This window comes from Lactuca saligna, chromosome 3 (assembly GCF_052625555.1).
Source record: "Lactuca saligna cultivar CGN05327 chromosome 3, ASM5262555v1, whole genome shotgun sequence".
Classification (NCBI taxonomy): domain Eukaryota; kingdom Viridiplantae; phylum Streptophyta; class Magnoliopsida; order Asterales; family Asteraceae; genus Lactuca; species Lactuca saligna.
In genome coordinates this window covers 105,404,355-105,548,533 of record NC_136419.1, presented here as the reverse complement: position 1 = coordinate 105,548,533, position 144,179 = coordinate 105,404,355, and the positions used below count along the sequence as shown (strand labels likewise).

General features: G+C 37.0%; 1 protein-coding gene and 1 pseudogene across 1 annotated transcript; one reads left to right on the top strand and one right to left on the bottom strand.

The window, feature by feature from the left end:
• The first annotated feature begins 78,836 nt into the window (after nt 1–78,836).
• Nucleotides 78,837–79,726, top strand: LOC145035853 (aquaporin SIP1-1-like). The gene is made up of 4 exons (XM_078984357.1): nt 78,837–78,878; nt 78,923–79,199; nt 79,488–79,524; nt 79,660–79,726. Exons 1-4 carry the CDS (start codon nt 78,837–78,839, stop codon nt 79,724–79,726), a joined length of 423 nt encoding a protein of 140 aa, XP_078840483.1.
• Nucleotides 79,727–81,342: 1,616 nt separating this feature from the next.
• On the bottom strand, nt 81,343–82,803 carry LOC145037097 (fatty acid elongase 3-like pseudogene; annotated as a pseudogene).
• Between the last annotated feature and the right edge of the window lie 61,376 nt (nt 82,804–144,179).

The window sequence follows — 144,179 nt, the reverse complement described above, 5'->3', positions numbered from 1 at the left end:
GACTTGGAAGAATGAGGTGCATGAGTACCGTCCAAAGGCCAGGAGCAACTGATTTCTTAAATTGCCTGGCCTTAAACTCTTCTGTATACCCAATCTCAGTAAGAAATGTCTAGAACGCTTCAGTTGTTGGTTCTTGCATTCTGAAACCCTTGGGGTTTTTTGGTATTCCAATCACCTTGAGAAAAGTTTGTTTGGACACAAGAACAATGCAATCGCCTATGATTTTGATTTCCATAACTCCATCCTGGATCATGATCCTTTTGAAAGTAGTAGGAAGGATTCAAAGAGGTATTGGGGGTTTTTGTGAGTGGAATGGCAATGGGATGATGAGATATGAATTCAATCATCACTCTTATGGATTCATCATAATCCATAGGATCAAGCAAGAAAAGTTGAGTGGTTTCATGAAGAATGGGGTTAGTTGAAGAAGATAAAGCATAACATTTGGAGGATTTCTTCATTTGGATAGTTTTTGAAATTTCTAGGGCATTTTGGGATGAGGCCAATGTTGCAGGTTGAGAGCTCGACGAACGATTTTATAGAGAAAGTATGGAGAAGAAGATGATAAGAGCGTAAAATAGGAACATATGGGTTTTAAAATCCTTATATAGTTTGGAAAACCAGGTCGGTATCGCATTAAACGTGTTGCCAATATGGCATGCGTTTAATCTGCAAGGACGAAAGATGCAATGACAATACGTGCGAAATTGAAAACCATCGTTTCAATTGAAAATATGTGCACTTTATTGAGACGTCTGCAGAAAAGAGCGATTATTTAGGATTAAAGTATAATCATTAAATAAAATAACCTTTAAGTCATTTAAGAGAATATTTTGGAATTTGTTTTTTCATGAAAATACCTTTTTAACTTCTCTTGAAACGGGTGATCTTGGAACAAGGATGTTTCAAGATAGATTGTCATAAGATGCTTTAGAGGAGAAAAAGAGAACACTTGTACATAATATAGAATATGAGATTTCACCGACTCAAATTGAACATCAGAGGTAAAAGGTAAGAAGATCTTAGAGGACATTTTTTAAACAGGTTTTGAAATTTTGAGACATGAAGAGTTAGAGCTCGGATAGAGGTAAGAGGTGAATGCACATTACCATTTCGGACTTGAATTCCGAGGTGAAATTCATCATATACTTTTGAGATAGAATCCGAGACGAGATCAAATCAAAATACCAATGTAACTATATTGGTTATGTGAACTTCAAAAGATAAGGAACGTTATACATCTTTAAACTAGAAGAATAGGTTAGACAAAAAGACACATAAAATGATCCTATTTATTCCGAGAGGAAATGATTCCGAGATAAAAAGATTTTGACTTTGGAATTAATTCACTTTCTGAAATTTCCATCAGAGAGAAAGCCTCTTGGAAGAATTTTGGATCAGGCAACATCATACCCATTTTGTTCAGAAACTCATTGAATTTGGTTTTGTTTAATGGCTTAGTAAATACATCAACAATTTCATCGTCAGATGGAACAAAAATAAGTTCAATGTTTCCTTTTAACACATGATCTTTAATAAAACGGTATCTAATATCGATGTGCTTCGCATGGAGTGCTGAATTGGATTGTGAGAAATCACAATGGCATTTTGAGAATCACAATAGATTGGAATTTGTTGAAATCAATAACCATAGTCTAGAAGATGTTATTTCATCCAAAGAAGTTGAGAAGTGCCACTAGCAGCAGAAATGTATTTTGCTTTGTCTGTTGCAAGAGCAACGCAATTTGTTTCTTAGATTCCCAGCTAACCAATATTCCACCCAAAAAATTAACAACAACCATAGGTGTTTTTTATGTCCAGTTGAAGACCACCATAGTTTGAATCTGAATATGCTTGAATGAGGAAACTCTCATTTGCTGGATACCAGATTCGGAGACTTTTTGTACCTTGAGATATTGGAATATTTTCTTAACCGCCAAAAGATGAGATATCTTTGGATTGACCTAAAATATAGAACACATGCATGTAGAGAACATGATGTATGAACGAATTGTTCTTAGGTAGAGTAGACATCCAATCATTCTGTTATACTTTTTCACATGGATAGCAATGTCTGATGGGTCCGAGAAGATCTTGTGTCAAAAACCCATAGGAAAATTTGCCGAGGCACAGGTGTCCATTGAATATTTCTTTAGAAGCTTGGAAATTTATTTTTCTTGGTGAATAAATATTCCCCTGTTGGTTTGCTTTACTTGGAGACCGAGGAAGAAACTTAATTCGCGATTCATGCTCATTTGGAATCGAATAACCATTAACTTGGCAAACTTAGCAACCATTGATGAACATGTGGATCCAAAAATGATTTTGTCAACATAGATTTGGACTAGCATGAGATATTTTGCATTTGAACTTTGGAATAGGGTAGGATCGAGAATTCCTCTTTGAAAACCGGAACGCTTGAGAAAATTAGTGAGAGTCTCGTACCAGATGCGAAGAGCTTGTTTGAGGCCATAAATATCTTTTTAGATAAAAAGATTTACATGATCGGGAGGTTGTTGGAGATAAACTTTGGTATCTACTTCACCGTTAAGAAAAGAACTTTTGACATCTATTTGGTAAACTTTGAATCCATTATGAGCTGCATAAGCAAGAAAATTTCTGATGGCTTCAAGAAGGGAAACAGGAGCAAAGGTCTTGTCATAATCAAGTCCTTCAATCCGAGTGAATCCTTTGGTCACCAATCTTGCTTTGTTTTGAATGATAAATCCAGCATCGTCTAGCTTGTTTTAGTAAACCCATCTTATACCAACAACAGGGTGATCCTGAAATTGAGGGACGAGAGACCACACTTAATTTCTATTGAATTATGCCAACTCTTCTTGCATGGATGAAATCCATTCAGCATGTTATAATGCTTCCTTGATGGATTTTGGTTTAAACATTGAGATAAATGCCGAGAAATGACATTCGTTTTGGATGTTAGCAGCAGAGCGAGATTGAACAACAGCATGAAGATCTCCTATGACTTGGTTTGGAGGATGATCCTTTGTCCATATATGTAGTCATGGAAGCTCTAATCCAACAGATGATCCAACATCAATAATGGGGTTATGTTGCTCCCCCTTAACATTTTGAATATGAAGATGATGCTCCCCCTGAACTTCTGAATCAGAGATATCAGCATCGTCTATGATCAAAAAGTCAAGGAAGTTGGCATCGCCTTCGTTGTTGTTCGGAATGGGATCGAATTTAGTGAATTGAGCTATTACATCTTGGAATCCTTCAACATTTGATTCAAGAGAGGATAGACCATTCTCCCCCTCAACCTGAGAAGGTTGAATTGGATGGAAATCAAATGGAAGAAAAGTGGGAGTTGGACCAGAAACATTTTGAGAAATTGGTGCAGCGATTTATAAGGATGATATTGATCTAGATTCCAAATCAAGAACTATTTTTGATGGTTTGAACAGAGTTTCAAAGACAAATTTATGAATAATTTGAGGATTCGGACATCCTGGAAATGGAGCATCGGACTCCATGATGTGGGCTGTGACATGGGTTGGGCCATAATTCTAAACATAGTTGTCATCGAAGGTGACATCAAAGTTTCTTCAAGAACACGAGTCTGACGATTCAGAACTCGATAAGCTTTGGATTTTGTTGAGTATCCTAGGAAGATTGCATCATCGGATTTAGATTGAAATTTTTTGAGTTGATCATGATTGTTTTTAATAAAGCACCTGCAGCCAAAGACATATAGGAATGTGATACTCGGCTTACGACATTCATGGCTTCATACGATGTCATGTTGATGCATTAATTGATGATGATTCAATTTTGAGTTAAGTAGGTAGTGGATACGGCTTCAGCCCAAAGATAAAGTGGACCATTTCCAAAGTTGAGCATCGATCAAGCAACTTCAACGAGAGTTATGTTTCTTCATTCTACTACACCATTTTGTTGAGGAGTATATAGAGCAGATAAGTTATGGTCAATGCCTTTGTCGGAGAGGAGTTTCCCAATGGTGACATTGGTCAATTCAAAAGCATTATCACACCAGATTCTTCACATAGGTAGTTTGACGAGAACTTGAATTCCTTTGATAAAGTTGATAAATTCCGAGGTTATCTTAGATTTCAGCATGAGGAAGAAGACCCAAGTGAACCTTGTAAAATCATCAAGAATAACAAGAATGTACTTTTTGTGATGCAGACTTCCTACAGTTGAGGGTCCACAAAGATCAATGTGTAGAAGTTCTAATGGTTCTGAAATTGATTTTTTGATAATAATAGGATGACCTTTCTTTGATTTCTTCCAATATTCACACACAACACACAAGTGATCATTTTCAAACTTGAGGAGTGGCAGACCTCTAACCATTTCGCTAGAAACAAAAGCATTCATATTCGGAAGTTTAAGTGAGCAAGCCTCCGATGCCATAACTAACTGAAGGTAGGAATGGCTTTTGAGTGCAGGCATAGTTGAGGCTTACCGATTATCATGTTGATGTCTAGAGGATACATATTATTGTTGCAATTTGATTTAATAAGACATTATTTCTAGTCTTCTGTCATGACGTAGCTATGTTTTTTGCAGAACTCAACCCTTTGGTTAGAGTTAGTGAGTTGAGCCACACTTATCAAATTGCGCTTCAGGTCAACTATGTACACCACATTTGAGACAAAAAAATTATTTATGAGGATGCAATAACCTCGGATCTGAGAGTTGGAATTGTTGCCATACGTCACGTAGCCAACATTTGGTGAGAGTTTAAGATCCCACATAAAATATTTTTTCCCCTTCATGTGCATGTAAGAAGCGCTATCGATATACCATATTGTATCTTGTTTTGAAACATAGATTGCCTGCCAAAGTTAGTTAATTTTTGAGTTTTTAGGCTCTGAGTTAGGTTTTAGGACTTGGGCACGGGCTTTGGACTAATTTTGAGACTTTTGAGTAACGGAGGTATCTGAGGGTTTATTATGAGATTCTTTTAGAAAGACCTAGAAAGCCATGGTCTTTTCATTGATCCATAAATCATATTTAACAACACGTTGTTTGGGAACAACTTTTTCTCAGACCAACAGTTTTTGGAGCTATAGGAATCACAATGTCACTTGAAGTTGCAGTTTCTTTTTCAGCACTTTTAACTTTCCATTCAAAATTTTGTTTTGAATCATTTGAATATTTTTGAGTGATAGTGTTCTTAGCAACTTGTTCTCTGTTTTCTACCTTTAATGACACCTTTAGTTTTGAAAGTAGTTGTCGTTTCAAAATATTACCATTAGATATACTAATAAACACGGAGGGAACTGTCCAAGAAGAGTTAGTTATGGTGAGATGAGTATCAACAATATTCTTTTTCATAATAGGACTGAAAACCGTGTTTTGTGCAACCAAACTAGGAGGATTGGATGGCCTTTTAAGAATCTTCAAAGGAGTAAATGTATTGTGGTTCCTATTAGATGGGCTAAAAGTCCGAGATACTTTATTCTTGGAATTCTCAATGAATCTGGAGTGATGTCTTGACCTAATTTCCTTTTTGAGGGCATTTTTGGCGTCTATCTTAGGATCAACGACATATTTCCTATTTAATGAAGGTTTCTTTCTAGATTCAGATGATGACTTGGACGTTTGGCCAACCGATGGGTTGTTAAACGAAGGCTAGATTGGCACAAGGGTGGTTTTTGAAATAACTTGAGAATTAGAAACACAAGAGTGGATGATTAATCTCCTAAGATTTTTGCTTCTACATCACTATCAAAAGATGCCCATACAAAATCTGATTTATCCGAGTCAGGTCCAGTTGTCTCCGGAATTATTTCCTCAACAAACATAATCGTTAGGAGGACTGAGGTTCGGAATCTGAACTTCTGTATAGGTGATGCGTGGGAATGATTCTGAGGTATGATTCAGTTCCACGGGTATTTGAGGCGAAAGAGGCATCAATTTAGGACACTTGACAAATATGGGTTGAAACTCAGGAATCAGAGATGAAAACTGGTCCGAGGTTTCAGGAAGGGGTGACAAAGGTGAGACAGGGGTATCCAAATATGTGTGGTTCGGAATGTCTCCCATAAAAGTTAGATCTCGTACCTCCTTCAAGGGACAAGCAATAGGTTTCCGAAACTCGCTTCCGAGATCAGGTGCTGTGGACCAATGATGAATAAAATTATGAGTCAACCGTTCAATGGGTTCAAGAATATCTATGGCATGATGTAAAGAATCAATTTTGGCGTTCGGATGTTTGTTAACAGAAATAAAACATTTCTTTCAGAATAAGTAATTTCACATTTGTCTTTAAGAATGATACAATCATCTTGTGACATTACAAGTTCTCATTCTAACGAATCTACCTTAAGCTTCGTATCCTCAAAATGTAATTTAGGACGACTCAGTTCACTTTCCATATTCTCACTCACTACTATGGTAGACTCATAGGCTTTATAGATGATGTTCAATCTGACTAGATTTGGGTTAGATATGGTTCACAAAGAGATAAATCAAAATTATTATCAGTAATCGTAGATTTTACTTGTTGAACAATGCTTTTATTATGTGGATCATTGGTTGCCATGTAGCAAAAATTTGGCTTAGCATCTTAATCATCTCCTTCTGATCTAAATGACGAGTAGCCTTCATCGCATTCGATTGTCTGGCTAGCCGTAAGACACATGTTTCTCCCAGATGACTAATACGTTTCCACATCTCTTAATATGGTGGTGACAAAAGCTTTTTCACTTGCAACCATTTGTTGGGATCGGCGGGTATAATATGTAGAGTCATTGATCTTTGTTTTCTGTGTGGCTTCAGCCATATAATCTTTGGCAAAGTGATTTCAATGACCATACATGTGACAAACTATCTTTGGTTTGTCTGACTTTGGATTATCGCGGGATTCTAAGGAATGACTTGGTGTCGAGATGTTTGGTTTGTAGGCAGGTGTGTTCTCTAATTAGGAAATGGTTGCGGGTTACTCTGGTGAAGAGCTCGGAAATGATCATTATATGGTTTGTGAGTGGGATTCCACAGTCGCTTGTTTTTCATGGACAGTAAAGCAAACTCTTGTTGAAAGTGAAGTTTAGAGTCCATCGTTTCATGGTTGAGTTCTCCATCACACAGTAGTAAGAATTTGCAAGAATAGGTAAAGCTAATGTAAAGGGTTAAACAGATGGATTGGTGAGATAACAACTTTGAAATGGTCTAAAATAGAGGAGTTCGATAGTTGAGCATCGAAAGAACTAACAAGAGCTAGAGGACATCCTGAGAGTTCTCTCAATGTTTGTGCAACATTCGATTCATGTCCTTGAAGCTCATCAAACAACTAGTAAAGCTTCATGTAATGCCCGTGTATCTAGGCTAACCATTATGATGACATAACGGTTAGGATTAACAATTGTAACTTATTTTGAAGTAATAAATAGGAATTATTTGAGTTTTATGTGATTTATGTGATTTTGTGTGCATTATACTTATTTATAACAATGTAATAAAATAATAATAAAAATAATCATCAAAAATAAAATAATATATAGACCCAATATCTTTAAAGATAGTTGAAGTAGTCATAACAAGGATTCCGGGGATATAAGGAAATCTCAAATCCGACTGATAGCGAAGAAGCAATGACCTGTCCAAGTTTTGTAGCAAAACTAGCACGACTCCAGGAATCATGAAAAGCGAGTTAGCGAGAAAATACTTTTTATACTTAGGGATCTAAACGAAAGTTGTAGTGTACATTCAAACGAGAGCGTGTGTAAAAAGAACGTCCAAATCTGACTTTGTATTGTGAAGTTATGATTTTACTAAGATTTAGCTTAGCATACACAGACTGAAATTCAAATTTTAGATCGAATGACTTTTAACTGACACAATCTAAATGAGAATCGAAGATCTCGTTAATAAGAGCTCAACGATATAAAAACAGATGAAAATTGACGTCGGATAACAAAGTTATGATTTTTTAACGAAAATTATCTGTCTAAACTTGTTTAAATATAACTTCAAAAATAAATTCCAAATTAGTCGACGGAATATAAATGTAAGTTGTAGATTACATTGCCACCTACACATGGATATAAAGAACATCAAAAACAGAGCTCGTATGCGAAAGTTACAAAATTTAGAAGTCAAGACTAGGTTGATGCGAAAGGGGACACATGGCTTAATCTCGGCCCTTGAATTCTCCCCATTGTCTCGCATCCGGAGCTGAAACCTGCCCCCTCGTACGCGCAGTGTACTTTGAGGATTACACCCTGCGTAGTCTAAAGCCAGTCCCTATAAAAAGATGCAAGGGCACCCTCATTTTTTCACACCTCAACCCTTCTGTCTCCCTCAATACTCATAAAATTTCCCTCCCCTTACCTAGTACTTCCTAAGTGTTAGAGGCGAGTCTAAGAGCGCCAGAAGGATCCGAGAAGAAGTGCTTTCTTCTCGGAAGTTCTGCCTCCATAGAGCCTGGTTCCTAGCTAAACCCCCTTATAAGTAAGTTATGCTTACCATACTTTAACTATAGATTATGTTTAAGTTTGTTATCGTTATTATGAACCAATAAAAAATATATGTGCTAAGTATTATAAAATATAAAGTGTGATTACAATATCCTTTAACTTCTCACGGTACGGGGAATATAGTTTGAAGGGTCGCATAGGGTTGTTGGATTTCAAAATAACATTAATGCCAAAATGGTCCTGCCCTCCATTGTTTCATGTATGGCCCCTGCCTGTACATAGTAGTTGAAAATTATTGTTTAACACTTATAAAACAATATCGCTCATAAATAGTTGCAATAAATATTAGACTAAAATCTAGTGGTAACACATCAGAACTCTTAAATGGAAAAGGAATTTATACATTTTTTAGGATCTCAAAGGAGCATGGAAACACATAAGAGCTCTAGAATGGAAATGAAAAAGAGATGGAACTCTAGTTCCTTCGGAAATGGTAAGATCTTTGGCACAAAAAAGGGTCGGGTTCTTCTGTTACCCGTATCGAATAGAACACACTGAGCCAAATCCTCTTCATGTAAAATCTGCTTTATTTAGATCGGGAAAATCGTGTGGTTTTATGAAACCATGTGCTATGGCTCGAATCCGTAGTCAATCCTTGTGACAACTGCCAATTCAGGTCATTTTCGGACTCATGCATCTTTATAAAAACCCTTCATGCACAACATGCCATGACCTAGTAGTATAAATTAGATCAAAAATATTGCATAAACTAGGATCCAACTAAGGTCTAGGACTAATATACTTGATACTTACAATTCTAGTAAGTTGCTTAGCTACAATAGGAAATGCCAATACTATAATTAGAATAAAGCTTCAAGCTTTGTTATAATTGAAATAGGGTATAAAACCCTAAAAATAAATTAAAACATTCTAATTATGCTTCAACATGTTGTTGAATATCAAACAATATTCCAAAAACCCTAAAGAGCCAAAAATCCAAAGTTATAAATTATAAAGCTTAAAAACCTTATAAAATTTGGCTATAAACTCCCTAATATCAAATTGTAATTAATCAAATTATGAATTATAGTCAATGAAATAGAAATTAAATTACCAAGTATTAATCATAATTTATTTGTTGAAAACAAGATTTTTAAATAAATCAAATTGCTTAATAAGCATTTTTATATAAAAAAAAATGAATGCTTTTATATAAATGATGGAGGTGAAGTTTATAAAGTTTAAAATTTTGGAGAGAGGAGGCCTAAATGCATGTAAGAACCGGCCATCTCCCCTCCCCATACACTCTCTCTTCCCAAAACACAATCATTAAGTCAAAACCCTCACTCCACCTCTTCTTTCTTCACTCTCTTACACTCCACTCTTCACACACTTCACTCTCTTCTTCCCTCTCTCTAAACTCACGAAAATCCTCTCATTCCTCTGCAAAATTTAGAGATTGTGAAGCCCTTGAAGTGTTCTTACTTCCCTCAAGATCATAGCAAAGGTAAACAACATCATCTTCTTCCATAGTTACATGATTTTACTTCTTTTCTTTCTTAGTTTTCTCTTCTTTTCGGATTCTATGCCATTCCATGGCTAGAAATCTTTATATTTTCCCTTCTGGTTTGTATATTCTCACCATAACACAATGCATGTGTTTGAGATGGTGAAAATTTGGGATATGCTAGGAGTGAAAAGATGCACATATGATCATGTGACATCAAAACTGAATGTTTCATCTTCTTCTCCATTTCTTTTGTGTTCTTGCATGACCAAAAGCATTTAAACCATTTCTAGTACATCTTGGATGCTAATTCACTCCATGCATGTGATAGAAATCGGATCTTACCAAAACCATGCATGATGTTCTTGTCAAAATACCCTAATAATGCACAAAAACAAGCATGCAATCTGCCAGATTACTTTGTTCAACTTTGAACGGCCATAACTCGGTAATTTCTTAACTAAATGATGATATTCTTTTTGTATTGGATAGTCCCATGAGTTAAATTTCAAACCCAACTGGTCTCACTGTAAAATATTAAATATCCGATGTTTGGCAATTTTTACAAAATGGTTGCGCATACAGCTCTTTTTTTGTGATCACTATTTTTGTCTTGCATGATCAATGGCCTTAAACCCAACCATAAATCTGAGGAAAAATACCTTAGAAGCTTAACATATCTAGTGAATGATGGTCGAAATTTTGTGGCTTAAAACCTCACTGAATGGGCTACACAAATTCATGAACTTCAGCCACATCTACACTTCATGCATTATTGCATGCAACTTTTCTTAAATTGTTTGGAATCGTTACCCTCATTTCTCTTCTGAATACATTTTTAACATTTTTCCTTTTGAAAGCCCTTGCATGCATGAGATAATCTGGAAACTTTCAAGAGCTTTTGTTATTCCTTTGATTTATTAGAATTATTGCTAAAACCAAGGGTATAAATCATATAAAATACTTCCAGAGGTCAATAAATCCCAACTAAAATCATGGATGATCCTTATGGGGAATAATGACACCTCACCAAAGTTTAAAAATTTTTGTTACTGTTTAATACGATTTCTAATTTTCTTTTGTTTAGGACATGATAAATTACAAAACCACTTTAGAGGATATGAAAATTGTATCTAACAATTTTCACATTCCTTACCTGTGATGGGTGACTCCAGAAAATAATTTCAAGAGTTTTCATCATGTCTTACTATTTTTCCCAATTTTTGGTAATTATAATGGTCTAAAAATGGGGAAAATAGTTCTGATTATCCAAAATTCATGAAAATTTATCAGGATATCATATTATAGAGTAGGAGGTTACATAAAAATTTTGAAGATTTTTCTCTACTGTAAACTATTTTTCTCCTATTTTCTAAAGTTAATTGCATTAAAATACACTTAAATACACATAAATACCCAAAACCAGTTTATACATTATGAAAACCACTTTTGATATTTTTTCCAGGATATTTATATTGGAAATAATGTTACAAAATTTTATGGTGATTTATTTTAACTGTTTAATATTATTTCTTTAATTAATTACTATTTAAAAGAATAAAACAAGAAAAAATAGAAATACCCACTGAAAAATATCTTTTATATTTTTCCTAGTCTACTTATGTATAATAACAATTAAATAAAAACTTTGGGTAATTTTGGAAACTGTTTTCTATTTATTTCAATTTTTATTGGAATAAATGCTCAAAAATTATAAAATATAATTAAACAGCTTGGAATTTCCTTTTTATATTTTTTCCAGCTTAGTATTGACTAATAACAGTTAAATAAAAAATTTTAGAATTTTTATCCCTCGAATGCTATTTTTCGTGAATTTATGTTGTTATAGAGACTTAAAAAAAATTTGGAAAATTAATATTCCAAAGTTGTAATTAATCACACGACTTGTAAAATTTCAATATTCCAGAAAAAGTGTAACCAATTGATATAAAATACAGTACTAAAACATAAATAGGCATTTCTCTATATGTAGAGTTTAGTATATTAGGATTAGATATCGACATGGAAACTCACTAGTGTGTGTGTGTGTGTTTGATGTCGTAGGATCCCGGTAGTAAGACGTTGGTGCATCCCGAAGTACCACTTGTGCCTACACGAAACATCGTGAGTATTCACGCAATCCCCTATTTTCAGTTTTTATGTTTTGGGGTGGAAAAGCATGTCTAGAAAAACTATTGTTTGCATGTTGTATTTAAATTGATTATTATCAAACATGATTGCTATTGTATTGCTATGTTTCTTTATGTATGTCTATGCAACACGAACATGAGAACTTATCGTACTAAGGCCCTTCCCTTATCTCTAACCATTAACTCTTTGAGCCAATGGTCATTATGGATAACGCTATTAGGAATTGACAACTCCTCACTCGCACGAATCGCTGGAGTGCATGATACTAGGGGTGTCAATTTATGACACGACACGACAAAAATACACGACACGAAACGAAATCGAGACGAAATCAAAATTCGAATTCGTTTTCGTGTCATGTTCGTGTCAAGTTTAAAAAACACGATGTCGTGTCGTGTCGTGTTCGTGTTTACAAATCCACACGAAATTGACACGATTGAGCATGTATTTGTCGTGTTTTCGTGTTTGTCGTTTTTATCGTGTTATATATGATTAAATATGAATTAAATAAAATAATAGTTATGTAATATTATCTTTTTCGTGTCGTGTCGTGTTGTCGTTTTTTAATTGGTTCGTTTTCGTGTTAGTGAAAAAAAACACGACATCGTGTCGTGTCGTGTTCGTGTTACAAAAAACATTGTCGTATCGTGTCGTGTCAGACAAAAACACGACACGATGGCCCGATTTGACAGGCCTACATGATACCATATTCATCTATGGAGCGATAAGCATAGATCTTGATAGGGCTTCAATCATAGGTTTGGTTGAGACTCATTGTTTGCTCATACACATACAAACTCGTTCTCGTTATAACAATAAACTTTTATTCATTAATAGCAATCAACTTGTTTATCATTGAAGCAATGTACTTGTATTTACGAAAAGCATTATTGTACCCTCGATTTTATAAACTTGTGAACTCACCAACTATTTTCATAGTTGACGCTCGTTTTACATGCTTTTTTAAGAAATAATTAGTAAGTGGATGTAAAGATTCATCATCATAGAGCATGCTGCATCGTGTTGAAGCTATTATGAAGTTATATTTTGAACAATGTTATTTTGGAAAAACTTGTACTTTGTTTCTTTTTAAGCTATGGGTTGTAAACTTTTAAATACTGCTATGGTGATGTATCTTTATCTTTTGCAATGAAATCGTTATCGTTGTCATATCTTTCGTTTCTGCTTTAGCGGGGTGTGACAATCCTATTTCAGATAGGGACAATTGACAACTCAATCGTATTTTTCCATTATTTTCATATTCGTATGTGTAAGATGAAATTAACTAGGTTTCATCGAAAGAAATAAAACTGTTAGAAGCGAAGCGCTGCCTAAGTTTGGAGTCGTGACTTTAACAAGGGAGTGGATACTTCATTTCATCTTACACGTAGATATCAAGTATTTAATATAAATTACGTCTTATGTGTACATATTATCTATGTAGGAAATATTTATACTGGATGAACAAAATATACATGTTTTATTCGATTTAAATTGTATATGTATTTATACATATAATTATGATGGGTAAAGATGGGTAGAAGATATAGAAGATGAATTAAATGATGATAGACCTTGATGTTTAAGAGATACAGTCATCTCCCGGAATATAGATGACAGCCACAAACTATTCTAGAAAGTCTAGTGGAACGCTGGCCGGCTCACAACATGTAGGTGTTTTTGAACTAAGTGTTCATTAGGTGTACTCCACCCCCCTCATGGTTGCCTTGTTTGACACATATTGCCGAGGAATCCCCTAAGAAGTGTTGTCATTCCGATAAAAACCTTAGGCTATGTCCCTTGAATTAGATGCTTTTGCAACAGAAAATGAAGATAACGGGAACAGGTAATCGGGTTGATTGATTGATGAAAATAATAAAATTATTATTGTGGATTGAAAACCCTATGTGCTCACCGGGCTCCTAAGCCTGACCCACTCAGTTTCATTTATAAAGGTAGTGGCAAGAGGGCATATAAGTGATGATCTGATGAGAGATGAATGGATTGTAGGACATTAGAATAATATATGTTGTAAGGCCTATGTTGTTTATTTGTATGCTTTTAATATGTATTGGCAATGAAATCCAAAGGTATTTAATATAATTACAATACATTTCTTCAGAAATTCTTTGATAAATTCTTCATCATTTTTTTTTGGTAACAAATTCCGCAAATATTTCTTAAAAAGTATATTTTGATTTTCAAATAAAGCATAAACAAATAGGTCTGTTATGGCTGTGAAATTGGGGATGTCACCGTTGGTATCAGAGCATTAGTTTAAGCGAACTAGGAATTTGTAGGATTTCTAGACTTAAACTTAGAATGCTAAGCGATGATTATGAGATAAGTGTCTACTAAATTTTAGACACGAGCACTAGCTTATTTTAGGAAAGATGCCTAAATTGCTTTTATGTGATAAATGATTTATGTTATAGCTATAAAGATGCCTTATATGCTATCACTTGATTGGATCTATGGTCTATTTTCGACCGGATCTGGAAACTTTATGTGTTTAGATTTCTAAATGTTCGACTACAATACTAGAGCTGACATTTAACTTTTCGGAGAAACAAGGAGGATTTAAACGTCTATCATAAATGAAGATCTAAATTCGCCTACATTGGTGTATAGATCAACATGGCGAGAACTCACAGCGGATTCAGAAACCCAAATGGAAATGATAATCAGTGAACTATGATTGAGCGTGCACCAAAATTAGCGGCTGCACCTGAGCTAATCGCAATGGCAGGAGTCCAGGCAATGATAAAGGCAAAGATGGCTAAATAAACAGAGGAGATGAGACAGATGTTGCATGATAGGGATGAACCTATGGTACCCATCATACAACCTGAACTATCAGATGAAGGAAACTATAGTCAGAATGTCAGGCAAGCTGAGCCATGAGTGGGTAGAAGAAACCACCCCGACGGAGGAAATGAAGGGCTTGGGTGCTAGTACAAGGATTTCATGGCATCCAAACCACCTAGTCCTTATAGAAGCCCAACATCAGTGGAAGTCATGGAATGGATTCCGAAGATGGAGATGTTGTTTGAAAGTTGTGACTACAGCAACAAACAGAAGATCGCTCTTGCAGTTACATTGTTAAATTCAGGAGTACTAAGTTGGTGGAAGCTACTAGCTAATGCCATGTCCAAGGGAGAAGCTAAGAAGATGTCTTGTAAAGAATTTTTGATGCAACTGAAAATCCAATACTTCTCTAAGCAGGATCTACTGGAGATCAACAATGAATTTCAAAACCTAAATACGGGAAGAATGAGCGTCACCGAGTATACTACAAGTTTTACAAAGAAGATGAAGCTTGTTCCTTACTTAGTTCCGACTAAACTCTCCTTGGTCAACAAGTTTGCTAGTGGATTACCAATGGACTTTGGCTTGATGGTCAATTACGCAACCACTTTGAAAACTGCCATATGGGAAACTAAGAATGTTGAGACCCAAATAAGGGAGAAGGCTCTGGAGAGAGTTGCAGTTGGTGAGAAAATGAAGCTTGATGGATCTTCAAGGTCCAACAAGAAAAGCAAATTCTCAAAGTCTGGCTCCAAGAAGTCTGGAAGAGGAGGAGGTGAAGCAAGATGGTGCAAGAAGTGCAAGAAGAAGCATTCTAAAAAATATAGTAAGGATGTGTCTTGTTACAAGTGTGGGAAGACTGGGCATTACGCCAATAAGTGTACACCAAGTAAGAGGGTATGTTATGGGTGCAATGAAGATTGGCATATTGCTAAGGATTTTCCGAAGAAGAAAGAGGCGGTAAGGCCTAACATTGTACATAGGCTAAAGGCGAGAGCATTCCAGATGACCCTGGAAGCAGCAAGGGATGAAGCAGATTTTGCTTCAGGTACCTTTCTTGTAAATAGATTGCTCGTCAATATATTCTTTGACTATGGAGCAAATTACTCCTTTATATCGCATAAGTTTGGTGGAAGACTAGCATTTCCTATAGATAAACTTTATAGTGCTCTAGTTGTAGAACTTTCTAGTGGCAAATTCATAACTGTTAGTGATTACATTAAAAACATCATCATCGACTTGAATGGGAATAAATTCCATGTGGATTTGTTGCCCATTGAGTTCAACGGCTTCAAAATCGTGCTGGGAATGGATTGGCTTAGTATAAACGGCGTTGAGAAACTATGCAAGAAGAAGATTGTGAAAGTAAAACCACCAGGATGTGACAACCTGAAATTTATTCCGTCACTGTAACCCATTTCCGTTAATAAAACTCGTTTTTATTTAATTTTTCTGTTAGCATTTGGATTAGTTTATTTAAATTGAGACTTTTATTATGGCTTCATGAGTGTCCAAACTAATTAGAAACATGTGAAACACCCTCGATATCCCTTTGAAAAGATTTCAAGTTTACTACCAAGTCGGTTTACGAACATTTAATCGGGTACGGCCATAAGCTCCGTTTAACGTCGGTATCGGGTAGATTTCCATTGGGCCACAAACTCAACCCCTATATAAGGGATTGAGTGGTCACATTTGAAGCTTTTCCACCCTCTTAACACCCTCTCTCTCTCTCTCTACTCTCTCTCTACAAGTGATTTTGATCCAAAAACACCTCTTTCAAGCTCCAAACTCATAAGTGATCTATCCTAGCTTCTTGTTTAGCTTATTTTGCATGCAAATCCGTGTTTAAATCATCCAAAAGTCTCAAAATCATATGTTTATGGCCATGGAACACTCCAAAACCGTAAACACCCATAAGTGGGGGTTTAAACCCCAAAACCCTTCCAAATCCCTTCTAGTGCTTAGCTATGACTTAAGGACTTGCATGTATGAGCTTACAACCCCAAAATCATATCATATAGAGAGTAAACATGAGTTTACGGCCCAAGAACATTCTTGGACCGTAAACACCCCTTCATAGACCGTAAACACCTTTTAAGGTGTTAAATTGCCCTTTAAACACCTCCTATGGTTTGGGTTAATGTCTAGAACCAACCATCATCGAAGTAGGGACCTTAAACATCAGAGAAACCAAGACCGTAATAGATTACGGCTGTGAACTCCCCAAGGATTGGTCCCTTGGGCGTAAACTCCCTTAAGGAGCTCAAATGGTGCCCTAACTTCGCTTCATGGCTTGTATAGTGGACTAGAAACATGTATGCTTAACCTAGAACCATCAAAACATGAAGTGAGGGGACAAGTAAGAGTCTATGGTCGTAAACTCTATGTTTACAGTCGTGAACTCCCATAAATGGTCCATTTGAAGCCTTAGTCACTTCCTATTCCCTAGAATTGAACCTAGCTTAATTCCCTAAGTGTTATAAGACCTTTGAGCAACCAAAAACACACCACCCATGAGTTTCCGGCCGTAAACTCATGGGGATATGGTCTTTGGGCCGAAATCTCCCCTAAGAGCATACTCTTGAAGAGTAAACTCCCTAACTAGGCCATACACCCCCTTAAATGCAACCCATATCATTCCTAACACTTGAGATAAGGTGTTTTCGTGCATCAGAGTGTATCATCTTACTTAATTAGTGGTTTGATGTTTAATTAGATACTATTATGTATCTCCTCGTGTTACATAGGATCCTCGCGCGTGTTCAAGCCCTAAACTGACACTTAGCATCCTACCCGGCACATCCTCGTCTGGTGAGTTCGTACCCCTACACCTTTTTCCGTGTTTTTCATGTTTTCAGGGGGGAATACAAGCAAAAGTACAAGGAAATATTTTACTTAAACTTATTATTTCATATGAAATGTTAGATATTCAGTATACTTTTAACACAGAAAATCGTATTGCCAACCGTTTAACTTGTAGAGTTAATTTTCAAACTAATCATGAAATTTATTATAAAATGTTATATTTTGTACTTCACAAAGGATTTCATGTCATTCATAAAATAGGATTTTCCATATTATTATTTGTAAATTCGTTATTCTTAAGATTGGAGATACGTCCTCAGTAACACTCCACAGAGATACGCGAGTGGAGGACAGCCCCTGTAAGCAGAATCTCCTGGACGGAGAATGTGACTTGAGTGTATAGATCTATACGGGACTGACTACCCCGGACCTTGCTGCTAGCTACAGTGGGACCGGCACGTCTACGGGTGACAAAATTCATAAAGTGATAATGGCCTTCTTACTTGCCATATCTAGTTTTTCGTATGGATCTAGAACTCGCAAACCTAGATAATGGATATTTACTTTTAAGTAATATTGAACTTAGTGAATTAATACCCTTAGGAATTAGTTTACTACATACTTATTAGTTTTATTATATGTGTTAAAACTAATGTACCTTTCAAGGATAACCAGGCTTTCAAGAAACTTCACCTAACATTACAAGTATGGTAGATACTTGTAAACTTCATTCCCGATCGATAACCATCCACCAACTTTTAAGGAAAATAAGGGTTTTTCTTGGGATAACTTAACTTTTCATAAACAGTTTGTTTAAAAAATGGATAACTAAACTTCTTTTATAAGAAAATATGGGATTTTCTAGGATAAAAACTTTTCATAACACCAAAGGAAACTTATTCTTTTACCAGAAACAAACCGCTTATGAACTCACCAGCTTTATGCTGATATTTTTAAAACTCCTTGTATTCTTAGATTCTCATTAGATAGGTATCCCACGTTCTTTTGGAGAAGACAGAGCGTTTAGATGTCTCGTCTTTACTTTTGTTATACTGATGCATATATAAAACATGTATTACTTTGCTTTCAAACAAATGTAAATATTCCTATGTAATGTAATGGTTGTGTTTACTATGCTTGCTATGTACATTAATTATGATACTTTACATGACGTCCTCCGCCCTGGAACGTTTCCTTCATCGGTTTCGGGGTGTGATAGAGGAATAGAGTCATTTATGGTGTACGCGGAAAAACATAGAGTGGATTCTGAAATCAATTCCTTGATGAAAGCCAGAAAGTGTTTGTCCAAAGGATGGACATCATACTTGGCATTTGTGATCGATGCAAAGAAGGAGAAGAAGGAGATACAAAGATTATAAGTGGTATGTGACTATCCAAAACTCTTTCCCGAAGATCTTCCTGGATTTTCACCTGATAGATAGGTAGAGTTTCGAATAGACTTGTTTCCACGATTAGCACCAGTAGTGAAAGCAATATATCGGTTAGCACTGACAAAGATGAAGGCGCTTAAGATGAAACTTCAAGATTTGTTGGATAATGGTTTCATTAGACCTAGTTCATCACCCTGAGGAGCTCCAATGTTATCCGTAAAGAAGAATAGCAACATGAGGATGTGCATAGACTATTGAGAGATGAACAAGGAAACAGTAAAGAACAACTATCCATCGCCAAGGATTGATGACATGTTTGATCAGCTGCAGGGTTTGAGCAATTTGTAAATGATCAATCTCTGGTCAAGATATCATCAGCTGAAGGTGAGAGAATAAGATATTGAGAATACCACATTCAGAATGATATACATACACTACGAGTTCTTGGTTATGTCATTTGGACTAACCAATGCTCCAGCAGAATTGATGGATTTGATGAACAAGGTTTGTAAACCATTCCTCGATAAATCTGTAATAGTGTTGATAGACGACATTTTGATGTACTCGAAGAGCCAACATGAGCATGGCAAGCACTTGCAAGAAGTATTAAAAGTTCTGAAGAAGGATAAGTTGTATGCAAAGTTCTCCAAATGTGATTTTTGGATTCGAAGTCCAATTCTTGGGTCATGTGGTTAACCAAGAGGGAATAATGGTTGAACCAACAAAGATTGAAGTTATGATGAAATGGGAATGACCAAAAAGTCCCACTGAGATTTGAAGCTTTCTTGGATTTGTTGGATATTACTGAAGGTTTATCCATGGCTTTTCTTCGATAGTTTCTCCATTGAAAACTTTGACCCATAAAGGAGCTACATATAGATGGAGTGAGAAACATGAAGATGCATTCGAGAAAATAAAGAAGAAGTTGTGAGAAGCACCGATTCTTTATTTACCTGATGGAGTTGAAGACTTCGCAATCTATAGCAATGCATCTAGAGTTGGGTTAGGTTATGTTCTGACCCAGATATATAAGGTGCCAGCATATGCATCTTGACAATTGAAAGAGCACGAGAAGAACTACCCCACTCATGATTTGGAGTTTGCAGCGGTAGTATTTGCATTAAAGATATTGAGGCATTATCTTTATAGCACAAAGTGAAAACTCTTCACTGATCATAAAAGTCTCCAATATCTCTTTGATAAAAAAGAATTGAATACGAGAGAACGACGCTAGCTAGAGTTTCTCAAGTGTTACGAATGTGAGATACTTTACCACCCTATTAAACAAAATGTTGTAGTTGATGCTCTAAGTCAAAAAATGAACTTGGAAAGAAAAAAGCCAAGAGTGTTAAGAATAGAAGTTGTCTCGAATGCACATGTGTGTGCGGCCGCACACCCTGTGTACGGCCGTACATGCGTGTGCAGCTGTACACTCGTGTACTGCTGGGAGTGCTACAAATAGAGGAGTGCATGTGGTAGTGTAAGGCTTGGCTAGAGTAGAGAGAGAAACTAGAGAGGAACTAGTGTGTATGTGTGTGTGTGTGTGTGAATCTCTTGTAAGGAGCATAACTCATATCATCAATACATCATTAGATTCATGTTAATTCTTCTTCTCCTTCTCTTCTATTTGACCTGACATCATCTAATTGAGTGGGATTCTGCACCATCAATTGGATCGGATTGATATACAAGCAATTTGGGGACTTACAATTGGTATCATATCCATTTCGGTATCAATTGAAGTAATTTATAGTGTGAGGTTGACATATTTCACTGTTTGAAGGTGTGTGATTCACTGTTTGAAGGTGTGCAGTTCACTGTTTGAAGGTGTGCTACCAAGTGTATGCGGTTGAGTGTGTTGATTAAGGTGTGTGTGCGGGTGCATTCAAAACTGTGTGTTGTTAACAGTGTACGGCTAGGTTTATTGTTAAATTAATTGTGTTGTTAAGATTTTACGGTTGGTTTTGCTGGTGAGTGTGTGCGGTTACAATTCGTGTGCTGTTGAGTGTGTTGCTTAGTGTGCGGTTGAAGTTACGTGTGCGGTTAAGTGAGACTTTGTGTGTGGTTATACTATGTGTGTGCGGTAACAACCAGATAAGTTTGTCGACATGGAATCTTAAAGAATTATTTCTCCTCAAAATTTGGATGCAATTATGGGAACAACTACTCGAATTCCGTGATTGTTGTAAGCAGAAGGATTTCCTGAACGGAAATATCAAATTGAAAAGTATATCAAGAGGAAAGATTTCAAAATTTGGAGAATTATTTTAAGAGGTCCAGTTCATATTACATCAACTCTAGAAGATGGCACTGTAATTGAGAAACATGTTGAAAACTACACTGATGATGACTTTGAAAGAGTTGAGGAACAAGAGAAGGCACTCACTACACTGACCATGGCATTGTCTCCTGAGATTGTTCAAGGATTTCATGAATACACATTAGCAAAAGCATTGTGGGAAGCTCTCATAGAAGTCTATGAAGGAAATGAAGACATGAAGCAAAGCCAACAAGACATGCTCCGACAAAAATTCAACGTGTTCAACTACGTCTTGGGAGAAACACTGGAAAGTCAATTGCAAAGGTTTATCACACTAACCACTGAAATGAGCTCTGCTGGTGTAATGGTTACAAGGTCCGAGATCAACAAAAAGCTGATAAATTATCTTCTAAAATCCTGGAACATGAATGTCTCAGTGATTAAAAAGACTAAAGACCTGAACCAATTGAGCTTAGCCGAAACAATGGCAATCATCAAAGCTTGTGATCTTGATGATAAACAAAGAGAAATCAACCATGTCAACTCGTACTCTACAGCTAATCTTGGAATTTAAAGCAACAACACCGCTTTCTCAAGCTTTACCACTCATCCAAATTCTCAAGTTCATGTTCCTCAAGTTCAACCTTATGCAACCCATCAAACAATACCATACAACATACCTCAAATGCAACAAACTCAAGTCCCCAAATCTCAAAACATATTTCAAGTTGATTCTAGTGTTGGTTCTTCCTCAGCTGTTTCAGTTCAAACTCATGGAATTGGTTCTCAAAGTTCATTTGCAAGTGAAATGGAGGAAAATATGGCTCTCGCTTCTAGATTAGTGAACTGTTACAATGTCTTTATGGCTGAAGAGCTCTCTCCACAACTCTCATTCGTTGAACTCGACCAAATCCAATCTGAGGATGTGGAAGAGATGGACATTACTTGGTAAATGGCAATGGCAGTATTCAGGGCTAAACAATTCTCCAAGAAGACAGGAAAGAACAACTGGGGTGTAAATTCTGACAAGAAAATGGGATTCAGTAAAGGAAAGTTGCGTTGTTACAATTGTTATGATCCTGATCACTTTGCAAGGGAATGTCCAAAACCCGATCAATGAGAGAACTCTGAAAGAACCATGGTGCCAGTGACTTATGTTCACAACAACAACAAAGGATCATCTTCAAACAATCAGTCCACCAACTTGGCAATGGTGGCCCAATCTTTTAGTTGGGAAGATCAAATTCAAGCCCTAAACATTTCAGGACCTGAAAAGGCACATCTTACTCAAATCAAGGATGAAGTTGAAGAAGAAACAGAGGCAGATCCAAAAGAAGAGATGATGAATCTTCAGTTTGCATTCATGGTGCAAACTACTCCAGGACCGGTTAAAACTGAGGTTATTGAATTTGGTTGTTCTCAGTCTTGTATTAAAACTGTTAAATTTTTGAGAGATCAAATTGAGATAATCAAAAGAGAGAATGAGGACCTGAAATATGAGGGATACACACTTAGGAAAAATCAAAAGCCCTTATAGACTTAAATAGAAAACAAAACAAAGGACTTTAAAAAATTGCCAGAGGATTACAGCAAAAAATATGAGAACTATGATCATCTCAAAAGAAAATTTGATGTTGTAACCGCGGAACTTGACACATTGAAAAGTTGTTTTGAAAATGTTGAATTTAATTTCAAAAAATACGATGAGTCACGTGAAACAATTGCAAAAATGATTGAAGGTCAAATGCACTAGAGAGATATCACTGATGGTAATCAAATAAAAGTTGGACTAGGATTTAAGAGTATCCACCCTCCCTTCAATCATAACTACACTACTAATCCCTTGTCTCAAGAAGAAATTAACATTGAACCTCACATGGTACACAAAAAGTCAGCTTCTGAGCAGGCAATACAGTCTAACAATGAGAACTTGCTTACTAATGTTTCTACCTTAAGTGCAGATATATCAATAGTTCAGGGGAAGCATGAAGCTAAAACGTTTGATTCAAATAATCTTGTGTCTAAGTTTGGTGTTAATTTCTATGATCAGTCTGTGTAAAGTATCAAAGCTGAATTTTCTAGGCTCTGTGTTCGATGTGCTGGTAGGCACGAAGGATTTTAATGGACTTGACTAGGTGCAGATGAACTTAAGAAATCAAATGACTTGACAAATCTTGACCTAGATAGATCCGTTTAGCCTGACAATATGATGCTCGGATAGGTTGAGCAGGGAGATATACATGAGAATTCACAAGTCACACTATACAACCCATATCTAGAACTGTGGTTTTACTTTTCCTCGATGTATGGATTATGTCCTTAATTCCGGTATTGACAGGGCGACTGGGGAATTCTGATAAAGTAGGTATGTAGAAAGTTATTTTCTTTCTTTCTTACTGTTAGTCATATGTTGCCTCCTTTACGTGATTGGAAGAGATCCGACCTGGACTGTAACATATGCAAATCTATTTCTCTAAATATTATGTCTATGAAAATCTTCTTATTTATTAGCCATATGATGTCTCCTTTGTGTGATTAACAATCCGACCTGGTACATAGCATATGCAACCTTCTACTTCTCAATCCCTCTAAAAACTATAATTAATAATAATCTAAATCTATCCTCTCTATGAATAATAATCTGCTCACCTAAAGTAAGGAGTATCTCGGAAGTTCTTGATTATTAGGGTATATCAGGAAGCGGGAAACACGTTCTAGTACATCTAAAATTGAACAATTATAAATTGTCTATAGATCTCGCTGCTTAATTTAGATGGACAAAAATATCCTTGGTCGTCGTCAGATGAATGGTCCTTAGGAAGTTTTATCTAGGAACATAGGATCAACTTGTCTTGTCACATATAGCATGTCCAAAATTTGTCACAATTTTTCGTGCTTAAATGGACCACAATACTGGTGATCGACCAGATCTATTCATGAACGGGAAGGTACCGATAAACGGATTAAGGCTGTCTCACAACTTTGATCCCAAATGATTTTGTTTTTGTTAAATTTGTTCATAGTTTTCCTCTATGCACAAATTTAGGGGGAGAATAAAAAAAAATTAGTCAAAAATCAAACAAAAATCAGAAAAATTCAAAAATCAAACAAAAAAATAGAAAATTAAAAATATATATAGTGTTATTTATTTTTATTTTTTTTTAAGAAAATATCAAAAAGCCAAAAATATTTTTTGTGTGCTAATTTTTGTTTTTGTTTTGTTTTGTCTTGAAAAGTGATTTCAGGCGTAGATGAGATGCGTGGAGACTGTATTGAAGATTTTCTAAGCCAAGGATTCATTCGTGAGCATCGAAGAATTTTCATTCGAAGGAGCAAGAAATGAAGATTATTCTTTCAACATTTAATATGTCAACCCCAGAAGCATAGTGAAGCTGTACTTGAAGATTATGTGACAGATTGCATTGAAGCCTCCTCAATCAGTCTGCTGCTATCTGTAAACCTGCAGAAGTGATCCAGAAGATTCGTTCTCGCCGTTCTCTCTAACGATTCTCAAGCTGAAAGAGCTATCTTTCAAGAATCAGTACATCAAGCCTCCTCTCCCAATATGCGTTCAGAGTCAAATCTTGAAGAAATCCCAATTGCTTAAGATTAAGTCATTTATTGTGGATTCACATGTTCATCTTGATGCTGTGAAGAAATTTGAAGATTGATGTTGAAGCCAAGCTCCCAATGAATATTAACAAGAAAAGCCAACTACTTTTTAGGGGGGGTTTGTTGGGCCAATTAAAAAACAAATCCATAAACCAAGGGGAGATTGTTGGGTCAAAAATATGGTTTATACTTTGCTTTTCTAAGTAAATATATTTTTCTATAATTTAATATGTAATTTTGTGGGTGTGTACGGCTGCACATCTGTGTGCGGCCGCACACCCTGTGTACGGCTGTACACGCGTGTGCTGTTGTACACTTGTGTACTGCTGAGAGTGCTATAAATAAAGGACTGCATGTGGGAGTGTAAGGCTTGGCTAAAGTAGAGAGAGAAACTAGAGAAGAACTATTGTGTGTGTGTGTGTGAATCTCTCGTATAAGAAGCATAGCTCATATCATCAATACATCATTAGATTCATCTTAATTCATCTTCTCCATCTCTTCTATTTGATCTGACATCATCTAATGGATTTGTATTCCGCACCATCAATTGGATCTGATTGATACACAAGCAATTTGGGGACTTACAATGACCGAAAGGAAGAATGTTTTGGCATAACGTGGGTATTCAGTACAAATAGTCAAGGATTGAAGGTATTCCAAGATAGGATTTAGGTACCGAAGATGGGAGGAATAAGAGATCTTCTGATGGAAGAAGCTCATAAGGCCATATACTCAGTTCATCCCGGCGGTACTAAGATGTATAGGGATCTGAAACTTTTCTATTGGTGGCCGACGATGAAGCTCTATGTTGCAAAGTATGTAGTAGATTGGGTAACATGTGCGAGAATTAAAGAACAACATCAGACACCATATGGGAGTTTAGAACCTTTACGTGTACCCATGGGTAAATAAGAAGACATCACCATGGATTTTGTAACTAAACTGCCCAGGATGAAGAACGATCATGACATGATTTGTGTAGTCGTGGATCGTTTCACAAAGAGTGCACACTTCATAGCCGCCAATTAGAGATGGTCTATGGATAAGCTTGCAAATGCTTACATGAAGGAAGTAGTAAGACTTCACGGTGTATCTTTAATGATTATATCGGATCATGACAGTCCTTTAACATCAATATTTTGAAAGAGTCTACAAGAGGAAATGGGTACAAAGTTGTATTTATGTACACCATACCATCCGCAGACCGATGGCCAAAGCGAAAGAACGATTCAAACACTAGAAGATATGCTAAGAGCATGTATCATGGAATTTCAAGGTAACTGGGATGATCATTTATCCTTGGTAGATTTTTCTTACAACAATAATTACTATTTGAGCATTAAGATGACACCTTATCAAGCTTTGTACAGTCAAAAGTGTCGTATGTCGTCTTGTTGGCTTGAGGCTTGAGAAAAGTAGTTTATGGGCCCCAAGATAGTCCATCAGACCGCTGAAAAGCTAAAAGTGATTAGAGAAAGGATTTTAGCAACTCAAGATTGAAAAAAAGAGCTATACTGACAAGAAGCGATGACCGATGACATTCGAAGTTGGAGATTCGATAATTCTCAAATTCTCATCACGGAAGGGACTTATAAGATTTGGAAAGAGAGGAAAGTTGAGTGTAAGGTTTATTGGACCATTTTAGGTTCTTTAGAGAATTGGGAACTAAGCTTAAAGTTGGAATTCCCAGAATAACTTGATGGTATTCATGACCCTTTCCATGTGTGTTATTTAAGGATGTTTATGTAATGCCTGCAGATTTGGGCTGGTTAATTTAGAGACAATAAACGTCAAAAATTACATTTTTATGGAAGATTATTTATATTTCATAATCTTAAACAAGTTATAGTATATCGCATAAGGGTTCCGCACATATAAAGAATAGCAAAATCCGAGTTATAACGAAGAAGTTATGGCCAATCGAAGTTTTATGGCTAAACCGGTACGACACCGCATAACATAAAAAGTGAATTTTTGATAAATTACTTGTTATCCTTAGGGATCTAAATGAAAGTTTTAGTATACATTAAACTGAGATCCTGCATAAAAAAGAACGTCCAAATCTGACTTCATATGAGGACGTTATGATTTTTCTAAGATTTAGCATAGCAGTATGCAGCCCGAAATTCGAATGTTAGATCGATCAAGTTTTAGCCAAAACAACTTAAATGATAATTGAATATCTCATTACTAGGATCTCAACAATTAAAAGACAATCGAAAATGGAGTCCGTATGTAGAAGTTATGAATTTAACACGGTCGGTAAACAGTATAATCTTTTTATACCGCTAAATAAAAATTTTGTCTAGAATTAGCCAATGGATTCAAAATAGATTTGTAGATATTGTCAATACCTACGTGTGGATATAATGAACGTCAAAAATAGAGCTCGTAAGCCAAAGTTGTGGAATTTAGAAGTTCGGATGGGCTGATGCGAAGTGGGTGAATTGATTGCTTCCTCCCCAAGCCTTGTCACCAGAAGGTGAAACCGAGCACCCACCTCGATGAGTTGGACACTTGGATTTCACCAATTTGAGACCTTTTCATCCTATAAATACCATGCAAGGCTCACTTAATTTCCTCACCCTTCTTTCTCTCTCTCTCTCTCTCTCTCACTCTTATTTTCCACACCCTTCTCTCTCTTTAACTTTTCTCTAAACCTCCCCCAACCTCTTGTAACTTCTAAGTGCTAGAGGAAATCCCCTAGAGTTCCAAAAGGCTCTGAGAAAAGTTCTTTTTGGCTGGGAAGTTCTGCCCCCGTAGAACCCGGTTCCTAGCCAAACCCTCAGTAAGTGAGATATGCTTACGCTACTTTAAGTATAACTTATGTTTAATTTTATTATTGTCAGTATAAACTTATAAACAATAAATATATTATAAAATATAATATACAAAGTTTTATTATGATATCTTTTTGACTACTTATTTGTACGGGGAATCTAGTTTAAAGGGCCAAATAGGATTGTTGGATTTAACAAGTTCTATAATGCCAAAATTGAAGGACTTTGAGCATTCTAACACTCCTAAGGTGTACATGCAACCCTAGAAACCTTGGATCTATGTTTTACTAAGATACATGCAAATTTGATTTTCCAAGGTTCTTGACATAACTAGCATGGCATGGGGAACTTTGAAACATAATAGCTAGTAGAAGAATATACCTTTTTGTTGCTTGGATTCCTTGAGAACTTTGTAAGCCTAGCACCTCAAGTGTGATGCCTCAAATGTCTCACACAACACCATAACCCTTGGAATAACATTGAGAGAAGTTCACTAACACTCAAAATCGGCTAGCCCTCTTGTTCTTTTCTTAGTGGCTAATTTTACTAGCCATGGAGCTCCTTATATAGTGTGCCACATGTAGGGTTACTTCATGTAAACCCTAATGTGCATGGCATTTCATATTCCATGATCCATGGGGTTTTAACCTCCATGGACTATGCATGGAGCACCTTATAGGTTTTAGCCCAATTCAATAAACCATGGATGATTAGCCCACTATATAAGAATGGATGAATTACACAATCAACCCCATATATTTAATTAGTCTCCTTTTGATCACTAAAGTAATTCCAAATTAATTCTTGATCAATACTAATTAAATAATTTTATAAATATATTAGAACTTATAATATATTAATAAACCATAAGTGTCCTTTCTCTCATTTAGTCTATCCTAGTGTTGCAATGCCATGCAAGCCAAATGGACAATGCTAACCGGGTCAAGTACATCCCATAAATAGTTATGAACTTAGACACCTAATCCAACTGTCTCCCACAAGGATAAGTCTAATAAATATATCTGCAAGAATGACTTCAGGAACCGATCAACAATTGTAACTCTTTCAATGTCTCGCGGAACATAGACGATGATGATACATCATTTAAGATAAGTGATCATATAATCCTCTGTTCTAGATATTAGCTTGACAAATACATGGAACACTGTCTTACTTATTGTCCATCAGTTTTTTTCTTGATTTCCGATTTGTTTGACATAGAACTTAATCAAATGCATCAACTAGTTCTGACCGGGCGCGGTACATAGGTCACAACAATATCATCAAGGGACCCAGATATCGCTGCTATTCCAAGAAGGAACAGATAAACTTCGACTTATATACTTGTTATACTACTCGTTGAACTATACACAAATGCACATTTTATAACATCGAGTTACCAATGTGTTTTCGTACAATTAGTGTACAACCAACTCATAAGTCAAGAACTCATATCTCTAGGTTTGAAGACTTATATGATATTACCATCTCACGATCACTCGAGATAAATTCCATGAAGTGATACAAATGAGTGTGGGTTGAATCCAATACTCAGAACTTTTGAGCACTTATGAGTATTGTTGCAACTCTTGAAATGACCAATACCTTAGACATCTACAAGCCAACTCATGACAGTCTTGATTCATATCTGCATCCAACATATGATTGAGTGCGGAGAATTTGAATAATATGATATACCATAACATAATTATCTTGGAAGTCAAAACTTGCAAAATGAAATGATAGTAAACGATTAATAGAAGATAGCAACACTTTACTTATAAATAAACAACAACTTTTATTTATCATCAAATGTCAATTACACTTCACAAATTTCAAAAGCTATCTAATTTTTAAAACTAATATCATCCTTTAGCCCTATGCGCCTCACATGTTGAAGATGCTTAACCCTACCCAGTCCCTTCGTGAGGGGATCTACTGGGTTCTCATCCGATGATACCCTCTTGGCCACGAGGAGTCCTTCTTCTATCCGATGTTTGATAAAATGGTATTTTCTGTTGATGTGTCTGGATCATCCGTGATCCCTTGGTTCCTTGGCTAAGGCAACTGCACTTTCACTATGACAGAAAATTTCCATAGGCTCTTTATAGTTGGTACAACTCCAAGGTCTCCAATGAAGTTATTTACCCATATAGCGTCCTTTTCTGCCTCACTTACTGCTATATACTCTGATTCGCAAGTTGAATCAACCACTGTCTCCTGCTTGGAACTTTTCCAAGTAATTGCTCCTCCATTTAAGGTAAAGACCCAGCCTGACTGAGAGCAGAAATTATCCCTATAAGTCTGGAAGCTAGCATCACTATACCCAACTACTCCGAAGTTATCACTCCCACCGAGGGTAAGGACCCAGTCCTTAGTCCTCCGTAGGTATTTGAGAATGTTCTTTACCACAGTCCAGTGAGCCTTGCTAGGGTTCCCCAGATATCAGCTGACCATGCTCAATGAAAAGGCCACATCACGATGAGTACAATTTATAGCATACATGATCGAGCCTACAACAGAAGCATACACTACTCGAATCATCTCAACTATCTTAGCCTATGTTCTCGAGCTCTGAGTCTTACTCAATTTGGCGTTACTCTGCATCGCTATTTCTCCTTTCTTGGATTTTTGCATGTTGAACCTATTATACGCCTTATCCAAGTAACTACTATGAATAAGTCCAATTAGTCTTTTACTCCTGTCTCTCAAAATCCTTATCTCTAGGATATAGGTAGCTTCTCCAAGGTCCTTCATAATGAAACACTTCCCAAGCCAGGACTACACTTCCTACAGAGTTGAGATGTCATTTCCTATGAGTAGTATGTCATCCACAGACAATACCAAAAAGCTAACTATACTCCCACCAACCTTGACATATACACAAGATTCATCTTCTCTCCTCGAAAAATCAAACTCTTTGACTTTCTCTTCAAAACAAAGATTCGCTCTGTGAGGTGCTTGTTTCAATCAATAGATGGATTTCTCAAGCTTACACACTCTATTATGGTACTCTGCACTGAAAAAACCCACTGGTTGACTCATGTAAACATCCTCATCCAACTTTCCTTTAAGGAAAGCATTTTTGGCATCCATTTTCCATATTTCATAATCATGAAATCCAGTAATGGCTAGCATAACCCTAATAGACTTAATATTCACTACTGGTGAAAATGTCTCATCATAATCAACTCCCGGAGTTTGAGGAAATCCCATTGCAACCTGTCACGCCTTATAAGTGTGTACATTACCATCCATGTCGGTCTTCTTCTTGAAGATCCATTTGCACCCGACTGTCTTACGACCTGGTACATTGTCAACCAAGTTCCAAACTTGATTGTCATACATCGACTGTATCTCGCTGTCCATAGTCTCTTTCCATTTAGCAGACTCAAGGCTTGACATGGCTTCTGTGTAGCTGTTAGGTTCATCCAGAATCACCACTGTTCTATCAGTGATAAGTGTATCATGTTCCATAGTAATATGGAAACCATAGTAATGCTCATGTGCATTCCAAACTCTCGTGGAACGCCACTTGTCAGTTGGATCAACAAGAGTTTCCTCCTCAGGTTGATTGTTAGGGTTTGAGGTTCCTTTAGCACTTGAATCTTGACTTTCTTCAAGGTCAATTTTCCTCCCACTGTTTCCTTGGCTTATGAACTCTCTCTTGCGAAAGATACCTTTCCTTGCCACAAAGACTACATTATCATTGGGTCTATAGAAGAGGTAACCAAAGGATTTCTGTGGGTAGCCGATGAAAATACACCTCTCACTTCAAGGTTCGAGCTTATCGTGAGTCTCGCGCCTCACGAAAGCCTCGCAACCCCAAATCTTGATGAGGTCCAGATTGGGAACTTTACCAGTCCACATCTCGTGATCTGTTTTTGCAACCTTCTTGGTAGGGACTAGATTAAGAATATGGGTGGCAGTTTCTAAGTCATACCCCCAAAATGATATTGCTAGCAAATCTCGACTCATCATGGAACGAAACATGTCCAAAAAGGTTTGATTTCGCCTCTCATCCACACCATTAATTTGTGGTGTTCTGGGAGGTGTCAATTATGAGACAATCTCATATTCCTTAAGATAGTCAAGGAACTCTGTACTAAGATACTCACCACCTCGATCAGACCGAAGCATCCTAATGTTCCTGTCCAACTAATTCTCCTCTCCCTGTTTAAACTCTTTGAATTTTTCAAAGGTTTCTGACTTATGCTTGATTTAGTAGACATATCCATATCTACTACAATCATTAGTAAAATTCATATAGAAGCGGTTAGCATCCCTTGTGGCGGTTCTAAATGGTCCACTCTCATCACTATGTATGAGGTCCAACAAACCCTCACCCCTAGCACAAGTACCAGTGAGGGGTGATTTTGTCATTTTCCCAAGCAAACAAGATTCACAACTATAATCCGACTTCAGGTCAAATGACTCCAAGACTCCATCCTTTTGGAGTTGGCCTATGTGTTTCTTGTTTACATGTCCAACACGACAATGCCATAATGATGCGTTATCCTAGTTAGTGGAAGAATCAATACACAACACATTATTTCCTAGGTTATCAACAACCGACACAGTTTCATATACACCATCACAAGGTAATGCTATAAAATAAATAACATTATTAAAGAAAGCATTAATACTACAACATTCATTATCAAACGAAAAGGTAAACCATTGTTTTTACAAACCATGAAAGGAAATAATATTTCTCGCCATTTCAGATGAGTAACAACATTTATTCAAATATAACACTAACCCACTACTTCGTAACAAATAATAAACTCCAATCTTGGTGACAGGTGAAGCATTCCTATTCCCCATGATTAAATTTATCTTCCCATGCTCCATATTCTCACTTCTTCTTAGTCCCGGCAAATCAGAACATATATGAATACCACAACCTGTATCAAGGACCCATGAATTAAAATGGGATGAGTTATTAGACAACATAGTGTACATACCTTTATGGTTGGGTTTCACTTTCCCTTCCTTAACATCTTGCACGTACTTTGGGAAGTTTTGCATCCAGTGCGACTTTTCATGGAAATAGAAGCATTCAACCTCTTTAGGGTTGCAAAAGGAGTGACAGAACCTTTCTTTGTTCCACTTGAAGAAGAGTCATCAAGGGACTTTCCCTTGGTACCCTTCGAAGGGCTATTCCTCTTCTTTCCTTTTCCTTGCCCGATTGCAAAGACAGGGGCCACGGTAGGAGTAGGAGTGGTAACAACCGATTTACCCTTAAGACCACTTTCAGTGGTCTTCAAGAGTCGTTGAAGTTTGGTGAGTGTAACATCCTACTTGTTCATGTGGTATCTCATTCGGAATTGATCGTAACAAGAAGGTAGGGAGTGAAAAATGATGTCAACTACTAAATCCTCGGGGAAGTTCACATTTAGCTTCAGCAACCAGTTCACATACCTTTGCATTTTCTGTAAGTGGCCCGTGAAGGGTTCAACATCCTTCATCCGGGTTGTTATCATGGAGGATATGATGCCATACCTCTCTTTACGAGCACTTTGATGATAGCGGTCCATCAAGTCTTAGTGCATCTCAAAAGGGTAATAGTCCTCATAGGACTTTTGGAGCTCGGCTATCATCATGGCCAACATGATACATGCCACTTTAGTGGCATCTCTCTCATGAGTCTGGAATTCGTCGATCTCCTCGGGAGTATCAGACGACTCATCAAGTTCCTTAAGATCCTTGTTGAGGACATATTCCTTGTCCTCGTAATGAGTGACCTTCCTGATCTTCCGGATCCAATCCATAAAGTTGGAACCATCGAAGATGACTCTCCCACAAAGGTTCATGAGAGAGAAAGAGCTAGTAGGGTGTGAGCCAGAAGCAACATTGTTGGAAGACATTTGAAAAAGAAAGACAAGTTTATATTAGATATAAATATAGTCCTTAATAAGACACCAAAATGTAATATTAAGGCTACGACCCAACAAAATATTTTTAACATGGAAGAAGGATGTTGTAATCCAAGCTATAAAATATTTGAAGGTATGTGAATGACGATTCATCAATTTCCACCACGAAAAATGGAATAAAATATTAGGTTTTAATTGTTTTTTGAAACTCCTAGATTCTTTTGAGATTCACTGAACTTTTCAATGGCATATTTCAAACTTGAGTGTGCCCTAATGTTTTGTGACTGGGATGCCGAGGATCACAAAACAAGCTGTGAAGTGACCATGTAAATTACTCGGTACTCTTAATGTTTATCACTCAACCGATGTGTTGATTAAACAATTGCGCCCCACCGATCTATGATAAACCTTAAGCCACCCTTTTCCTACCTTATTAAGTCCACGTTAGTGTGCCGGTTAACCACACATGCTCGACTAACGACTTAAGCAAAGTGCAAAGTGTAATTTCATGGATTAGGACCTTATTCACATTTTCCCTAAAGTACCTAAGATTGGGAATTTATAAACACATTTAGTTACTTTACAATCATCATACTTTTAATGAGGATTAAATTCATTGTCCTACCCGTTTAGCTAACAACCCTCTACCAGTCAAGGAAGCGGTGGGTAACAGTGGACACCCATCAAGCTGTCATTTTATAGGCAACACCATATACCCCCCGTATAGACCAGGCTAATGGTAAAACGACTTGTTCTTATATATGTGTGTGTGTGTATATATATATATATATATATTAGGGTTGAATTTTAACTTTTAAAATTCAAGGGGTTGGAGTGGACACCCATTAAGCTGCCATTTTATAGGCAACAACCTTATACCCCCTTATAGATCGGCTTCGTGAATGAGACCTACTAAAGGTAAAATGACTTAATATTATACATACATACATACATACATACATACATACATACATACATACATACATATATATATATATATATATATATATATATGATTAACTTATAATACTATAAAGTGTAAGGGTTGAATTTTAACTTTTAGAATTCTAGGGGTTGGAACTAAAGTTTTCTAAAGTGACTTTACATGTTCCAAAACTTGAGGGCAAGTTTTGTAACCCTCAAAACTTTTCAAATTCATAATTTATGAGTTAATGGTTTATTAAAATGAGGGACCTTTCATTTTATGTAGCCTATGTGTTTATTAATGGAATTTAAAAGAATGAATTTTCGTAATCCATAACCTGAGGAAAAAATTATGGATTCCGTGAAAACACATCAAGATTAAGAATTAAACTAACAAACTATTTGCAAATAAGTCCTATGATCTTCTAAACTCATGAGTTCATGAACATTCATATCAACAATTTCAAGAATCATAAATAACACATACAAAACTTGAAATTTTGATAATAACCATAGTAAATGGATTAGCATAATCATTACACCATCTAAAACAAGTTTTATTATACCAAAAGATTTTAGGGTAAAGTTTCTAGTCCATTTTCAACAGCAAAATTCAAAAATCTGCATCCAGGGCCTCCTACTCGTCGAGTGCAAGAACCTACTCGATGAGTAGGATGAATTAACACATGGACTTGTCGAGTCTCCCCATGGACTCGGTGAGTTCACTCAGCAGATAGTAGTTGTATCGAGTTTTTTTCAACAAGTTTGCATCAAGTATCAAGAAAACAAGTCTAGGCTCTGATCCCACTGAAGGACTTTGAGAATTCTAACACTCCTAATATGTACATGTAACCCTAGAAACCTTGGATCTATGTTTTACTAAGATACATGCAAATTTGATTTTCCAAGGTTCTTGACCTAACTATCGTGGCATGGGGGGCTTTGAAACATAATAGCTAGTAGAACAACATACCTTTTTGTTGCTTGGATTCCTTGAGAACCTTGTGAGCCTAGCACCTGAAGTGTGATGCCTCAAATGTCTCACACAACACCACAACCCTAGGAATAACCTTGAGAGAAGTTCAGTATCACTCAAAATCGGCTAGCCCTCTTTTTCTTTTCTTAATGGCTGATTTTTCTAGCCATGGAGCTCTTTATATAGTGTGCCACATGTAGGGTTACTCGATGTTAACCCTAATGTGCATGGATTTTCATATTCCATGATCCATGGGTTATAACCTCCATGGACTATCCATGGAGCACCTTATAGGTTTTAGTCCAATTCAATAAACGATTGATCATTAGCCAACTATACAAGAATGGATGATTTACACAATCAACACAGTATATTTAATTAGTCTTCTTTTGACCACTTAGTTAATTCCAAATTCATTCTTCATTAATTCAACTTAAATAATTTTATTAATATATTAGAACTTATAATATATTAATAAATATTAAGTGTCCTTTCTCTCATTTAGTCTATCCAAGTGTTGCAGTGTCATGCAACCCAAATGGATCATGCCAACCGAGTCAAGTACATCCTAGAAATAGTTATGAACTTAGACACCTAATCCAACAAAAATGCTCCTTCCCTCCAATGTTTTATGTTTGGCCCTTGTATGTAGATAGTGGCTGAAAAGTATTGTTTAAGACTTATAAAACGATGTTGCTCGTAAATAGTCGCTATAAATATTAGACTAAAATCTAGCGGGAAATATACAAGGTTTCGCTGAAGGAAAATAGAATTGTTAGAAGCAAAGTGTTGCCCGAGTTTGGAATCGTCACTTTAACAAGTAAGTAGATAGTTAATTTCGTCTTACACATAGATATGAAGTATTTAATATATATTACGTGTTATGTATGCATCTTATCTGTGTTCCTGATATCTATGCTAGATGAACGATTTATACATGTTTATGTGACTTAAACTGTATATGTATGTTTATACATATAAATATATATTAGATAGCGATGGGTGATGACAGATAGGTGATGATAGAAAGGTGTTGATAATTAGGTGATGATAAATAAGTTATGTTAGATGATAGGAGATACCATAACCTTCACTGGAGATGTGGCGATGTAGTCATCTAACAGAGTATAGGTGGCGACCACAGACTATTCTAGACAGTCATGTGGAAACACCAGTAGGCTCATAACATGTATGTGATGAATTACGAGTCCAGACGATGTTGTAACTACGTATTCATGCGATGATATTCTAACCCTTACTATAAATTACGAGTTCAGGCGATGTTGTAACTATGTATTCATGCGATGATACACTAACTTTTACTGTGAATTATGAGTTCAGGCAATGTTGTAACTACATATTCATGTGATGATACTCTAACCCTTACTAGACACGTATTTAGGAATTAACCCCCAAATCAGTACTATCTATGTGATGTAGGCGATGATCCTTAGGAAAATTCCTTAGGGAAAAATATATAAGAAAATGCGAGGTAAGGAGATGAGAGGTAAATACGATGTAGGAGACAACCCTTAGGATGAGTCTTTAGGGAAGTTTAAATGAAGAAAATGGGGATGGGTGATCGGGTTATTTTTTGACATAAATTATGTGAAGAAAAAAATTAACTATATTATTTTGGGTTGAAAACCCTAAGTACTCATCAGGTTTCTCAACCTGACCCACTTGGTTTAATTGTATCACAAGTATCGATACGAAACTACATTACACCGAGATTAAAGGAGATGTAAATCACTAGTGTAAATGAATGTAAGGTCCATTTATGCTTGTGTTCCTATATTGATGATGACATCCCAACGTTTTCTAAGAATAGAATACATTTCTTCGGAAATTATTTGATTATATATTTATCATGTTTTCTAAGAACAAATTCCGCAATATTACTCTTTCAAATGAATACTGTGATTTTCAGATAAGCGTAAATAAAAATTTTAAAATGACCGTGAATTTGGGGATGTCACAGTTGGTATCAGAGTATTATTTTAAGTGAACTGGTAATAAGGATTTATTTCTAGACTTAAACTTAGAATTTTAAGTGATGATCGTGAGGAGTGTGTCAAATATAATCTAGGAAGTACACCTAAATAAACATGAGCACTAGCTCGTTTAGGGAAGATCCCTAAATTGCTTTTATATGCTAAATGATTTGTGATGTTTTATGATGCCAATATTTTATCTGATCTATGGTCTTTTTCTGACCAGATCTGGAGACTTTATGTGTTCAAATTTCTAAATGTTAAATTACTGTATTAAAAATGGCATGTAACTTTTCGTAGTGATAAGGAGATTTATACATCTGATTCACCTATCTAAATTCTCATCACTGTACACCAAATGTCTGATTTGGGGTATAGATCAAAATGGTGAGAACTCGGAGTGGATTAGGAAATGCTAATGGAAACCAACAGCCATGAGTGATTGACCGTGCACTATAGGTAGCAGTTGCACCCGAGCCAATCACGATGGCAGGAGTCCAAGCAAATATTCGGGTTATGATGGTTAAACAAAAGGAGGAGATGAGGAAATTGTTTCTTAATAGGGATGAACCTACTGTGCCTATTGTGCATCCCAAACTGAATGAAGAACTATCAGATGAGGGAATTATAGTCATACTGTCCGTCAAGTTAGACCCCAAGTGGTCAAGAAGAACAACCCAAAAAAAGGGATTGACAAGGATGGGCATATGTATAAGATGTAACGACCAAAATTTCAACACAATTTAAACTTTTCAAAAACAACCCATTTTAATAATGTTATTACAAAAATGTTTTCAATACATTTATTATCAGAGTATTCCCAGAACCATGTCACAAACATAAACACGAGGAGCGGTACGATCACGCCTTCGCCTTGCCACGGTCTCCTGAAGAACCTGAAAAACATTTAAACCACTACTGTAAGCCCGAAAGCTTAGTGAGATACCCCCAAAATACCAACCACATATACGCACTTCCAGGCTACGACCTTCCAATCCAAAACATCTTGCCTTCCGGCCCATAACATAAATAGCATACATAACATAACAAAACATAGAATAGCCATGCATATCGGTTCTACTGTGTGACTGGTCTGCTGCATCGGCCTTCAGTCCACCTTCCATGTCTACTCATTTCCGTCGAGTCTGAAGTGTAGTTGGTCCGCCCGCACCGGGCCTTCAATCCACCTGGTCCACTCTCAAAGTCTACAGTATGACTGGTCCGCCCGCATCGGGCCTTCAATCAGCCTAGTCCACTCTCCGAGCCTTGGCACGTCTGGCCCGCCCTCGTGGGGCCTACAGCCTATCCGGACCGCTCGCTGGGCTTTCGGAACAACTGGTCCGCCCTGGGTATCTTGGCCTGCATCACAAAGCAGGACCCGCCTCAACCCAACTCCAGTCCAAACAACCATGTGCACATAACATACAATCATATAACAGTTCATAGTCAACAAACCGATCAAGCAGATCACATAACATATCATTACCCTAACCGGGATACCGACCTAACCGGTCACTAGCATAACATCACTCTACATATCGGGAAACCAACCTTAACCAGGTCTCTAGCATATACCATCCTAGCTACCCGGATGCAAACATATCAAAGCAATATCATAACAACAATATCTGAATCTCAATCCAATAAAGGGTCGGCCTTGGTGCTTTAGACCCTGTCGATATAGTGAGGATAACTCACCTCACGAATGCTGATACTCTAAACTGAAGAAGCAGACTCTCGAATCACCAACTCACCGCAAATCCCGAACTAACCATCATAACAAAATAATCATTAGGCAAATCATACATTCACTTATCGGGCCAAGACCAAAGTCCAAATCTCATACAAAGTCAAATATTGGCCCAATTTGACCTCACCAAATGGGCCTAGATCTAATGTCAATAACATTAATTTGGGCCCAAAATACTCTATTCATAATTTCCAAACTTGGCCCAAACACCAACAACCCACAAATCACCCAAACTCAAAAGGCCCAAAATTAAAGTCCACAAGAGGAGTACGTTGGGCGTGCCCTCCTTGGTACGCTAGGCGTACTGCAATGATCACAAATGAAAACGGGGCACTGGCCCGCTACGCGGGGCGTAACTGTGAGTTTCATTAAGTCCTTCTAATCTCTTAATGGCTTAAGCTCTTAAGCCCAAACTTCAGATCCCTAGGCCAAATATGATTAGAATCCATAAAGTCTCAAACTTTATCACTTGGGACGTCCATAAGCTCTTAATCCAAGGTCTTAATCCATTAAGACCTGTATATCTCACACATGGAACAACTACAACCCTTGGGACCTCATTTTTCTCACTCAAGACCTCTCCAAAGGTATGAAAGGATAGGTCATCTTGACCAATTCGATGCATGCAACAAGGTGAGGACTTTTGGGACAAGAATGGTGACAAAACTTCAAAACACATAGATCTATACAATATGAAGGTCAAGCAAGAAGCTTTATACCTCAAACAAGCTCTAAAGGATGGTATCTCTTCAGATCTACAAGCTCCACTCGTTCTTCTTCTTCTTTGACAACTTCTCTTTTCTCCTTCAAGCCTTTCTTTTGCCAAAAAGAGATTTCCAAGGTCAAACACACCCAATAATGGAGAGAACACAAGATCTAGGGTTTTCTGAGGTTAAGGATGAGCAAAAGGAGGCTAAGGGGTGAACCAACATGTTCCTTATATAGTGTCTGACCCTAAATTAGGGTTTGGAGTTTCTGAGAGTACGTTGGACGTACCTCCCTAGTACGCTGGGTGTACTCACCTGTCCACCCGCAACTTCTCACCCCTTTACGTTGGGCGTACGTCCAGCTTACGCTGGGCGTACCCAGCCAGACTTCAAAATAATTGCATGCATGCATGCCATGCATGCCATGCATGCATGCCATGCATGCATGGGACCATTTCCCTCTTATTCCAAAAAGAGCTATAACAATGATTAACTTCAAAACACCGCAACTCCTCTAATCTAAACCCGCTCCCAAATAAATTATCATTCATACGAGAGTGACGAGAAGCCCAATGCTTCTAACACATACACCAGCCCGAAACCTTCTCGGATGAAACTCATTTCTCGTAAAAGGACTAGAAATACCTTTCCTCTTAAATCTCAGGGACTCATAATTAAACACTTAAAGAACGGGGTGTTACAATTCTCCCCCACTTAAATTAGGCTTCGTCCTCGAAGCCTGCGACGACTCTACTCCGAAACTATCCCAGCAATGCACCGCCTGGCATTCACCGAACCAGGCTAACCAAGACTCAACCATCGAAATCCGAAACCCAACTTTATCTTTCTTGCTGACAGGATGACACAGGTTTCAGCCCTCGAGCAACTCCCACGAGTTCTCCACCGCAATCTCATAACCGTACCGAACTGGTTCTAGTGTCCTCGGGTTAGGAAAACCCCGATACACTGATGACGCTTCCAAACATCCTTCCGGATGAATTTTCACCACATAAAACAAATCTATCTGGAATTCCGAGATTCAATCCATGCATTACTGCCGAGCCTCAGCAACTATCCAACCTGGATGTGATCCCATACCACTGCCGCAATCTCGCTGCTCAAAGACCATAATTGGACCACTCCCATCAAAACCCTGCGCTGCTACTTCCACTTTCGTGAATTTACATTCCCTTACCATGACCGCTATCCATGCAACACACATGTCCTGAACCTGCTCGTAAGGACTCTCGAGTCCATGAACCATCTCCACTAATCACAATCAATACCTGGGGCCAGACCTTCTAATGCTAACACATCACAACATACCCAACCCATTTCCTTCGACCGATCCAATAATATCTACAGAGTCTTCAGCATGACTGGTCCGCCTTATAGGCCTTCAGCTAATCTGGGCCACTCTCAAACCTTCAGCCAATCTGGACCGCGCTTCAGGGCCTTCAGTCTGGCTGGACCATCCCCCCCCCCCCCCCCCACTCCCCCCCCCCCCCCCCCGAGCCTTCGGCCTGACTGGTACGCCTACCGGCCTTCATTCTATCCGGACAGCTCGACTAGCATCCATCATTCCGAGTTATCTCTCTGGGAAATCCTCCCATGCATACTGTTCTAGCCCTCTATGGGTTCCGAACTCTATATCCATCGTACATACTCGATCCTAGCCTGATCCCAGGCCCTCCACAATCAATGCCATAGTTCTGTAACCCGCCCCGCACGCCTGCTACTTACCCATACCAGTCTGCTCTCGACTAACAGAAATACCACTAAATCCCAAGCAACTAAACAATCTCTCAAGCGTATCGACCATTCGGAGAATTTCCCAATTCTCCCCCACTTAGGGCACTGGCTATCAACCACCAGTCACTATCACCGACCTCCCAAAACAACCTTGCACAAAACCCAACACTTACACGCGGACTGATTCCCACTAGCACTTGCAACCTTCGCAAAAACACATTTCCACACTGATCATCCCGCTCGAAAGGAACTCAATCTTCAACTATCCACTCCTCAAACTGTAGATGCTACCAGACTTTCAAACCGACGCCGCATATCCACTAATAACCCTCGTGAATGATAACCAACGAAACCCATAACCATACGAAACCCTCAAGGAACAATGGATACCAGAACGAAAAACCACACAACGAGACTAGCAGATAATAATACTCTACAGTAATCACAAGATAACAAGATATCAAGAAAGGAACATACCCGCGTTTGCATCCGGTACTGCTCTAACCTCCTCTGCTGAAAGCTGAAAAGCACGACCCTGAGCCCTTGGGGGCTCCGCTCCACCCTAACCTCCACCTGTGATCCTCAAAGTGGCCAGTGCTAGAGCCTGCATCGGTCCCGTAACAAGCTGTGCGCAGTTGAACCTCAAGTGCCCAACCTGATGACAATGATAACAAATCCTCAAATCTTGAACCAGCGCTGACTGCCGACAATCCCTCGCATAGTGCCCCTCTTTTCGCACTTTCGGCATGCACCACCGGACCGACAAACTCCGGTGTGACCCCTCCCACACTTCCCACAAACGTGGCTTCCCTGATCTCCCATCCTGGAATCAATGGTCTTAGACCGTTTCGTCGCTGGTTGCGACTGCATCGGAGCTTGCCTCAACTCACGCAACTGCAACTAAATCTCTAACTCACGCCGCCTGGCGGCCTCCTGCAACTCCAACAAGGTCTCGCACCTCTGCATGGACACAAACTGTCTGATATCTCTCTTTAGCATACTCACATATCGGGACATCTGAGCCTGTTCCGAAGCGAACTCAGGGCAAAACATTGCCCTCTCAGTAAACAACCTGGTGATTTCAGTCACTGACTCCGAATCCTGCTTCAGCTCAAGGAACTCCTGAGCCAACCTCTCCCTCTCGACCTGCGGAACATAACGAGTGCTGAACAACTCTCTGAACTGATCCCATGAAACCGCAGCCCTCTACGCATCCGAGTATGACCCCGAGGTCAATCTCCACCAATCCTTTGCCCCGAGCCTTAACAGGTTCAGAGCACACCTCACCCTCTGATCAGCAGGGCATGAACATGTGAAGAAACACCCCTCCATGTCCGATAACCATCTCATAGCAACGATCGGATCCTGAACTCCATCAAAGGTGGGAGGCTTCGTATTATCGAAGTCCCGATACTGAAAACCTCTACTAGCTCTTCCCCCTGCCGCTGCTACAGCCGTTGTAGCCGCCGCGGAAGTCGTCTCAGTGAGAGCCACATAGTGCTCATCAAAATACTCCACCATGGCGGTCTTGATCGACCGAAACAGTTCCGGTAGCTCGGCCCGGAACAACGCAGCAACCTCATCATGCAGGATCCCACGAATCCTCGCATCCAACTCGCACGTGCTCATCTGTCCGATAACCTCGGGCGGTACCGACCCGCCCGGAATTTCCTCTCCGACTCCTGATCCTGACCCGGATCCACCCCCAGCATGCCTCGAAATCTCCATACTGAAAATAAACCACAAAATCTCAGACACTTCCCACTATCCCGGGAACCAACTCTCAACCCAACCCTAGAGGTCATGGTTTCCCTGATACGCATATGGGTCTTGTGCTTTCAGTAGTACGGGCCCATACTACCTTCCACACCTACCCATATTTGTATGAAGTACTCCCACAACACCCTAGTGACAAATATACATACCAAGTGCTCGATCCTCACTCCTAGAGGAACACTGGAAATCTCATACAGAGGGAAACCCTAGGCTAGCAGGCATCATAAAACAGGCAACATGATCATGAAATCCTGAAGATCCCTAGCCTAGTACTAGCATGTTGTTCTATCAAAGCTCGAAAACAAATATCATGTATGGTAATTTGGGGTTACTTACTGGCTCCGGCTGATCGTACCTCCGCGTCCTCTTTTTACTTAATTTGAAAACCATTTGAAATTCTCCTTTTGAAAACTCTCCTAGATTTGATACTGGATTCACACGAATGTTCCTCCAATTCACTCAAACCAAGGCTCTGATACCAACTTGTAACGACCAAAATTTCAACACAATTTAAACTTTTCAAAAACAACCCATTTTAATAATGTTATTACAAAAAGGTTTTCAATACATTTATTATCAGAGTATTCTCAGAACCATGTCATAAACACGAGGAGCGGTACGATCACGCCATCGCCTTGCCACGGTCTCCTGAAGAACCTGAAAAAACATTTAAACCAAAAATGTAAGCCCGAAAGCTTAGTGAGATACCCCCAAAATACCACCCACATATACTCCCTTCTAGGCTACGACCTTCCGGTCCAAAACATATTGCCTTCCGGCCCATAAGATATTGCCTTCCGACCCATAACATAAATAGCATACATAACATAACAGAACATAGAACAGCCATGCATATCGGGTCTACTGTGTGACTGGTTCGCCGTATCGGCCTTCAGTCCACCTTCCGTGTCTAGTCATGTCCTTCGAGTCTCCAGTGTGGTTGGTCCACCCGCACCGGGCCTTCAACCCACCTTGTGCACTCTCTGAGTCTACAGTATGACTGGTCCGCCCGCATGGGGCCTTCAGTCGGCCTGGTCCACTCTCCGAGCCTCGGTACGTCTGGCCCGACCTCGTGGGGCCTACAACCTATCCGGACCGCTCGCTGGGCCTTCGGAACAACCGGTCCGCCCTGGGTATCTTGGCCTACAGCACAAAGCAGGACCCACCTCAACCTAATTCCAATCCAAACAACCATGTGCATATAACATACAATCATATAACAGTTCATAGTCAACAAACTGATCAAGCAGATGACATAACATATCATTACCCTAACCGGGATACCGACCTAACCGGTCACTAGCATAGCATCACTCTACATATCGGGAAACCGACCTTAACCAGGTCTCTAGCATATACCATCCTAGCTACCAGGATGCAGACATATCAAAGCAATATCATAACAACAATATCTGAATCTCAATCCAATAAAGGGCCGGCCTTGGTGCCTTAGACCCTGCCGATATACTGAGGATAACTCACCTCGCGAATGCCGATACTCTGAACTGAAGAAGCGGACTCTCGAATCACCAACTCACCGCAAATCCTGAACTAACCATCATAACAAAATAATCATTAGGCCAATCATACATTCACTTATCGGGCCAAGACCAAAGTCCAAATCTCATACAAAGTCCAATATTGGCCCAATTTACCAAATTAGACCCACCTCACCAAATGGGCCTAGATCCAATGTCCAACACATTAATTTGGTCCCAAAATATTCTATTCATAATTTCCAGACTTGGCCCAAACACCAACAACCCACAAATGGCCCAAACTCAAAAGGCCCAAAATTCAAGTCCACAGGAGGAGTACGTTGGGCGTACCCTCCTTGGTACGTTGGGCGTACTGCAATGATCACAAAAGAAAACGGGGCATTGGCCCGCTACGCGGGGCGTAACTACGAGTTTCATTAAGTCATTCTAATCTCTAAATGGCTTAAGCTCTTAAGCCCAAGCTTCAGATCCGTAGGCCAAATATGATTAGAATCCATAAAGTCTCAAACTTTATCACTTGGGACATCCATAAGCTCTTAATCCAAGGTCTTAATCCATTAAGACCTGTATATCTCACACATGGAACAACTACAACCCTTGGGACCTCATTTTTCTCACTCAAGTCCTCTCCAAAGGTCTGAAAGGACAGGTAATCTTGACCAATTCGATGCATGCAACAAGGTGAGGACTTTTGAGACAAGAATGGTGACAAAGCTTCAAAATACATAGATCTATACAATATGAAGGTCAAGCAAGAAGCTTTATACCTCAAACAAGCTCCAAAGGATGGTATCTCTTCATATCTACAAGCTCCACTCGTTCTTCTTCTTCTTTGACAACTTCTCTTTTCTCCTTCAAGCCTTTCTTTTGCCAAAAAGAGCTTTCCAAGGTCAAACACACCCAATAATGGAGAGAACACGAGATCTAGGGTTTTCTGAGGTTAAGGATGAGCATAAGGAGGCTAAGGGGTGAACCAACATGTTCCTTATATAGTGGTTGAACCTAAATTAGGGTTTGGAGTTTCTGAGAGTACGCTGGGCATACCTCCCTGGTATGCTGGGCGTACTCACCCGTCCACCCGCAACTTCTCGCCCCTTTACGCTGAGCGTACGTCTAGCTTACGCTAGGCGTACCCAACCAGACTTCAAAATAATTGCATGCATGCATGGGACCATTTCCCTCTTATTCCACAAAGAGCTATGACAATGATTAACTTCAAAACACCGCAACTCCTCTAATCTAAACCCGCTCCCAAATAAATTATCATTCATACGGGAGTGACGAGAAGCCCAATGCTTCTATCACATACACCAGCCCGAAACCTTCTCGGATGAAACTCATTTCTCGTAAAAGGACTAGAAATACCCTTCCTCTTAAATATCAGGGACTCAAAATTAAACACTTAAAGAACGGGGTGTTACATAAGATCTTTTTCAGTGCCAGTCCACCAAGCAATTCTAGAAGCCCTAAGCAAGTGGAAATTATGGATTGGATCTCCGAGATGGAAATGGTATTTGAAAGCAGCAACTGCAGCGATAAGCAAAATAGTGTCTTTCCAATCAAAAAACTAAAGACCGGAGTTGTAAGTTGGTGGAAGTTGTTGGAAGATAAAATGCCACGGGGAGAATCCATGCTGATGTCTTGGGAAGCATTCATAGAGCAGTTGAAAATGTAATATTCACTGAGAGGATGAAGCTATTCCCCTATTTGGTGCCTACTGAACTCTCTAAGATAGATAGGTTTGCTAACGATTTCCCATGGACTTTGTCCCAACGGTCAAAATGGAAACTACTTTGAAGATAGCCGCTAGAGAAGCTAAGAATGTAGAGACCCAAATAAGAGAAAAGGGTTTAGAAAAAGATAAGGCAGGAGAAAAGAGGAAGATTAAGGTATCCTCAATATTTGATAAGAAAGGAAGATTCATGAAGTCCAACCTAGACGACCAAAATTATGGAACCAAGTGGTGTGAGAAGTGCAAGAAGTAGCACTTCAGAAGATGCGATGGAGAAGTGACTTGCAATCACTATTAAAGTTAGGAAGCTTGTAGCTAGAAGTACTAAATGCCATAAAATGATTATATCGCATAAGAACATGAAGGAATGTATATTCCATTCTGGAATTTGACTCTTAGAGACCTGAGTCTAAGCATTTCATCATACGATGAGAGGTCATTAGAGCATGACCCATTAGTCTGTCATGATAAACAAAGTAAAGAACTTCTCTTAAGTTAAGTCTATTTATGAAGAAGTAAAAGTCTCCAATAAGGATCAGTTTTCCAATTTGAAGATCACAATTAAAAGTCCAACATAGGATAGAGAGTAAATGCAAGATTGAGCATCGACGGCAGTCAAGAAGTCCAAGAGTTAAATACTCGTTCAAGGGAACATATGAGTTACGATTATTATCTAGGATGAAAAGATGACGTATGGAACCATTATACACGCCATGTTTTGTTGATGATTCCAGGACGTAATCATCCTAAGGGGGGGATAATTGTAATGCTCGCAGATTTGGGCTAGTAAATTTAGAGACAATAAGCATCAAAAAAGACTGTTGATGGAAGATTATCTAGATTGAATAATCTTAACCAAGTTATACTATATGTCACAAGGGTTTTGTACATATAAAGTAATAGGTTTTGAGCATATCTACAATCCTATTTAATCATGCAACCCTAAATGCTTTGGATCTAAGTTTTTCACTAATTAAATATGCAAAATGAACACCAACGCAATAACCCTAAGACTAGCATAAAATTTTGGTAATCCATGTATAATATAGGGTTAGAAGATTACCTCACTTGTTATATTGTAATAACAAGACAATCCTTGAAGATCCTTGACTTTTGAAATCTTAGTGCCCTAAGTGTTGCACCTATAATGGAGTCACAAACACGCAATGCAAAGAATAAGTTGGAGAGAGATGGAAAGGTCAGTTAGGGCTTCTCTTAGAATGCATTGGCCAAAAATTCTATATGTTGGGGTTCCTTTTATAGTTGTGGGCTACTAGGGTTTTTAGAGGAAACCCCAATTCCTGCTTCAGGCGTAAGCAGCCCATGGACTCCTCCTTATGAGGCCTTGGATGAAATCTATTCGGCCTCCCTATAGGATTTCATCCACTCCAAATTAAGGAATCCAATATCCCAGTTCTACAACTATCAATGATTTGCAAAACAGTCCCTCCATTATTAATCAATTCCTTTAATCCCAAAATTAATATCAAATTAATTTCTAATTAATTACTAATTAATAGTATAATTTCCAAATAATATATTAATCTTGTAATATATTAATAAAATCATTTTAGTACCAATTTTTTTATTTCACATAATAAATGTTACTCTATATCCACTAGTCATCCTGTTGAGTTGCATGAGTGAAGGCAACCCAAAAACACCATGCTACATATCAAATAGAGCACATAACGATTATAGTAATGGGCTTAGACACCAAATCCAACAGTATCCCACTTGGATAAGTCTAATAACTATTATTGCAGGTATGACTTTAGAATTCAACTAGCAATCATAGCTCTCAAAAGTCGTTGTCGAACTCTGATCTTATCAGTTGCGTGTCCTTCGATAAGGGATCAAATATTCTTCGTACTAAAAGATATCGTATGGACACGAGACATAGATTATAATCATTCTCTCTGTCCATTGTTTTTTCTCGATTTTCGATTTATGACGACGACTAACTGAACAAATCATATATGTCCTGGCTTGGCCAAGCGCTAAGGGTGTCATCACTGAATCATTGAAGGGCCCACATATATCGCTTTTATCCCATTTAGGATAAAAGGAACGGATAAAATTCGACTCATATGCTTTTACTATTTACTCATCAAATCACACACAACTAGACGTTGTATAACATCAAGTTACTAATCGATTATGTATTAACAATGTGCAACTGACTCGTACACACCAGCTCATATGTCTCTGTTTCAAGAATATAAGATATTATCGTCTCAAAATTACTCGTGAAAAATCCATGAAGTAATTCTTGAGCATGGGTTTATCTAACACTCAAATTCTTATATCGTGAGTACTCATGAGCACTGCAACAAATTTGTGTTATGTCTAAGCTCTTAGACTATCTACAATCGGATTCACGACAATCTTAATTCACTACTTACTTCCAAAAGTATGATTGATTGTGGATGTTTGAATAATCTTATTATTCGGGAAGTGAAACATGTGAAGTGAAACACAAGAATAACCCAATTAACTATTGTCTCAAAACTTTTGAATATAAATAAAATACTTATTATTTAATCACTAGATTAATTAGACCTTATTCGCTGTATAATGTTTCGACTAATCAACTAAATACTTGAATTAAAACATTAATTATGCCATGCTCTAAGCATGCACGCTATGTTTATCTATGGTCCTTTCCTTATGAAACAGATCAATTGAACACATTTTCAATGATGCTCATTTCATAATTCCAAATCCTTATCGCAAGTGTAAGAATACCAAATTCTTCCCACTACTAGAATCCCTTAGAGTCTAAACTTAGATGCAATCATCCCTTTTGTAATATCTAGGCACTACAGTCACGGAGACTTGGCCAATGATATTACAAAATATTCCATCGGATATTTGTTACAAAACAATTCCATGGAAATGAAGTCTCACATTCAAGGAGCATTCCTTGAACATCCTTCTAACATTAAAGTTACTAACTCACACATATATTTCAATATCCAACTCCCATAATGAAACATTTCCATATTCCATATGACTATCACTTCTGAACAAGAGTTGCCTCTATTCAGAACATGTCAATATGGTCCATCCAAATTAATATTATACTTCCAACAGTCCATATGCAACCAATCTTTGGTAAACCTCAGATTGTCCTTGACAGTTGTTTAACAACTTTAGTCATATCCGGTTCCAATCCTTTACCCTCTTAATGCCCTGGGAATTTGGAAAACCATAATGAATGAATATCATAGGATATGTAATCAATCCTATACCCGAAGCATATAGGATCTGATACATAATGTCTTACATAAAGACCTGACAGTCTCTTACTATAATATTTCCATATGTCGAATCTTCCTATGTTGAATCACTTCAACATTATATTTATATATGTCGATGACTAAGTTTTATTAAAGTTTTAATCTAATCATTTACATTTAAAATGAAGTATTAGTGCCCTCTCCCTTAAGTCTTACCATACCGAAACCATTTACAAATTCTACAACTTTGCAAATTTAGAATTTTTTTTGCTATAAATAGAATTGCTAACTCTAATGATGTTAATCATTCTCGAATTTGAGAATGTAAATATCACAACTGCTAACTCTAATGATATTAATCATTCTTTAAATCTACTAGTGAAAGTGTTTCCTCACAGTCATTTTCATGAAGGAGAGAGAAATATCTTGCCACTTAGATTTTATGGTGTACGTGTTCCTATCCATGTGAATTTGTCTTTCCCAAACACTATCATAAGGACAAGGTTTATGACAAATCCAAACTCATATGGACTGAATTTGCTTAATCTTAATTTCTTGCCATTCGGCAGCATAATGGCCTAGCAGTGCTTCCAAGTTATTTAGTAGCTCGCCCAAAAAGATCAATGAACTTTTACTGATCAAGGTGCCTTGGCTCATGGTCAACATAACTAGAATGGGCATAGAAACAACAATATGTCAACACGATAGTTTATCAACCTTAGGTCGTGTGCTAGTGATTACTTAAAGGTATATTCTTGATTAGCTTCCTGAAACTTTTCAAGATCAACAAGACTCCCACTGACTTCTTGACATATAAGATTCTATATCAAGGACATTCCTCGACAAACAAACATTCAAGAGTTAGTGTGGGTTCTTATCAAGAACACACTTCATATAATTGGTCTTACTTGGTCGTTGTTTTAACCAAAACATCACAACTAACAATCTAAAATGTGCAAAAGTAAGAAAACATTTGTACTCCACATTTCATGAAGAATTATAAACCTACTTAGAACATGTTACTCAAGGTACACCTTTGGGAAACTAGAGTATAACTCTAAAACTTGATTTTGGAACGAAGTATGACTCATCTTCTTGATTTAACCATTTCAATAATACACGATTCCTCTTCTTAGTCATATAAATGCACTAAGGTGTCCTTATGGGATCAATTGTGACATGGTTCCATAATCACTAGGATGGTCATAAAACATGATACTAAAGTGCTCAAATTTCCTTTTAGATTGGAGAACCTTTTATCTTTCTGCCCAATGAATTTTTCTTATTCACTCTGCTATATATTGAATCTTTTCAATGTATCAAAATTACACTTAATCTTATATGTATAACCATATTTACCTAACTATTAGTAAATCATGACGAATAGACTTTATCTTCCTTTGTGGTGGATCTGACCAGTCCACATCAATGTGTACTAGATACTTCAGTCCTTCACTTGACTCATATATACATATGAACAAGGAATTAGTCTTAATTTCCCAAAGATCAAGATTCTTATACATCACACTATTCAAATTGCATGATTCCAAGTTTCTGTCCAAATTGAAACTAGGGTGATGAGAAACCTTCCTCATTTGGTAAATTATGGCACTAGCACAAGAGATATAATTAAGAATCAAATCCATTTTTCAACATTCCTAACAATAGAAAAATAAACACTAAATTTCATAATTGCCATTGCTAAGAAATGTAAAATAAGATAAAATCAAATTTTATTTTATTAATAAAATGAGGAAAAACTTGTCCTTACAACACAAATACAATTGAAAACTATGTTTCTAAATATTCCTAACCAAACTATCATAACTCGTAAACAGCAGCTCAAAAATCTATTCATTGAACCATGTGATCGAAATCCATCTCTTCATGATCAGATTCAGCTTACTCTTCTTTTAAGCTTCCTTCTTTCTCTTCGATCCATCACCAACATCCATAGAACTTTGGGAGGTATATCTTCCTAAAGAATTTGCTTGACCAATGTGCCAAAGCATTGCTGCTTCAGCAGTAGTTAGCAAATACGTTAGATCTATGAGGGTCACGTCGTGATCTATCATACAGTAATCCTTAACGGATTGACTATACGACTCGGAAAGCGAATGAAGAACCAAATCAACAGCCAGCTCATTTGGGAAAACAACACCCAACATTCCCAATCTGTCAATGTGCAACTTCATGTTTACACAGACTTTCCATCTTGGTGGTTGCATGCCAATAGGGCTTAAGTAACCTTGAACTTTTCAATTTGATGAAATTGTAGGTCAGGGAGAATCATTTGATGAGGCGGAGCAAGAGAATAATTTCCAGTTCCACCAATGAACGAAGAAGGGAACGATCTATCACCTTGATTGGCAGGTAGAAGATCATCTTCAGGCGGAAAGTTTTTTCCAAAAGGATGAGGAAGACCGTAGTTGTCTGAACCAGACATCTTCAAAAAGGGAGAAAATTCAAGTTAGTTTATTTAATCCTTAACATAACACCCAAATGAAATATTAAGGCTAAGACCTAACACAATAATTTACAATTCGGAAAAGGGATGTCGTAATCCAATTGCAAATTATTCGAAGGTAGGTAAATGACGATTCACCAATTCAACCACAAAAACGTAATTTTTAAACGAATTAGGTTTTAGATGAAATTCCTTGGTCTTTTGAGATTCATTGAATTTTTCAATGGCATGTTTAATCTCGATTATGCCCTTCAAGTTTGTGACTGGGATACCGAGGATCACAAACAAGGTGTGAATAACCATGCAAATTAACTTGGTACTCTCGATGTCATTTATCACCTAATCAATGTGTCGATTAACCACACACGCACCATTGATAAATGATAGTTTATGAGCTACCCATTTCCATCCTTCATTAGTCTCATATTAGTGTGACGGTTAACCACACATGTTCCACTAACGACCAATAAGGTGCAATGTGCAATTTCATGTGTTAGCATTAAATTCACATTTTTTCTAAAGTAACTAAGAATGGGAATTTCTAAAGGTGTTTAGTTACTTTATAATTCATTATACTTTTAATGAGGATTTAGAGTCCTATCCTACCCGTTTGGCTAACAACCCTCCACTAGTCAAGAGTACGTTAGGTAAAAGTGGACACCCAATGGTAGTCATTTTACAGGCCGCTTTCTTAAACAAACCTTATAGATCAGCTTCATCAATGAGGCCTAGTAACGGTTAGACTAACTTTTATATACATATATAATATATTAGACATTTAATTTGATATAGTAGAAGGGTGTATTTTAAACTTTTAAAATACTAAGTGGTTTGATCCTTTAATAAATTAATCTTTTAATTTAGTTAAACTTAAACCATTTATGGATTTATCAATTCTCGTTTAACTAAACACTTAATTAATTTAATAAAATCCATGAGGATGTATTTTTTAAACTGTTCAAAAATACTAGGGTTTAACCATTTAATTTCCAAAAATTAAAAATTTTAATTTCAAATTTAAACTATAAAATCATAAGGGTGTACTTTAAAACTTCTCAAAAACACTAGGTTAAATTTCAAATTAAAATAATCTTATTATCATCCATATTTAACCAAATCTTTTAGTTTTGATAAGGATATCAAGTTACCATTTAAAAAAGTCAGCTTTAGGCAATAAAAACGAGCTATGGTAATTATCTTATTCAAAAGCTGATCAAAAAATCGAAAAAGCTGGAAACTGACGAGTCAACTTGTCGAGTTCATATTGAACTCGTCAAGTTTAAGCTCCAGACAGCAAATTTTGACATTCTTGTTCATTGGACAATTCACTATTGCATCAATTCAATTGAAAAAACACCATAGGCTCTGATACCACTAATGGGTTTTGAGCATATTTACAATCCTATGTGATCATGAAACCCTAATTGCTTTGGATCTAAGTTTTTCACTAATTGAATATTCAAATTGAACACCAAAGCAACAACCCTAAGACAAGCATACGATTCTCATAATTCATGTATAATATAGGGTTAGAAGATTACATCACTTGTTATATTGTAATAACAAGACAATCGTTGAAGATCCTTGACTTTTGAAATCTTAGTGCCCTAAGTGTTGCACCTATAATGGAGTCACAAACACCCAATGCAAAGGATAAGTTGGAGAGAGATGGAAAAGTCGGCTAGGGTTTCTCTTAGAATGCATTGGCCGAAAATTCCATATGTTGGGGTTCCTTTTATAGCTGTGAGCTGCTAGGGTTTCTAGATGAGGCCTTATAGGGCCTCCTTATAGAATTTCTTCCACTCCAAATTAAGGAGTCCAATAGCCCAGTTCTGCAACTATCAATGATTTGCAAAACAACCCCTCAATTATTTAATCAGTTCTTATAATCCTAAAAGTAATATCAAATTAATTACTAATTAATAGTATGATTTCCAAATAATATATTAATCTTGTAATATATTAATAAAATCATTTGAGTACCAACTTATTATTTCACATAATAAATTCTACTCTCTCTCTCCATTAGTCATCCTGTCAAGTTGCATGAGTGAAAGCAACCCAAAAGGACCATGCAACATATCAAATCAAGTACATGTGAAGTATAGTTATGGGGTTAGACACCAAATCACATATAAAGAAATCTGAAATCCGAGTTATAACGAAGAAGTTACGGCACGTCGAAGTTTTATGGCTAAATGGGCACCACACTGCGTCACGTAAAAAGTGAATTTTTGAGAAATTACTTTTTATCCTTAGGGATCTAAACGAAAGTCGTAGTATACATTAAACTGAGATCGTGCATAAAAAGAACATCCAAATCTAACTTCGTATGACGAAGTTGTTATTTTTCTAAGATTTGGCCAAGTAGTATGCAGTCTGGAACTCAAATTTTAAATCGATCGATTTTTAGCCAACACAACCTAAATGAGAATTCAAGATCTCATTAATAGGATCTCAACGATAAAAATACAATCAAAAATGGAGTCTGTATGTAGAAGTTACGAATTTAACATGGTGTGTAAATAGTGTAATCTTTTCATTCCGTTATATTTAAAATCAGTCTAGAATTAGCCGATGGAGTCAAAAAGAAAGTTGTAGATATTGTCAATACCACTGTGTGGATATAAATAACGTCAAAATGGAGCTCAGATGCAAAAGTTATGGAATTTAGAAGTTGGGATAGGCTGATGCGAAGTGGGTGACGTGACGCGATCTAAGCTATTGCTTCCTCCCCACGCCTTGCCTCCAGATGGTCAAACTTGGCACCCAACTCGATGAGTTTGAGGCTCAAAACTCACCGATTTGAGCCATTTTATCCTATAAATAGCATGCAAGGCTCACTCATTTTCCTCACACCTCAACCCTTCTCTTTCTCTCTCTCTCTCTCTCTCTCTCATTTCTCTCTAAACCTCCCCCAACCTCTTGTAACTTCTAAGTTCTATAGGAAATCCCGTAGAGTGCCAGAAGGCTCCGAGAAAAAGAGATTTTTGGCTCGGAAGTTCTGCCCCCGTAGAACTCGGTTCCTAGCCAAACCCCCGGTAAGTGAGATATGCTTACACTACTTTAAATATAACTTATGTTTAAGTTTATTATCGTTATTATAAAATTATAACCAATTAATATATTATAAAATATAATATAAAAAGTTTTATTATGATATATTTTAACTAGTCGTGGTACGGGGAATCTGGTTTGATGGGCCGAATCGTGTTGTTGGATTTCAGAAGTGCTATAATGTCAAAATGGACCTGCCCTCCGGTGTTTTATGTATGGCCCATGTATGTACATAGTGGTTGAAAAGTATTTTTTAACACTTATAAAATAATATTGCTCGTAAATAGTCGCTATAAATATTATACTAAAATCTAGCGGTAATAATACTAGGTTTCACCGAAGGAAAATAGAATTGTGAGAAGCAAAGCGTTGCACGAGTTAGAAATCGTCACCTTAACAAGTGAGTGCATAGTTACTTTCATCTTAGATATAGATATCAAGTATTTAATATAAATTTCATGCTATGTGTGCATATTATATGTGTTCCTGATATCTATGCTAGATGAACGATTTATACATGTTTACGTGATTTAAAGTGTATATGTATGTTTATACTTTTAAGTACATATTGGATAGAGATGGGTGATCATAGAAAGGTTAGAATAATTAGGTGATGAGAAATAGGTGATGTGAGATGAGAGGAGATATCATAACCTTGACCGACGATGTGGCGATGTGCTTATCTACCAGAGTATAAGTGGCGACCACAAAATATTCTAGACAGTCATATGGAAACACCGGCAGCCTCATAACCTATAGGTGATGAATTACGAATTCAATCGATGTTGTAACTACTTCTTCATGCGATGATACTCTAACCCTTACTATGAATTATGAGTTCAGGAGATGTTGTAACTACGTATTCATGCGATGATACTCTAACCCTTACTATGACTTATGATTTATGGCGATGTTGTAACTACGTATTCATGCGATGATACTCTAACTCTTACTAGACACATATTTAGGGAGTAACCCCCGAATCAGTATTGTCTATGTGATGTAGGTGATGCTCCTTAGGAAACATCCTTAGGAACAAATATATAAGAAAATACAATTTAAGGAGATGAGAGATAAATACAATGTAGGAGATAACCCTTAGGATGAGTCTTTAGGGAAGTTTAAATGAAGAAAAAGGGGATGGGTAATCGGGTTAATTGAAGAAACAAATTAACTATATTATTGTGGGTTGAAAATCCTATGTACTCACCAGGTTTCCCAACTTGACCCACTCAGTTTATTTTTATCATTGGTATCGATATGAAGCTACATTACACTGAGAGAATAAAGGAGATATAAATGACTAGTGTAAATGAATGTAAGGTCTGTTTATACTTATGTTTCTGTATTGACGATGACATCCCAAAGTTTTAATATAAACAAAATACATTTCTTCGAAAATGCTTTGATAATATATCTATCATGTTTTTTGGGAACAAACTCTACAATATTATTCTTTAAAATGACTACTATGATTTTCAAATATGAAAAAATAAAAATTTTAAAATGACCGTGAATTTGGGGATGTCACAGTTTACGGGAGAAGTTCCCGATATAATTCCACTTTCGGAGTTAACGATGGATGAACATAAGAGGTTAATCGAAGATCCTGTAGCACTTGTTGACCGTAAGACGATGAAATTATGACACAATATGTCAACTTGGTGCTTATGCAATGGAAACATACGAATGGGCTGAACCTCACATGGCCAATAGAGAGTGACATCATGAGTCGCTATCCACATTTGTTTGTTGATGTTGATTCTGGGACAGAATCATCCTAAGGAGGAGAGAATAGTAACGCCCATGTTTCTAGGCTAAGTATTACAATGATGTAATAGTTAGGGTCAACAATTATAACCAATTTTGAAGTAATAAATAGGAATTATTTGAGTATTATCTGATTATGTGATTTTGTGTGCATTACACTTATTTATAACAATGTAATAAATTAATAATAAAAATAAGCATCAAAAATAAAATAACAGATAGACCCAATATCTTTAAATAAAGTTGACGTAGTCGTAACAAGGATTCCGAGGATATAAGGAATGCTGAAATCCGACTTATAACGAATAAGTTATAACCTATCAAAGTTTTGCGGCAGAACCGACACAATGCTGGGAATCGTAAAAAGTGAGTTTGCGATAAAATACTTTTTAGCCTTAGTGATCTAAATGAAATTCCTAGTATACATTAAACCAAGAGTGTGTATAAAAAGAACGTCCAAATCTGACTTTGTATGTGGAAGTTATGATTTTTCTAATATTTAGCATAGGAGTGCACGGCCTGAAATTCGAATTTTAGGTCGACCAATTTTTAGCCGACACAATCTAAATGCGAATCGAATATCTCGTTATAAGAAATCAACGATATAAAGATAGACGAAAACAAACATCGGATGACAAAGTTATGAATTTTTAACGAACTTTATTTGTCTACGCCTATTAAAATATAACTTTAAATAAAGTCAGAATTAGCCAACGGAGTCTAGAAAAAAGTCGTAGATTACATTGCCACCTATGCCTGGATATAAAGAACATCAAAAACAGAGCTCCTATGCGAAAGTTACAAAATTTAGAAGTCAGGAAGAGGCTAATGTGAAGGGGGCGTGTGGCTTAATCTCGGCCCTTGCTTTCTCCCCACAGTCTAACATGCAGAGCTGACACCTGCCCCCTCGTATGCGCAACGTACCGAGTACGTGCATTGTACTAAGTACGTGTAGCGTACTCCGAGGATTACGCCTTGTGTGGTCCGAAGCCGGCCCCTATAGATAGTTGTGAGGGTACCCTCATTTCTTTACACCTTAACCCTTCTTTATCTCTCAATACTCCAAAACTTTCCCTCCTTTTCCCTAATACTTCCTAAGTGCTAGAGGTGAGTCCCGGAGTGCCAGAAGGCTCCGAAAAGAAGAACTTTTAGCTTGGAAGTTCTTCCCCCACAGAGCCCGATTCCTAGCCAAACCCCCTTGTAAGTATGTTATGCTTACCCTACTTTAAGTATAGCTTATGTTTAAGTTTATTATCATTATTATAAACCTAATAATAATATATGTGCTAAATATTATAAAATATAAAGTTTTATTATAACATGTTTTAACTACTAGCGGTACGGGGAATTTGGTATGAAGGGTCGCATAGGGTCGTTGGATTTCAGAACAGTTTTAATGCCAAAATGATCCTGCCCTCTGGTGTTTCATGTTTGACCCCTGTCTGTACATAGTAGTTGAAAAGTATTGTTTAACACTTATAACACAATATCGCTCGTAAATAGTTGCAATAAATATTAAACTAAAATCTAGTGGTAATAATACTAGGTTTCGTCGAAGGAAAATAAAATTGTTAGAAGCGAAGCACTGCCAGAGTTTGGAGTTATCACTTTAACAAGCGAGTGCATAGTTACTTTCATCTTACGTATAGATCTGAAGTATTTAATATAAATTATTTGCTATTTGTGCATATTATATGTGTACTTGATATTTATGTTGGATGAACAAAATATAGATGTTTTATTTGATTTAAACTGTATATGTATTGTATACCTATAGTTATGATGGGTAAGGATGGGTAGATGGTATAGATGATCAAATAAATGATGAGAGGCCTCGATTTTTAAGATGATCTAGTCATCTAGCGGATTATTCATGACGACCACATATTATTCTAAACAATCTAGTGGAATGTTGGCAGGCTCGCAACCTGTAGGTGTTTTTGAACTATGTCTTCACCATGTGTACTCCATCCCCCTCATGGGTGCCTTATTTGACATATATTGCTAAGAAATCCCCTAAGCAATGTTGTCATCCTGATAAAATCCTTAGGTTAGGTCCTTTGAATTAGATGTTTTAGGGACAGAAAGTGAGGATACAGGAACGGGTAATCGGATCGATTGATTGATGAAATTAATAAACTTAATTATTGTTCGTTGAAAACCCAATGTGCTCACCAGGCTCCCAAGTCCGACCCACTCAGTTTTTGGTATATAGTTAGTGCTAAGAGAGAACATGAGTGATGATCTGATGAGAGATCAATGGATTATAGGCCATTAGAATAATAGATGTTGTAAGGCCTATGTTGTTTCTGTTTATGCTTTTGATCTGTATTGACAATATCATCCCGAGGTTTTTAATATAATGAAAATACATTTCTTCATAAATGCTTTGATAAATTATGCATCATATTTTTTTGGGAACAAATTCTGAAAACATTTTATTCAAAAGTATACTCTAATTTTCAAATAAAGCATAAACAAATCGGTCTTTTCTAGCTGTGAAATTGAGGATGTCACACTTCAACTTCTTCAGAGATCCATTACTCTGAAGACACGATTTTACGTTTCCCCATCCTTTACCAAGACTATTGATGAGCATAAGACTGTATTCTAGTGGAGTTCAGACTATCTCATGAGTTGTCATTTTGTTGACGACGATTCGGTACCTATTAGTGGCTAAGGCAACTGATTCGTCACGAGTTTTGGTGAAGTTATTTAACTCATTGACAACCAACGTTAAACGCTTATCCTTCATGTTTTCGTAAACATCGAAAAGGTCTTAAAGAGTTTCCCAAATCTCTTTGGAAGATTTTCACAACTTAATGTGCTCAAAAAGAGAAGGAGGGACACCAAACACTATCTCAGAAAATGCAACTTGATCTGCATGTAGCTTTTCGATGTCGGTAGCAGTAAGAGGTGCATGATGTTGTTCTTCTTGGCCCAAGAGATTTGAAGCAACATCTCTTATGGTTTGTCTAACTAAAACACGTGCACCTTCTTTCACGGATCTGCATATTTCTTCACCTTTTTCGTTACCATGTAAGAATCTTTCCATTCTGACTTTCCAATGATCATAGTCTTCAACAACTAGCAGTAGGGCACGAGAAGGGAAACCCACATTATTTGCTATTTGCATTGAATACATTTATTGAGAATTAGGAGCATCAATTGAAGTTAAGATATTTGAACAGAAGCGGTATATATAAGAACTTTTATCTTGAGCACATAAATGATTGAAATACCAATGTAGTTTCAAATCAACTATAATCTGTTCTTATGGATTCAAAGAAAAACCTCTCAAGCTCAGATACTAATTGTGAGTACTAGAAGCAATTTATAAGGACAAGGTTTGAAAACTCAAACTATGAATTAATCGTTAAGATCAACATCTGCTCTTAATATAAATGTTCCCATCAAATCTAGTAAACCAGTTGGGACTTGAAGCGAAATATTCAACAAAGTGTTCAAGTAATAAATGAAGAAAACTTAGAGTATAATCAATGCAAAGATATTTAAGGAACAAGAAGAATGTCATGAAAGAAATCAACTTGAAGGAAAGTGAAAGTGGTGTGAAGAGAATAATTGATATTATTGGATTATAACTTTGAATTGTTCACACACCAAAATAGTAAAACATTCACTCCTTATATAATTGAGGAAGAACATAGTACAAACCGAGGAACATTGTTAGGACTAAACAATAATCATTGTTTGACAAACTGATATCTAAAAGATACATAAAAGTAAGTCTTATGAACTATTACATCAAAGATAAGACAAATTTAGCCTAACATAGCTAAGCTTAAGGAAAAGTAAGATAGTTTAGAAATACCAAACATTGTTCAAGATGAAAGATGAAAAATCCACAAGTCTTTAAAATGTTCTTGAAAGAAAAGAGTCTTGTTCTTCCTAAAGAGTTCTCCCTCCTTCTTTAATGAATATATAGTAAAATACCCCCCAAAATCGGATTTAAAGGTTGTCCAAAAAGTATCCCACAAAACTTCCCAAAGTTGAGGTCTCGCACTTCCGCAATCCTCTTTTTTGAATAATCTTCCACAAATCCTGCAATTAAGCTCAAAAGACTACAAAGTACATGATAAAGATGAAAATAACGAAAAGAGAAAATATGTATGACGATTAATTAAAATGAGATTAAATGAGCTAAAATAAACTAGGAAAAGAAGTAATAAAATGTAAGTATCAATATGAGACAACCCAATATCAACCTTAATTGAACTATGTATTCCCTTTAAGTCTTAGTTTATAAGTGAACAATATTATAAAAATTATAATTGAGTTCCAATACAATGTTCTTGGTTATGAAATATCATTACAATACAGGGCATAACTAAACACTTATTCAATTTGCTTTGAAATAAATAATCATTTACAAATAGGTTGTAGCTAAACCAGATCACAATACCGATAATTCTTTTTCAATACAGTCTTCATGTTCATGCACGTCATGCCCTTATCGTAGGCACACGCGCCTTAGCATATAGGGCAAGGGATGTTTCTTATCGTGATACATGGCCTAATATGGGTGCATTTTCATCACCTTTAGCAGGTAATTCTCAAAATATTTGAAAAAATATATCATTCGCATACGAGCTCCATTTTTGGGGTTCTTTACATCCCTGGTTCTGTATCAACTTCTACTACAACTTTCCTTTAGACCTCAACAACTAATTCACTTTCTATTTTTTTATAGTCTATGAAGGTTACAATATAAAAGACTGCAAAATTCATAACTTCTTCATATGAGCTCTGCTCTCGATGTGTTCTTTATATCGACGGATTCAAATTTACGAGGACATCAACTTTTGTTTAGATTGTTTTGCTAACAAGTAAATGATTTTCATTTCGTATTTTATGAAACACATCGTTGTATTGTCTCGAATGCAATGTAACGCTCACATATTCGGGCTAGTCAATTTAGAGACAATAAGCGCCAAAAATGACTTTTTATGGAAGATTATTTAGAATGAATAATCTTAACCAAGTAATATTATATGTCACAAGGGTTCCGTACATATAAGGAACACCGAAATCCGAGTTATAACGAAGAAGTTATGGCCTGTTGAAATTTTACGACTAAATACCCACGACACCGCGTAACGTATAAAGTGAATTTTTGATAAATTACTTTTTAGCCTTACGGATCTAAACTAAAGTCATAATATACATTCAACTGAGAGCGCGCATAAAAAGAACGTCGAAATTTGACTTCATATGAGGAAGTTATATATTTTCTAAGATTAGGCATAGCAGTATGCAACCAAAAATTTGAATTTTAGATCGATCGATTTTTAGCCAACACAACCTAAATGGGAAGTGAAGATCTCATTAATAAGAACTAAATACTAAAAAGACCGACGAAAACGGACGTCGGATGACAAAGTTATGAATTTTTAACGTACTTTACCTATCTAGGCCTGTTAAAATAAAACATTAAAAATAAAATCAAAATTAGCCTATGGAGTCTAAATGAACGTTGCAGTTCATGTTCTGCCTATGCGGTGGAAGAAAGAACGTAAAAAAACCAACTCGTATGCAAACGTTACGGATTTTAGAATATAATTAGTTTTTGGAATGATCTGCGAGTGACACGTGGCAGAAATCGTAACCATTGCTTCTTCCCCACACCGTGCCATCAGATTGTGACACTTGGCACTCAACTCCACGAGTTGGAGGCCCTAAAGTCAGTGAGTTGGTCTAAATTCCACCCTATAAATAGAGGCTCAAATCTCTCATTTCTTTACACCATTCTCAATCCTTCTCTCCCACCACTCCCCCCCCCCCCCAAACCCTTAAGTCTTTTACCTAGCACTTCCTAAGTGTTAGAGGCGAGTCCCAAACCACCAGAAGGCTCCGAGAATAACAACTTTACGACTCGGAAGTTCTACCCCCGTAGAGCCCGGATCCTAGCCAAACCTCTCAGTAAGTGAGTAAAACTTACCTTACTTTAAGTATAGCTTATGTTAAAGTTCAATATCGTTATTATGAACTTATAAACAATGTATATATTATAAAATATAAGATACTTGCGGTATTGGGAATCTGGTTTGAAGGGTCGCATAAGGTTGTTGGATTTCATAAGTGTTATAATGCCAAAATGGTCCTGCCCTCCGGTATTTCATGTCTTGCCTCTGTCTGTACATAGTTGTTGAAAAGTATTGTTTAACACTTATAAAACAATATCTCCTGTAAATAGTGGCAATAAATATTAGACTAAAATCTAGTAGTAATAATACTATGTTTCTGTTGGAATAGTGTCTAAGGCTGCAACTATATTAGGCAAGTATTTGATCCGGTTGTGCATGGTCCTTTTGGGTTGCCTTCACCATAGCAACTTGATGGATGATTTGTTAAGAGAGAGAAAATATTATAAGGAATAATATATGGTTATTTGATTAATATAAGTCATAGATTAACTGGAATTAGTTTGGTGACTTAAAGAGATTAATTAAATAAGAGGGTATAAACTGTCAATTGTTTGATAGTTACACTTTAGACTATAAATCCTTATCCAAGATAGGATGGACGATTTCTAGGGCTTGGATAAGCCAAAATCGTCCATAGGGTTATCAAGGAAAGGATATGGATTAACTTAAAGTCTAAGTTATCCAATTAGGGTTAAAGCTGTAATCCTTAAGGAGTCTACAAGTATAAATAGACCCTAGGGGTGAGGGAATTCGACACACCATCTATAGTAGAGTTACTCTGGCCGAATTCCTCCCCTCTCCTCTCTCCTAAATCATCCTTCTTGCTATTGGTGTTTGTAAGCCATTAGAGGAGTGACATTTATGACTCTAGAAGCTCCAAGACAACAAGATCAACAAGGAATTCAAAGGTATGGTTCTAGATCTATTTCAATGTTGTTATTCAACCTAATTAGCCATTAGAAGTCTTGGATTCAAAGCATGTTTAATTAGAAAGCCTAGATCCGAGCATTAGGGTTTTGCATGCGCACATAGGAAAGTTCTTATGGCTAAAACCCATCAGTGGTATCAAAGCCTAGCTTGGTTTTCTTTAAATTGTTGCTTGATTAACTGAAACAAACCTGCAAAATTCAATTTTTTGGTTTTTGAGTCATGGACTCGACGAGTTCCAAAGTGGACTCGGCGAGTAGGCCTGACTCGGTGAGTCCCTTTGTGTACTCGGCGAGTCCGGGCGTCAGGATTAGGCAAAACCGGGATTTTTTCATGTTTATCTTATGGAAACTTACCTTAATCATATTAGATCAACACTAATCCGATTTTTTGATATATATGACTATAATCTTGATCTAATTAAAGATATTTATCATCTAATAAAATATTTAATTTCCTTATATGATAATTGATTAATTATTTTGATAATTATCTTAAAAGAAATCTTGGATAAATCAAATATAGATAATTAGGATATTAATTGTTAATTGGAATTATTTGTTATTTGATCCTCCATGTTTTAAATGTTTAAAACTTGCCCTCAAGTTTTGAAATTTATATTTGTGATTAAAAGTTTTAATTTAGACAACTTAAATTTCAAACCCTACGTTTTAAAAGGTTTAAAACACAACCTTATACTAATATGATATTACTAGAATAATATATATATGTATAACTAAATGCTAGTCTTACCGTTAGTAGGCCCCATTCACGAAGCCGATCTATAAGGTGGGTATAAGGTTGCGGCCTATAAAATGGTGCTTAATGGGTGTACTCTCACACCCACCGCTTGCTTGATTGGTGGAGGGTCGTTAGCCGAACGGGTAGGATAGGGCAACCTCATCCTCTCATTAAAAGTATAATAAGAAATACAAAGTAACTACACGTTTTAAAAAAATTCCCAATCTTAGTTACTTTAGGAAAAGTGAATTGATGCAATCCCATGAAATTACACTTTGCACCCTTGCTAAGAAGTTAGTGGAGCGTGTGTGGTTTACCGGCACACTAATTGGTTCTAAGAAAAGGTGGCAAAGGGTGATTGATTGTTTATCATAGTTCAATGGAGCGTGTGTGGTTTACCGGCACATCGAATAGATGATCGTTACAATGAAGGCACCATGTGAATTTGCATGGTAATTCACACCTGCTTTGTGATCCTCGGCATCCCAGTCACAAACAAGAGGGCCATATCGAGATTTAAACATGCCATTGAATAGTTTCAATGAATCTCATCCGAACCTAGGAATTCTCAATACACTTAGGACTAATAGTCTAGCTTTTTTAATGGAGAATTAGTGAATCGTCATTCACTTACCTTCAATTTATTTTCATGTTAGATTACGGCATCCCTTTTCTAATATGAAAATGTTATTGTTGGATCCTAACCCTAATTTTTCTTATTGGGTGATAATTAGGGATTCCTATTCTAATCTATCTTTGTCCTTTCTATAGATGTCGAACGCAAACAACGATGCTGCTAGTTCTTTCACATTGATGAGCCTTTGCCAAAAGGTCACCTTCGATGGAACGAACTTTAGCGAATGGATAAGATACATTCGCACCATTGCTCGCTATGAGGATAAGAAGTATGTCCTCGATGAAAAGCTTGAGAAGATCAACCCCGAAATTGCTACTCCGGCCGAAATCACCGCTTTTGAGACTCATGAGCGAGATGCAACGAAGGTACATTGCATCATGATTGCCACCATGAACTCTGAATTTCAAAAGTCCTACGAGGACATGTACCCATACGAGATGCATCAAGACTTATTGGAGAGATACCACCAAAACGCGAGACAAGAGCGTTATGAGATTTTCACTAACATGATCTCCGCTAAGATGGGTCATGGAGAATCTCTTACTGTGCACCTGCAAAAGATGCAAAGGTATGTTGATCGCCTTCGCAAGTTAAATGTTGACTTTGGGGAAGACTTGGCGATCGACATGGTGCTTCACTCTTTGCCTCCGATGTACAACCAATTTAGGATGACCTACCACATGAACAAATAGGAGGTCACCCTAAGCAAACTCCAAGGTCTTTTGAGGGTCGCTGAGAGCAACTTCAAAGACAAGTATGTTGCACCTACTCCCAATCCATCTGCTGCTCCTGTCTTGGCAATTGGTCAAGGAAAGGGAAAGAAGAGGAAGGCTTCATCAAAGAACTACCGCAAGGTTAAAGCCCGAGATGGTGCCTCTTCTAGTGGGACCAAAGTTGATCCCACTAAGCCCTATCCTAACCCGAAGGAGGCTGAGTGCCAACACTACCACAAGATAGGACATTGGAAGAGAAGCTGCCCAGAATACCTGCAAGAAATCAAAGAAGGAAAGATCAAGCCATCTTTCGCAGGTATATACACAATTAAATCTAACGATTCTAATCATGCTATTTCTTGGGTTCTTGACACCGGTTGTGGTTATCACATTTGTTCAAATGTGTAGGGACTAAGAAGAAGTAGGGATGTGGAGCAAGGAAGGATCAATCTAATCATGGGGAACAAAAGATCGTCGTCTGTTACCAACATTGGAGTGTATTCTTTAGTGCTTAGGAATAATTTATGTTTAGATTTGAACAATTGTTGCTATTCACCAGAAATGGCTAGAAACATCATTTCATTTCATGGTTTATATAGACAAGGATTTAGATTTTCTTTTAATAATGAGAATGGTTCTATTATGGCTTATCTAAATAGTGTCTTTTACTTTGAAGGTATACCGTGTAATGGAATATATGAAACTGTTATGATTGTTGATAACTTAGGAAATGATGTTTTGAATATTGATTCTTCCACTAGTATGGATAAAGCATCCTTGTGGCATTGTCGTCTTGGATATGTCAACAAGAAACGCATAGCCCAACTCCAAAAGGATGGAGTGTTGGAGTCATTCGACCTTAGGGAAGATGACACATGCGAGTCTTGTTTACTTGGAAAGATGAATAAGTCACCCTTCACGAATACTTGTGAAAGGGGTGAGGGGCTATTGGACCTAATACATACCGATGTATGTGGACCCTTTAGATCAACCACGAAGGATGGGAACCGCTTCTATGTGACTTTTACCGATGATTATAGTAGATATGGGTATATCTATTTAATCAAGCAAAAGTCAGAAACCTTTGAAAAGTTCAAAGAGTTCAAGAATGAAGTGGAGAATCAATTGGGCAGGAAAATCAAGATGCTTCGATCCGATCGAGGAGGAGAGTACCTAAGTCTTGAATTCCACGATTATCTCAAGGAGTGTGGAATAGTTTCGCAATTGACGCCTCCTAGGACACCGCAGTTGAATGGTGTGGCAGAAAGGTGTAATCGAACCTTATTGGATATGGTTCGGTCTATGATGAGTCGTGCTTCACTACCTATCTTCTTTTGGGGGTATGCCTTAGAGACTGCCGCCCATATCCTTAACCGAGTCCCTACTAAGAAGGTTGCCAAAACACCTTACGAGATGTGGACGGGGAAAGCTCCCTTGTTGGCACACATCAAGGTTTGGGCTTGCGAGGCTTTCGTAAGACGAGATACTCATGACAAGCTTGAACCTCGAAGTGAGCGATGTATTTTCATCGGCTACCCACAGACATACTTTGGATATCTCTTCTATAGACCGAAGGACAACGTTATCTTTGTTGCGAGGAGAGGAGTTTTCCGAGAGCGAGAACTCATAAGCCAAGGAGATAGTGGGAGGCAAATCGAACTTGAAGAAATTCAAGAGTCGATAGATGAAGGAACCTCTACCGCTGGCATTCAACCCGAGGAGGAAACTCTGGTTGAACCGATTGACGAGTCCTTACCTCTTAGACGTTCCGATAGTGTTAGAGTTCATCCCCAGTTTTATGGTTTTCATATTACTACCGAAGGGGACACGTATATTAGTGATGGTACACTAGTAAATCTTGATGAACCTAATAGCTATAAGGAAGCCATGGCAGGCCCGGAGTCTGCGAAATGGAAAAAGGCAATGAATAGCAAGATCCAATCCATGTACGATAACCAAGTTTGGAATTTGGTTAATTATGTGCCCGGACGTAAGACCGTTGGGTGCAAATAGATCTTCAAGAAGAAGACCGACATGGATGGGAACGTGCACACGTATAAAGCGCGATTGGTTGCGAAGGGATTTACTCAAACTCCAGGAGTTGACTATGATGAGACCTTCTCACCAGTTGCGAAGATTAAATCTATTAGAGTGATGCTAGCAATTGCCGCATTTCATGATTATGAAATTTGGCAAATGGATGTCAAGACCGCCTTCCTTAACGGAAAGTTGGCTGAGGATGTTTACATGGCTCAGCCAGAGGGGTTTGTGAATCCGAAGCATCCAAATAGAGTGTGTAAGCTTGAGAAGTCCATTTATGTACTTAAGCAAGCATCTCGTAGATGGAATCTTTATTTCGATGAGAAAGTCAAAGAGTTTGGATTTGTACGAAGCGAAGACGAATCTTGTGTATATGTCAAAGCCAGTGGGAGTATAGTAAGCTTCCTCGTTCTATATGTCGATGACATATTACTCATAGGAAACGACATCCCGACTCTGTAGGAAGTCAAGTCCTGGCTCAGGAAGTGTTTCGCTATGAAGGACCTCGGAGAGGCTTCTTACATTTTGGGAATACGGATAGTAAGAGAAAGAAGTAAGAGACTAATTGGACTTAGTCATAATAGTTACTTAGAGAAGGTACTAAAACGTTTTAGTATGGAAAACTCAAAGAAGGGAGAACTACCGATACAAGGAAATGCCAAGTTGAGTAAGACTCAAAGTCCGAGTACTGAAGCTGAAATAGCAGAAATGAGCCGAGTACCGTACGCTTCCGCAGTTGGCTCAATCATGTACGCTATGACTTGTACTCGCCCTGATGTAGCCTTCGCTTTGAGCATGGTTAGCAGATATCAAGGGAACCCTGGCAAAGCACATTGGATTGCGGTAAAGAACATCCTTAAGTACCTTCGGAGGACGAAAGAATGGTTCTTAGTCCTTGGAGGGAGTGATGACTTGAAGGTGCGAGGGTATAGTGATGCCAGTTTTCAGACTGATAGGGACAACTACCGTTCGCAGTCGGGCTGGGTCTTTACCCTAAATGGAGGAGCAGTAACTTGGAAGAGTAACAAGCAAGAAACCGTAGCTGATTCAACGTGCGAATCAGAGTACATCGCAGGAAGCGAAGCGTCGAAGGAGGCAATATGGCTAAAGAACTTCATTGGTGATCTTGGAGTTGTGCCTGCCATAAAGGAGCCCATGGAGATTTTCTGTGATAACGAAGGTGCGGTTGCCTTGTCCAAGGAACCGAGGGATCATGGTAGATCAAGACATATCGACAGAAAATATCACTTAATTAGACATCGTGTAGAAGAAGGACAACTCATAGTTAAGAGGATATCATCAGAAGATAACCCAACAGATCCGCTTACGAAGGGACTGAGTAGGGTTAAGCACTTGCAGCATGCTAGGAGTATTGGGCTGAAGGATGATATTAGTATAGATTAGATAGTATTAGAAACGTATAATAGATAAATGTAATTAACATTTGATGATTAAATAAAGGAGTTTTATTTATAAGTAAAGTTACTGTCATATGTTAATTGTTTAACTATTGTTTCACTTTGCATGTTTTGACTTCCAGAATAATTGAATTTATTAGGAATAATCGAATTATTCAAATTGTCCACAATCGTTCATATGTTGGAAGTAGATATGAATGAAGATTGTCATGAATTGGTGTGTAAATTGTCTAAATGGTGTTAGACATAGCAAGGGTTGCTGCAACGTTCATGAGTGCTTATGAACTGGTTTTGAGCATTGGAACAAACCCGCGCTTGCTGGAATCACTTTATGGAATACGATATAAAAGGTAACCGCAAGACGATAATATCATATAGTCTTAAAACCTAGATATATGGTTTATTATTTGTTAATTGATTGTACATTGATAATGCGAAAACGCATCAGTAACTTGGTGTTATAAAACGCATTGTTGTGTATAGTTGGTTAATGAATAAGTAAATGCATATAAGTCGAAGTTTATCTGTAATTTTTATCCTAAGAGGGTAGAAGAGATATCTTGGCCACTCGATGATTTGATTTGACTTATGTACCGGGCCCGGTCAGAACTGAATTGATGTGTTTGATTAAGTTCTATGTCGAATAAATTGGAGATCGAGAAATCAAATGCTAGACTAACCATTCCATAGGATTGTCAGCATGATATCTAACAGAGGACTGTACGATCCCTTATCTAAAGGAAAAGATTGATTAGATCAGAGTTTGACACCATCTTTGAGAGCTATGATTGCAAACCGAATTGTACTTGTATAGTTACTAGACTTATCCAAGTGGGAGACTGTTGGAATAGTGCCTAAGGCTGCAACTATATTAGGCAAGTATTTGATCCGGTTGTGCATGGTCCTTTTGGGTTGCCTTCACCATAGCAACTTGATGGATGATTTGTTAAGAGAGAGTAAATATTATAAGGAATAATATATGGTTATTTGATTAATATAAGTCATAGATTAATTGGAATTAATTTGGTGACTTAAAGAGATTAATTAAATAAGAGGGTATAAACTGTCAATTGTTTGATAGTTACACTTTAGACTATAAATCCTTATCCAAGATAGGATGGACGATTTCTAGGGCTTGGATAAGCCAAAATCGTCCATAGGGTTATCAAGGAAAGGATATGGATTAACTTAAAGTCTAAGTTATCCAATTAGGGTTAAAGTTGTAATCCTTAAGGAGTCTACAAGTATAAATAGACCCTAGGGGTGAGGGAATTCGACACACCATCTAAAGTAGAGATACTCTGGCCGAATTCCTCCCCTCTCCTCTCTCCTAAATCATCCTTCTTGCTATTGGTGTTTGTAAGCCATTAGAGGAGTGACATTTGTGACTCTAGAAGCTCCAAGACAACAAGATCAACAAGGAATTCAAAGGTATGGTTCTAGATCTATTTCAATGTTGTTATTCAACCTAATTAGCCATTAGAAGTCTTGGATTCAAAGCATGTTTAATTAGAAAGCCTAGATCCGAGCATTAGGGTTTTGCATGCGCACATAGGAAAGTTCTTATGGCTAAAACCCATCAGTTTCGTCGAAGGAAAATAGAATCATTAGAAGTGAAGTGTTGCCGAGTTGGGAATATCGCTTTGACAAGTGAGTGCATAGTTAGTTTCATCTTACACATACATATGAAGTATTTGATATAAACTACGTGTTATGTGTGCATATTATCTATGTTCTTGATATCTATGTTGGATGAACAAAATTTACATATTTTATTTGATTTAAACTGTATATGTATTTTATACCTATAAAAATATTGGGTAAAGATGGATAGATGAATGATGAGAGACGAAAGATGATATAGATGAACATTAGAAGCTATGGACTTAGTGTCAAATAGATAAACCACGATAGCTATAGACTTAGTTCCTTACAAATGAACATTAACAAGTATGGACTCAGTGCCTTACGAATGAACGTTAGCAGCTATGGATTCAGTGCCCCATAAATGGATATTGGATGCTATGGACTTAGTGCCTGTTGGATGAACCCTGGCAGCGATGAACTTCGTGCCTATTCTTTAGGACGATCCTCGGGAATAAATATTGTGGATTAGATGATTCTTAGGGAATGTACTTGAGATTAAAGAAGATAAATGGGGATGGGTAACTAGGTTAATTGTTTGATGATGAAACATAATAATTATATTATTGTGGGTTAAAAATCCTATGTACTCACTAGGTTTCTCAACCCGACTCACTCAATTTATTTCTATAACAGGTATCGATACGAAGCTACATTACACAAAGATATTAAAGGAGACGTAAATTATTAGTGTAAATAAGATTTGTTTATGCTTATGTTTTTGTATTGTCGATGACATCCCAAAGTTTTCATATAACCAAAATAAATTTCTTCGGAAACGATTTGATATATATGTATAATGTTTTTATAGGAATAAATTGCACAATATTATTCTTTATAAAGGGTACTCTGATTTTCAAATAAGCATAAATAATTTTTTAAAATGACCGTGAATTTGGGAATGTCACATTTAAAACTACCGAAAATTATAACTTTTCCATACGAAGTCAGATTTTGGCGTTTTTTATACTCACGGATTCGTAATTACGATTACTTCAATTTTTTTAAGATTGTATATCCTAAATAATATTCTATTTAAAAGTGTTATTTTATTGCTCAATGATAAATTTATAATAAGATTTTTCTACAAATATTATGCACCATAACATTTGTCCACATAACATGTATACAATAAATAAGTATTTATATAACTTGTAACGCATATGAAGAAAAATTATCATATTCGAGGATTTAATTAGTCAATAAAATGGATAATTATAACTAAAATTTCTTAAACGTTTATCTCTAATTTATGGGCATTACAGAGGCCACATTAGGCCTAAGGTGTAATTGATCCAAACAAAGTCGTCAAAACAAAATATTCACCTTTCGAGGAATAACCTTATCCCACCTTGTTTCTCCACTTTTATCCGGTAACAAATGTATCCATCAAGTCGCAGTTACACTAAATCCACAATCACTAATCCACTCCCTTATCCAAGCATCATGTTACAAAGAGACTTCAAGATCTCCACAAAGACAACATGGCACCAAGCTACTCATGTTTGAGACCAACCCAAAGTTGTTTGTGCCAGTTCCAAACCCAATTGTCTTTTATAACACACTCCTTATTTGCTTTGGGCCAAAATACGGGATGCCAAGCTAAGTGAAAGGGAATTTATTAGGGGAGAACCTAAGTATTTTAGCATATTGGTTGACATCTTCAAATGTAACCCCCACCCCAAACATGCAAGACTTTTGTAGATTCAAGTTCTATCCTAACAAAAGATAAAACCAATTACACACCATAATAAATGTTCATACGATTTCATAAAACCATTTACCTTATCAAAAATACATCATTTTCATACTACATCTTTAGTTTCCACATGAAGTCTCTTCGTGACTAAAATCAAGAGAAAAGGAAGATGGAGAATCTTTGTGTCTCAAGCCTGTCTCCAGCATGAATTCTTTCGATGGGCTACTATTAATAAGAACTAAAGATCTATCCAATACCAACAAATAACTGATCCAGGTACTCTAGTTTTCGCCAAAGCCCAAGAATCGCATGATCTAAAGTAAATACTCACGTCATAAAGAATCATAGGCTTTTGCGAAATCAATCTTCAACAACAACATACGTTTTTGTTGTTTTCTATACAAATCAACAATCTCGTTCACCCTAAGAGGACCTCCGTTGGCCTTTCATGAAGGTTAATTATTCAATACTCACCACATTATAATCTTGTAATACATCCCAATTAAGCTAATAAGATGATAATATGTGGTCAACATTGGGCTATCCACTTCCAAAATTGATTTTATAAACAAGGAGTTATGTTGAACATATATATTTTCAATTTTTTTTAATGAAATCCATTAGTTGGAAAGGAAATATTATAAACAAACCATGCCAATTTATGAAAAAATCAGTTTCATTAAAACTGGTTTAGTTTTTTAACCAAACATTTGATTTATTGTTGGTTTGAGATATATCATACATGAAACCATATTGGAACTAGTTAATCAAAACGACTTAAAATCAGTCTAAAAAGTAGTTTAAAACCTTTAAAATCCACATTTTATATAGCTGCAATTTATTATTTCTATTGATCACTTCTTCAAATTGGTTTTGGTACAAAGTTCTGGATGTTTCCCAAGAAATGTTAAGACCATTTAAACTATAATGGATCATCAGGAAATACTTTTTTATAAATTAAAAGTAAAGAAAATGACATTATGAATCTATAGATAATCTCGAATGTTTGAAAAAATAACTTACATCATGGTGAAATGATGAGTTTTGTTTATTGTGTCGTTCTTGATTATCCATCAAATAGAAATGATACATGGGGGTGGCCACGTGATCCCTCTAAATAATACTTTGTAAAATCGTTAAGAGAATCAATTTCTCAATCATAGCAAGTCCCAATGAGTTTAAGGATTTTGTGTATACCCACAACACCAAGAGCGTGATGGTGACATAGCATGACATGAGTGGCATAAAAATATCCCCTAAGGTGTGGAAGAGGTTGGGCACAGTGTGGTGCGGATAGAATCACAACTTTTCACACGGATGAGGGGAGTAAAATGGTAAAAAAAAAAAAAAAAAAAAAAAAAAAAAAAAAAAAAGAAAGAAAGAAAAATTGTAATAGTTGAGTATTTGGATTTTTTTTTCTAATATTACCATTTTATACCAATAAATACTAAGTAACCATCTACAACCTTTCTTTATGTACTCTTTATTATTTATCACAATACAATTGTATTTAAGCTTGAAACCCAAACACACCAAATTTTGATTCTTCCATCGTTCCTTAGTTCTAAACATAATGACCCGATAGTACCTATAACTTGATTCACCAGCAGTGTCTTCATGAATTTCTTAAAAAGGTTACCAATTCACCATCAACACCTTTTCCAACAACTATTTCTACAAACATTTTTCCAACCAACCTTTCAACCTATCCTTACCAACAACCAAGACTATTCCAGCCAAACACCTTCCAACAATAATTTCAAGTTTCTCAAGCCAAACTTATGCCGACTGTGATTTCCTCTCAAATATATCTCATTTCGAATTTCCCCTCCTGAAGTGATATTGTACAAGTGTTGAATGAATGAACCCATGTATTTAACACATGTACAATTTGAGGATAAAATTTTTAACACACACACACCAAAAAAAGAACCGGTTGAAGCTGATTAGTGGTATTTGGTCCAGTTCCTAACTATCCTAATCCAAAATTTTTGGTTTTAAATTTTGGTCTAATTCGGGTTGGTTTCGGTACTGAATATCTTCTTAGATAACACACTTCCTAGTAGAACCAGATAAAACCAAAATCAATTTGAATCGGTTAGTAATATTTGGTCCGGTTCTCGATTCCTAGAATTTCCCAGAACCGATTGGAATCGGTTAGTAATATTCGGTCCAGTTCTTGATTCCTATAATTTCCCAAATCCGGTTTTTGGTTCTTTCGGGTCCAGCTGGTTCTGGACCAATTTACATCCCTAGTACAATCTCACATAAAGAAGGGAAATAGCACCTGATAGATATATTCATGACTTTGTCAAGAAAAAATGGAAAAAATCAATTTTTTATACTTTTTTGACGAAATTACAAATAAGCCCACAAGAAGCCATTTGAGATTTCATAGGCTATTTTTTTTTTTTTGGCTATTTCACAGCAAATGGTTAAAAGATTAGACTAAATTATCTTTTTCTCAATTTTATAAAGATAAGTTCTCTTAATAAAAATATTATATGACAAAATAAATAAGCTCTAAAATTGTTAATCATTAGGGAAAATGACTTATATGGGTAACTATCGTTCAAAATTGTTCAAAAAATATTTTTCAAGTTTGGTGTGTCCAAAAAACATCATCCAAGTAAAACATTTGTACAAATAACACCAACGAACTACATTCTTTGTTCAATTTTGACCTTGTGGTAACCGGTAAAAATAAGTAAAGGAAAAAAAACAAGAGGAAATGACTCAAATGGGTAACTATGTTTCAAAATCAATCAAAAAACACTATCCAAGTTTGGTATGTTCAAAAAACACCATCCAAGTAAACTTTTTGTACAAAAACACCAACAAAATATATGTTTTGTTCAAATATTACCCACCGGTAACTGGCTCTTACATGCTAAATGATGACTTGACTTAACTATTATGACATGACATAATAATTATTGACAAAAAAATAAATGATATATTCCTCCTTTAAAAATCGATTTAGGGTTTCTTCATGAACGTATGACTTCTTCTCCTATGATTGCTCTTCTTCTTCTAAAGTGATTATCTTGAACTCAAGTCTAAAACCCTAATTCTTGACATAAAGGAAAAAAGGGCTCCTTTACTGCCTCAATGGGCCTCCCTCTCCCTAAGGACCAAATCCATAAAAAGCCCAAAAAGGCATCCAATCCCAACTACAAGGCCTCTAACGCCCAATATGATCCAAGAACCCCCAACATGGCTTTAATCCTAAAAAATGACCTGCTATGCTACAATCAGGTGGGCCTAAGGCCTAGGTTAAACAAGTACATGCAGAAGGCTCTTTGATCCAAATTTCATGCCAGTACTCCCGACGTACTCCTAGCATACGCCCTGCGTACTCGGCTAGAGTCAAGAACCACTAAGCTTCTGAAGCCCATAAATTCTTCATTCTAAGTCCGATTTGTCATTCTTTATATCCACAGGAAGGAAATGAGAAGCTCTAAACTTCTATCAACTCTCCATTGCCTTAAATATTTTCTAGCATAAACCTAAACTTCATAAAGGCTCGAAATGATACTTACTGATATGCCCTTGGGCTCCACCACAAACCGAACACTCGGTCCCCACAACCTACATTATCCATCACCAAATTAGCGTTACAGACACCACGACTTGTTACAAACGAATATAAATTTGAATACATCGTTCACAAGTATTGGAACCATATCCCAGGAAACATGCAAAAGAAACGATACGAAACAATAAAATAACAAGGAATGGACAGGAGACGTGTCTATCTATAGACCGGAAAATAATAAATGAAGGACCAGTCAAGACTATAAACTCTTCTAACAATAAGCAGCCTATAAATACCCCAAATATATGATATCCGAGGCAGAGTAAGGTAAGGCAAAACAGAGATAGCATACATAGCATTAAGGTAACACTAAGAATCACAATCTAATTTAGGCATTGGAGAGCTATGTCGGGGTCCAAATTAGATTGCGATTTCGTTTCCGAAGGTCATAACCGTTGGTTGGACCCCGGAATGACGAAATCTAATTTAACATTAAGGTAACACTAAGAATTGAAATCTGAAGGCCATAACCCTTGGTATGGCTATCTGATGCCTAAATTAGATCATGTTGATATGGAGAATGACGAAATTGGACTTAGAATGAAGAAGTAGCCTTCGAAAGATTGGTGGTTCTGGACCCTAGTTGAGTATATTGGGCGTACACTAGGAGTACGTCGGGCGTACTGGCTTGAAATCCAGATCATAGAGGCTTCAGCATATGTAGGACGTATGTATGGACTTGTTTAAGTTAGACCTTGGGCCCACCTGATTGTAGCAAATCATTTTTTGGGCTTAAGGCCATGTTGGGGGTGTTTTTTGGACACACCAAACATGAATGATATTTGTTGAACAATTTTTAAACATAGTTACCCACATAAGTCATTTTCCCTAATCATTATGGTTGCTCACGTAATGTCATTACCACTAAAAGGGAAAATGACTTGTGAGGGGTACTTATTTTTTTGTCTTTTTCACATTTAGGTAAATTTCTTTTATACATATTTGACCATTAACTTGTTAAATGTGTTCACATGTTACCATTGTAACAATGGTAACATGTGAACACATTTAACAAGTTAAATAGTTAAATGTGGTAAAAAAATTTGCCTAAATGTGAACTATTTTTTTTTACAAATTTCTTAGGACTTTTTAAAAGTTTCTTACAATATTTTTATGATATGTTTTTCAAATAGTTTTTTTCTAATACAATGTTTTAAACTTTGCTTACAATTTTTTTTAAAACTTTTTTTTATACTTTCATATAATTTGTATACAAATGCTTTTAAACCAAATATTTTCTAAACGTTTTAATTTTTTTCTTACAAGTTTTTAATTAATTAATTAATTAATTTTTTTTTTACATTTTCATACAATTTTTCATAACTTTCATACTACTATTTCTAAACTCTTTTTTACAATATTTTTAAAGTGTTTCATAGATTTGGTATGACAATTTAATACATTTTTTAACATTTAAAATGCTTTCGTTAAATACTAGTTTAGAATGTTGTATTACAAAAAAAAAACTTTATAAAATTCTAAATTAAAAGTAATAATTTTTTTTAATTATATATATATATATATATATATATATATATATATATATATATATATATATATATATATATATATATATATAGAGAGAGAGAGAGAGAGATAGGTTCAGGTGTTTAAACTAAGTATTGTGTTATCGTATACATAATTGTGGGCCTATCAAAATTAAATGAATATTTAAATAATTAAATAAATAAACAATGGTAATTTAGTAATTTGATTAATAGCTTCCACAAATAGTCCCTATAATCATGCTAGCATTCATTTTTAACCTAATTTCTTTTCTTATATACACCTTCATCGATTACCGCCTCATTCAATTACCGATGTTGGATGACTTCGAAGAGGCGGCGTCGACAACAGCAGTCAGTAGACACAGCACAGCATAGCCAGGCGCAGGCGGCAACAAACCTTCAGTCTTCTCTTTGTCTTCTCTTTTGTTCTTCTTTCGATGGGTGTCGGAGGGCTGGCTTCCATCGTGTTTGGATTGATTGCCGATGCCTTTAGTGGCGCTAGCTTCAATGTGATCGGTACAATTGCGTTTAGTATCTCCGGTGCTCGTGGCGACGATGATAACCTCATGTCCACCGCCATCTGCTTTCCTGCTCAAGTAATTTAACCAAAAATTACTTTTCATGGTCGTGATTTTTAACGAATTAAGGGTTTCCAATTCCCCAAATTGTTAGCTTACAGTTGAAATTGCGAAAACAGATTGTTACATTCAACTATGAATAGTGTAGAATTGGATCAGTTTTTGTTGATTATTGGTGTTAAACATGTAAAAATAGTGTTTGGTTTCTAAATTGTTGACAGGTGATTGGTGCAGCTGGTGGTGTGATGTCTCTTTTGGAGTTGATGCCATTAGAGTACAAACATCTGCTAGAAGGACCTACTCTAAAAGTAGATTTGCATACTGGAGCCATTATTGAGGGAGTTTTGACTTTCGTTATCACTTTTCTTGTTCTCTTGATCATCATCAAGGGTCCTAACAACTTGTTCTTGAAGAATTGGATGCTTTCCATGGCAACTATGGTGGTGATTCTTGTTGGTTCAAGCTACACAGGTCCTTCAATGAATCCTGCAAATGTAAGTATTACAAAACTCTTTCAGTTTATAGTTAACATAGTTCCTTGATCCCCATATCTGATCTTTGGCAAGATTAATAATTCTTTTCACCACCTGTATTTTGGATTGCAACATGAAAAAAAGAAGAATTCATACGTAACTATGATTTGAAGCTGCCCGCAAAATATATTTACATGTATGTAATCCTTTGGTATGCAATAATCAACCATGGAATGGAATTGAGCATTACAACGAAATGGAATGTGATTCTGGATATTTTTTTTCTTATTGTTACTTTTTGTAAATAATGCAGTGATCATCAAGCTTCGGAATAGGGGGGATACAACAAAGTGAACAACTCTCTTGCTTCACTTTATTAAAAAAAAAAAGAAATTGAAAATTAATTTACATTTGTTATATTGTTTTATTAGTGTTGATTACCATTATTTTTAATGATCAAATGTTGAATACTATTATTTTTGTAGGTACAAAACGAGAGATATCAAAGCAAAATATGGTACATATGAAGCTTCCAACATTCTACTGGAATGAAATCTTAAATTATGATTCTGCCAGAATGGAATTGTGAATATGAACATTGTATGGGATGAAGATAAATAATAACCACCAATCTTCCAAAAAGAATGGATTATTCTATCAAAATAGTATACAATATAATGAAAAATAAATAAATGTAATAGTATATTCTGGAAGAATGATTTATATATTGTGTTTTTTTGTTTTTAATAAGTGTAACATTCTCATAGAATAATATATAATTTTGATTTTTCTTTTTCTAAGAATGTAATGAATTTTTTTTAACTTGTATCCAAATTTTGTTAATCTTCAAGAAGTTTATTAAATCAAAAGATATATTATGTCAGAATGTGTATTATTGTATGGTTTAATCATATTTATTATTTTTTAATATGTTGATAAAATATTCCGTTAGAATTTTCGAATTCAGAGAATTATCGTACATACAATCAGATTTTTAAAATTAATAGAATCTATTTTCCTTAAAATATGCAATTTTCTTTTTTTAAATTTATGTTAATTGACTAAAATACCCTTAGAATGAAATTAGAATGTATTTTTTAATTATATTTAATTTAATAATATTTATTATTCACTACCCAAAAATAAATAAAATGATTGGCCCACAGTTATGTATACAATAACACCATACTTAGTTTAAATAGAATAACCTAAGCATATATATATATATATATATATATATATATATATATATATATATATATATATATATATATATATATATATATATATATATATATATATTGTTTTTCTTTTATTTTTTACGAAGTATTTTCTTTTTCTTTTTTTAAAGACCTTTCATGCTTATTATTACATATTTAGTTTGATTTATTTTATTGTTAGATACTATTTAATTTAAAAAAAAAAAATACATATGCTCAAAAACAAAAGAAAAAATATATATAAGAGGGTATATAAAATATTTCACAAAAAAAAGTTAATTAAAAAGTAGAGTTTAGAATTGATCAATATTTAATTAATATTTATAATAGTAAGCTTTTGCTAAAAATAAATTAATAGAAAATTAATTTGTGAAAATCAAAAGACTATAAATAGGATAAATAATCAATCATTATAGATATTTTAAAAATAACATTTGGAAAAATAATATATAAACAAATATGAAAAATAAAATCGCTATTAAAAGTGGGGAAAATGATTTATTAAGATAATTAACTTAGACTATAAATATGATAGATAATCAATCATTATGAATATTTTAAAAACAACTTGGAAAAATAATATAAATAAATATGAAAAATAAAATCACTATTAAAGTGGAAAAAATGAATTATCAAGGTAATTAACTTTACGTTTTATTCACATTTAGGCAGAATATTTTAGAATATTTTTTATATACAGTTGACAATGATAATATGTGAATACATTTAATAAATTAAATCGTTACAAAAAAAACTTGTTTAACTATAAACAAAATAAAAAAGATAATTACCCTGTTAAATCATTTTCCCCCACTAAAACTATGATAAGCTTAAAATCAAACGGTAGTTATTTGTACACAATATTTTTAACAATACACAATTATATAAAACATAAATTGTTGTGGATTCCTAAAAAAAATATTGTGCAAGGACCCAAAATCAAATGTATTTTCTTCTGAGTAATAATTTAAGTATTATAAAAACTTTAAAAATTGTTATAACAATTTACATTTAACATTATATAATGTTTTGAACAACAAAAATTTATACAAATAGCATGAAGTATCTAACTAATAACTTGACCATGAATCCAATGAATCAATCGACCAACACTAACACTAAACCTAATCAACACTATTAATCTACAAAATCGGATATTAAAAATTCAACTCGAAACAAAACAAACATCTTGAAATTCGTATTATTTTACATTTTCCTCTATTGATCTAAAATTGTTATAATATATGGTAGATGCCACAAGAAAATTGAAAAAGGGGAAAAGTGTATAATAAATCACTCACCTCTCAATTTCAAATGTCTTTATTTTTAGCACAACCAATGGGATTCAACTCCATGATTGCAACACCATAATCAGAATCCAGATTGAAACCATCGCCGCCGTACTCCGATAAGGACTTCATCATCATCTTGTTCTTCTTCTTCTTTCCCAGATGACTCTTGACGTAGAAATTTAAGAACAGGAATAAAATGGCGAAGTTGAATACAGAATTAAACCCCCAAGCTCCAATTCCATTACACCCACCTTTCATCAAGTGTAGAAGGAGGACTCCGATATGGCAAAGGAGATTACAACCGAGCAGTAGCATCTGACAATTGATTACGAACGGGAAACAGGCGCTTCGGAAACCGATCGCCGTCCAAAATCTGTAACCGTAGACGACGGAGTAGATCGATGTTGTGAAAAGGATTGCGAGGATTTGGAACGATTGGGAATATTCGAGCCAGATAAACGACATCATGATGAGAATGGAGTGGTTGAAGAGGCGGAAGAAGGAGAGGTTGCGGCGGCGGAGAATGGCGATGAAGGTGCGAAGCGTGTGAAGAAATCGCGTGAGGTAGAAGATGTATGACCAGAAGAATACGCGTCCGGAAGGGCGCGTGCCTAGAGGAAAGCAAAGGAGCCATTGGAACGCGGTGGTTTTATTCCGGCGCCAGAACCAACGCGTGTCTCGGATCTCGGCGGCGGCGGAGAAGAGGATGCCGGTGAAGATTGTGGCGGAGATGAGAGCCATGGACAGGGAGTGAATCGCCGGGATAGGGCCGAGTGGAACCGGACGTCGGCGGTTGAAAAGAAGTAGATTAAGGAGGAGGGAGAGGAAGATGTAGGCGGAGATGGAGGTGAAGAGGAACGACCAAGTAGAACCCCACGATTGCGTATGATTCCATCTGAAATTCACGATCGATGGGTGCTCCGATAAGTAATACATTAATCTCTCTTGAATCATCTCTATGGCAATAACTTTGAGATATAAAATAAGGATTCGGGACACCAACCACGGTGGTTATGGCGTTGGTCGGTGGAGGTTTATGACGGTGGTTTACGGAGGCTTTTCAAGAGTTTAGAGAGAGAACGTTGAAAAGGACATTAATGATTAGCTTTTGTGGAGCTATTGGAAGATATTTATACCCCTTTTTTAATTGTCAAAGTAGTCAAATATAATATATATTATTCCTATAATAATTTTGCCAATTATTCGTTGTAATATTGTACATAAATAATAACAAGATGAACAAAAAATCGTTTTACTCATATATATTTACGGTATATTATATTAAATTAAAATTCATAACATTTAAGTGATGTTATTCTTTTAGAATGGTTGACATATTAAAGGCTAGGTAAAAAAGAGCAAGTATTATAATAGTAAGTAGGAAGTTAGGATTTTGAAGCCAAACAATCTCATTCCATTTCGTTTTTCTATTCCTATTAAATATCCAAATGAAATAGTATTGTTTAATAATTTAATGAGACAAAATCTTTGTAAACTTATTCTAGACTGAAGATAAGCTCATTCGAGAACAATCACAAACACCATAAAAACGTAAAGCAACTCCCCTCCAAGACTTTGTTAACATTTGACTTCAAACGAACATTAGACATCCATAAAAGCCAAAATCCAAATGAATCCAAGTAAGGAATATCCAAATCCCATCAATGGCCAAATAGTGGTCAAATCAAAGTGGTAACATCACACTAAGAAAATATGACAGGCGGATGGCCTAAATCCTTCACAAACAGAACATTAAATTGATGCGATATCAAAACTTCTATCCAATATATTATTTGTTGTATCCAACTTATTCATAAATAACCTACAAGGAGGACTGGAATCAAAAGGCATTGGACGTGCTCGACACGCAGTATTTGGGAACGTCTGACTTCTAGTTTTTAAGAAAACGTTAGTAAAAAAGAAAAGTATCGTTTGACGGCATTAGCGTTTAGCTTTTAACTTAAACAAAACGTTTCAAAATCAAAAACGACATGGAGTAGCTTTCAACAAAACGTTTCAAAATCAAACGCTACCCGCTACTTTTGCCGAACACGTCCATTGCATATTTATATTGTGGTTTTATAAATAGAGTTTGTGCTAGGAGTAGTAACATCTCGTGTATATGTGTTGTAAACTTGTAATTGTTTAGTGGGTAAATAGCACAAAAGATAATAAGTTTACACCAAAATTCTAATTTGACATTGTGTTACTTTTGTTTCAAATTTAGTACTGTGTTTTCCATTTTTCTTTACAATTCTGACCACTTGATCGGTCAACCCGGATACTTGCTGATTTAGTATGATGATGTGTTAATTTTGATGACATAACATGCTTACGTGTGAAAATTGAAATGTTTTTCCTACAAAAGACACTAAGCTTTCATTTTTTTTTTTCGATTTTGACACTAAGTTTAATTTTTCTTTCAAATTTAAAGCTTTATTTTTTTTTCTTCCAAAATGAATATTATTTTTTCCAATTTTTGTTCGAGATTGATCATTTTTCATTTGAAACCGTATAAATATTTTTTTAATACATTTCCAACCGTATAAATTTTCTTTCATTTAAAAACCATATTTTTATATAAATACAAAGTGTTTTTTACAATCAAATCATAATTTTATGTATAAATATTAGTTATATATAAATAATGTTTTACATTAAATATGCAACTTTAAAATGAGTTTGGAAGTTTGGAGACATGTATGGAACAAGGCCCAGATGTCAGCTTTGTAAGCCGTAAACTTTTTACATCTTATTCGAAGCTTATGGTTAATTTGGATCCCATGATATAACTAATGCATATTTATGCATAATATTATGCTTTGAATGTTAAAAAAAAAAAAAAAAAGACCTTGTATTTCTATTAAAATGTGGGTTTTAAATGAATAAAAAATATATTTATACCGTTTAAAATGTGATAAAAAATATATTTATATTGTTTTAAATAGAAAATGATCAACATTGAGCAAAATTGGAAAAATGATGTTCGATTTGGAACAAAAAAAAAACAGAATGTTAAAATTGAAAGAAAATTTTAAATTTAGTATCAAAATCGAAAGAAAAAAAAAATGAAAACTTAGTATCTTTTGTGGGGAAAAACCAATTTTGACATGTCAGCATGCCACGTCATCAAAACTGATACTCATAAATAATTCTCTATTATTCATTTACCAAATCAATTACATTTATTTTGTTATAAGTTTCAAAAATATCACATAACTACTAAAACTAACATCGTCTCTTAAGCCTATGTTCCTAGCATGTTAGTAGTGTTGACTCCGCCAGAGCCTTTGTGAAAGGATCTACAACATTATCCTTCGATGATACTCTCTTCACCAGAAGGTGTCCTTCTTCTACCCTATGTTAAATATAATGGTATTTTCTGTCAATATGCTTGATCTACCATGATCCTTTGGTTCTTTTGTCAATGAAATCATGCCTTCATTATCACAGTATAGTTCCAGGGGTTCTTGAATAGTTGGAATGACTCTGAGATCTCTGATGAAGTTCTTCACCCAAGTTGCTAATGTGTGTTTATTTCAGTAATTTTAGTCATACTTTTTAAATATAATTTAGACACACAAAAGGTAGTGTACTTGTCAATTGGTAGAATAATTAAGCAAGCAGGGTATTGAATACAGGGAACGGTAAATAAACTAACTACTAAAATTATCTAAAAGAAACAAATAATAAAAGAAAAGAGTTTCTATCTAGTTTCGCAAGACTAGAAACTTAAGCTCTTATCTAACACTTAAACAAAGCAACTAACAGCTAAACAAGTAAAAATCAACTAAATTCAATAATAAAGGAGACTTCTGTTCAAGTTCGACTTACTTATTCCTATGGTTGATTTTATGGCACATGTAATGGATTAATTTGTCATTGGTTATCGATTAATGTGATTAGTTTCATGTTCACTATTACTAATCCTTAGAAAACAGATCAATTCAAATAGTGGCCAATTGGTTAAATTAATGAGTTTCCTAGTTTATTGATTCGGATTTTGCATGACTTGTAGTTAGCTAATTAAATTACTAATTCAATTAACTTCTTGTATGGTGGTTCGTCACACAAGCTCACACATTAGCTTACATATTTTCTAATTAACCCTTAGTTTCATGTTCACTATTCCTAGACATATAACATTGTTTTCACATAAATTATATGAGACAAGCAATTAAGAGATGTTCATGCAACTTAATAGACTTGATAATTAACAAAAAATAGTTATTATCAACACATAAGGGTCTTTCACAAGCTCAACAAAAAAAAATTCACCAAATTAAATAATCCAAGCCATAAAATTCAAACCATAGTAATAAGTTTGTCTACCCTAAACAGAAGCTAAGAGTTTTTAGCTCATAATCATGGAAGAAAATATCTCACAAACTGAACATAATGATCTAAACATGGTATAAACACTAGATTAAGAAAATAGAATAAGGTTGTGGCTTTCGTTCTCCTAAAAGTTGAATGCTAAGGTTGATCCTGGAATTCCAAAGCTCCAACAATACTTTCAATCGTAATTTAGTCTCCAAGGGTTCTAGAGAGAAGTCATTGTGTCGTGAGTTTATGCCCTTTATATAGTTTCTGAAAATAGTGGCGACTCATCGAGTCCATTGACCGACTCGCCAAGTCCGTCACATAAATTACATGCGCGGTAAGGTACATGCTACTTCGTGAATGTTCGTATCTACTCGTCGAGTAGGTGTCCGATTTGCCGTGGTCTTCAGGTTTTTGACTCTTTTTTTTCTTTTTTCAATTCCCGAGCTTCCTTTTGCTATTCCTGCTTCCTTTTGCTTTCGAGCATATCTTTTAGGCTAAAAATACAACCAAAACATAATTAAGTACCTTTTGTTCGATAATTACAATAAAATAGCCAAAAAAAGTATTAAAATTCTGCACAAAATATATATCTAAATATGAACATATCAAAATACCCCACACTTGACTTTTGTTTTCCCCCAAGCAAAAATGAATTTTAGCACAGTAGTATTACATAAGATAATCTGAATCAAACCCAACTAATATGCCAAGACCACAACGCATACATTTGTGTCTAAAATTTTCCTAAGGACCCCTGCTAATTCTAAATACTTACAATCCTCATAAACACTTGCTCACTTATTTTGAACAATGCTCATTTTATGCATCCCTCAAAATCCATCCGCAGAAAACTCTCTTAACCTCAAAGTATTTTTGGTCAAGCAAACCAAGCATACATAATCTAGAAAATTACAATTTTTCGATACCATAATGGAGCTCTTTTGGATTCTTCAGTTCTTTGATAATTTGATATTTGATTTGTTGAATTCACCACCTTTTTGTTTGATTTTTCGGTATCTTCAACTTTTTGAATTCTTCAGAATTTTGATCTTCAATTTTCATACTTTGACTTCTACAAAATTCTTACAACTTTTTCTTGTAATTCTCTATTTTTTTTTCAACATGTAAGTCACTTTTTTTCACTAAATACCTACATGCTTAAGTAAGGGTGCTCGACTTCAACCTTTATTGGTTAAAGGTATTAGTCTTCCTGGATACATTTCAAGTGCACGATGATAAACATGTTGCGTCCCTTAAACTAAGCGAGGTAGTGTTTTTGTCCCATGATTTCACTAGAATAAAAGGGGCCACAAATGCATTATAATGTGTATAGGCTCAACTAAACATTTGGATCCTCATAGAATCATCAAATATAATATTAGCATGGAATCCTAATTGCTTTTACCAAAACTTTCTAAACTAACCCTAACAATTTTATGCAAAATTTATTTAAAATTATACCTAAAATAGGATTCTAATGTTACTAAGTTAACTCATATAACCAACCCCCTACCGCACACTTAATTCATGCAATGTCCCCATTTCATGTTATGCATGATATAGAAAACATAAAAGTAAAGAAGGAATTGGAACAAACTCCCCTAGAATAGTAGTTGCGAGGTTGATCTTCTTCTTGTTAATCTTCATCTTCAATTGACTTTACGCATGGGAACAACTCATCCATGTCGTGGGTATCGTGTGGTTGACAACTCTAAATATGTAGGAAAAAGTCTTGGAAATTCTCAGGATATGATCTTCAAAAGTATAGCTAGTTGCCCTTATTAAATCATGAACTTGAAAGTAGAAGACTGAGCAACTTGCCAAATTCACATAGGAACTCATCGAGTTGTAGCGCGTTTGGCAGAAAATTCGGGTTTTTTAACTAGGACTCGCCGAGTCAAGTATATGGACTTGGCGAGTCAGCGCTGTATGCATAAAAATACTTCTACCATCAGGTCCGTTTATGGGGTGTTTTAGTAATAGAAAGTAATACTTCCCCTTCATTTTCCTTCAATAAAAGGCACTATTTAAGTGTTCTATTTGTTGGACTAGTAATCAAACTCTATTTCACTCATAACTTCTATTTCTCTCATCTAGACTCAAATTTCTTTGGTTAACATTGAATCCATACTCTCGCAAGCATTCATACCCTCAAGCTGAAAAGATCAAAACAAACACAAGTGATAGGAAAGGAAAACAAATAAAAGAACCTACGTGGTTCCTAATTACAAAAAGTTCAACATCAACCAAAAGCAAACAAAAACAAATAAAAATTGTTTCAAACCAAACATATAAATAAAAAGATATCTTAATCATCATTTCCTCCTTCATCATCTCCTCCCATGCCACTTCCTCCGGATCTGCTTTCTCTTTGGTTTATCCTCTCATCCCAAATTGCTAGCACGAGGGTACCCAGGTCCATCTATTAGCGGTATTTGCAAATGGATCATCATATGAGCAAGAGTAATGTGGGTATAGTTCAAACTATAACCCAAATCATATTGGTACCGCCTTATCTCCATGTTATACCAATCCATCGGTACCTCGTCTTCTGCAGGAATTACGGGTGGGTCTTCATGTATGACTTCCTTCCTTGGCCTAAAACGTCACCTGGATCCTCGGGTGTCTCAACCGTATCATCACCCATAATTGCAAAGTGACCACCTCCATAATCTTCAACTATTCGTGCCTTCCGGTAGAGCATAATACCAAATGGAGGTGTGGGTACCATTGTTAAGAGATTTCCAACTCTTCTTTCTAATACACCATATGACCTTGCTAAACGAGTTACGAACATCCCACCATTTATCTTTGATGTAGTCCAGTTCTTCACCATTCCCTTGCCCAAATATCTTGCCAAACAATAAGCTATGTTGGAACATGTGTTTGGCATGATGATGCTCCACAAATAGAAGATGTAAAGAGTAGGAACTTTATCATCATCTTTTCGCGTATTAATGGTGCTCGCGATGAAATGATGAATCAAACGGTGAATAGGAGAACAACTGCTTCCCTCTTGAGCCGCCGATGGAATGTAGATCTGATTTGCTATAATGTTCCACCATGTTGAAGCAATTGTAGCCTCCGGTAAATCTTTATGGCATTGATCAAGGAAAGCACCAAAGGGCCCAGTCATGACAACAGGTTGGTCATAAATGTCCATCCTCCATCCAAGCTCTACAATGCTACAATGACGGACTTCCCCACCAAGGAAAAATGTGAGGACATTTGGGTTGTAATAGTCATTACCCCCTTGGAAGGAAATAGTAGAGAAAAATGTTGGATAAGGTGTCTAAGTCCTTAACTATTTATGGTATATACTTGACCCGGTTGGCATGGTCCATTTGGGTTGCATGGCATCATGACACTTGGATAGACAAAATGAGAAAAGGACACTTCTGGTTTATTAATATATTATAAGTTCTAATATATTAATAATATTATTTAATTAGTATTGATCAAGAATTAATTTAGAATTAATTGTGTGATCAAAAAAAGACTAATTAAATATATGGGGTTGATTGTGTAAATCATCCATTCTTATAGTGGGCTAATGATCCATGGTTTATTGAAATTGGGCTAAAACCTATAGGGTGATCCATGGATGGTCCATGGATGTTAAAACCCATGGATCATGGAGGAAATGAAAAGCCATGTCAATTAGGGTTTACATGGTGTACCCCTACTTGTGACATAACTATAAAAGGATCCCACGGGCTACCAAAATCGTCACTAAGTGTAGAACAAGAGGGCTAGACGATTTTGAGTTTGTGTGTGTACTTCTCTCAAAGTTATTCCAAGATTTGTGGTCTTGTGTGAAACACTTGAGGCATCATATTTGGGGTGCTAGGCTCACAAAGTTCTCATGGAATCCAAGCAACAAGAAAGGTATGTTCTTCTACTAGCTTTTATGTTTCAAGTTCCCTATGCCATGGTAGTTAGGTTAAGAACCTTGGAAAAATAAAATTTGCATGTATCTTAGTAAAACATAGATATGAGGTTTCTAGGGTTGCATGTACACCTTAGGAGTGTTAGAATGCTCAAAACCCTTCAGTGGTATCAGAGCCTAGGCTTGTTTTCTTGATACTTGATGCAAACTTGTTAAAAAAAGTCAAAAAAACTTGCTGTCTGATCAATGAACTCGTCGAGTCCATGGCGGGACTTGACAAGTCCATGTGTATAATCATCCTACTCATAGAATAGGTTCTTGCACTCGGCGAGTAGGAGGCCCATAGTGTAGTTTTCGAGTTTTTAAGCTAGAATTGGACTAGAATCATTACAATAAACTGTTTTGAACTTATAAAACCTATTTTTGATGTTGTAATGATTATTCTAATCCGATTTCAAAGGCTATTATCAAATTTCAAGTTTTTTATGTGTTTATATGAATCTTGAAATTCTTGAAATGAATGTTCATGAACTTATGAGTTTTAGTAGATCATAGGAATTATTTGCGAATTGTTTGTTAGTTAGTTCTTGGTCTTTAAGTGGTTTAATGGAATCCATAATTTTTCCTCAAGTTATGGATTAGCAAAAGTTACTCCTTTTAAAGTCCATTAATGAACACATAGGTTACATAAAATGAAGAGTCTCCATTTTAATAAACTAATAACTCATAAGTTATGAAGTTGAAAAGTTTTGAATAGTTACAAAACTTGCCCTCAAGTTTTGGAACATGTGAAGTCACTTTAGAAAACTTTAGTTCCAACCCCTAGAATTTTAAAAGTTAAAATTCAACCCTTACACTTTATAGTATTATAAGTTAATAATATATATATATATATATATATATATATATGTATGTATGTATGTATGTATGTATGTATGTATAATATTAAGTCGTTTTACCTTTAGTAGGCCTCATTCATGAAGCCGATCTATAAGGGGGTATAAGGTTGTTGCCTATGAAATGGCAGCTTAATGGGTGTCCACTCTCACCCACCGCTTCCTTGACTGGTGGAGGGTTGGTATCTGAAAGGGTAGGATTATGACTTTAAATCTCCTTAAAAGTATAATGATTATTATAAAGTAACTAAATGTTTTATAAATTCCAATGTTAATTACTTTAGGAAAATGTGAGTTTTGTGCTAACCCATGAAATTACACTTTGCACCTTGCTTAAGTCGTTAGTGGAGCGTGTGTGGTAAACCGACTCACTAACTTGGATTTAATAAGGCTGTCAAAGGGTGGCTTAAGGTTTATCATAGATTAGTGGAGCACGTGTGGTTAACCGGCACATTGATTAGGTGATAAACATTAAGAGTACCAAGTAATTTACATGGTTATTCACACATTGTTTTATGTTCCTCGACATCCCAATCATAAAATTTGAAGGGCACATTCAAGATTGAAACATGCCATTGAAAAGTTCAATGAATCTCAAAAGAATCTACAAGTTTCAAAAACCTATTAAAACCTAAAAATTCATTTCATTTTTCATGGTGGAAATTGGTGAATCATCATTCACCTACGTTTAAATATTTTATAGTTTAGATTACGACATCCCTCTTCTATGTTATAAAATATTGTGTTGGGTCCTAGCCTTAATATTACATTTGGGTGTATTAATAAGGACTATCTTTATATATCTAATCTAAACTTGTCTTTCTTCCTTTTTAGATGTCTTCCAACAATGTTGCTTTTAGCTTAAACCCTACCGTCTCCTTCTCTCTCATGAACCTTTGTAGTAGATTCATGTTTGATGGGACTAATTTCAATGATTGGATTAGGAACATAAGGATGGTCACTCACTATGAGGAAAAGGAATATGTACTCGACAAGGAGATAAAGGATCTTGATGAGTCTATTGCTACTCCCGAGGAGATCGCTGACTTTAGGGCACATGAGAGAGATGCTACCAAAGTGGCATGTATCATGTTGGCCACGATGACAATCAAGCTCAAAAAGTCCTATGAGGACTTTCATCCTTTTGAGATGCACCAGGATCTGATGGAAATATACCATCAGAGTGCTCGTTAAGAGCGATATGAAATAATCTCCTCCATGATAACAACCCGAATGAAAGATGGTGAACCCATCACGGGCCACATGCAGAAGATGCAAAGGTTTGTGGACCGTCTGCTGAAGTTGAATGTGAACTTTCTGGAGGAGTTGGCAATTGACATCATTTTTCACTCCTTACCTTCTTATTATGATCAATTCCAAATGACATATCATATGAACAAGGAGAAGGTCACACTCAACAAACTTCAAGGACTTTTGAAGACCGACGAAATCGGTCTTAAAGATAAATCGGTTGTTACTACTCGAATGAAAGATGGTGAACCCATCACGGGCCACATGCAGAAGATGCAAAGGTTTGTGGACCGTCTGCTGAAGTTGAATGTGAACTTTCTGGAGGAGTTGGCAATTGACATCATTTTTCACTCCTTACCTTCTTATTATGATCAATTCCAAATGACATATCATATGAACAAGGAGAAGGTCACACTCAACAAACTTCAAGGACTTTTGAAGACCGACGAAATCGGTCTTAAAGATAAATCGGTTGTTACTACTTGAATGAAAGATGGTGAACCCATCACGGGCCACATGCAGAAGATGCAAAGGTTTGTGGACCGTCTACTGAAGTTGAATGTGAACTTTCTGGAGGATTTGGCAATTGACATCATTTTGCACTCCTTACCTTCTTATTATGATCAATTCCAAATGACATATCATATGAACAAGGAGAAGGTCACACTCAGCAAACTTCAAGGACTTTTGAAGACCGACGAAATCGGTCTTAAAGATAAATCGGTTGTTACTACTCCTATGCCTACCACCGCCTCTATTCTGACTATCGGGAAAGGTAAAGGGAAGAAGAGCAAGAGCCCTTCAAAGGGTACCAAGGGAAAGTCTCTTGATGGCTCTTCTTCAAGTAGAACCAAAAGTGGTTCTGTCGCTCCTTCTGCCAACCCTAAAGAGGCTGAATGCTTTTATTGCCATGAAAAGGCGTACTGGAAGCAAAACTGCCTAAAGTACATGCAAGATGTTAAGGATGGGAAAGTGAAACCCAACCATGCAGGTATTTATACTATATTGTCTAATAACTCACCATATTCTAATTCTTGGGTCCTTGATACAGGTTGTGGTATTCAAATATGTTTCGGTTTGCAAGGACTAAGAAAAAGTGAGAATGTGGAGAATGGGAAGATAAACTTAATCATGGGGAATAGGAAAGCTTCACATGTCACCAAGATTGGAGTTTATTCTTTGTTGCTAAGTAATGGGATAACATTAGATTTGAATAAATGTTGTTACTCGTCTGAAATGGAGAGAAATATTATTTCCTTTCATGGTTTGTACAAACAAGGATTTAGTTTTTCATTTGATAATGAATGTGGTGGTATTAATGCTTTCTTTAATAATGTTCTTTATTTTAAAGCATTACCTTGTGATGGTGTATATGAAATTGTGTCGGTTGTAGATAACCTAGGAAATAATGTGTTATGTATCGATTCTTCCACTAACTTGGATAAAGCATTATTATGGCATTGTCATTTTGGACATGTGAGCATGAAACGCATAGGCCAACTCCAAAAGGATGGAGTCTTGGAGTCATTTGACCTAAAGTCAGATGATAGTTGTGAAGCTTGTTTACTTAGAAAAATAACAAAGTCACCCTTCACTGGTACCTATGCTAGGGGTGAAGTTTTTTGGATCTTGTACACACAGATGTATGTGGACCATTTAGAACCGCTACATGGGATGCTAACTGCTTCTATGTGACTTTTACTGATGATTATAATAGATATGGTTATGTCTACTTAATCAAGCATAAATCAAAAACCTTTGAAAATTTCAATGAGTTTAAGCAGGAAGTAGAGAATCACATGGGCAGGAACATTAAGATGCTTCGATCCGATCGAGGTAGTGAGTATCTTTGTATAGAGTTCCTTGACTATTTTAGGGAATGTTGGATTGTCTCACAATTGACACCTCCCAGAACATCACAACTTAATGGTGTGGCTGAGAGGCGTAATCGAAACTTGTTAGACATGGCTCGTTCCATGATGAGTCGAGCTTAGCTACCAATCTCATTTTGGGGGTATGGCTTAGAGACTGTTGCCCATATCCTTAATCTAGTCCTTACCAAAAAGATTGCCGAAACACCTCACGAGATGTGGACTGGGAAAGTTCCCAATTTGGACCACATCAAGATTTGGGGTTGTGAGGCTTTTGTGAGGTGCGAGACTCATGATAAACTTGAACCTCGAAGTGAGCGATGTATTTTCATTGGCTACCCACATAAATCCTTTGGTTACCTCATCTATAGACCCAGTGATAATGTGGTCTTTGTGGAAAGGAGATGTGTCTTTCGCGAGAGAGAGTTCATAAGCCAAGGAAACAGTGGGAGGCAAATTGACCTTGAAGAAATTCAAGATATAAGTGGTGAAGGAACCTCAAACCCTAGCAATCAACCTAAGGAGGAAACTATTGTTGATCTAACTGACGAGTCTGTACCTCTGATGTGTGTAAAACTCACTTAGTTTTAATCCTACTTTAATTATCACACAAAAGGCAGTGAACCTATCAATTGTGGTATAACTAAATAAGTAGGGTATCGAACACAGGGAACGACAAATTAAATTAAAAACTAATTCTATCTAAGTTGATTAAGCAAATAATGGTTTTTTCTCTAGTTTTACAAGACTAGAAACTTACTAACTAAAACTAATGCAAGACTAGAAAAGAACAAATTAACTAGATTCAATAATGGGAAAGAAACTTCTGTTTAGTTCAACTCGGTTAACTTTATGGTTGATTTTAAGGTAATGGTGCAATGGATTAATTCTTTCGTTGGTTACCGATTCAAGTGATTAAGTTTGTGCTCACTACCCTAATCCTTAGCAAATAAATTAATTCAAACATTGGCCAATTGCTTAATTTAATTATATTTACTAGATTAATTATTCGGGTTAAGTTAGACTTGCAATAGCTAATTAATTTGTTATTCTTAATTAACCTCTTGTTCGATGGTCATCTTACAAGCTTGCACATGAGTTTACTCAATTTCCTTATTAATCCTAGTTTCATATTCATTAATCCTCGACATATGATATAGTGGTCACATATCATATGAGGTTGATAATCAATAGATGTTCATGCTAATCAATTATCTTCCTATTAACAGAAAATTAATTATCATTCATACACAAGGTTCTTTAGCAAGCTAAAATAACAATTAATCACCAACTTGGAATTAATCCTACCAATCAATCAAACCATATTGTCAACTTTGTATTCCCAAACAGAAGTCTAAAGAAATTAGTTCATAACTAAGGTAAATAACAGCAAACAAATAAATTCAAGTTGCTTAATCATGTTGACAAAACAAAAGAATTAAGTAGAATGGTGAAATTACGCCTTAATTACTCCCGGGATTGGATTCTAGCTTCCTTGGTCGACTTCTAGGGTTCTTCTGGCTTCTTATTCGCAGCTAAGCACTTCTGAAACTTCCCAGAATTCTCCCTTCTCGAAGTGTAGAGTTATCTTTATATATGCATCCCGACTCGTCGAGTCATATGGTGACTCGTCGAGTCCCTCTCACAATAGTCGTAATCCGATAACTATCTTGACTTCCGAATGCTTATCTTTCTGAATCCGCGACCGGACTCGTCGAGTCAAGGGGCAACTCGACGAGTAGAAGCCTTTTATGGGTGTTCTCTTTCTTCTTTCCACTCTTGAGCTCCTAACCGCTTCTCTTGCTTCCTTTCGCTTCCGAGCTTCATCTTTGGACTGAAAAACATAATTTAACACTTTTAAGTACCTTTTGTCCATAATATGCAACAATTTAGCTAATATATGAATAAATAAACTACACTTAATACACACTAAATATGCACATATCAAAATACCCCACACTTGTCTTTTGCTTGCCCTCAAGCAAAACTGGATTTTAACACATTAGAATCACATTAATAACTCCAATCCAACCCAACCATTATGCCAAGACCGCAACGCATGCATTTGTGTCTAAAATTCCTAAAAACCCCCCCATACTTCAAATACTCACAATCCTCATAAACATTCGCCCACTCACCCCGAACTATGCTCATTTTATGCAACCCTCCGAATCCATCCTCAGAAAACCTCTTTACCCTCAAGGTATTTTTAATTGAGCAACCCAAGCATACATAATCTAGAATTACAACTTTTCGATACCACTATGGAGCTCTTTGGAATTCTTCACTTGCTTGATAATTTGATCTCGGATATCTTTGAATTCAACACCTTTTTGTTTGATTTTTGGTATCTTCAACTTTTTGAAGTTCTTCGGAATTTTCGATCTTCATATTTCATACTTAACTTTGATGCTCCAAAAATTCTTCAAACTTTTTCTTGTAATTCTCTCTCTTTTTTTTTATTTTACATGTATACCTCACTTTTTTTTCACTCAAAACCCTACATGCTTAAGCAGGGGCGCTCAATCTCAACCTTTATTGGCTAATGATAAAAATCTTCCTGGATACATTTCAGGTTTAGGCTGCTAAACATATTACATCCCTCAGGCTGAGCAAGGTCGTGTTTTTGTCTCATGATTTACTGAAATAAGGAAGCCACAAATGCACTAGAACATATATAGGCTCAACTAAACATTTGGGTTCTCATGCAATTATTAACACAATTCTAACATGGAATCCTAATTTTTTTTTACCAAAATTTTCTAAATTAGTATCCTAAATAATCCTTTTGGTATGCAAATTTTTTAAAATTTGACTATTATGTAACCAACCCCCTACCCCACACTTATGTGATGCAATGCCCTCATTGCATATTATGCATAAAAACAGAAAAATAAAGAGGGAATTGGAACAAACTCCCTTGGGATAGCAGTGGATAGGTTGATCACTCTCATTTAAGCTCCATCTTCAATAAACGTTATACATGGAAAAATCTCATCCATGTCTCGTGTGGGTCGCTCTAAACATGCGAAAATCGGCATAAGATCTTCAAGAATGGATATGGAATTAGAAGGATGCAAGTGGTATAAGTATTAGCATCAAATCAGCAGTCGTTCGGCTCACTAAAATGAATGACTCGTCGAGTCTGACGATGGACTTGCCGAGTAGCAGCGTGCCGTCTAAAAATTTCTGGAAATACAAAGCGACTCGTCGAGTCAGCTTAGTGCACTCGACGAGTTGGCCACTGAATGAAAAATCTTGGTATGTGGCAACTGTTTTAGCCTCTCACAACTTCGTTAACCCTTCCTCACAGGCGGACTCAATCGCTCATACCCCTAAAACCGGACTTGACACTTTGACGTTAAAAACTCGCTTCCTTGACTCGCTCTCACATGCAAAAACATCCATGCTTTACATCTCTATACCATCCTAAGCAAGCAATCAAAATGCAATCCTGAAAATAACTAAAGCAAACAACTATTAACATAATAATATCTCAAAGCATACACACCAAAAACAAAACAAAATAAAAATTGAAATTGTTTGAACACAAAAACACAAAGATCAATCCTCATCTTCCTCCTCATCATCGTTGGCTCCACTTCCCCCAGCTCCGCTTTGTCGTGCACCAATCCTCTCATCCCAAGATGGAATGTATGGGTAATTCCCACCATCAATATGTGGAATATTGAAGTGGTCAAAAAGTCGTATGTGGGATTGGTTGCTAAAATTTAGCCCCCTAGCCATTTGGTCTTGCATCCGCCTCATCTCTATATTGTACCAATCCATTGGTACATCTTCAGTCTCGACCGGAATCATTGGCGGCTCATCCTCCACATCCCGTTCCCTTCGCAATCTCACCCTCCTTCCCGGTGCTTCAGGACCTACAACTGGGTCATCATTTGGGATGGCATAATGGCCATCACCATAGTCTTCAATGATTCGTGCTCTGCGGAAAAGAATGGGATTAAATGGGGGTGTCGGGATCAATGTCAGGAGGTTCCAGGCACCACGGTTCATCAACCCGAATGAATTAGCCAATCGAGTGACAAACATGCCTCCATTGATACGCGATGTTTTGCGATCTTTGACCGCACCCGCTGAGAGGTATGAAGCAATGCACCACGGGATGTTGCAAAAGACGCCGGGCGTGATAATGCTCCATAGGTAGAAAACATCAAGGTTGGAAACCTTGTCATCGTCCTTCCTTTGGTTGATTGTGGAGGAAATAAGGCGGTGGATGAGGCGGTGAGTCGGGGATCGGATGCTCCCTTCTTGTGCTGACTTCGGGATATAAACTTTATTCCCTATAGTATTCCACCAACCCGTGCTAGTAACTCCATCGGGGAACACCATGTGAGTGGTTGCCAAAAAGGCCCGAAAGAGGTTCGTTGAAACCAAAGGTTGATCATAAATCCCTAGTCGGCAAGCAAGATCCACCACCGAGCATTGACGATACTCGCCCCCAAGACAAAAAGTGAAGCTCGCCGGATGATATAAATCCACTCCACCGGTAAAAGATACCGTGGTGAAAAACTCCAAGCAAAGCTCCAAATATACCGGCTCTTGTATGCGGAAGACCCGGCTCCAACCATCACATATCATCGACTCGCCGTCATGTTGGAACTCCTTTAGAAGGTACGGAGCTAATTCTTCTTCATATCGCACATTTTGCAACCACTCCCAATCAATTCTATTCGGTACATAGACCTCCTTCTTTTTGATATCGGAAAGCTTCTTCTTCCACTTCCGCATTGTTGAAGCGGATTCGATTTGCGGGAAATTCAACCATGGAAATTCCCCTTGGCTACCACTTGAAGATTGTCCTCTTCTAAACATGATTCCTGCAAAACATATAAACCAGACCCAGAAAACACAGAATATAATTAAAAAAAATGAACTGTTTCTGCAAATCGACTGGACTCGTCGAGTCCATGCCCGACTCGGCGAGTCGCGCGACCTGTACGAGTCGGTCGATGGGTCTCACCAAATTGAACCATGAGAACTTTAAATTCTTGCAAGGGTTTTGTTCAGGGACTTCCTACTAAGTAATAAGGCCACAATAAACGTTCAAAACAACAATATTCATGACAAAATCGAAAACCTAGAATTTAATCACTTTTTCAAAAACGGGTTTTTTCATGAAATTACAAGTATAGATGACCTTATAATCACATTCTATCTAGAAATCAAGAAGAAAGTTGTTACCTTTTGAGTTTAAACCTTGAGAATTTGGAAGAAAAGTTGAAGGAACTCTTGAATGCTTGAGAGAGAGTTGTAGAGAGAGGCACCCGGCGAGTGTGGTGTGGAAACTGAATTTTTAGGGTTAAAACCCTATTAGATGTAAAAGTAATTTCGAAAATGATTATTTTTTTTTCTGTAAATAAAAATCAACTCGTCGAGTCAGTGTCAGACTCGGCGAGTCCAATCGTGCAGTTAAAATTTTTCTGAAATCAATATATATACTCGTCGAGTCAGGGTCAGACTCGGCGAGTCTCTTGTAAAACATTACTAATTTTTAAAATTTTGTTATTTGTTGAAAATCTTTTCACCCCACTCTTAAGCTAGGCGCTCCCTTAAGCAGACAAGTCCGATGATTTGGAAGATTAAAATTGAAACACAAAACAAAAATAAAAAAATAAAGAGTAAAAGAAAGCAACTCTAACGACGGGTTGCCTCCCGCTAAGCGCTTCTTTTTGCGGAGTCATTAGCTAGACTCCTTCCCATTTACATTTTGTCATCTTCAAGCATCGGGAATGTACGCCTCACTTTTTGTGGTTTATACTTAGTCTTGTAGGCGTGAATCTTTTTCTTGTAAGCCCTTTTTAATTCGTCTCTTCTCTTTTTCTCTGTATCATCCTCAGCTTGTTGGGTCTCTCTTTTCCTCTTCTTCTTTTTCAACCCATGCTTTTTCACCAACTTTTGAACCTCCTTTTCTTTAAATTTGATAACTTCATATTTCATAGCGGTCCGTGCTCTAGGTTTAGTAGTGAATTGGTGATCAGCTTCCGTTCTACTTCCATTTATGTCCTCATCCTCTTCTGTGCTCGACTCTTCTCCAAATGGCATCGTATCAAGGCATGCCACATCGGCGTGTTGGACCTCCATTCCTTTTCCTTCTTCTTGCTTCACCTCTAGATTAGCTTTAAACATCACCGACTCATCACCCACTCTTAATGTCAAAGTAGACTCACATATGTCAATTAGGGCACCTGCGGTGTTTAAGAATGTTCTTCCCAAAACAATTGGTATTTCGGGGTCTTCTTTCATTTCCACCACCACGAAGTCTACTGGGAAGATAAACTTGTCCACCTTGATAAGGAGATTTTCACATATGCCTTGTGGATGAATTATTGTTTTATTTGCCAAATGGATTCTCATATTTACCGGCTTTGGTGCTGGTAAATTCAGCTTCTTAAAGAATGAATAGGGCATCAAATTAATGCTTGCCCCTGAATCAGCCAATGCTTGTGTAGAAACTTCATTACCAAATTGGCACGAAATTACTATGTTACCCGGATCACCCTTTTTCTCAGGCAGCTCACTCATCAATATCTCCGCGACTTCAGCAAGATCTTTCCTAGCAGCAAACAGGCCTTTAAGCAAGTTAAAGTATTTAGGAGTTTGGAGCATTGTGTCCACAAATGGCATATTGACTTGTAAAGCTTTAACATGCTCCATGAAGGTTCTATAGGCTTGAACTTTTTCTGAAGGCATGGCTCTGGATGGGTATGGCAAAGGAGGATTGTATGGCTTCAGAAAACTGGCATTTTCTTCATTCCCGACTTGACTCGTCGAGTCCATTTTGGTGACTCGGCGAGTCGGATCGAGTTTTTCTTGTTCTGGTTTTTCTTCCTTTTCTGCCTTCTTCTTGGAAACTCTTAGTGTTTCTGCCAATTCTTCTTCACCGCTGGAGGTTATTACGCTCACATTCTCATTTCTTGGATTCGGTTGGGTGTCGCTCGGAAGTTGGCCCGGTCTTCTTTCGTTTACTTGATGTGCAAGTTGGCCCAGCTGTTTCTCAATGTTGAGAATAGAAGCTTGTTGATTCCTCAACATGTTTCTGGTTTCTTGCATTGCCACATCATGATCATTATGTCTTTTCTCGGACGCGGTTATGAATTTTGTAAGTATTTCTTCTAAATTTGTCTTCTTGTCCGTCACCGGTTCTTCCTTTTGATAATATCCCCTCTCCCTCTGTTTATATTTCTCTTCCTTAGCCTTTCTGTACTCTTCGTATGGGAGCCATTCCTTCTTCAGTTTCCTCCAGTCTTCATCGTATCTATCGCCGCTGGAGTAAAATACTTGAGCCTTTTTATTTCCATTCTCGTCTCAATCACATTCCTTGGTAAGATGGGGACCGCCACAATTTTCACATCCAACTCTAATAGCATGGATCGTTTGATCCATTTTTGTCATTCTTCGGTCTAGGCTATCGAGTTTAGCTATCACCGCCGCCATACCATCATTTACCAAATTTACTACTCCTCGACTCACTTCATTCCTCGGGTTGTGGTATTCTCTAGAGTGCCTGGAGAATTCTTCAATTAACTCCTTTATTTCCGGAGGTGGCTTTCGGGTGAGTGGGCCTTGTGAATCGAGTAGTTGCCTCGTGGTGACATTCACTCCATCATAAAAGATAGAGACCTCTTGTTGGCTATTGAGATCGTGGTGGGGGCAATTTCGAAGTAGGCTCTTGTATCTTTCCCAAGCTTCATAAAGGGATTCACCAAGTTGTTGCTCGAAGTTGGCAATGGCTTTCTTTAGCTTGGCTATCTTGGAAGGTGGGCAGAAGTGATCTATGAATTCTTCTTTCATTTTGGCCCATGTGGTAACCGATCCGGGAGGGAGTGACTTCAACCAATCCTTTGCAGCTCCTTTAAATGTGACAGGAAGCATGCGTAGTAGCTGGATCTCGCGGGGCACATTAGGTACATTGAAGTAATCCGCCACATCATTCACTTCATCTAAGTGCTTATAGGCGTCTTCATGATCTCTCCCGTGAAAGGGTATCTCCTTGAGTTGAGCGAGAATATGGCCCTTTAGTTCAAACGTAGCGGTAGCGGGGATTGCGGGTTGCACAAGTCCCGGGCCGGTGTCATCACGCATCCTTTTCTTCCACTCCCCCATGGGGATTTCGTCAATATTAGCCATAGCGGTGGCTAAGTCGTCTTCAAACTCGGATGTGTGCTCGCTTTCTTCTTCGGTCTCGTAATCGGTGTCTTTTGGGATCAGATCTTCGGTTGTCAACGACGCACTGGATGCTCCTGCTTTGCTGCTCCTCTTCTTGCTAAAAACGGATTTGAGGTTTTTGAGTGGTGAGTTCTTTGAAGAAGCGGTTTCTCCAACGGTTTTGCCCTTGTTTCTGCTTAATGCGGTTTCCGGATCTTCAAGAGGGGGAACTAGAGGCGTAGCAGATCCTCGGGTCATGAACCAGCTGCAAACAAAAACAAAACAAAACGCGTAAAAAAGAACAAAAAATTAAATCTGATTCAGTGTCAGACTCGCCGAGTCGGGGCGAATGCACTCGGCGAGTTCAAGTTAAAATCAACGATTAATTATTTTTTTTATTTTTTATTTTTTTTTAACTAAAAATTAAACAAAAAAATGAAACAGAAATTAACTTTGTGTAAGATGAATCTTACACAAAGGATCGATTGAATTAGAATTTTAATGCTAATTTTAGAACCGTTCCCCAGCAACGGCGCCAAAAACTTGATGTGTGTAAAACTCACTTAGTTTTAATCCTACTTTAATTATCACACAAAAGGCAGTGAACCTATCAATTGTGGTATAGCTAAATAAGTAGGGTATCGAACACAGGGAACGACAAATTAAATTAAAAACTAATTCTATCTAAGTTGATTAAGCAAATAATGGTTTTTTCTCTAGTTTTACAAGACTAGAAACTTACTAACTAAAACTAATGCAAGACTAGAAAAGAACAAATTAACTAGATTCAATAATGGGAAAGAAACTTCTGTTTAGTTCAACTCGGTTAACTTTATGGTTGATTTTAAGGTAATGGTGCAATGGATTAATTCTTTCGTTGGTTACCGATTCAAGTGATTAAGTTTGTGCTCACTACCCTAATCCTTAGCAAATAAATTAATTCAAACAGTGGCCAATTGCTTAATTTAATTATATTTACTAGATTAATTATTCGGGTTAAGTTAGACTTGCAATAGCTAATTAATTCGTTATTCTTAATTAACCTCTTGTTCGATGGTCATCTTACAAGCTTGCACATGAGTTTACTCAATTTCCTTACTAATCCTAGTTTCATATTCATTAATCCTAGACATATGATATAGTGGTCACATATCATATGAGGTTGATAATCAATAGATGTTCATGCTAATCAATTATCTTCCTATTAACAGAAAATTAATTATCATTCATACACAAGGTTCTTTAGCAAGCTAAAATAACAATTAATCACCAACTTGGAATTAATCCTACCAATCAATCAAACCATATTGTCAACTTTGTATTCCCAAACAGAAGTCTAAAGAAATTAGTTCATAACTAAGGTAAATAACAGCAAACAAATAAATTCAAGTTGCTTAATCATGTTGACAAAACAAAAGAATTAAGTAGAATGGTGAAATTACGCCTTAATTACTCCCGGGATTGGATTCTAGCTTCCTTGGTCGACTTCTAGGGTTCTTCTGGCTTCTTATTCGCAGCTAAGCACTTCTGAAACTTCCCAGAATTCTCCCTTCTCGAAGTGTAGAGTTATCTTCATATATGCGTCCCGACTCGTCGAGTCATATGGTGACTCGTCGAGTCCCTCTCACAATAGTCGTAATCCGATAACTATCTTGACTTCCGAATGCTTATCTTTCTGAATCCGCGACCGGACTCGTCGAGTCAAGGGGCAACTCGACGAGTAGAAGCCTTTTATGGGTGTTCTCTTTCTTCTTTCCACTCTTGAGCTCCTAACCGCTTCTCTTGCTTCCTTTCGCTTCCGAGCTTCATCTTTGGACTGAAAAACATAATTTAACACTTTTAAGTACCTTTTGTCCATAATATGTGTCACACCCCGCTAAAGCGGAAACGCAAGGTATGACAGCGATAACGGTTTCATTGCAAAAGATAAAGATACATCACCATAGCAGTATTTAAAAGTTTACAACCCATAGCTTCAAAAGAACAAAATACAAGTTTTTCAAAATAACATTGTTCAAAATATAGCTTCATAATAGCTTCAACACGATGCAGCATGCTCTATGATGATGAATCTTTACATCCACTTACTAATTATTTCCTGAAAAAGCATGTAAAACGAGCGTCAACTATGAAAATAGTTGGTGAGTATCACAAGTTTATAAAATCGAGCGTACAATAAGGCTTTTCGTAAATACAAGTACATTGCTTCAATGATAAACAAGTTGATTGCTATTAATGAATACAAGTTTATTGCTATAACGAGAAACGAGTTTGTATGTGTATGAGCAAACAATGAGTCTCAACCAAACCTATGACTGAAGCCCTATCGAGATCTATGCTTATCGTTCCATAGATGAATATGGTATCATGCACTCCAGCGATTCGGGCGAGTGAGGAGTTGTCAATTCCTAATAGCGCTATCCATAACGACCATTGGCTCAAAGAGTTAATGGTTAGAGATAAGGGAAGGGCCTTTGTACGATAAGTTCTCATGTTCCGTGTTGCATAGACATACATAAAGAAACATAGCAATACAATAGCAATCATGTTTGATACAATTCAATTTAAGTACAACATGCAAACAATAGTTTTTCTGGACATGCTTTTCCACCCCAAAACATAAAAAACTGAAAATAGGGGAGTGCGTGAATACTCACGATGTTTTGTGTAGACACAAGCGGTACTTCGGGATGCACCAACGTCTTACTACCGGGATCCTACGACACCAAACACACGCACTAGTGAGTTTCCATGTCGATATCTAATGCTAATATACTAAACTCTACATATAGGGAAATGCCAATTTATGTTTTAGTATTGGATTTATATCATTTTGTTACACTTTTTCTGATGTATTGAAATTTTACAAGTCGTGCGATTAATTACAACCTTGGAAGGTTAATTTTTCAAATTTTAAGTCTCAATAACAACATAAATTCACGAAAAATAGCATTCGAGGGATAAAAATTCTCAAACTTTTTATTTAACTGTTAATACACAATACTAAGCTGGGAAAATTATAAAAATGGATTTCCAAGCTGTTTAATTATATTTTATAATTTTTGAGCATTTATTTCAATAAAAATTGAAATAAATAGTAAACAGTTTCCAAAATTACCCAAACTTTTTATTTAATTGTTATTATACATAAATAGGCTGGGAAAAATATAAAATATATTTTTCAGTGGTTATTTGTATTTTTCCTTGTTTTATTCCTTTAAATAGTCATTAATTAAAGAAATATTATTAAACAGTTAAAATAAATTACCATAAATTTTTGTAACATCATTTACAGTATAAATATCTTGGGGAAAATATCAAAAGTGGTTTTCATAATGTATAAACTGGTTTTGGGTATTTATGTATATTTAAGTGAATTTTAGTGCAATTAACTTTAGAAAATAAGGGAAAAATAGTTTACAGTGGAGAAAAATATTCAAAATTTTTATGTAACCTCCTACTATATAATATGATATCCTGGCAAATTTTCATGAATTTTGGATAATCAGAACTATTTTTCCCATTTTTAAGCCATTATAATTACCAAAAATTGGGAAAAATAGCTAGACATGATGAAAAATCTTGAAATTATTTTCTTGAGTCACCCATCACAAGTAAGGTATGCGAAAATTGTTAGATACAATTTTCACATCCTAAAAAGTGGTTTTGTAATTTATCATGTCCTAAATAAAAGAAAATTAGAAATCATATGAAACAGTAACAAAAATTGCTGAAATTTGGTGAGGGGTCATTATTCCCCATAAGTATCATCCATGAATTTATTTAGGATTTATTGACCTCTGGAAGTATTTTATATGATTTATGCCCTTGGTTTTAGCAATAATTCTAATAAATCAAATAAATAACAAAAGCTCTTGAAATTTTCCAGATTATCTCATGCATGCAAGGGCTTTCAAAAGTAAAAATGTTAAGAATGTATTCAGAAGAGAAATGAGGGTAATGATTCCAAACAATTTAAGAAAAGTTGCATGCAATAATGCATGAAGTGTAGATGTGGCTGAGGTTCATGAATTTTTGTAGCCCATTCAGTGAGGTTTTAAGCCACGAAATTTCAACCATAACTCACTAGATATGTTAAGTTTCTAAGGTATTTTTCCTAAGATTTATGGTTGGGTTTAAGACCATTGTTTAAGCAAGATAAAAATAGTGATCACAGAAAAAGAGCTGTATGCGCAACCTTTTTGTAAAATCTGCTAAAAATCGGATATTTAATATTTTACAGTAAGACCAGTTGGGTTTGAAAGTTAACTCGTGGAACTAACCAATACAAAAAGAATATCATGATTTGGTTAAAAAATGACTGAGTTATGACTGTTCAAAGTCGAACAAAATAATCTGGCAGATTGCATGTTTGCTTGTGTGCATTTTTAGGGTATTTCAATAAGAACATCATGCATGTCCTTGGTAAGGCCCGATTTCTAACACATGCATGGAATGAATGAGCATCCAAGATGTACTAGAAATGGTTTAATGCTTTCGTTCATGCATGAACACACAAGAAATGGAGAAGAACATGAAATATTATGTTTTGATGTCACATGATCATATGTGCATCTTTTTCACTCCTTGCATGGGTTTGATCCCGGATTTTCACCATTTCAAACACATGCATTGTGTTATGGTGAGAATCTACAAACCACAAGGGGAGAATAAAGATTTCTAGCCATGGAAAGGCATAGAATCCTAAAAGAAGAGAAAACTAAGAAGGAAAAGAAGTAGAATCATCAAACTATGGAAGAAGATGATGTTGTTTACCTTGGTTATGATCTTGAGAGAAGTAAGAACACTTCAAGGTCTTCAAAGTCTTGAAATTTGGCAGAGAAATGAGAGAAATTTCGTGAGTTTAGAGAGAGAGAGGAAGAGGGTGAAGTGTGTGAAGAGAGTGAAGTGAGAAGAGTGAAGAGAGAAGAGGTGGAGTGTGGGTTTGAGTTTAATCATGAGTTTTGGGAAGAGAGTGCATGGGGAGAGGGGAGATGGCCAGATTTTTGAGGCATTAAAGCCTCCTCTCTCCTAAATTCAAATTTTTATAAAAAATCCCTCCTTAATTTTTATAAAAATCTAATTTTTATAAAAATCTAATTTTTATAAAAGTGATTCTTTAAGCAATTTTTGATTTATTTAAAAATCTTGTTTTTAACTAATAAATTATGATTAATACTTGTAATTTATATTTCTATTTCATTGGTATAATCCATAATTTGATTAATAAAATTTGATATTAGAAAGTTTATAGCCAAATTTTATAAAGTTTTTAAGCTTTAAGATTTATAAATTTGGATTTTTGGCTGTTTAGAGTTTTTGGAACATTGATTGATATTCAACAACATGTTGAAGTATAATTAGAGTGTTTTAATTTATTTTTAGAGTTTTATACCCTATTTCAATTATAACAAAGTTTGAAGCTTATTCTAATTATAGTATTGGCATTTCCTATTGTAGCTAAGCAACTTACTAGAATTGTAAGTATCAAGTATATTAGTCCTAGACCTTAGTTGGATCCTAGTTTATGCAAGATTTTTGACCTAATTTATACTACTAGGTCATGGCATGTTGTGCATGAATGGTTATTATAAATATGCATGAGTCCAAGAATGACCTGAATTGACAGTTGTCACAATATGCAACAATTTAGCTAATATATGAATAAATAAACTACACTTAATACACACTAAATATGCACATATCAACCTCTAAGGCATTCCACGAGAGTTAAGAATGTACATGAGCATTATTATGGTTTCCATATTACTAAGGAAGGTGATACACTTATCAATGATAGTACACTTGTGATTCTAGATGAACCTAACAGCTACACAGAAGCCATGTCAGGCCCTGAGTCTGCTAAATGGAAAGAGGCTATGGACAGCGAGATACAATCCATGTATGAAAATCAAGTTTGGAACTTGGTTGACAATGTACCAGGTCGTAAGATAGTCGGGTGCAAATGGATCTTCAAGAAGAAGACTGACATGGATGGTAATGTACACACTTATAAGGTGCGAATGGTTGCAAAGGGCTTTCTTCAAACTCTATGAGTTGATTATGATGAGATCTTTTCACCAGTAATGAAGATTAAGTCTATTAAGGTTATGCTAGCCATTGTTGGATTTCATGATTATGAAATATGGCACATGGATGTCAAAAACACTTTCCTTAATGGAAAGTTGGCTGAGGATGTTGACATGAGTCAGCCAGAGGGTTTTGTCAGGGTAGAGTACCCTAATAGAGTGTGTAAGCTTGAGAAATCCATTTATGGATTGAAACAAGCACCTCGCATGGAATCTTTGTTTCGATGAGAAAGTCAAAGAGTTTGGATTTTCGAGGAGAAAAGGCTAGTTATGAGTAAGAGACTAATTGGACTTAGTTAGAGTACCTGCTTGGATAAGGTGCTTACTAGGTTCAACATGCAGGAATCCAAGAAAGGAGAGTTACTGATGTAGAGTAACGCCAGATTGAGTAAGACTTAGAGCCCGATTACAAAGGCTGAGATAGCTGAGATTAGTCGAGTGTCGTATGCTTCCGCTGTAGGCTTGATCATGTATGCTATGACTTGTACTTGTCCTGATGTGGCCTTTGCTTTGAGCATGGCAAACAGATATCAGGGGACCCCTGGCTAGGCTCACTGGACTACGGTAAAGAACATTCTCAAGTGTCTATGGAGGACAAAGGAGTGGGTCCTTACCCTCGGTAGGACTGATGACTTGAGAGTAGTGGGGTATAGTGATGCTAGCTTCCAGACTGATAAGGATAATTTCCGCTCTCATTCAGGTTGGGGCTTTACCTTAAACGGAGGAGCAATTACTTAGAAAAGTTCCAAGCAGGAGACAGTGGCTGATTTAACTTGCGAATCATAGTACATAACAGCAAGCGAGGCAACAAAGGAGGCGATATGGCTGAAGAAATTCATTGGAGACCGTGGATTAGTACCAACTATAAAGGAGCCTATGGAGATTTACTGTGATAGTGAAAGTGTGGTTGCCTTATCCAAGGAACCAAGGGATCACGGGAGATCCAGACACATCGACATAAAATCTCATTTCATTAGACATCGAATAGAAGAAGGACTCCTGGTGGAAAAGAGGTTATTATCGGATGAAAAGCTAGCAGATCCCCTCACGAAGGGACTAGGTGGGGTTAAGCATCTTCAGCATGTGAGGCGTATTGGGCTAAGATGACATTAGTTTTAGAAATTAGATAACTTTTGAAATTTGTATAGTGTAATTGACATTTGATGATAAATAGAAGTTCCAGAATAATTATGTTATGGTATATCATATTATTCAAACCATCCATAATCAATCATACTTTGGAAGTAGGTAATGAGGCAAGACTGTCATGGAGGGTCTGCATTTTCTCTGGGACAAAGGGGCTGCAATGTTCATTAGTACTCCTGGAATAGTGATTCGAGTAATGGATTCAACCCACACTCACTTGTATCACTTCATGGAATTCATCTCGAGTGATCGTGAGACGGTAATATCATAGAAGTCTTCAAACCTAGAGATATGAGTTGTTGACTATGAGTTGGTTATACATTGATTGTACGAAAACGCATTGGTAACTGAATGTTATAAAACGTACCTTTGTGTATGATTCAACAAGTAGTAGAACAAGCATATAAGTCAAAGTTTATCTGTTCTTTTGAGTCCTTGGAGGATTAAAAGCGATATATGGGCCTCTCAAAGATTTTGTTTTGACCTATGTACTGAGTCCGGTCAAAACTAAATTGATGTGTTCGATTAAGTTCTATGTCAAACAAATCAAAAATCGGGAAACAAACTGCTGGACAGTAAGTACGACATTGTTCCATGTATTTGTCCGACTGATATCTTGAGAGTGGAGGATTATATGATCATTTATCTTAAATGGCACGTTATCTTAGTTCCACAAGACTTTGAAAGAGCTACGATTGATGATCGGTTCCTGAAGTCATACTTGCAGTTATAGTTATTAGACTTATCCAAGTAGGAGACTGTTGGATAAGATGTCTAAGTCTACAACTATTTCTGGTATGTACTTGACCTGGTTGGCATGGTCCATTTAGGTTGCATGACATCATGACACTTGGATAGACAAAATGAGAAAAGACACTTATGGTTTATTACAATATTATAAGTTCTAATATATTAATAATATTATTTAATTAGTATTGATCAAGAATTAATTTTGTGATAAAAAAGAGACTAATTAAATATATCGGGTTGATTGTGTAAATAATCCATTATTATATAGTGGGCTAATGATCCATGGTTTATTGAATTGGGCTAAAACCCATAGGGTGCTCCATGGATGGTCCATGGAGGTGAAAACCCATGTATCATGGAGTAAATGAAAAGACAGATCAATTAAGGTTTACATGGTGTAACCCTACTTGTGACACAACTATAAAAGGATCCCATGGGCTACCAAAATCGGCACTAAGTGTAGAACAAGAGGGCTAGCCGATTTTGAGTATGTGTGTGTGTACTTCTCTCAAAGTTATTCCAAGATTTGTGGTGTCGTGTGAAACACTGGAGGCATTACATTTGGGGTGCTAGACTCTTAAAGTTCTCAAGGAATCCAAGCAACAAGAAAGGTATGTTCTTCTACTAGCTTTTATGTTTCAAGTTCCTTATTCCATGCTAGTTAGGTTAAGAACCTTGGAAAAATCAAATTTGCATGTATCTTAGTAAAACATAGATCCAAGGTTTCTAGGGTAGCATGTACACCTTAGGCATGTTAGAATGCTCAAAACCCTTCAAAAAATTCACAACAAAGTTCTTGTATCCTAAATAACCTGCTCCACCCGTCACATGTAATGGAAGCCCCGTTGTGCACAAAAGTTTGGACCAAATACAGGGTCATATCTTCTACCAATCCAATCTGCCCTAACCAGTCCCAATTTATTTCATCTGGGACATATATCTCTTTTTTTTTTTTTAGTATTTCAAGCTTCTTCTTTGCCCGAACTGCCAATGATTTTGAGGTACTTTGCGAAAAACTCAACCAAGGAATGTCTTCATGGCTACCTCCAGAACTTTAGCCCATCCTTGACATTTTCTGTAAAACAACACAAAACAAAACAACACCAAAATACCACAGAAATGTTAAATAAAATTTTGAACAACTACAACATGGACTCGTTGAGTCCATGAACTGACTTGCTGAGTCGGAAAAACTGTCCGAGTCGCAAGTTTGATTTGTAACTCTTCAGACATCAAAACTCAAAATTTATTCTAGAGGTTTGTTTAGGGATGCATATCAAGTGTTAATCTACAAAAACTTTTAAATATAACACCCTAATTTGGCCAAAATCAAAACCCTAGAATTGAAGTAAATTTCAAAGATCCGATTTTTTCACAAATTGGAAAATTAAAGCCATCAAAACACTAAAGATTGAACCTTTATCAGGAATAAGAAAGAAAAATGTTACCTTTTTGGAAGAAATTGGAATAAATTAGAAGAATTAGAGATAATTTCTTGAAGAAAGCTTGGGACATCAATTATGGTTGTGGAGGTTGTGGAATGAATAACACTTTAACTTTTAGGGTTAAAACCCTAATTAACAGAGTGTAAAAATTATATATTCTTTTCCGGTTAAAAAATCGACTTGTCAAGTAGGGGTATGACTCGGCGAGTAGGTTTTGGTTTTCAAAAAAGGTCTCGAATTCTCAACTGTACTCGCCGAGTCTATGAGTGGACTCGGCGAGTCATTGGCTCTATTTGAAAAAAAAATTGTTATTCTCAAATCTATTCCACCACACCCCACACTTAGGCTTTGCTTTTCCCCAGGAAATTATTTTAGAGAAATAAGAAGATTTAGATAGAAAAATCCTAAGAAAACCAATAAAAGATGAAAAATGAAAAGAAAAAGAAAAGTAGAAGAAAGAAAAATCTATTATCGGGTTGCCTCGTGTAAGTGCTTCTTTTTTAGGAGTTTTTAGTTGGACTCTTTGAGTAGCTGCGACTGTACTCGACGAGTCAAAGGTAAAACATAAAAAAAATAGAATTAAAATCCAAAAAACAAAAAAAACTAAAACTCAATCCTAATAACTAATTTACTAAAACAGTAACTTTGTGCAAGATAAATCTCATACAAAGGATCGGTAATACTAGCAATTAAAAATTATTTTAGATCCATTCCCCGACAACAGCGTTGTAACACCCCAAATTTAGAAGGACAAGAAAGGAAAGGGAGAAACCTAAGTCAAGGAGTCAACTCATCGAGTCCAAGGAGAAACTCGACGAGTAGTATCGAGTTTCCTTGACGCGGATTTAGTGGCCGACTTGGCGAGTCAAGGGACTGACTCGACGAGTCTGGTCTGGATTGGGAAACCCTAATTTCGAGACTTAGTGCCCTATTTAAGCATCTCATTCTCATTTCCTCAGCCTCCTGGATGCTCTCTCAAGACCATAACGAAACCCTAATGCATCTTTTGAGTGTTTGAGCCATTTTTGTGTGGATTATGTACTCTTGAAGAGGAAGAAGGAGAAGAAGGAAGTTGGAGGTGCAAGAAGGAGGAAGTAGATCTAGAAGATACACTCCTTTAGCTACATTTATTGTTAATCAAGTCTTCATCTTGACTTCTAGTTTGTTTGATCTCTTTATGGCCCCTTTTTATGAAGTTTATGGATGAAGAATGATTTCTTGTGGGATTTGGACGTCCCCAAGCTAGATCCTTTCAGATCTGGGAGTATTTGGATTAGTTAAGGCATAACGGTGGAAGCTTTATGACAATAAAACTCCCCATGCAATGTTTAAAAGGTTATTATGGCATTTTGAGCAAAAAGGGCCATGCATGGATGCAAAGGTATTAGCTTTACGTGTTATTCTAACACTAGGAGGCAAGACCTGGGTCTTGGATGCTTGTGCTTGACTAAAATCATCTGAATAGAGTTGGACATAGAGGGACTCGGAGGGTCACTTGTGAGACTCTGCGACTCAGGCCATTTTCTTGCCCCAAAACCCTTCTGTTAAGGGTATGAGTTGAGTTAGTAAGGGCTTAGCCAGTCTGGATCCATAGTGGACATAAAGGTCATCTTACTCGATGAGTTCAAGGAGGAACTCATCGAGTCCAAGGAATTCTCCAAACCCACAGAGGTTGACTCGACGAGTTGTTCATACAACTCGGCGAGTCACATACTGGACACATTTATTTGAGGAAGATGAAGCTGATAAGTTCAAGTATGAACTCGGCGAGTCGATTGAAGATGGTCCTGATTGTATGGTTGAAGGAGGACCCGTCGAGCTCTTACTAGATTCAACGAGTAGATTCATACATTGTATTGGGTAGTAGGAGTATGGGCTCGACGAGTTTGTAGACAAACTCGGCGAGTCAGGTCAACTGGAGGTTGACTTTGACCAAGTTTGACCAGGGTTAACTGTGACAACCCGTTATTTCAAGTCAATGTAATGACCTAAGTCAAGTATTGTAATCTATTTTGGAATTAATAAATAAATAAACAATATATATATATATATATATATATATATATATATATAGCAGCAGAAACGAAATGGTCAAAAATCTCAAATGGGATACATAAAGTAATAGATATCGTAACAAGGTTTTCAAAAACGTAAAGAACATAAAAATCAGAGTTATAACGAAGAAGTTATGACCAATTCAAAATCCACAGCAAAATCGGTAAAACACTCTTAAGCGTAAAACAAGAAATTTTCAATAAAATAGTTTTTAGCCTTAGGTATCTAAATGAATGTCGTAGATATCATTAAACCATGAACGTACATAAAAAGAACATCGAAATTTGACCTCGTATGAGGAAGTTATGATTTCATTACGTTTCGGAGTAGTAGTAAACAGCTAAAAGAGATCGAGCAATAATTAGCCAATACGACCTAAACGAGAATTGAGGATTTCGAAAATAGTAGTACAACGGTAAAAAGACAGACGAAAACGGACATCAGATGCAGAAGTTATCAATTTTTAACGGACTTTTCCTATCCTATCCTATTAAAAATATATAATTAAAAATAAATTCAAAATTTTCCAACGAATTCTAAATGAAAGTTGTAGATTATATTCTCACCTACGCGTGGATATAAAGAACGTCAAAAATGGAGCTTGTATGCGAAAGTTACACAATTTAGAAGATCGGGGCACACAAACTGAGGGGGTATGCTATAGCGTACGAAGGTACGCCCAGCATACCCGATGCAAGGCATCGGATCGACCACGTCTCCCCTATGCACTCTAGCCCGTCCCATCCGAAGTCCGACGTCCAAGGGTAGCGTCATCGTTGACGTACGCCCAACGTACGAGAGCCAGGTTCCTTCCTTTAAATAGGATGCGAGGATTCCAACTATTCTTGCCAATTTACAACCTTTCACCCATAATTTCTCACTCTCGAGCCTCCTGAAACTATCCCAACTCCCCGATTACGTATCCAAGCAACAACAAAGGTCCGAAGGTCCAGAAATCCTGAGAAATTTCAAACTTCCCGGTCGAAGTGCTGCCCGAGAAAAGTCTCATTTTCTTCAAATCATCACACTTTCCAGGTGAGTTCATACCCATATATTTTCACATTTTACTATATTTTAGGGGGAGAAATACAAGTGAAACGCAAGAAAAACTTATGTTAAAATGCAAATCGTTAAATACAGTTTCAAATACTTTATCTATATTTTGTGTATAATTGTTATATACATAAAATAACATTATTACAAATGTTATACTTTACATGCAAAGATGGTAATACACCAAGGTTTATCGTTCAAATGAAACACACCTTTGATAAACTATAATATGTATAGTTTACAAGATATTCGTGATATTTTACACTCTATAAACACTTTAGAAAGGAAACACTTACATTTTCAAGAAAAATGGACTTTTCATACATATATCTATTTGATACAAACTTTTTTGAGACATTTAATTTCACGTACTTTCAAGTATGCATTTTCAGGTCCTGTGTTATAAACCATAATCTCTTGTAGGGAGACCGTGATACTTGTATATAGATCTATACGGGATTGATAATCCCACACTTAAACTGTTAGCTACAATTAGACCGGCAGGTCTAGGTGACAAACTTTAGATCATTTCAACGCCCGAAGAACGTTGTTACAGGCAGTCTGGGTCATTAGAACGGTTATAAAACTGACACAAAGTATTAGAATATTTGATTTACAGGACTATCAAACGTCTTATTTGTTTATATACGCATATATAAATCTACTTACACTATTTTAGGTATGGAAAATACTTATGCATTTCGGTTTTTGAATATTTTAAAACTACTACACATTTATGGAAAATATTGGATTTTGTAAGAAACAAACATAGTTAGTTTTACAGAAAGCCATACAATTCTAATACAAAAACATTTACAAACTCACCAACTTACTTGTTGACACTTTTTCGAAATTACTTGTATTTCTTAGAGATTCAGTAATACAGGTAAACAACAGCTTTTGGGGAAGGGACGCTAAGGCATCAATTTCAACTTAATACATCATCATAACGTAATTTATTTTGAAACATGTAATACTATCAACAATGTAACTTTTTAAATTATACTTATTGTTGCTGTGTTTGATTTCTTTACTATTTACTCAACCATTATGATACTACAAGAAGTCGTCCACCCTCGAACGATTCCGCTGTTCTAGTTTGGGGGTGTAACAGATTGGTATCAGAGCATTGTTTATAGTGAACTAAGTATATCGAAGCACATAAGATATACAAACTATAAATGCTTAGGGACTAAAATGTCTATCAAAACGTTTTACACTCAAACCATATTTTATTAACTTAAATTGTTAGTTTAATAAAAGTAAAAATACATGCATGCAACGTTTTATTTTCATAGTTAGAAATATACAAAAGTATTAAGACTAGTTGGACACTACGACTAGGCCTCAGAATACGTAATTGAATCTGGGACGAATATAGCCTGATCGAATATATTTATCTGAGATATGACCAACGTATATCGAGGAATAGTCATAGTGAGCAACAAGTCACAAACCTACCAATGTAACACTATAATCAAACATACAAATTTAAATACTATAGGAGTATTTGGCGACACAATAATAACTATAACCAGTGAGTAAACCCCAACATTTCGTTAGGATTAGGATCATCAATTAAAATAAAAATTTATCTTATAAAAACTAAAAACTTTCACCGACAGGGCTATAATTGCAAAGTGCATACATTAAAGTTACACATGAGTGAGGTTGCATGGACTTAAGATTTATGATTTTGCTTTAGGCTCTTTTCCTTGTTTGTATGTGAGCTTGTAGTGAAGCTAGTTATCAAACGGTCCATTCAATCCCAATTGTTTGTAATTCGCATACACTAGGTAATTATAGGAGGACTCGGTGTATGTCTTATCATAAAATTTTCTCTTTACACTCAAATTCTATACATAATTGTAACGACGTGAATTTTCAAAACAATTTTTTCATTTTTCAAACAACATAAAACTCATTCAATATTTACAAACCTCATATTGAACAATGTCATCATGATAAAAACATGTCCTAAGATCATAAAATAAATCCTCTGCCAGTGTGTACGGATCATGCCGGAACCTTCCCGCAATCCACGCTAATACTTGAATCACATAACACATAACATTCTAAGCATAAATGCTTAGTGAGTTCCCCAAAATACCACATACAACACATATGCCATTCAAGGCCATAGCTCTATGGGACCTTCTGGTCCATGTGTCTCAGGGTACTTCCGTCCCAACCCTAGTAGTCCTTCCGGTCCTACATGTATTGACCTCCCGGTCCATACCATTTTGACCTTCCGGTCCTTACACTATTGACCTTCCGGTCTATAACATGATGACCTTCCGGTCCATAACATACTGCTCATAACATAACATAACACATACATATCACATATCATCTATCAACAAAGACCAAATACTCCTTATAGCACATAATACCTTCTGGTTACACATAATTACCACTCTAGGTAACATATAGTGAGAAGACTCGTATGCTGTTTAGTAACTCACGTGCTTGGTATCCCTGAACCTCGTAACAATGACCTAGCCCCGCCTAAACACATAAGCAATCATCTCAAATCAATATCGACTCTCCAGGCTAGACCAGTCCCATCAAATGTTCTCTCAGAAGGATAAAAAACCATTTTACCCTTCTAATGGTCCAAAAGTCCAAGTGTTGACCAAACACTAAAAGGTCAACGAAAGTCAATTGAAGTCAACGGTCAACTTTGACCAGACTCTTCGAGTGCACTCGTGTGACTCGGCGAGTCCATGCACGTCCTATTAATCCTCATAACTCCTCACTCGAATCGTCGAGTTAACCTTTCACTCGACGGGTTATCACTGATCACGAAACGCAGTGCAACCCGACTCAACTTGTCGAGTCCCCTTATGGACTCGGCGAGTTCCTTCCATGACAACACTTAAATGACCTTCTGAGGTAAGATCTGTTTCTCTAACCTATAGATATGACTTCCTAGGGCTCAATATTTACACCCATGCAACACATATAAGACTCCTTTTGGTGAAATACCTTCTAAAATGGCAACCTAGGTTCATATCTCTAATGGAATAGCATAAAGTAAGGAGGTTGGGGCTCTTTGGACCTCTCAAGTTCCAAATCCAGTGTTTAACACTCAAGGGGCATCATAAGCATCATATCCAAGCCAATAAAGGGTAGAGAAAACCCTAGATTCAAGAGTTCTACACAAAAACAAAAGAGGGATCGATTTAATACCTCAGAGATGGAGTTCTTTGCTTGAAACCATAGAATAGCAACCCCCTTGACATTCTTCTCACACCACCCACTCAAGTTGACTAGGGTTTCTCTCTCTGGATTGGTAGCCGCAAATGAGGGCCATGAGGTCCCTTAAATACGGCACATGCCCGAGGATTTATGGTTTCTACCCACAACGCAGACTCGTCAAGTTCACCTATCGACTCGTCGAGTTCATTCATTAATCTAGTCAGCACATCGCGATCTTACTCGATGAGTCTAGGCGTCAAATCGTCGAGTCCCTCCTCATAACTCAAAATAAAATATTAAATACGATACCTAGAAATCTGGATGTTACAATTCTCCCGCAATAGAATCAGGCTTCTCCCTCGAAGTCTCATTCTGCAAACAACTCTGGGTGTTGTTCCTACATCTTCTCCTCCGGCTCCCAAATCAACTCGGGCCCTCTCTGATGTTGCCACTGGACCTGAACCAGGGGCACCTCCTTGTTTTTCAGAACCTTGATCTTCCGATACAAGATTGCGATTGGCCTCTCGACATAATTTAGGCTCGTGTCCACCTGAATATCCTCCAATGGTACTATCGCCGACTCGTCGGCTATACATTTCCTCAACTGAGACACGTGGAAGGTATCATGTATCTGGCTCAACTCTGCAGGTAGCTCTAAAAGATACGCTACCCTGCCCACCCTTGCGGTCACTCTGAAAGGACCAATGTACTGGGGTCCCAAATCGCCCCTCTTGCTGAATCGGATCAGTCCTTTCTAAGGAGATACCTTAAGGAGTATGAAGTCTCTAACCTGAAACTCAATCTTGGATCATCGCCTATCTGCATAACTCTTCTGGCGGCTTTGAGTTGTTAGCAATCTCTTCCTGACCTGCTATATCTGCTCAGTCTTATGAAGCACTATCTCAGTGCTTCCCATTACCCGCTACCCTACCTCTCCCTAGTAGATGGGAGACCGACACCTCCACCTATACAACAACTCGAAGGGAGGCATACCAATACTTGAATGGTGGCTGTTGTTATAGGAAAACTCAGCCAATGGTAGGTACGTGTCCCAACTTCCTCCGAAGTCTAACACACATGATCGAAGCATGTCCTCGAACATCTGAATCGTCCGCTCACTCTGCCCATCCATCTGTGGGTAGTATGCGGTGCTGAAATGCAACCTTGTACCTAAATCCTCATGGAATTTCTTCTAGCATCTGGAAGTGAAATGTACGTCTCAATCCGACACAAATGAGATCGGTACTCCATGCCATGATACCACCTCCTTTACATATATCTCCACTAGCCTCTCTGCAGAAGTGCTCTCACTGATAGCAAGGAAATGAGCGCTCTTCATTGGCCGATCAACGATCACCCAAATTGCATCGACACCCCTCGCGGTCCTTGGCAGTTTGGTTATGAAATCCATAAAAATATGTTCCCACTTCCACTGGGGAACCTCAAGTGGCTACAACCTGCCATGCGGACGCTGGTGATCGACCTTAACCTTGCGACATGTCAAGCACCTCTCAACAAACCATGCAACATCCCTCTTCATGCAGGGCCACCAATAGTCTCTTTTCAGGTCCAAATACATCTTAGTGGCCCAGTGATTGATCGAGAACCTCGATCTGTGCACCTCCTCCATCAGGATGGTACATGCCCCGCTCGTAAACGGCATCCAAATCCAACCTTGAAAAGTCATAAGCCCTCGGCTATCGGTAATAAACTCCGATACCTGCCCAATCACCCACTCTCTCCTGCGGTTCTCCGGTCTCATGGCCTCTGCGAGGGCCTCTCGAATGGTATCCAACACCAGAGTCATCACTGTTATCGTCATACAAATATCTCGTATCAAGGCACTCTCTTCCTTACAACTCAGGGTATCAGCTACAACGTTAGCCTTGCCCGGGTGGTACAAAATCTCGCAGTTATAATCCTTTACCACATCCAACCATCTCCTCTAGCGCATATTCAGGTTGGGCTGATGCATAAAGTACTTCAAACTCTTGTGGTCTGTGTATATAATACACCGAAACCCATACAAATAGTGAGGTCATAACTTGAGGATGAACACCACGGCCCCCAACCCCAAATCATGGGTGGGATGCCTCACCTCGTGAGGCTTCAACTGCTCGATGCGTACACTATCACGTGCCCTCTCTGCATAAGCACCGCACCCAACCCTGATAACGATGCGTCACAATACACCACGAAATCTTCCATCTCTTTTGGGAGGGCCAATACCAGGGCTTCGCATAATCTCTGGCGAAGCGTCTCGAATGAGGCCTGCTGCTCTGGAACCCAACTAAAAGTCACGCCCTTTCGGGTCAACCTGGTGAGAGGGACAACAATCTTGGAGAAATCACTAATAAATCTCTGATAATAACCGGCCAATCCTAGAAAACTTGTGATCTCGGTGGGAGATTTCGACACCTCCCATCTCATCACAGCCTAAATCTTAGCCGGATCGACCAATATCCCATTTTGGTTGAGGAGGTGCCCCAAGAACTGGAACACTCATAACAAGAAATCACACTTGGAGAATTTGGCGTAAAACGTCTCCGACCTCAAAACTCTGATAATCTCTATCAGATGCTCCTCATGCTGCTCTTGGGATCTCGAATACACCATAATATCGTTGATGAACACAATCACCGAGCTATCCAACATGGGTCTGCATACTCTACTCATGAGATCCATGAACACTGCTGGTGCATTGGTGAGCCCGAAAGGCATCACCATGAACTCGTAGTTCCCATAACGGGTCCTGAATGTCGTCTTCTAGATATCCTCATCCTGCACTCTCATCTGATGGTATCCAGACCTCAAATCTATATTGGAGAACCAAGACGCTTCCTGCAACTAATCGAATAGGTCATCAATCATCGATAAAGGGTAATGGTTCTTGACCGTCAACGTGTTCAACTCCAGTTAATCAATGCATATCCGGTGTGAACCATTATATTTCTTGACAAAAAGGATCGGCGCTCCCCACGACGAGCTACTCGGTCTAATAAACCCTTTCCCAGCAGCTCCTGAAGCTGTGAGGATAACTCCTGCATCTATGGCGGTGCAAGGAGATATGGCGCCTTGGCGATAGGTGCTGCCCCACGAATCAAATCGATGCATAACTCCACCTGGCTCTCGGGCGGCACACCCGACAACTCCTCAGGAAAAACATCTGGGAACTTGCGCACTATCTAAACATCATCAATCGAACTCAACCTCTCCACGACCACTTGTATATCCATCACATAGGCTACAAACCCGCTGCAACCTTGTTGTTAACTCTTTCTCGCTCTAGCAGCCGAACAAAATGCTGACCCACATCAGGTACCCTCGCCATATACATTCAACACTCCCCCATTAGGGTCTCGTATCGTCACTATTTGCCACTCGTTGTCTATAACCGCCCTAAATCGGCTCAACCAATCCATGCCCACTATAACACAAACGTCCCCCATCGCAATGGGGACCAGATCTATCAGGAACTCAACTCCAAAGATCTCAAGTATACAATCTCAAATCAAACATCAGTATTATACACCGCTCGCTCGTCAGCTATGGAAACTCATAGAGGTCGACTCAATGCCTCTCGTCGAATACTGATGTGCTGACTAAACGTTATCGACACAAATGATCGACTCGCACCCAAGTCAAATAACACCAAAGCGGGTACAGAATTCACAGGAAAAGTACCAGCCACATCATCGGGTGTTGCGTGGACCTCCTCCACCGTTAAATGGAAGGCTCTCCCGCGAGCCTTCATTGCCTTGGCCTTCATTGGTCGACTCTTAGTAGCTCGTGCAGTGGTAGGGGCAGATCCCTGTGGAGATCCCTGTAACAGCTGCAGGCACTCAGCCTTCTGATGGCCCGTCTGGTTACACTGGAAGAAAACCATAAAGGCCTTGGGGTAGTCCTTGGCTATATGCCCCTCCTTGCCACATTTGTAGCAAGCACCCGACCGACAGATTCCATCATGTCCCCTTCCGCACTTCCTGCAAGTGCGGCCCTTCTTGCCTCCGGGTCTCGTATTGGCGGGCTTAGCCTGCTTAGCTGTCGGTTGAGACTGTACAGGCTACGTATCCTTCCCCTGAGACTTGGCCTCCTCCTTGGCCTGAGTCTCCAGCTCAATCTCCCTCTTCTGGGCATTTTCCTGGAGCTTAGCAAATGTCCGGTAAGTCGAGTTCGCCACGAACTCCTGAATATCCCTCCTCAGAATGCTCAAATACCGGCTCAAGCGTGCCTGCTCATACGTCACATGTTCCGAGAAAAATAACGCCCTCTCGTGGAACATCCGTGTAATCACAGTCAGGACTTCGTTCGCTGCTTGAGGGACAAAAACTCATATTCCAATCGTTCCCTCTCCACCGAGGGAACATACTCATCTCTGAACATGGTGGTGAACCTCTCCCAGATCAGCTCCGAAATCTTTGAAAGGTTGAAGTTCACCGTAACAAACTTCCACCAATCCTTCGCTCCCAAGCAAAGTTGGTTCAACGTGAACCGAACCCTCAGATGCTCCAGACACAAATAGGTGTAGAAGCATCCCTCGATATCAGAAATCCATCTCATCGCAGTAATCAGATCCTTCTTCCCATCAAACTCTGGTGGCTTCGTGTTGCTGAACTCCCAGAACAACATCGAGTCACCCCCTGAGGTCTAGCAGCAGTAACAGTTGCAGTAGCCGCAGCAGCCGCAGCCTCAGTAACCACTGCGTATCTCTCGTCAAACATCTCAATCAAGGTGGATTGCCGCAGCCACCTCATCATGGATCATCTGATGAAGCTCCTCGTCACTCACGCCGTTGGTCTCTGGTCTGTGGCGTATCCCAACCATGATGTCTCTGAAATACAATGTAAAAATATCAGAGGCTCACTCGAGCATACACACACTCGATAACTCAACCCTACTTGCTCCTTAGTACCCTAAGGATTTTTACTTGGACTGCTTACTAGTCCGATGTTTCCAGTAGTACGGACTCTATACTACCTTGCATACCACATCAACATTCATTCCAAGTCCTCCTCCTAGGATCCCAGATCACAAGTACTCTACATCTTGCTAAGCATAGGCTACCCTTCGGTAGACTTCTCATAAGCTCCTTACTGCTACCCACTCACTCTCGAAGCATCTCATAGCAACAATAATCTCCTAGGCTAAGGCATCACAAATCAGACCACTTTAGTCCTAATATGAATACCTAGCCTACTCTAGCATGCATAACATATCATATCATATCTCATAACACATAATGTAAGGGTATTTTGGGAAATCACCGTTCGGGCGCTGGCTGATCGTACACACTGCTTCTTTCCGTTTTCCTCAAATTCCTTTACTTTTTAGAAAAATTGTTTCTTTTATAAAAAACTTTTTCATATCCTCAATGTGAGTTCAAATACGCCCGAAGGTGTATCCGAATCCCTCAAACCAAGGCTCTTATACCAACTTTTGAATGTTCAAAACAACTTTTCAATTGTCAAACAACATAAAACTCATTTAATATTTTCAAATCTCATGTTCAACAATGTCATCATGATAAAAACATGTCCCAAGATCATAAAATAAATCCTCTGCAGTGTGTACAGATCATGCCGGTGCCTTCCCATGATCCTCGCTAGTACCTGAAACACATAACACATAACAACTGTAAGCATAAATGCTTAGTGAGTTCCCTAAAATACCACATACAACACATACGCCAATCAAGGCCATAGCTCTATGGGACCTTCCGATCCATGTATCTCAGGGAACTTCCTTCCCAACCCTAGTAGTCCTTCCGGTCCTACGCGTATTGACCTCTCGGTCCATACCCTTTGACGTTCCGGTCCATACACAGTTGGCCTTCCGTTCCATAACATGATGACCTCCTGGTCCATAACATACTGCTCGTAACATAACATAACACATACATATCACATATAATCTATCAAAATATACCAAATACTACTTATAGCACATAAGACCTTCCGGTCACACCTAATTACCTCTCTTGGTAACGTATAGTGAGAGGACTCACCTCGTATGCTGTCTAGTACATCAGGTGCTCGGTATCCCTGAACCTCGTAACAATGACTTAGCCCCGCCTAAACACATAAGCAATCTTCTCAAATCAATAATGGCTCTCCATGATAGACCAGTCCCTTCCAATGTTCTCTCAAAAGGCTAAAAGACCATTTTACCCCTCTAATGGTCCAAAAGTCCAAGTGTTGACCAAACACTAAAAGGTCAACGAAAGTCAACTGAAGTCAACTGCCAACTTTGACCAGACTCGTCGACTGCACTCGTGTGACTCGGTCAGTCCATGCGCATCCTTTTAATCTACATAAGTCCTCACTGGACTCATCGAGTTAACCTTTCACCCGATGGGTTACCACTAATCATGAAACCCAGGGCAACCCGATTCAACTCGTCGAGACCCCTTATGGACTCGGCGAGTTCCTTCCATGACAACACTCAAATGACCTTCTGAGGTCAGTTCTGTTTCTCTAACCTACAGAACTGAATTCACAAGGCTCAATAACTACGTAAAGGTTAAATCTTTACACCCATGCAACACATATAAGTCTCGTTTTGGTGAAATAGCTTCTAAAATGGCAACCTAGGTTCATATCTCTTATGTAACAACATAAAGCATGGAGGTTGGGGATCTTTGGACATCTCAAGGTCCAGATACAATGTTTAACACTCAAGGGACATCATAAGCATCATATCCAAGCCAATATAGGGTAGAGAAAACCCTAGATTCAAGGGTTCTACACCAAAACAGATGAGGGATCGATTTAATACCTCAAAGATGGAGTTCTTTGCTTAAAACCACAAAATAGCAACCCCATTGACCTTTTTTTTGTTGGAATCTCCTTCCTCTTAGCAAAAACCACACCAACAAGGATCAAAATATCCCTTCTTCTCACACCACCCGCTCAAGCTTACTAGGGTTTCTCTCTCTTGACTAGTAGCCACAAATGAGAACCATAAGGTCCTTTAAATAGGGAACAGGCCCGATGATTTAGGGTTTCTACCCACAATGCAGACTCGTCGAGTCCACCCATCGACTTTTTGAGTCCGTTCATTAATCCAGTCAGCAAATCGCGATCCTACTCGACGAGTCTAGGTGTCAGCTTGTCGAGTCCCTCCTCATAACTCAAAATAAACAATTAAATATGGTATCTGGAAATCCGGATGTTACAATAATTCTCTTATCGTCATTCTCGATCAGACGAAATGGTAGAATTTCATATCTTCGGGGAATCCTACTACCGAAATCAAGGCAATGGTGGTTGGATCGATGAAGATCCAGAAGAGGCTCCCGAAGAGATTATCGAAGAAGATCCAGCAGAGGAACCCATAGAGATTATCGAGGAAGATCCAGAAGAGGATCCCGAAAAGGAAGAAGAGGAGGAAGAGGAAGAAGAAGGAGATGCATACGATGAAGGCACAGACTCGTAACCAGAGGTCTACGACCCTCCCTAAGTGGTACCAAATCCCCGATGGAACTTTCAGGGACCGATGCCCCTATGGGTTGTAGATCTAAAATGATGTAGCAGGGAACAAGGACAACGTCCACCCTACGACATGGGAAAAGGCTTTTATAACCTCAGTAACGGAGGTTTAGTTGATAGAGCACTCCTTGACATGGTTCGTCGCATCGCCAATCAAGGCGAGCAAGCAAGGTTAAACGCCAACCAAATCATGGACGTTGATGCCACAGCCCAAATCATGGCGGTACGTCTTCGTCGCCTAGACAAAGAACATGATCGAAAATTAGAACACACCTTTTCCCTTCAAAAATACATTACCGGTGCTAGAGCTGAGGTAAGGGAGTTTTGGAAAAACCAATCTGTAATGGAGAGGCGCATCATCGAGGCTGAACGTAAAGTAGCTCGAGCTCGGACTTCCACAACAACATACCATGGTCCGCAGCGTACCACCTGCTTAGAGTAGAGCTCTTACTTATTGCGCTATGTATATACTTATCGAGTGAGCGTTGGTGCTACTCTTTTCTTTTTGTATGTACGCTTGATGGATTGTGAGTAAACAAATCGAGGGCCTGAATGCAGTCAAATTTTCCCAATTTCATTGGTGTACTGTAGACCTGTGTTAAGGTCAAATTTTCAAGATCGATGTATCGAATATTAAAAATCAATGATATTGACACGCATTTATTATTTCGTTGAGTATTTCATTAAGTTCTTAAAATACTAAGGAAAATCATACACTTATCGTTATAAGTTTCCATTTCGCAATTAAATTACCAATTCGGTAGTGTCTGGAATGTAAAACATATGATACTAAGAATTTCCACAATCATTTCTGAAGACTTATCAAGAATTCCTCTTTTAACTTGTGGCAGAATCATGCTGCCAAGAAGAAATCCCTGATGCTTCAATACTATAATACCACCACCTCCTCCACCACCACTGCCATCACCATGGATAGACGGTGCTGTTTTTCAAGCTGCGGTGACAGCTGTCGTGACAGTGGCAATGGCTCAAATGAGTAACAACGGGTCGAGAGGAGGGGTAAATAGCTCTACCAATGGTCAGCACCAAGGTCGTTCAGGGGAATGCACTTACAAGGACTTAACCAACAGCAAACCCATAACCTTTAATGGTACTGGAGGAGTTATGGATCTATCCCAATGGATTGAGAAAACAGAAGCAATGTTCGTGATCTGGTCATGCCAAGAGGGGAGCAAAGTAAAATTTGATTCCTGTACTTTCTCCGAACGAGCTCTAACATGGTGGAATGGCCTTTTCAAGTCACTAACTCTAGTAGTGACTAACTCCATGGGATGGGAAAACCTGAAACAAACGCTCACGCAAGAGTACTGCCCGAGAGGCGAGGTATAGAAGCTCGAGCAAGAGCTTTGGGGCCTTACGATGGTAGGCTCGGACATTACAACCTATACCAATAGGTTTAGTGACTTAGCAATACTTTTCCTAGGAATGGTTGCTCTAGTGTCAAGAAGATCGAGAGGTATATCTGGGGACTATCACCCCAAATTCAAGGAAGTGTACTAGCTTCCAAGCTAGTTACTTTCGATAGTGCCAAACAGTTCGCACAGTCCCTCGTCGACCATGGTGTCTGCCAAGGATTCATGACTGCTATTCCAAAGCAAACCATAGAAATCAACAACAACAACAACAACAACAACAACAACAAAACCAACAACAACATCAAGAAGAGGTTTTGGAACAAAAGGAAGGGTCAATCTTTGCAAGAACCTTCCAAGAAACAATAGATAGTGGCAGTTCATGCCGCTACTACTCCCACCGTTGTTCCTGTCACCCCTACACCAACAAATAAATATGATGGGAACCTACCAAAGTGCAACAAATGCAATTTCCATCACAACTGAAATTGTCGGGAGATGCACTGTAATAACTGCAATAGGAGAGGGCACACTTCCCGTTTATGTAAGGCACCAGTGCGACCAATCACCCAAGTTCCTGGAGTCGGTGTGGGCCAGGCGTGTTATAGATGTGGTGAAGCTGGGCACTATAAGAGAGATTTTCCTAAGGCAAGGAATGATGGCGGCTTAGCAAGAGTGCTGGCAATAGGGAAGAATGAGGTAATAGCCGACCCCACAGTGGTTACGGGTACGTTTCTTCTCGACAACACTTATGCATGAATACTTTTAGACTATGGTGCAGAGAGGGGTTTCCTGAACCATGAATTCAAACACTTACTTAAACAATGCCCCCAATCACTTAATAAGATATTTACAATAGAAATGGCAAATGGTAAAATAGAAAGCACAAACGATATGTACATAGGCTGCACGCTAGATTTAAATGAACACTCATTCCAAATCGATCTAATGCCAATAACTATAAGAAGCTTTGATGTCATCATGAGTAGGGATTTGTTAAGCCTTCACCATGCCAATATAATTTGTCACAAACGGGCCGTTCATCTTAATCTGCCAAACGTCAAAACTCTTATCATTATGGGGATAAACCCGATACCAATTTACAAATCATCTCTTACGTCAAAGCCCAAAAACACATGCACAAGGAATACCATGCTTTCGTAGACCACGTAGTAGATAAGGAAAAAGAAACAAAGGATATCAAAGACATTCCACAAGTCTGCAATTTCCCCGATGTCTTCCCTGAAGATCTTCCAAGAGTTCCACTAGAACATCAAGTCGAGTTCAGAATCAACTTGATTCCCGGAGCTACCCCAGTAGCAAAATAAACAGTACCATCTAGCCCTGACAGAGATGAAGGAATTATCCAGCCAACTAAATGAGCTATTGAATAAAGGATTCATCAGGCCGAGCTTCTCACCTTGGAGAGCACCAGTCCTATTCGTAAAGAAGAAGGATGGATCTTTTCGCATGTGCATCGACTACCAAGAACTAAACAAGCTTACAATCAAGAACTGATACCCCCTACTGCGCATAGACGATCTGTTCGACCAACTCCAAGGGGCAGGCTACTTATTAAAGATCGATTTAAGATCCGGGTATCATTAGCTGCGAGCTCTGGAAGGAGGTGTTCCTAAGACGGCCTTCCGAACTCGTTATGGTCACTACGAGTTTGTAGTGATGCCCTTTAGATTAAGAAATGCACCAACGGTGTTCATAGACTTAATGAACAGAGTGTGTCGTTATTTCTTGGAAAATTTGTGATTGTGATCATAAATGATATACTCATCTATTCGAAGAGTGAAGAAGAACATAGTCAACACCTCCGGCAGGTCTTGGAAACATTAAGGGCAGAGAAGTTAAGTGCGAAGTTTGGATTCGGGAAGTAGATTTCCTTGGTCATGTGGTCAGCAAAGAAGGGATACACGTGGACCCTTCCAAAATTAAGGCAATTGAGATCTGGTCAGCTCCAAGAATGCCAACGGAAATCCGACAATTCTTGGGCCTTGCTGGCTATTACCGAAGATTCATAAAAAACATCTCAAAGATTTCCAAACCACTTACCGCCATGAAACAGAAGGGTGTAACCTCCAACTGGGGAGAAAAGCAAGATGCTGCATTTGAAACACTGAAACGAGCCCTATGCATTGTACCTATATTATCCCTGCCAGAAGGAATAGAAGACTTCGTGGTCTACTGTGACACATCAAAATAAGTTTTGGGATGTGTTCTAATTCAACGAGGAAGGGTCATTACATACGCCTCGAGGCAACTCAAGACGCACGAAGTCAACTACACTACCCACGACCTAGAACCGGGAGCTGTTGTTTTTTGCCTTAAAGATCTAGAGGCATTATCTCTAGGCACAAAATGCGAAATCTTCACCGATCATAAGAACCTTCAGCACATTCTCTACAAAAGAGAACTCAACATGAGACAGAGATGATTGGTTGAACTACTAAGCGATTACGAATGCGAGATTCGTTATCACCTGGGAAAAGATAATGTTGTAGTTGATGCTCTCAGTCGAAAGGAATACTCAGGCCGCTGAGTGAAATCCTTAACCATGATGATCCATTCACGCATATCCACACAAATCAAGGAATATCAAATGGAAGCCTTGAAAATCGAGAACGTAGCTGGCGAAGCCTTAAGACGAATGGATAAAAATCCTGAAGTGAAGGGTGAAGAAGTTTGTTACTTCATGAATCGAATATGGACAATGAAGTTTGGTGGATTTAGAGACATTGTCATGAATGAGGCTCATAAGACTCGATACTCCGTGTATCCCGGTTCAGACAAGATGTATCTGGACCTCAAGAAATTGTATTGATGGCCGAACATGAAAATCGAAATTGCTGCCTATGTAGGCAAGTGTTTGACTTGGACCAAAGTCAAAGTAGAATACCAGAAGCCCTTGGGATTGTTACAACAACCTGAAATACCCGAGTGAAAGTGGGAGCGGATAACCATGGATTTCATAACCAAGTTACCCAAAACAACGGGAGAACTTGACACCATTTGGGTGATCGTTGATACATTAACCAAATCTGCACACTTCATACCAATAAAGGAAACTGACAAGATGGAGAAACTAGCTCGAACATACATCAGAGAGATTGTGAGACTGCATGGGGGTACCAATATCCATTATCTCCGATAGAGCTAGTAGATTCACCTCACGGTTTTGGCATTCACTACAAAAATCTCTAGGTACGAGACTAGACATGAGTACCGCTTACCATCCACAAACCGACTGTCAGAGTGAGAGGACCATTCATACTTTGGAAGATATGCTAAGAGCTTGTGTGATCGATTTTGGTACGACATGGGATACCCATTTACCACTAGTCGAGTTCTCATTCAACAATAGTTATCACACTAGCATCAAGGTTGCTCCATTCGAAGCCCTCTACAGTCGCAAGTACAGATCTCCTCTGTGCTGGGCTAAAGTGGGCGACACGCAACTACCTAAAGGACAAGTACCTGACAGCACTCTCACCGGCTCAAAAATCATAAAAGAAACGACCAAGAGGATTTTCCAAATCTGGGAACGACTAAAAGCTTTAAGAGATAGACAAAAGAGTTATGCGGACAAAAGACTGAAGCCCTTGGATATTCAGGTTGGGGACCGGGTACTATTGAAGGTCTCACCCTGGAAGGGATTAATACATTTTGGAAAATGTGGGAAACTAAATCCAAGGTATATTGGACCATTCAAGATCCTTTCTAGGATCGGCCCGGAAGCATACAAGCTTCGATTACCACAGGAACTCAATAACGTACACCTTACCTTTCATGTGTCAAACTTAATGAAGTGTTTTTCCGATGAGACCCTCACTGTACCTCTATACGAAATCGAAATCAACGAGAATCTCCACTTTGTAAAGGAACCAGTAGATATCATGGATAAGGAAATTAAAAGGACAAAACAAAGTCGCATACCCATTATGAATGTTCGCTAGAATGCTATGTGCGGACCTGAATACACCTAGGAGCATGCAGATCAGACGAAACAAAAATACTTGCATCTTTTTCCTAGTCCATAAATACTTATCTTAGAATAGATTTTGGGACGAAATTCTCTCTAACGCGGAGATGATGTGACAACCCGATATTTCAAGTTAATGTAATGACCTAAGTCAAGTATTGTAATCTATTTTAGAGTTAATATATATATATATATATATATATATATATATATATATATATATATATATATATATATATATATATAGCATCAGAAATGAAATGTTCAAAATCTCAATTGGGATACATAAAGTAATAGATATCGTAACAAGGTTTACAAAAATGTAAAGAACATAAAAATCCGAGTTATAACGAAGAAGTTAAGACCAATCGAAAATCCGTAGCAAAACCGGTAAAACACTCTTTAGCGTAAAACGCGAAATTTTCAATAAAATACATTCTAGCCTTAGGTATCTAAATGAATGTCGTAGATATCATTAAACCATGAACGTACATAAAAAGAACGTCCAAATCTAACTTTGTATGAGGAAGTTATGATTTCTCTAAGTTTCGGAGTAGCGGTAGACAGCTAAAAACTCAAAATAGAGATTGAGCGATAATTTGCCGATACGACTTAAACGATAATTAAAGATCTCGAAAATAGTAGTACAACGGTAAAAAGACAGATGAAAACGGACATCGGATGCAAACGTTATGGATTTTAAATGGACTTTTCCGGTCCAAATTCTTCCCTATGCACTCTAGCCCGTCTTATCCAATGTTCGGCGTCCGAAGGTGGCGTCATCGCTGATGTGCGCCCAACGTACGAGGGCAAGGTTCCCCTCCCATAAATAGGATGTGAGGGTTCCGACTATTCTTGACAATTTACAACCTTTCTCCCATAATTTCTCACTCTTGAGCCTCCTAAAATTATCCTGACGCCCCAGTTACGTATCCAAGCTATGACGAAGGTCTGAAGGTCCAGAAATCCCGAGAAATTTTCCACATCCCTGTCGAAGTGCTGCCCGAAGAAAAGTCTCGTTTTCTTCAAATCGTCACACATTCCAGGTGAGTTCAGGCCTCTATATTTTCACATTTTTACTATATTTTAGGGGGAGAAATACAAGTGAAACGCAAGCAAAACATATGTTAAAATGCAAATCGCTAATTACAGTTTCAAATACTATATCTATATTTTGTGTATAACTGTTAAATAGATAAAATAACATTATTATAAATGTTATACTTTACATGCAAAGTTGGTAAAACACCAAGGTTTATTGTTCAAATGAAATACACTTTTGGAAAATTATAATAGGTATAGTTTACAAGATATTCATGATATTTTACACCCTATAAACACTTTAGAAAGGAAACACTTACATTTACAAGAAAATTTGCCTTTTCATATGTATATCTATTTGATACAAACTTTTATGAGACATTTAACTTCACGTACTTTCAAGTATGCATTTCAAGTCCTGTGTTATAAACCATAATCTCTTGTTGGGAGAGCATGATACTTCTGTATAGATTTATACGGGATTGACAATCCTGCACCTAAATTGTTAGCTACAGTTAGACCAGTAGCTCTAGGTGACAAACGTCATATCATTTCAACTCCCGAAGAACGTTGTTACAGGCAGTCTGGGTCATTAGCACGGTTATAAAACTCACAAAAAGTATTAGAATATTTGATTTACGGGACTACCAAACGTCTTATTTGTTTATATATGCACATATAAATCTACTTACACTATTTTAGGTATGGAAAATACTTATTCATTTCGGTTTTTGAATATTTTAAAACTACTACACATTTATGGAAAATATTGTATTTTCTAAGAAACAAACATAGTTATTTTTACATAAAGGCATACAATTCGAATACAAAAACGCCTATGAACTCACCAATTTAATTGTTGACACTTTTTCAAAACTACTTGTATTTCTCAGCGATACAGTAATACAGGTAAACAACAACTTTTGGGGAAGAGACACTAAGTCGTCAATTTCAAACTTAATATATCATCATAATGTAATTTCTTTTGAAACATGTAATGCTATCAACAATGTAACTTTTTAAATTATATTTATGATGGTTGTGTTTGCTTTCTATACTATTTACTCAACTGTTATGATACTACATGAAGTCATCCACCCTCGAATGATTCTGCCATTCTTGTTTGGGGGCGTGACATTGACTTTTGGATTATTATGGTCTAAATGTTATTTTGTGTGACAACCCGATATTTCAAATACATGTAAACGACCTAAAAAGTCAAGTATTGTAACCACGTTCGTTATAATAAAAATTAACTTCGAAAATAAAATATCCAAAAATCACTAATTAAATTACCTATTATGTTAGATGTCATTAAACCGTGATCGTACGTAAAAAGAACGCCCAAATCCGACTTCGTATAAGAAAGTTAGGAATTTTTCAAGTTCGGCTTAACGGCAGACGGCTAAAAACTCGAATCGGAGATCGAGCGACTTTTGGCCGGAATGACCTAAACGAGAATCGAAGGTCTCGACAATGGTATTTCAGTGGTAAAAAGTCTGGCAAAAACTGACGTCAGATAAAGAAGTTATGAATTTCTAAAGAAATTTTCTTACCGCGACCTTTTAAAAATAAATAATAAAAATAATTTCGAAATTTGCCGACGGGATCTAAACAAAAGTTGTAGAGTATGGTCTCACCCTCACGTGGATATAAAGAACGTCAAAAATGGAGTTCATATGAAGAAGATATGAATTTTTGAAGTTTATTAAATAATTAAAATATAAATTTTAATTAAAACCCTTGGTATTATCCGAAGGGAGTCATCAGATAGTGCCGAGTTACGCCCAGCGTAAGCCCGTACGCCCAGCGTATGCGAGGCCTTGGCCTCGGATCGTCCACGTCGCGCCTATGCGAGGCTATGCCCCATCCCATCCGAGCTCTGAGGTAGTTGAGGACTCCGTCATGCATGAGGCACGCGTACGCCCAACGTACACGCGTACGCCCAACGTACGAGGTCGGTTCCCAACCCCTATAAAAGGGATGCGAAGGTTCCGAAGAAAACTCTCCACTTCTCTCATTTCTCTTACGTTCTTATCTCGCTTTCCATGTCCGTGCTACCCCGAAGCCCCGATCACTTTGCTCAAGTCCTGAAGGTCGTTTGTGCTCCCGAGATTCCCAAGAATCCCGAGGAAATCCACTTTCTCGAGCCGAAATTCTGTCCGGTTTTCATCCCGCAACCTCTGATCATTCAAGTGAGTTCATACCCCTATAATTCACACTTTTAAATGTTTTATGGGTACTTTTATATGCTTTTAAGGGAGGGAATACAAGTAAAACACTCGATTATTATTGTGTGTTATATAAACTTTCACTATACGCGTTTTATCAAAGGAATCATATGTGATTTAAAACTATTATAGGGAAACTTTCATACGCAAATTATACCACGACAACATTTTATCTTTTGAAATGAGAAACGATTTATGCATTTACATCAATCAGATACTTTGCTTGTACTACATTTCTGTGTGTCGGTTTTGGCACTACAAAAACTACACTTTTCATAGCAAGTGAACATTTTCACTAAGGGTTTATTATACAAACAAAACACACTTTTAGGAAACTATAATATGTATAGTTTTACGAGAATACTACGAACTTTTACATACATGGAAATACTATTTCAATAAACTACTTTCATATACAATAACAAACGAACATTTTCACACGTAAATATGTTTTATACTAAGTTTTGTGAGACATTAACTTCACGTACGTTCAAGTACACATTTCAAGTCCTGTATTATATACCAGAATCCCTTGGAGGGGGAGCATGGTGTTTGTGTATAGATCTATACGGGCTTGACAATCGGCGCCCTGACTGTTAGCTATAGTCCACCATTTTGGGTGACAAACGTCAGAACATTCCAACACCTGAAGAACGTTTTTTATAGCCATCCCATGTCAATAGCATGGTTATAAAACTCACATAGAGTATTAAAAACACAACGATTTACGGGGTTTTTCAGTCGTATCGGAAATTTTATACGTACATACATTTACTAGAAACAAACATTGGTCTTGAAAGAAGGCTACATTTATACTAGTAGAAAATATAGGATTTTCTAGGAATAAACAAACAAGAACAAAAACATTTCATTTCATACAAACATTGTCATTTAATACTTATGAAACTCACCAGCATAAATGCTGATCTACTCTTTCAAAACTACTTGTATGTCCCAGGGATTTAGTAATTACAGGTAACAAACAGGTTTTGAAGAAGGAATGTTGTGGTACTAGTTTAAATTCATATTTTTACATCATATTGTAATTGGTTTTGAACATGTACTCTTTTAAACAATGTAAACATTCAATTATATATATGATGGTTGTATTGCTTTCTTTACTATGTATTCATTTGTTACGCTACCACATGAAGTCATCCGCCCCCGAACGTTTCCGCCGTTCCGGTTTAGGGGTGTGACATTTTGGATATTGATAGTTTAGGAATCCGAGGGGTCAGCGGTTCAAAAGTTTTTAGTTAGCATTCAGAAGTGTTCAGCTAGTCTTCAGCAGTGCGAGGTGAGTCTCCTCACTGTGTGCATGGGTCTACGGCCACAGTGCCGACCCATTATGTTTATGTTTATGTTTATGTATAGAAGGAAGATCCGAGGGTTAGCCCTAGGCAATTATTGTTACATGTTCTTGGTTACGACCTGTACCGGGCGAGACCCGAGGAATGTAGTATGCTAAAGGTGGTTGTGATTCTCGTATGTGTCAGAGTTGATAGGTTCCGGACCAAGGTCCAACGTCGGAGCAAGCACGAGGAAGGTTTATATGTTGAATGTTAGATTATACTTGTTATCTTTGTGATACTCGTATGTGCCTGGTAGGGACATGAGTGTGGGCGAGGTCTCGTATCTCATCATAGCCGAGTATAGACAGGGTTTCATATCTCATTAGTAGCAGAGCAGGGGCAAGGCCAGAGTTAAGAAGGAGGTGAGTGTGGGCGGGGCCAGTTTCTTACTATGAGTAGAAGCGTAGACGGGGTTCCATGACTCATCAGTATTAGGATAGGGGCGAGGCCCATGTTAGGCGAGGCCTTAGATCAAGAGTATGGTAGAGTATGTTTATCTATTTGTTATGTGTCACGTTTGTTTGTGTTTAGCGGGCAAGGCCCGGAGACAGGAAGGGGCTAACAGAAACATATATGTATACCGAGCAGGGTTTGATGCCAGGCGGGGCCTAATGCCGTATGGGATCTGACGTCAGGCGAGGCCTGATGTGGCAGGCGGGGCCTAGTATGTGGTTATGTGTTCAGGGTTATGTATGGCATGTATGGATTAGTTGATATGTATGGTATATGGTAGGTTGGGGAACTCACTAAGCTTCGTGCTTACGGTTTTCAGTTTTGGTTTCAGGAACTTCCGATAACGGATGGAAAAGCTTGGGATGGTCGCATGACACACACCAAAGAAGTTTAGCTTGGGATGTTTACTTTGATAAAATGAACTAGTGTTTTTAAAAGATACTCTGATTTGTTATATAACCCTTTTAGTATGTTTGAAATGATTTAATACTACGGTTTGGTAATGTTTTACAAAGGAATTTTTGGTCATGATTTTTGGGATGTTAAAGGCGCCAAAAACTTGATGTGTGTTTATTTCACTAGTTTTATTCCCACTTTTTAAATATAAATTAGACACACAAAAGACAGTGTACCTGTCAATTGGTGGTATAATTAAGCAAGAAGGGTATCGAACACAGGGAACGGTAAATAAACTAACTACTAAAATTATCTAAAAGAACCAAATAATAAAAAGAAAACAGGTTATATCTAGTTTTGCAAGACTAGAAGCTTAAGCTCTTATCTAACACTTAAACAAAGCAAATAACAACTAAACAAGTAAAAATCAACTAAATTCAATAATAAAGGAGAGTTCTGTTCAAGTTCGACTTATTTATTCGTATGGTTGATATTATGGCACATGCAATGGATTAATTTGTCATTGGCTACCGATTAATGTGATTAGGTTCATGTTCACTATTACTAATCCTTAGAAAATAGATCAATTCAAATAGTGGCCAATTGGTTAAATTAATGAGTTTCCTAGTTTATTGATTCGGGTTTTTCAAGACTTGTAGTTAGCTAATTAAATTACTAATTCAATTAACTTCTTGTATGGTGGTTGATCACACAAGCTCACACATTGACTTACCTATTTTCTAATTAACCGCTAGTTTCATTTTCATTATTCCTAGGCATATAACATTGTTTTCACATAAATTATATTAGACAAGCAATAAGAGATGTTCATGCAACTTAATAGACTTGATAATTAACAAAAAAATAGTTATTGTCAAAACATAAGGGTCTTTAACAAGCTCAACAAAACAAAATTCACCAAATTAAATATTCCAAGCCATAAAATTCAAACCATAGTAATAAGTTTGACTACCCTAAATAGAAGCTAAGAGTTTTTAGCTAATAATCGTGGCAGAAAATATCTCAAAAACTAAACCTAATGATCTAAACATGGTATAAGCACTAGATTAACAAAAGATAATAAGGTTGTGCCTTTCGATCTCCTCAAAATTGAATGCTAAGGTTGATCCTCGAGTTCCAGAGCTCCAACAATACTTTCAATCTCAATTCAGTCCCCAAGGGTTTCTGAAAATAGCGGTGACTTGTCGAGTCCATAGACCGACTCGCTGAGTCCCTCACATAAAATCCGTTCACGGTAAGGTACTTGATACTTCGCGAATGTTCGTATCTACTCGTCGAGTAGGTGTCCGACTCGCCGAGTTCTTCAGGTTTTTGACACTTTTTCTCCTTTCTTCAATTGACGAGATTCCTTTTTCTATTCCCGCTTCCTTTTGCTTTCGAGCACATCTTTTAGGCTTAAAATACAATTAAAACATAATTAAGTACCTTTTGTTCGATAATTGCAATAAAATAGCCAAACATTATTAAAATTAACACTATATACATATATATATATATATATGTATATATATATATATATATAGGGTAAAGTGAATATACCTAACAACCTTATATAAGCTTAGGTACCTAACTCCATAATACTATATCGGTTTGTACCATATTTACATTGTAATTACCTAAGGTTTTTAAACTTCAACCCCATAACTTGATTACTTCCAAAATCTTTGGACTTTCACTAATATCTTTCTTTTACATCACGTGTTTCTATCAAATACCACCTGATGAGCTTCATATCCTACCGCTACAAATGAAACGATGTAGGAGAAATATAATGATGAATTTCCAAAATTGTTTGAAGTAAATCAAGTTTAAGGATGAAGTTTAAGAACCTTGGATGATTGCAATGAAAATTTAAAGCAAAATGACGTAGTTTGATGAGGTTAGGTATCTAAGCTTATATAAGGTTGTTAGGTATATTCAATTTACCCATATATATATATATATATATATATATATATATATATATATATATATATATATACATACATATATGCACATATCAGTCGCTTACTTCGATGATTCACTTGCTGCAATGTACTTTCACTCATTGATGGAATAAACCATCGTGTCTTGCTTTGAACTCTTCCAAGTAACCCTCCCCCATTCAATAAGAATACCCAGCTAGACTATGAACAAAATTTCTCTCGGTCTGTTTGAAAGCTGGCATCAGTGTAACCATTCACCCTTAACGTATCACCGCCACCAAGAAATAGGAACACGTTTTTTGTTCTTCGTAGATACTTAAGAATATTCTTCACCAGAACCCAATGGGCTTTGCCAGGATTTCCCTAAAATCGACTAACCATGCTCAAATCATATGGCACATCAGGGATAGTACACATCATTGCATACATGATCAACCCAACAACTGAAGCATATATGTAACCCCTTAGGCCCCAAAATCGGATGCATGTGTGATATCGAAAGGGTATAGCCGATTTTAGGGAGCTCCTAACCCCTCTCTCAAGTCCTCCAATTGTTGGTGGTGTTTGTGACTTATTAGAGGCATCACTTTAGGTGCTAAGCTCTTGAATGTTCTAATTCAACAAGCTATAAGAAGAGGTAATCTTGTAACTAGTTTTTATGATTCATATATCAAATTGCATGCTAGTTAGGCTTCATGCTTTGGAAAATTGTTTATTGCATGTATAACTAGAGAAAACTTATATCCAAAGAATTAGGGTTGTGTGTGCACCATAGGAGTGTTATAGTGCTTAAAACCCATCAGTGGTATCAGAACCTAGGATTGTTTTCTATTATATCGATGCTTGGTTGTTTTTCAAAGCTGAAAAAATCGCATTTCTAGCCTCTGACGGATGAAATTGAAGAGTCCAATGATCTTAGTCAACGAGTTCACTCACAAACTGGCAGCTCGACAAGTCCAGTTCATGCACTCGTCAAGTAGAACCTCCTGTTTGCAGATTTTCGAGCTATTTGGCCAGAATTAGGTTAGGGTCATTACCACAAACTGTTTTGTATCATAAAATTCGTTTTTCGTGATATGGTAATGATTATTCTCATCCAATTAAAGTAAAATTATCAAATTTTAAGATAATAAGTTGATTATTTGTATTATTTGATTTGAATTGCCTTGCTATATGTGTTAGATTAGATCAACTTGATGAATAACAAATTATATGAAAATTGAATAAGTTATAATTGATTTAAATTGTTATTGAAGAGAGTTTCATAACTTGTCCTCAAGTTATGAAATATGAAAAAGTCTCATTCATGAACATTAAAACTCATAAGTTATGGAAACCAAAAGTTTTGAAGAGTTACAAAACTTGTCCTCAAGTTTTGGAATTTGTAATGTCTCACTTATGAAACATTTAATTATGAACCTTAGAATTTTAAAAGTTTAAAATTAAACCATTATTGTATTATAAGATTGTAAGTTTAATAATTATATATATGTATAAGAAAAGTCAGTATTACCGTTAGTAGGCCTCATTCACGAAGCCTGTCTATAAGGGAGTATAAGGAAATTGTCTATAAAATGACGATTGAATGGGTGTTCACTCTCACCCACCGCTTCCTTGACTGGTGGAGGGTTGTTACTCGAACGGGTAGGATAGGATATTAATTTTCATTAAAAGTATAATGATAACTATAAATTAACTAAATGTTGTTAATAAAATTCCCAATCTTAGTTACGTTAGGAAAAATGTGAAATTGATGCTATTCCATGAAATTGCACTTTTCTCCTTGTCAAGTCGGTAGTAGAGCGTGTGTGGTTAACCGACACACTAACTTGGACTAACAAGGATGGAAAAGGGTAGCTTGATGTTTGTCATAGATCAATGGAGTGTTTGTGGTTAACCGACACATTGATACATCGAAAGTACCAAGTATATTTGCAGGGTTGTTAACACCTTGTTTGCGATCCTCGGTATCCTAGTCACAAACTTGAAGGGAATAATTGAGATTTAAACATGTCATTGAAAAGTTCAATGAATCTCAAAAGAATTTAGGAATTTCAATTCGTTTAAAACTTAATAATCAATTTCGTTTTTCATGGTGGAAATCGGTAAATCGTCATTTATCTACCTTCAAATATTTTGCAATTGGATTACGGTATCTCTCTTCCGAATTGTAAAATATTGTGTTTTGGTCCTAACCTTAATGTTACATCCCCATGTTCACGGCCAAAAAAGACTAATTTCGTTTATGCTTTTAAAATAAAATCAGAGTAATCTTTCAAAAGATGTTGCGAAATTTTTCCCCAAAAACAAAACATGATAAAATTTTATCAAAGCTTTTCTTAAAGAAATGTATTTTCACTATATTACAAAACCTCGAGATGTCATGTTCTGATACAGACGAAAAGCATAAATAGTATAATATAGGCCTTACATTAGTTATTTACATCTACTGGCCTATAATCCAAAATCCGTCGTTATCATCCAACTATGCTCTTGTTGCATTACATCTAATATACATAAGCTGAGTGGGTCAGGCTTAGGAGCCTAGTGAGCATATAGGGTTTTCAACCCGACATCCGTTTTCATATCCAAAATCCCTTGTCATCGACATTTTTTATATCCACACATAGGTGAGATTATACTCTACGACTTTCGTTAAGACTTCGTCGGCTAATTTTGACTTTAATTTTAAACTTATATTTTTAACAGGTCAGGACAAGAAAAGTTCGTTATAAATTAATAACTTCTTCATTCGACATCCGTTTTCATGTGTCTTTTTACTTTTGAACAACTATCGACGAGATCTTCAATTGTCGTTTAGGTTGCGTCGGCTAAAAATCGCTCGATCTATAACTCGAATATTGGGTTGCATACTGCTATGCGAAATATTAGAAAATTCATAACTTCCTCATACGAATTCAAATTTGGACATTCTTTTTATGCACGCTCTCAGTTTAACGTGTACTACGACTTTCATTTAGATCGATAAGGCTAAAAAGCACTTTATCGTAAACTCACTTTTTACGTCACATTGCATTGTGCTAGTTCTATCTCGAAAATTTAATAGGTCATAACTTCCTCGTTATAACTCGGATTTCAGTATTCTTCATATCTTTGAAATCCTTGTTTCAACCATTAAAACTTTCTACATAGATATCGACTTTATCTAACACTTATTTTTATCCTTAATTTATTAAATCATAATAATGAAGTATAATGAACATAGAACTCAAATAATACATCTTTATTACATCAAAACAATTTACAAAGGTAAGCCTAGACTATCAAATCTGTTGGATATAGTGTCTAAGACCATAACCATATTTGGTATGTACTTGACCCAACCTGACATGGTCCATTTGGGTTGCATGGCATCATGCATTTGGATAGACTAAAATGAGAGAAATAACACTTAAGGTTTATTAATATATTATAAATTCTAATATATTAATAATATTATTTAATTAGTATTGATCAAGAATTAATTTGTAATTAATTAAGTGATCAAAAGAAGACTAATTAAATATATGGGTTGATTGTGTAAATCACTCATACTTATATAGTGGGCTAATGCTCCATGGTGTTTATAGAACCCATGGGTCATGGAAATGAAAACTCATGAAAATTATGGTTTACATGATGTAACCTTAATTGTAACACACTATATAAGCACCATGTTATTCACCAAAATCGACCACTAAGAGCAACTAGTGAGGGCTAGCCAATTTTAGAAGTGTTCCATTTCTCTCTAAGTTATTCCAAGTGCATTTGGTGGTGTGTGAAACATTTTAGGCATCACACATGAGGTGTTAGGCTTACAAGGTTCTCAAGGAATCCAAGCTACTACAAGGTATGTATTTCTTACTATCTTTTATGTTTAAAAGTTCCCATGTATGCTAGATAGGTTATGAACCTTGGAAAATCAAATTTGCATGTATCATAGATAAAGTATAGATTCAAGGTTTCTAGGGTTGTATGTACACTATAGGAGTGTTAAAATGCTCAAACCCCAACAGTGGTATCAGAGTCAGGTTTGTTTGTTTGATACTTGATGCAAAATTGTCAAAAAAGCTAAAAAAAAAATTGCACTTTGCAGCATTAACTCGCCGAGTCCATGGGGGACTTGACGAGTCGATGTTAGAACTCATGCTACTCGTCGAGTAGGTTCTTGCACTCAACGAGTAGGAGCCCCATAATGTAGTTTTTTGACTTTTGTTGCTGGAAATGGACTAGAAACATTACCCTAAACTGTTTTGGTGTTTTAAAATTTATTTTCGATGGTGTAATGTTTATGCTAATTAATTTACAATGTATAATATCAAAATTTCATGTTTTATATATGTTAATATGATTCTTGAAATTTTGATATGAATGTTCAACTTCTTATGAGCTTTAGAAGATCATAGGAATTATGCGCAATTTGCTTGTAAGTATGATTCTTGATCTTAATGACTAATGATGGAGTCCATAACTTGTCCTGAAGTTATGGATAACCAAAACTCACTTCTTTAAAAGTGTCATTAAAGAGTATGAGGTTACAAAAAATGAAGAGTCTTAATTTTAATGGAACATTAAACTCATAAGTTATGAAATGAAAAGTCTTGAATAGTTTCAATACTTGCCCTCAAGTTTTGGAATTTGTAAAGTCTTACACTCTAATACTTTAATTTCCAAATTGAACCCTAGAAGTTTAAATGTTTAAAATTCAACCCTTATACTATTACTATATTAAAAATTTTAATATATAGATATATACAAGAATAAGTCAGTCTTACCATTAGTAGGTCTCATTCATGAAGATGGTCTATAAGGGGGTATAAGGTTGTCGCCTATAAAATGGCATATTAATGGGTGTCCAATCTCACCACCGCTTCCTTGACTAGTGGAGGGTCGTTAGCCGAACGGGTAGGACAAGGACTTTAAATCCACATTAAAAGTATAATGAAATTATAAAGTAACAACATTTTAATAACTCCCAATGTTAGTTACTTTAGGAAAATGTGAAATAGGTTCTAACCCATGAAATTACACTTTGTACGTTACCACGTCATTAGTGGAGCGCATGTGGTTAACCGGCACGCTAACAAGAACTATTAAGAGTGGAAAAGGGTAAATTAGTTTTATCATAGATCGGTGGAGCGTGTGTGCTTAACCGACACATCGATTAGGTAATAAACGTTAAGGGTACCAAGTTAATTTGCATGGTTATTCACAACATGTTTGTGATCCTCGGCATCCCAGTCACAAACTCGATATAGCACAATTGAGATTCAAACATGCCACTGAAAGGTAAATGTATCTCAAAAGATCTAGGATTTTAAAATTCAATAAAACTTAATAATCTATTTCGTTTTCGTGTTGGAAATTGGTAAATCGTCATTTACCTACCTTCAAATATTTTATAGCTTGGAATACGACATCCCTCTTCCAACTATAAATAGTTTGTTCAGTCCTAGGGTTAATATTTCATTTGGGTGACTTATGAAGGATTCTTTATCTAATAAAACTTATCTTTCTTTCTTTTCAGATGTCTTCAAACACTACTACTGGCTCAAACCCTACAGGCTCCTTTTCCCTAATCAACTTGTGTGGGAAAGTCACTTTTGAAGTCCTGTCTTGGGAAGTGTTTCGCTATGAAGGACCTTAAAGAAGCTGCCTATATCCTAGGGATAAGTATTTTGAGAGACAGGAGTAAGAGATTAATTGGACTTTGTTAGAGTACTTACTTGGATAAGGTGCTGGAGAGGTTTAGTACGCAGGATTCCAAGAAAGGGGAATTACCGATCCAGAGTAACGCCAAACTGGTAAGACTCAGTGTCTGAGTATAGAGGCTGAGATAGCTGAGATGAGTCATGTACCATATGGTTCCGCTGTGGGCTCAATCATGTAAGATATGACTTGTACTCGCCCTGATGTGGCCTTTGCCTTGAGCATGGTCAATAGATATTAAGGAAACCCTGTAAAGGCTCACTGGACTGTGGTAAAGAACATTCTCAAGTATCTGCGAACGACTAACGACTGGGTCCTTACTCTTGGTGGTAGTGATGACTTGAGAGTGGTAAGCTACAGCGATGCTAGC

Coding starts and splice junctions, on each gene's coding strand:
- LOC145035853 (XM_078984357.1), top strand. CDS start 78,837: ATGAATAGTGTAGAATTGGATCAGTTTTTGTTGATTATTGGT. Junction 78,879..78,922: donor AGTTTTTGTTGATTATTGGT/GTTAAACATGTA, acceptor AATTGTTGACAG/GTGATTGGTGCAGCTGGTGG. Junction 79,200..79,487: donor AATGAATCCTGCAAATGTAA/GTATTACAAAAC, acceptor TAAATAATGCAG/TGATCATCAAGCTTCGGAAT.